General features: G+C 35.5%; 15 protein-coding genes, 1 long non-coding RNA gene and 1 pseudogene across 19 annotated transcripts; 6 read left to right on the top strand and 11 right to left on the bottom strand.

Moving 5' to 3' along the window:
• Window positions 1-7,110: 7,110 nt before the first annotated feature.
• On the bottom strand, window positions 7,111-8,882 carry LOC106417313 (glutathione S-transferase T3-like). The gene is made up of 3 exons (XM_013858137.1): window positions 8,753-8,882; window positions 8,619-8,680; window positions 7,111-7,734 (listed from the first exon to the last, which is right to left on the bottom strand). The coding sequence occupies exons 1-3, from the start codon at window positions 8,880-8,882 to the stop codon at window positions 7,111-7,113; spliced, it is 816 nt and encodes a 271-aa protein (XP_013713591.1).
• Window positions 8,883-15,294: 6,412 nt separating this feature from the next.
• On the top strand, window positions 15,295-23,104 carry LOC106418119 (protein LAX PANICLE 2-like). 2 transcript variants are annotated; one of them, XM_013858776.3, is made up of 4 exons: window positions 15,295-16,163; window positions 16,257-16,307; window positions 16,406-16,478; window positions 22,843-23,104. In XM_013858776.3, exons 1-4 carry the CDS (start codon window positions 15,382-15,384, stop codon window positions 23,008-23,010), a joined length of 1,074 nt encoding a protein of 357 aa, XP_013714230.1. In that variant the 5' UTR covers window positions 15,295-15,381; the 3' UTR covers window positions 23,011-23,104. The 2 variants fall into 2 exon arrangements, with proteins under 2 accessions (XP_013714230.1, XP_013714231.1); XM_013858777.3 differs by lacking the exon at window positions 22,843-23,104 and adding an exon at window positions 19,023-19,821 and having other exon boundaries at window positions 15,302-16,163.
• A 10,827-nt stretch (window positions 23,105-33,931) lies between these two features.
• Window positions 33,932-36,756, top strand: LOC106417312. Its single transcript, XM_013858136.2, has 4 exons — window positions 33,932-34,406; window positions 34,523-35,040; window positions 35,260-36,132; window positions 36,286-36,756. The coding sequence occupies exons 1-4, from the start codon at window positions 33,932-33,934 to the stop codon at window positions 36,754-36,756; spliced, it is 2,337 nt and encodes a 778-aa protein (XP_013713590.2).
• A 1,782-nt stretch (window positions 36,757-38,538) lies between these two features.
• Window positions 38,539-39,030, bottom strand: LOC106417311 (uncharacterized protein At4g04775-like). Its single transcript, XM_013858135.1, has 2 exons — window positions 38,863-39,030; window positions 38,539-38,793 (listed from the first exon to the last, which is right to left on the bottom strand). The coding sequence occupies exons 1-2, from the start codon at window positions 39,028-39,030 to the stop codon at window positions 38,539-38,541; spliced, it is 423 nt and encodes a 140-aa protein (XP_013713589.1).
• A 1,997-nt stretch (window positions 39,031-41,027) lies between these two features.
• LOC111206187 lies at window positions 41,028-44,513 on the bottom strand. The gene is made up of 6 exons (XM_048757295.1): window positions 44,312-44,513; window positions 43,684-44,267; window positions 43,030-43,485; window positions 42,634-42,897; window positions 41,988-42,563; window positions 41,028-41,702 (listed from the first exon to the last, which is right to left on the bottom strand). Exons 1-6 carry the CDS (start codon window positions 44,511-44,513, stop codon window positions 41,028-41,030), a joined length of 2,757 nt encoding a protein of 918 aa, XP_048613252.1.
• Window positions 44,514-45,724: 1,211 nt separating this feature from the next.
• On the top strand, window positions 45,725-49,141 carry LOC111206220 (poly(A) polymerase I). Of its 2 annotated transcripts, XM_022702645.2 has the most exons (13): window positions 45,725-45,927; window positions 46,002-46,215; window positions 46,388-46,485; window positions 46,578-46,661; window positions 46,832-46,962; window positions 47,035-47,107; window positions 47,176-47,221; window positions 47,306-47,415; window positions 47,494-47,601; window positions 48,095-48,154; window positions 48,247-48,308; window positions 48,395-48,710; window positions 48,781-49,141. In XM_022702645.2, exons 1-13 carry the CDS (start codon window positions 45,823-45,825, stop codon window positions 48,976-48,978), a joined length of 1,605 nt encoding a protein of 534 aa, XP_022558366.1. In that variant the 5' UTR covers window positions 45,725-45,822; the 3' UTR covers window positions 48,979-49,141. The 2 variants fall into 2 exon arrangements, with proteins under 2 accessions (XP_022558366.1, XP_048614513.1); XM_048758556.1 differs by lacking the exon at window positions 48,095-48,154.
• A 2,068-nt stretch (window positions 49,142-51,209) lies between these two features.
• Window positions 51,210-52,595, top strand: LOC111206186. The gene has a single exon (XM_022702561.2). The coding sequence runs from the start codon at window positions 51,210-51,212 to the stop codon at window positions 52,593-52,595; it is 1,386 nt and encodes a 461-aa protein (XP_022558282.2).
• Window positions 52,596-57,580: 4,985 nt separating this feature from the next.
• On the top strand, window positions 57,581-60,998 carry LOC106412027 (protein NEOXANTHIN-DEFICIENT 1-like). Its single transcript, XM_022702644.2, has 13 exons — window positions 57,581-57,894; window positions 58,451-58,530; window positions 58,641-58,724; window positions 58,810-58,873; window positions 58,964-59,010; window positions 59,169-59,223; window positions 59,307-59,345; window positions 59,529-59,697; window positions 59,806-59,869; window positions 59,947-60,003; window positions 60,079-60,320; window positions 60,468-60,634; window positions 60,715-60,998. The coding sequence occupies exons 2-11, from the start codon at window positions 58,466-58,468 to the stop codon at window positions 60,272-60,274; spliced, it is 840 nt and encodes a 279-aa protein (XP_022558365.1). The 5' UTR covers window positions 57,581-57,894; window positions 58,451-58,465; the 3' UTR covers window positions 60,275-60,320; window positions 60,468-60,634; window positions 60,715-60,998.
• LOC106412026 (serine carboxypeptidase-like 45) lies at window positions 60,246-63,124 on the bottom strand. The gene is made up of 9 exons (XM_013852917.3): window positions 62,764-63,124; window positions 62,580-62,681; window positions 62,416-62,502; window positions 61,755-61,847; window positions 61,587-61,666; window positions 61,219-61,500; window positions 61,014-61,138; window positions 60,696-60,906; window positions 60,246-60,613 (listed from the first exon to the last, which is right to left on the bottom strand). Exons 1-9 carry the CDS (start codon window positions 63,002-63,004, stop codon window positions 60,464-60,466), a joined length of 1,371 nt encoding a protein of 456 aa, XP_013708371.1. The 5' UTR covers window positions 63,005-63,124; the 3' UTR covers window positions 60,246-60,463.
• A 4,210-nt stretch (window positions 63,125-67,334) lies between these two features.
• On the bottom strand, window positions 67,335-67,679 carry LOC125587136. Its single transcript, XM_048757296.1, has one exon. The coding sequence runs from the start codon at window positions 67,677-67,679 to the stop codon at window positions 67,335-67,337; it is 345 nt and encodes a 114-aa protein (XP_048613253.1).
• Window positions 67,680-71,084: 3,405 nt separating this feature from the next.
• LOC106413013 lies at window positions 71,085-72,026 on the bottom strand. Its single transcript, XM_048757298.1, has 2 exons — window positions 71,560-72,026; window positions 71,085-71,469 (listed from the first exon to the last, which is right to left on the bottom strand). The coding sequence occupies exons 1-2, from the start codon at window positions 72,024-72,026 to the stop codon at window positions 71,085-71,087; spliced, it is 852 nt and encodes a 283-aa protein (XP_048613255.1).
• Window positions 72,027-76,005: 3,979 nt separating this feature from the next.
• On the bottom strand, window positions 76,006-77,994 carry LOC106394560. 2 transcript variants are annotated; one of them, XR_007324065.1, is made up of 3 exons: window positions 77,188-77,424; window positions 76,470-76,752; window positions 76,006-76,224 (listed from the first exon to the last, which is right to left on the bottom strand). It is a non-coding gene; the product is annotated as an uncharacterized LOC106394560 (long non-coding RNA). The 2 variants fall into 2 exon arrangements; XR_007324064.1 differs by having other exon boundaries at window positions 76,470-77,994.
• Window positions 77,995-80,332: 2,338 nt separating this feature from the next.
• Window positions 80,333-81,349, bottom strand: LOC106413012. The gene is made up of 2 exons (XM_013853861.1): window positions 81,043-81,349; window positions 80,333-80,739 (listed from the first exon to the last, which is right to left on the bottom strand). Exons 1-2 carry the CDS (start codon window positions 81,347-81,349, stop codon window positions 80,333-80,335), a joined length of 714 nt encoding a protein of 237 aa, XP_013709315.1.
• Window positions 81,350-104,097: 22,748 nt separating this feature from the next.
• Window positions 104,098-105,035, bottom strand: LOC106413011. Its single transcript, XM_013853860.2, has 2 exons — window positions 104,364-105,035; window positions 104,098-104,148 (listed from the first exon to the last, which is right to left on the bottom strand). Exons 1-2 carry the CDS (start codon window positions 105,033-105,035, stop codon window positions 104,098-104,100), a joined length of 723 nt encoding a protein of 240 aa, XP_013709314.2.
• Window positions 105,036-112,368: 7,333 nt separating this feature from the next.
• LOC125587137 lies at window positions 112,369-116,071 on the bottom strand. Its single transcript, XM_048757299.1, has 5 exons — window positions 116,040-116,071; window positions 114,292-115,945; window positions 113,578-114,203; window positions 113,225-113,509; window positions 112,369-112,684 (listed from the first exon to the last, which is right to left on the bottom strand). The coding sequence occupies exons 1-5, from the start codon at window positions 116,069-116,071 to the stop codon at window positions 112,369-112,371; spliced, it is 2,913 nt and encodes a 970-aa protein (XP_048613256.1).
• An 11,682-nt stretch (window positions 116,072-127,753) lies between these two features.
• Window positions 127,754-131,107, top strand: LOC106413009 (indole-3-acetic acid-amido synthetase GH3.17-like). Its single transcript, XM_013853858.3, has 4 exons — window positions 127,754-128,706; window positions 128,817-128,918; window positions 129,214-130,055; window positions 130,308-131,107. The coding sequence occupies exons 1-4, from the start codon at window positions 128,411-128,413 to the stop codon at window positions 130,895-130,897; spliced, it is 1,830 nt and encodes a 609-aa protein (XP_013709312.2). The 5' UTR covers window positions 127,754-128,410; the 3' UTR covers window positions 130,898-131,107.
• A 7,301-nt stretch (window positions 131,108-138,408) lies between these two features.
• Window positions 138,409-139,642, bottom strand: LOC106413008 (annotated as a pseudogene).
• Window positions 139,643-143,138: the final 3,496 nt, after the last annotated feature.

Below are 143,138 nucleotides of genomic sequence, written 5' to 3' on the forward strand. Positions count from 1 at the left end.
AATTAAGATGGAAATTTTAAAATACTTTTTTTTGAGTTTTGACCTTCTCATAAATATAGAATAGAGCCACCATAATATAAAGTATATTCTTTTTGCTAGCAAACCATTCAAGCAAATTTATGGATTCAGACCATGGCATTTTCCCTGTTTTAGTATAAGTGATGTCTTGAAGATAAGTTTTGTTTTAAAATTATTGTTCCTGAATTTCAATATAACTTTTGATAGTAAACACTTAATTTTCTGTCAGTCAAAGTTAAAGAAAACATATGATATAACATAATTTCAAGAGAGGACTTTTTTTGGAGTAGTTGGATTTTAGTGTGTTATAACGGCTTTAATTTGCTAAAAATGCGTCGAAAGACAATGAACGGAGTTATTTTAATGATCAGTTCTATATTAATGAAGTATGTAACCAATCGGCTGGAGATTTGATCATATATATAAGTTATAACTAAGGAGGCTTAATACTGTCACATTAAATGCTTGTTAACACAAAGTCAACTTATGAGCTAAATTCAACTCTTGGACATCTTCGTAAAACCTAATTGGTTACTTCCAATTACGTAAATCAAAGATAGGGCATTTCCCTTTTTTATGGGAACTTTTGTACCAGAAACAATGGTATCTCTAATTATAACATTTCCTCTGGGATGTAAAATATATCTCTTCTCACTATTCCGATAGTGTATGAGACAAATGTATGCATTTCGATTAGGGTCTTGGACCATAAATAATGAATTTTCTTTTGAGTTCGGTTATTTTATTGATCTACTTACTTCTATTATGTCAATATTAATTGCAACTGTTGGAATTTTGGTTCTGATTTATAGTAATAATTATATGTCTCATGATCAAGGATATCTAAAGTTTTTTGCTTATATGGGTTTTTTTAATACTTCAATGTTAGAATTAGTTACTAGTTCTAATTTGATCCAAGTTTATTTTTTTTGGGAATTAGTTGAAATGTGTTCGTATTTATTAATAGGTTTTCGGTTCACACGACCTATTGCAGCAAATGTCTGTCAAAAAGCTTTTGTAACCAATCGTATAGGGGATTTTGGTTTATTATTAGGAATTTTAGGTCTTTATTGGATAACTGGCAGTTTCGAATTTCAAAGTTTGTTCGAAATATTCAATATTTAATTTTAAATAATAGAATAAATCTTTATTCTTTACTTTGTGTGCTCTTTGATAATTCTTAACTTTAGTCTTAATATATTTTTTTTACTCTTAGTATCAAACTCAATATTTACTTTTTCTAAACCAAAAGTTGAGAATTTTCCAATCCAAATATTTTATTTGACAAATTTCTCGTATACTCTGAATATTATATTTTTCTAGAAAATAAGAGATTAAAAAAATTTCTAGGCCTGTAGACATATAAAAAAAATTCGGTGGAATGAATAGATTTGTAGCAAAAAAAAAAAGATTATATATGTTTGTTGGGACCAAATCAACCACATCAAATCCGGAGTACACGTAGCAAGATGACCTCATGAGTTGATAATCAATTCGATAGAAATAGACATCATTGCTATTCCCAAAAGTTCTGTACAATCATGACGGAAATCCACAAACTATTCAATTGGCTGCACTATCTAACCCAGATATCATGAAAATTGATATTTCGTCAAGTTCTCTCTTACAAGAGAGAGAGAGGCATAGGCTGACAAAAGAGGCAAGGGAGAAATCACAAAAGGATTATGCTCACAAAACATTCGAACGAACATGCTAGAGAACAGTCTAACCTTATTTATCTTTCTTTTCAACAGTGTTCTAAAACGCGTTAGGCGTTCATTGCGTTAGGCGTTCATTACGCGTTAGATGATTGTATAGCGCCTAGCCGTATAGGCGGACGCCTAAACGAGATATATACGGATATATATTTTTACACTAAGATTAATATATATATATTATTTTTGAAAAAAACTGAACATAATATATTTTAGATCCAATTTTATATATAAATATATAGTTTAACATATATAAAGATGATAAATTTAACATGATTTTGCAACAATTATACTAATATCTACAATCATATAAATACATACAATAAGTAAAAGTAATATAAAAAATATCATTAATAAAATATAATAATAATATTAATAGTTATTTTTTTGAATATTAATGTTTAAAATCCGCCTAGGCGTCCGCGTAGACCGCATAATTGTCCGTCTAAACGCTATTATTCACCTGAATTATATAAATCCGCATAAAACATTGTATAACATAAAAACAGTACGGTCGGTTACCGTATAGCGTCTAAACACCGCCTAGGCGGGTGCCTAGACTGTATTTTAGAACACTGCTTTTCATTAATAATAAAATCACTAATGTACATAAGAAAATTCCGATTTCCGGACAAAGTGCCTAAACATAATCCATACTTGTGGTTTTCAGAAATATTGATTCCAGTTGATAGATACCTAAATTTGGCATCAAATAGTTTTGGATGAGAAACCCTACTTTTCCCTCCCAAACAACCTTCACGTACGACTTCACTACTGACCAGACATGCAACAATGCAGTTTGATGGTGACTGAACTTGGCACTCTTACCGAATATTTCCTCATTGCCCTATGGACATATACATACCTTCTCTTTATTGGCTACTAGGTATTTTCCTACACCATGTGCAATGATAAATTTTTTAAAAGTTAAATTATATTTAAAATAAAATTTATTAATATTATATATTTTATTATTTTTGACTAATATTTAATATAAAGTTGATTATTTAAGCATAAAATTAAGAAAATAATAATTTGTTTATTTTAAATTACATTTAATAATATATATGTAATATATTTAAAATTTGAATCTTAGATAATTTTTTATCTATTTATTTTGGTTAAATGTATTAAATCAACTTGTATAAAATTACTAAAAATCATATAAAAATTGTATAGTTATTAAAAATTATAACTAAACAATATTTATAAAATTTGTAAATATCTAAAAGAAACTAATGAAATTACGATTAACAATTTATTAATTTTTTTAAAAAGATGTAGAAAATTTTGAAAATATTAGTAATAAAAATTTTATAATTATAAAAATACAATTAAATAATGTATTTTGAAATTTATAATGCATATTTCAATATATTTATTTTAGTGATGATTTATGAATTATTACTATATTTTAATAAGGTTAACAAAAATATAAATCAACATTAAATGTAATGTATTAGTTATTGTCATATTCTATAGAGTGTACCAAAAATATATGTTAGTAATAAATGTGATTGTTCATGTCATATTAACTAGAAGCCATGTCATCAATCTTGTTAGTCATGTCATCATTTTTTTTGTAAAAATGATTGTAGATAAGACATGTGGCAAAATCACTTCGCAAATATAGTCTAGGGTTTAAAATGAAATTTATTAATATTATATATTTTATTATTTTTGACTAATATTAATATAAAGTTGATTATTTAAGCATAAAATTAAGAAAAAAATAATTTTTTTTATTTTAAATTACATTTAATAACATATATGTAATATATTTAAAATTCGAATCTTAGATAAATTTTTTATCTATTTATTTTGGTTAAATGTATTAAATCAACTTGTATAAAATTACTAAAAATCATATAAAAATTGTATATTTATTAAAATTATAACTAAACAATTTTTATAAAATTTGTAGATATCTAAAAGAAACTAATGAAATTACGATTAACAATTTATTAATTTTTTAAAAAAGATGTAGAAAATTTTGAAAATATTAGTAATAAAAACTGTATAATTATAAAAATACAATTAAATAATGTATTTCGAAATTTATAATGCATATTTCAATATATTTATTTTAGTGATGATTTATGAATTATTACTATATTTTAAGAAGTTTAACAAAAATATAAATCAACATTAAATGTAATGTATTAGTTATTATCATATTCTATAAAGTGTACAAAAAATATATGTCAGTAATAAATGTGATTGTCCATGTCATATTAACTATAAACCATGTAATAAATCTTGTGAGCCATGTCATCTTTTTTTTTTTGTAAAAATAACTGTAGATAGGACATGTGGCAAAATCAGTTCGCAAATATAGTCTACGGGATTTTACCCGAAAACAATCATATCTAATTGATAAGACAACCCGATAAATAGTCCCAAAAGTATTTACTATAGTTCTTTTTTTTTTTGTCAACATATTTACTATAGTTCATTTTGCTAAAAGTATATTTACTAACTGACTTGTTTTGTTAGCAGTTCCACCTTCAAAAGAAAAGAGAAAGGTGGTAATTTTTGTGTAAATTTTCACGTTTTTCTTCTTCGTAGAAGCAAAGGAAACCGTACTTCTGTCAAAACAGATTTTTATTGTACTCCTAATGTAGGTGCCAATAAAAAAAGGTCCTCAAGTGTCCATCTCTTTTTACCAGGTCTGGATTGGATACTATGTCCAGGTAACTTTTTTTTGGGCGAGGTGAAGACACCGACTCATTTAGGGTTAGAACATCTTTATCCTACGAACACATAATAAGTCTCTTAATTGTTTTTTATAGTATTTAAGGAATAAAATTGATTAAGAAACTTGAGTTTTTTATGTCTCCATTGCAAGTTTTTTATTTTGGGATTCTTAAAAATAAAATAATATGAAACATTTTTAATTAAAAGTAAAATTGTTTTATTACTTAAAACATAATAAAAGATAACATTTTAAACATAGACTTTTAAATAAAAACATGAAAACAATGATTATTACAATAAACAAGAATTATTTGAAAAAAGCATAGGAGATCAGTTATTGTCTTTATCACGTCCAAATTTTTCTCAAATATGTTCAACCAAATCATCTTTCAGCTGTTGATGAATTTGCCTATCACTAATTCTTGTTCGAACACCCATCATATTTACGATATGTGAAGGGATATCTGTAGAATACGTGAGATCGACATGTGAAATTCCGTTGTCTTCTCCTTGTTGGAACTCTGAAACATCAAATTGAGTGTATCCATCTCGTTCGTCTTCTACTATCATATTATGGAGTATGATACAAGCTCTCATAATCTTCTCAATTTTGATTTTATCCCAAAACAGCGCTGGATTTTTAACAATGGCAAAGCGAGCTTGCAAGAGTCCAAAAGCACGCTCGACATCTTTTCGGACAGCTTCTTGACGTTGAGGAAATAAAACTGCTTTCGGCCCTTGTGGTATGGGAATAGATTGGATAAAAGTTGCTCGTTTCGGATAACTACCATCGGTGAGATAGTAAGCCATATGATACTCTTTTCCGTTGACATAGAAAGTGACATTCGGAGCTTGACCTTTTATTATATCATTAAAAACAGGTAAACGATCAAGAACATTGATATCATTTAATGTACCTGGTGGTCCAAAAAACGCATGCCATATCCAGAGATCGTACGAAGCAACCGCCTCTAAAACGATTGTTGGTTTACCCGAACCACGAGAATATTGTCATTTCCAAGCGGTGGGAGAATTCTTCCACTCCCAATGCATACAATCGATGCTTCCTATCATCCCGGGAAAGCCACGATGCTCTCCAACATAAAGTAGACGTTGAAGATCAGCCGGTGTTAGTCTTCTTAAGTACTCATCGCCGAAAAAATATATATTCCTTCCACAAAATTCTCCACACATAACCAAGTTGTTGTTTCACCGAGCCGGACGTATTCGTCGACGGTATCAGCTGCAGAACCATACGCCAAGACACGAATGGTTGTGGTACACTTTTGAAGTGAAGAGAGACTATTCCTTCAGAGACCATCTTTCTTTTCCCGAAAATATTGAACTTCGGTGGAGAGTCGATCAACAATGTGTATGAACAATGGCTTGTTCATTCTAAAACGTCGTAGGAAAAAAATATCAGGATACGTTGGAGTGTCACTGAAATAATCATTCCATAAACAAGTATGCCCTTTTTCACGATTTCTTTCGATGTAAGCTCGTTTTTTTTTCTTTTTTTTTTCTTTTTTTTTCTTCGTTCTTCTTCATCAGCATGAATTTCAAAATTCTCAAAGGCTTGATCAAAATGTTGATCAAAAAGCTCATCAAATGTATCATCAAAAGAATCATCTAAAGTGTTTTGAGAAGAAGAAGTCATATATGGTAATTAATGAAAGAAGATGGCTTTGGTGTTATGATCAAGGATAGAAAATGGGTTTACAAAACTTGTGATTAAAGAAAGAAGATGGCTTTGGTTTTGTGATTAAATAGAGAAGATGAGTTTATAAGACTAGTGATTAAAGATATAAGATGATTTTGGTGTTGTGGAAAAAGAGAGAAGAATGAGTCTGGTGTTGTTACAATTTGAAAAAGAAGATGCGTTTATAAGAGTAGTGCTTAAACAAAGAAGATGGTTTTGTGGTTGTGGAGAAAGAGAGAAGAATGAGTTTGTGCTTGTTACAAATTGAAAAAGATGATAAGTTTGGACTAGATATATAGACAGCATACAAGTCGTATACCAAACACATACAACACAAGTCTTATACAATGACACTTATACAAAGCCACTGCAAGCCAAGTCCCGTGCGACACTGATTATACAACTCCACTTTGCCAAGTCACGTGACACTTACACAACGCCACTACAAGCCAAGTACCGTGACACTCACACAATCCCACTACAAGCCGAGTCCCGTGACACACTGATTATACAATTCCACTTCAAGCCAACGTTACCGAAGATGACACAACACAAGAATGGCACGTGAGTGATCCTCAATATGGTAGCGGAAACACTCATTACTACCAATGCCACGTATTGTATTCGTTTAAAACGGAACATGGTACGTGGCTTTGATGGTAATGAGTACTCCCATTACCCTATTATTACAAGGCGACATAAGCTTCGTGATCTCCTCTTCTTTCCCGTTACCTGAAACAAATAAAACTTAACTTTAAACAAAGCAGAAGACCAACAAGAACTTAACAAGACTATAAACTTAGACTTTAACAAGTAGAACATTAAACATTAACATAAATATAGCTCAACATTGACAAGACTTCAACTTAGACTTTAAACAAAGCATAAGAACAACAAGAACAAGAACTAAACCGAGAGTTAGACTTAATCTAATTAGACATCAGCTCATTGATTAGCTTCTTCTTCAGAGCTTCTTCATAGTCAGTCAGCTAGGGGATCTTGTTTTGCAATCAGACTGTCTAGTAGCCTCATCTTCGAGATCTTTTCCTTGAGAGCAGCCAAGTCTTGCTGCTTGATGGTCCACATAGTCTGAAATTGAGACATGTCCTTGGCAACACCCATCGGTTTCTTCCCACGGGCTTTTGCTGCTTTTACACCGGTGGGACGAGTGGTTCCTTCATAAGCTATACCACTGTCTGTTTCATTTGCTTCAGAGCATGTTGAGTGTGAACCGTCCTCAAACTTCCTCCTTTTGGAGCTTCCTTCATTTTTACTCGAAGAAAGCTCACACCACTTTTGGTCATTTCTCAGCTCCTTCCAAGCATGCTCAAGTGTGAACTTCTTTTTATGATTGGTGAAGAAGATTTTGTGGGCTAGTTTGAGAACATCATCCTCATTTTGCCCACAACTTTTTTCTCTTGTTGCTGCTTCATATGTTCCGCAAAACTTGAAGACCAAGTCATTCATCTTGTGCCACCGTTGCTTGCAGTGTGATGCTTCTCTTCTCTCACCGGGATAAATCTTGGGACTAGCCGAGAAGTACGCAGCAATTCTTTTCCAGAACGCAACCGAACTTTTCTCATTCCCTATCACGGGGTCTTTGCTCTTGTTTAACCACGAGCTGATGAGCACTACATCTTCAGTGGGGGTCTAGGTCCTTCGTTCATTGCGACTGGTTGGAGTTTCTACACCGAAGTTAGAATCTTCGGTTCCTTGACTGGCTTGGAAAGGAACTTGCAAAGAAGATAGTGAAACACTATTTGAAACGTTACCGAAGACTACATTTTGTTGGCTATGAAGTTGCTCAACAAAGTTTGAAGAGTCAGTGAATGGATTAAAAGACATTTGAGAAGTCAAAGAAGAGAGAAATAACATATAGGAATCTGTTGGAGTTGGAAGAGATATGAATGTATTCAAGAAAGCGGACAAGGAAAGAGTTTTATAGATTAAAGAGAAGGACGGACTCATTCAAGACACCCAACCAACTCGACAATCCATGTTTCAATACAACTTGTGAAGTAATAAACTCATGCCTTTAAAACAAAGCTGTAAAGAAGACTTTTGGGTTCGGGTTAAGTTTAAAATAACAAACCACAACCAACCTCGACTTGACATATATCTAACTTCAATTTATTACACTTTCACAACCACTTTCACTTTATTTTCAAACGTTAATCAAATTCAACAAAAGAGACAGTTCACAACATAAGCTAAACCATGTTAGTGCAGACCAAATCAACAATTATCACCAACCTCTATTGCATTATCACTAACCTCTATGGCATTTCAGACCAGGCGAGACACAACAAATCAATTAAATGCAGACGAGATTCACAAACAATACATTCGATTATCACCAACCTCTATTGCATTTCAGAATCAAAGAGACACAACATATCTAGTAATTGCAGACGAGATTCACAAATTCCACATTCCGTTTTATCTAACGTTCAATCAATTTTAAAGATCACACATAGAAAATGGTTTACCTGTATTGCAATTGTAGTCGTCTTGTTTGAGGAACCTTCGTCTCTTGATCTGTCCATCTGACCTGCAAAAAACAGAAACAAATCAGGAGGCAGGAACCAACACAATCAAGAAGGATTCATATACATAGCTTAACCTTTTCTTTTGTCGAGGAGACCTCCGGGCCGGAGAGAGAGATGAAGTGATTCATCATCGAGGTGAGCCGTCGAGAGAGACACAGACGAGGAGTGATCATCATCGTCTGAGCCGTCGGGAGAGATCATCATCGTACCCGTCGGGAGAGATCATCATCGGAGCCGTCGGGAGAGATCATCATCTGAGCCGTCGGGAGAGATCATCATCTGAGCCGTTGAGAGAGAGAGACATGCGAGGAGTCCGTCGAGAGAGAGAGGCATCATCTGAGCCATTGCGAGAGAGAGACATGCGAAGAGTCCACCGAGCCGTCGAGAGAGAGAGGCATGCGAGGAGTCCGTCTCGAGAGAGAGACATCATCTGAGCCGTCGAGTAAACACCATCGTCGAGTCCGGTCGTCGATTCCTTTCGATTCCGCCGAGAGAGAATCACCGTCGATGCTTTCGAGAGAGATCGAGAAATCGGAGAGGCGGAATGAGAGAGACGAAAGAGAGAGAAAGAGAGAATGATCAGAATGCCAACACGTGTCTCAAAAGACGGTTCTTGTGTCCCTTAATTAATGGACGTCTTTTATTAATTACCCAATTTTCTTTTATTTTTAAAAGCTAAAAACCTTAAAGACCCACTTAAGAACCGCAACAGCAATCCTTAAGGGGAAGTCATTAGGAAAAAAAAATTAAATAATCAGTGGATCCTACCAAATGATAAGGATTCAATCCTTAAAATTGTTAAATAATGACTTTTCCTTAGTGAATCCTTGCATTATTTGTGGGCCCCCATGACATGTGGCATTCCGCGATTAGTTGGTTTTTTTTTTTTAATCTGAAAAAGAAAAAAAAATAATAATTAAAAATTCAAAATTCAAAAAACATTTTTTCTAAAAACTACAATGGGATATCACCGTTGGAGATGTTCTAAGATCCTGCGATAATGATGCTCTTAGTTGAAAGTAATTTCGTATACGCATCAAATGTTGGGAGGCTGAAAGTGTGTCCAAATATTATCAATCTCACACAACTGACGACACATAACCCAATGAAGGCCTTTAGCCAGAATATTACATTTGGTGTGGTCAACAAAAACAGAAATATCGGCCTACTGAGTTAAGAGTTTCTGTCTGCATATACAACCACAAACGTGTCAAGAGACGAACGGAGCACAGAGTTTCAGGCGTGTTGTAATAGAATCGCAAGGCAGTCCTAAGGATAATTTGAAATGATTAGACTCGTCCAGGTATCACAACTGAACAAAAGAGATCGATTCTAGAGAATTTAAATTGTAAGAAAAAATCGAATTGAGTTGCAGTGTGATGTTGAAAAACTGTTGAGTTTGTTTGACCAAAAAAAAAAAAAACCGTTTTGAGTTTAAAACCAGACTAACAAAAAGTGAAAATATGTTTTTTTGGGGTGGGGGTGGGTTAAAGTAAGTGAAAATATGTTCTTCTCGCTTCATATCTTCGCCGTTTTTCATTGGTTTATAAATAATTTAGATGGTATCGAAGCTATGGAGAGAACTCTATTATATACCTTTTCAGTTACCATAGATTTAATTTATTACATTTTGTGTATATATATATATATTAAGAGTCTGAGTGCTTTTACCAAATGAAAAGACAATACTATACCTAAATGAGTATTACGATCGCATCTAATATGCATGCTTAAAAAGGTTCTTTACTAGTTGACAAAAAAAAAAGGTTCTTTACTACACTTATATTTAGTTTATCTTACAACCTTTTTCTTATATAACTACATTATAGTCATAGCTGACAAGAAAAACTACATTATAGTAGCCAGATTTAACAAAAGGAATAGTCACTTATTATTATGTCACCATTTCGTCAAACGTTTTGCAATTAATTAGGATTTTTCTTAAATATGTTTCCTTTCTCACGGCCAAAACTCAAACTCGCTGCTTCAAACAACTCTCCTTTTATTGTCCATCTTCCTTTTCGACCACTGTCGACTAACGTTTCTAGTATCATTTCGGTTGGTATCGACTAAAAAGTTTACATAATAGTTCGAAGGTAAAAAATTGCCTGCAGCAGCAACGATTACACACAACTATGCAGTCTATGTGAAAGATATAAAGGATATATATAACCAAAAACGTAAAAGACAATCGGAATAAAAAGTATATATGCATGTGTTATGTGTATAATGTAGATGAATTGTGGGGGTCACATGGAGTTCAGAGAAATATCAGAAGAGTCCCCACCTCATATGTGGTTTGGGTCCTCGGGCTCTGCGGATACCAAACACCATCATGCATGCCCAATTCTCTTTTTCATTATTTTTTCCTTTCTTTTTGAGTTTTTATTTTTTCCACTTTTAGATTTTTTTCTATATTGTGTCTTACAACCATCATATATATTTAATAGCTCCATTTTTTATGTCAGTTGATCCAGTCAATTTTTAGAGAATCACAAAAATAGTGCCACCGAGTGGAATGAATATTGTCATGCCTAATATGAGTTTCAAATGTCTTCCTATTAATGCAGAAGGTAACTAGATCATTTGTTGTTGGACTACTATGTAATTGTATGGACCAAAACTCATATCCAAATTGCAATATTGTTCCCAAAAATAGAAATAAACCCAAGATAAATGGTTTACGTCGTACTCCAAAATCTTTTACTATTGGATTATCACTGCTTGGTTAATACCCACCTGTCATCGTATATACAAATAAAAAGAATACATGCTTTATCAGTTTCTACTCCTTGCATCATTTCTTTATTATTAGTCTTTCATTCTTTCTTCACGCTCCCTTTTATGGTTTTTCTTTTAGTTTGATTCAACTTCCCATCATGCATGTATACATATTTTATTATTATGTATTATTCCAAGTAATCTATCTTATTATTGACATTTTGACAGGTATTGTCATCATATTCCTCTCCACTCTCTGCCCATTCCACTTGCCGCATTTTTAATCAAAAACTATTTTTATTATTTAATCAACTCACTCATGCACTATTTCTTTATTATATCCATATATGTAATAAGTGCAACTATGGTACTTCATTTGTCCTACTTATATTTTTGAATTTTTTTTACTAAATTTGATTTTTAATTTTTTCTTACAAAAACATATTAACAAGATGCACGTACATGTGTTTTACACATTAGTAATAAAAAACCATCAATCACATCTAAGGTAGATAAGTATCGCAGTAAAACAAAATTGTTTAATGTAAGTTGATCATCCATTTCGTTAACCCCGAACACTTAACTTATTTAAGATATGATATATATACGTGCAAAACGTAAAAATAATAATACAATCTAGCAAACGCGTGCTTGTTCTTTCCCACTAACTTCCTCAGGTGGACCATCAAACACCCGTTTGTTCTTCGTAAACAAAGTCTTACTCATGCGGTATAGATGATCAGGTGGTAGAAATCGTCTGTGACAGTCAAACCAACACGTTTTCCTTCCGTTCTTTAGTTGGAAAGCATCTGTGTCATCTTGACAATATGGACATGATAGCCTTCCATGCGTTGTCCATCCAGATAACATACCATATGTTGGAAAATCACTTATTATCCACATAAGTACTGCCCGCATTTGAAAGTTTTCTTTACATGAAACATCGTATGTTTCAGCACCTTGAGCCCATAGTTGTTGCAACTCATATATTAGTGGCTGAAGAAACACATCAAGTGATCTCTTAGGATGCTCTGGTCCGGGAACGAGAATGGAGAGAAACAAAAACTCTCGTCGCAAGCACAAGTTTGGCGGTAAGTTGTATGGTGTAAGAATGACTGACCATAGAGAATACTGTCTTCCACTCTTGCCAAACGGGCTGAAACCATCAGTACATAATCCAAGGTAGACATTTCTTCTCTCATACGCAAAGTCGGGATATTTTGATTGGAAATGCTTCCACGCTTTTGCATCTGAAGGATGTCTAATCTCACCATTTGTTGAATGCTCCGCATGCCATCTCATTGGTTGCGCTGTGCGTTCAGACTGATACAACCTCTGCAACCTTTCCGTCAAAGGCAAATACCACATCCTTTTAAATGGCACTGGAACTCTTCCACTCGTATCTTTATAACGAGTTTTTACACAAAATTTGCATGTAACCCGCTCTTCATCCGCCCTCCAATAAATCATGCAGTTATCGCTGCATACATCTATTACCTGATACGATAAACCAAGACCAGCTACCAGTTTCTGAACCTCGTAGTATGAACTAGGGGCTACATTATCCTTAGGTAGAATACATTTTACAAAATCAGTAATTGCATCCACACAGTCTTCAGCCAAATTGTAATATGTTTTAATGCCCATCAGTCTTGTTGCAGATGATAAAGCTGAATGACCATCTCTGCAACCTTCGTACAAGGGTTGCTTTCCAGCATCCAACATATCATAAAATCTCATAGCTTCTGCATTGGGTAAATCTTCCCCTCTAAAATGATCATTTACCATCTGCTCAGTACCTACACCATAATCTACATCCATTCTAATTGGTTCTTCTAACCTAACCGCAGGCTGAAGTTCGCTAGTACTACCATATTCATAATCAGTTTCTCCATGATGATACCAAATTTTGTAACTTCGTGTAAACCCATTCAAATATAGATGAGTCCAAACATCCCACTCTTTAATAATCTTTCTATTTTTACAATTAGAGCAAGGACATCTTAACATACCCGTTTCTGCTTCTGGTTGTCGTTGAACTAACCCCATGAATTTGGTTATACCTCGTTGGTATTCTTCCGTAAGCAATCTCGTGTTCGGATCCAAATGAGCTCGATCGATCTAAGAACGATAATAATTTGAAGAAGACATGTTTTTTCAATCAAATTCGTGTGTAAATATAGTATGTGAGAGGATGAAGAAATGGAGTGAATGAAGAGGTTGGAGGGTGCGGGTATTTATAGATGAAATGTTGCCGACAATACCGAGGAAATTCTGACGGAATACCGGCGGCAACAGCTCTTTCTTCGGAATTTCTTCAAAATTGTTAAAATCTCCAACGGCTCTCTAACGGCTATAATATATCCTCGGATATTCGTCGGTGTTTTCCAAAGAATATGCCTTCTTCGGTATTTCAATTTGGGTTTTCTCGGAATTTCCTCGGAAATTCGTCGGAATATTCCGAGGATCTCATTTTCCGTCAGAATGTCCGTCAGAATTACGATGTTTTCTCGTAGTGACGTACTGAAACTATTAGCGGTATAACAATATCGTCAACAGTAATTTAGTTTACTTTCTATATATGGCCGAAATACTTTCACATACCAAACAAAAATTAGCTATAAAAAAAATTCAACACTAAACTAGCCTCGATAGTCACAAATTCTTTTGTTATGGTTGATACATATGATTAACTTATGATGCTATTTTTCGTAAGACTTCAATGAAAAGATAAAGTTGTGAGACTGTTAAAATATTTTCGGAAATGAGTGATTTTTGTAGAAAACAAAAAGGAGATTGCAATGATAGTTTTTTTAGGAGAATCAATTATCGCAATTGAAGATAAATTAGTTGATATCATTACAAATCGTCTTCTTTTAAATCTGTGCAAACGCAACATGTTTTCATTATACATTCATGAACTTCTGTGCAAACGTAAAACCAAACCAGCAGTCGCAATTGCTTTTTATAGCCTTTTGAGTAATTTTGTCACCCTATAAAATATATATATGGAAAATTATGGAAAGTGATGTGGATGACCTCTGCTGGATAGCAAAATAAACTAACTGGATGATAATCAAAAATATAATTATAGTCTAAAGACTCTAAACATACATAGAGAAGAATCAAATTCGATAAGACTACATTCGTAAACAGTATTCGTTATAAAAGAAACTACTTTGGAAGCGATCGTTACAATCTAGTTACATCAAAAATATCCCAAAAATCCCATTAAAAAATAGCACATTAGGGCTAAAAATAAACTTTTTAAGGATATTAGTATTTTAATTCGTTGAAAACAAATTAATAACTTTGGCTGTCAGTTTTTTTGTCATCTGAACATGGCCTGAAAAAAAAATGCGATTAGCTGGATCGATCACACCACAATTCATCCTTTTTCTCGCATACCTTTCGTTCTTTAAAAGTCAATAAAACCCAAATAAACTTTTACAGAAATAATTAATATTGTTAAATCATTTTGAGTAAGTAAGAGAAAAAGTTACATTATATTTTAAATTTATCAGAAAAAAAAAGTAAGAGAAAAAGTGTATTCCTGAATTATATATATAAGCTTTTATACATTACGTATATATGATCTCTACGTACATGAAAAAATTCATAATTCAGATATTTTTATTGAATATAAATCTGACAGCCAGAGAGACCATCACACTCCTCTCTCTCTTCCTTACATTCCCACAAGCTTCCAAACAAAGAGAATTAGTGAAAAGTAAGATTTGCAAAGGAATAATTCCCTTCCTCGTCCTCTCTCACTCACAACCCTACACGCATATAGTATAATTAAAAAGTACATATATATGTATAAAATATTGTAAAAGGAGAAAATGAATAAATATATAAATAAACAAAACCCTTATCTTCTTCATGAGAATCATTTCCTTTCCACAAAACCATGCCTCCTCTAAGCTCTCTCCTCACTTTTCCAACAATCCCTCCATATAAGGGCTCATGCTGAGATCATATGACCAATATGGTTCCTCTTGATTCCTCACCCCTTTTAGGCGTTTTCAGCTACGGCGGTTGCAGCGGTGGCCGAGGCGGTTTCACGAAGGCAGAGATGATCAGAGAAGCAACAATAAACAATCAAGATTCTAGTGGAGAAACATGCTCCGTCTCCGATCCAATAGCATACATGTCCTCCCCTCAGGGCAACAAAGACGATGGATCCGCATCAAGGAACGCCGTCGTTTCTTGTATTGACATAGAAGATAACAAAGATAAATCTTGGCTCCGCTTAGGTATAGGACCTGAAGAAAACACCAACAACACGGCGTCGTATAAGCTCCAACGTTGTTGTAGCAAAAACGCACGTGGGAGAGAAAACTCGTTAGAGCTCAGTTTGTTTACCTCAACCTCAACCGCGGCAGGAGCGTTTAGTAGTAGTGTAGAAGATCACCGGCAGCCGCAGCAACCGCAGCAGCCTCCATATTGTCATGATCAATTGCTAACGATGCGCGGAGCGTCGTTGGTTTACAATCATCAATTAACTCGGCCACAAACTTTGATCAACGCCGCGTTTTCGTTTCCATCTTCAACGCCATGGATACCTCAATATACGGCGCCATGTAGACCATCATCATTAGGAATGATGAGTGAGCGTAACGTTATTAACAATAACAATGTTACACGGAGTTGTTGTGTGGAAGAGGGAGGAGCTGGACCAAGCTCGGAGTTTAGGGTTCTTGATCCTCCAAGAAGACCACATTCTGGTCTTTGGTTTCTTCTTCAAGCTTCACAATTTCAGTAATTAAGACCTCTCTTACCTTTTCTTCATATGTTTACATAAGTCTGTTACACATGTGCATATGTTTGATAAAACTGGATTTGTGAACGCAGGGAAAAGGAACCGTTTTTGCCTCAAGTTAATAAACGCTACTTGAGAATCAAGTAAGTCTATTTTTGTCTCATACATTATTTAAATTTGATTTATATATGGAAGTTACTAACGATTACTTACTATTATGTTTTGAATTTGCATGGATAAGAGACGGGAAAATCACAGTTAGATTGCTAATTAAGTACCTTATGAAGAAGCTTCAACTGGATAGTGAATCTGAGGTAAATATCTAAACTCCCAATTCTTTTATATATGATTTTTAATCTTCTAAGTTTTGTCGATATGAAATTAAAATGACACTAGAACTAAATCCCCAACTTATTAGGTCGCACGTCTGATGTCATGGTGTCGTAATTGTCTTTTCTGTGCACCGACGTAATTGTCATAACTTAGTTCAATTAAATGTGAGCCAGAAATATTCAAATTATAGTAACGTAGGTGAGTGAAACCACTTTCTGAATATTGAGAGCTACAAAACATCCTTGATTTAGTGTTAAAACCTAATAAATACTCACGAATAACATAGGGTTCGGATTTTAACCTCGATTCCTGTGTTGAATCAATCAATTTCAATCTACATATTCATAACTCTGGCTTAATGATTCCTACCAAGTTTTTCCCCCTCTCAAAAACACTCTCTAGTAATAACTTTGATCACCCAAAAATTAGTATTTATCTTCTTTGTAAATAAAATACTCCCGCCGTTTCATAAAGTTACGTACATATTTTAGAGAAAAAATTTGTTTTTAAAAGATCTATTTTTTTTGCATTTTCAATGCATGTTTTATTAATTAATTGCAAACTTCAAAAAACTAATTGCATTTATTGGATTTTTATTGGCTTAAAATTATTGAAAAATAGAAAATCACAAATTATGTAAATTTAGTGTGTTTTATTAAAATGCGTGAAAAACTAAAATATGTAACATTTTGAAATTGATGGATTAGTTGTTAATTAGGTTTTTGATTGAACGTTTATCAAAGTACCCACCACCTTATCAATAATTATTAACTTTACAATTGTTATAATATGTACACATAGGGGAATGGAAAACGAGAGGGGAACTATAACTGGCCCTTTCAGTTTCAGACTATAATATAGTCATATTAATAATAATTTATGATAATATTATTTTTGGAACAAAACAACTCTGAGTCATCAGGCATGCCTGCCTTGAGAATAGTAGAAACCACAAAAGAACGGATATCTTAACCCAACCTCAAGAGCTTAATGCGTATTTGTGTGCGTAGATGCTCTGGTTAATCAGAATGTACAATAATCAAGTATATTGCATGTTCCTATGTAGTCTAGATAGGCTCAAAAATATATGTTCATGTGATAAGAAGTCTTTTGCCATACAAGAATCAACTGCATGCGTAGGTGTCTGTGTACATTAGTACATACACAGTGTATTCAATCTACCAGGTTTAGAAAAGCGACCTTTTAGACATTAAGTGGTGATCAAACTTGTCGATTTTGTTAATTATCGCGCATAATTAATACATTAGCGTTTGCTTATTATTCTATATACAAAATTTTGTTCTATATAGCAAAAAGAATGTATAATAAAGAGAAAAAGACAAAAATAGCACTAAATCAAGTTTTTGTTCCCAAACTAGCACTCAAGGTCAAAAGTCACAAAAATAGTACTTAATGTTTTATCAAAAGTCACAAACTTAAGGTTTAGAGTTAAAGGGTGGGGTTTAGGATTTAGGGTTTAGGGTTTAGGGTTTAGGGTTTAGGGTTTAGGGTTTAGAGTTTAGGGTTTAGGGTTTAGGGTTTAGGGTTTAGGGTTTAGGGTTTAGGATTTAGGGTTTAGAGTTGAGAAATGAGGTTTTGGGGATAAGATTTCAAATTTTGAAAAATAAAAAAATTAAAATTTTCAAAGGATAAACTTAGAAATGTGCTATTTTGGTCATTTTAGTTTTTGAGTGCTATTTTTGTGATATAAACTTAGAAATGTGCTATTTTGGAGATTTGCCCTATAATAAACGGCTAACACTTTCTAGAACATTTGACGTATAAACTAACGTCGAAACATCCGTTTAATGCTTATGTTCTCGTTTTTTTTTGCCTGTTTTCTTTCGAGCATGCATGTCGTCGCAAGAATATATTGATATTTGGTCCAATTACTAAAACTTCGCGAAACCATCACAAGGATTTATGTATAATTAATGTATTGTGATTATAACATTCTATATTGATATTTGATACTTTCACTATGTCCATGATAGACAATTGAAATCGGTGACTTATAAAATTCTAACTCAAATAACCATTTGATCATGAAAAACGTGATTTGAAAGCATTGATGCTTGCATGGCTAACTTTGTCTTTTCCATCGAGCCAAAAGAATTGTCTTTCCCGCTCCAAGCATTACAAATCTTCACTAATTTTAATATTTATAGGTAAAATTTTTTCCTATTCAGTTAATTAGTTGATACTCCATTTAAAAGTTAAATCAAAGTCGATTTCAAGCATTTTAAACTGTGATTTATTCTAATCAAGTGATGATAATAATTTGTATTAATTAAAAAATAGTAACATCTCTCTTCTGCCTTTTCAACACATTCTCTTCGATTACCGCAGAATATATATGGCAATTGTAGGGTAAATAGACGATTACTTTGAGTTTCGTAAAAATAGTTAAAAAAAGTATTCCATCCCACTATTTATTTACAGAGTTAGATTAACACTTTTTGATTTTCTATTACACCTAAAAACACTTTTTACATGTGACACAATTTGTTGTGGACTAACAACAGAGTGTGGACAATTTTGCCCTTAATGGAAATGACACTTGTGGATGGGTGATTTGTGGACGAGTGATGCGTGGTTGGGTGATTTGTGGACGAGTGATGTGTGGATGAGTGATGAGTAATGTGTGGATGTGTGATGTTAATGTGTTTATAGTAGATAAGGTGGACAAACTCTCTGTTTTGATTCCATAAAACTATACAACAATACGTGGATATGGACTCATGTTACTAAAATTATACCATAAAACATGGACACGAACTCTGTTATCTCCAATACAAACACTTGGCTTCTTCAGCTCAATTGATAAATTATATGCAATTAAACTTCAATCAAGATGAGAAAGAGATGATATTGTGAGTATGAGCGAAGAGAAAAATCGAAGAAGCGTTTACCTTTTGTCGGAAAGTAATAGATCTTGCATGTCAGAGATTTCTGATCTAAGAAATTTGCGCTTTGTCATGATGTGGATGGATGTAATTTTGATTAAAGTTGAATTTAGATTCCGAGATGATGAATGGAATCCAAGGAATATTGTCCATGTCCACAACTAGTTTATAATTATGTTAAGATGTTCATGTCCACAACTAATTTATAATTCTGTTATCCACGCTTCTGTGTCCACGTCCACATTTTGTTTACACATTAATATATATAATATATATATGAACATAGATCTTAAAAGATATATAATTTTATATATAGTTTATTATGACAATTATTTTTGTTTAATATATTTTAGAACTTGAGATAAAAATAAATAAATACATAAAGTATAATAAGAAAAATAATAAAATGAAATAAGAAGAGGAGAGAGATTCTCTTTAGTTTAGGGTCATATGAGTCTTTTTGACAAAAGAAAGTGTGTCTCAAATGATAAGTGTCTTGTAGTATAATTTGAATGTGGAAAATTGTCTCTAGATGTAAATTTTTTTTAATTATATATACACACACATTTAAATTCTTATGCTTACAAAGAAGCGATCAAAAACATATTTATTTATTTATTTTTAAACTAGTTTTGCAATATGAAGATGACCCATTAGAAATATTGCTATTTAGAGTTACACAAATCACCAGGCGAATTTCTACATATTATTTGAAAAGTTAGAATATTTTGTAAGAAATTTCTGAAGAAAAATTGCTTACGTTTGTTAAAAAATCAATTTCTGTCACAATCATGACATCAGTCATTTAACTCGTATATAAAGTCAAAGTCAAGAAATCCATCACAATTATGATATATTCTTGTAATTTTATTCTCTCTCTTTTCGTTTCTGATTTTAAAGTTTAAAAAATATTTAAGTTTAAATATACTAAGCGTTTAAAGTTTAATGTTTTTTTAATAAAAAAGTTGTCAATGTTCTTCATCAAATTAGAGAATATTTGTTAAGCCGATTTATAAATGTCCCTCTAGTAGAGTAGAAATGATACTGTTCAGTGTTCATGACATTTAAATTAGAATCAATACCCTTTATACTATAGTAACATATTCATACATATATAAACCAATTTCACGACTGTAGGTTAACAAACGAAAATTTAGATGGCAGTCATGTATTTATGGAGCTAGATATCATTATCTACCTTTTCTATTCTTCGAGAGGCACCATCTTCACCAGGAAGGCTATATATTTAGGAATCAATAATCTTTGTCGTCTTTTTTATTTGATTTTGGATGTGTGAGATATATCCACTGTAGCTTTTTATTATACCTGGAAAAGAAGTCATCACTAATATTTTGTTACGATTTTTTTGTCGTCCTCTCGTACATCAGCTTCATATACTCCACCTGTTCCGAAAATAATTAAAATTTTCTAGAGTATAAACGCTTATTAAAAATTTAATAAATATTTATAATTTAATTTATTTTTTACTTTATTATACATTTTTTCAATAATTTTCCACCAGTAAAATTTAATCAATTCAAATATTCTCAATTAATATTTCTCAAAAGTATAAAAAAATACTTTAACAATATAGAAAATCTATATTTGTGGAACGAGAAAAAAATCTAAAAAGTTTTACCTTCGAAAACGGAGGGAATATATATTTAGCTAAAAGTAAAACATATATCTTTCGAATCCATCGGAGTATATATTTAGCTAACAGTAAAACATATATCTTTCGAACCATCATCTAAAATAAAAAATTTATCAGATTCTAACAGAAAGCTTTAATTATATCCTGGTTTAAACACTTCATTACTTCAATTTGGTTGTCTACCCGCCGCCTCCCCACCCCCCCCAAAATAAAAACATAAATTGTTTTGGAAAAGACACTGGGATGTGAAACCGTGTTGTGCCTGAGATCCCGAAGTCGATGTATCTTTTCTGTTTGGGAGCCGATATAAGCGAAATTCATTTTCAGGTTACTATAACTTTGTTACCTTCAATTTAATGAAAACTGCTACTTAGGACCTAGAAATATAATATGTACGTAGGAGTTAATAAAAAATATATATTCAGCGTATTCTTATAAGTTATAACTAGTAAGATCTTGACCGTGAAAAAATCTTGGCCGATATTAGAAAATCATATGTGTGAATATTTTGGTTTAGTAGGACCAGTCTAAGGTTGTGGTCATATACAAGGTATCTCTTTACGGTTCAGTTTTTTTAAAGTGGAATTGTTGTAAACAAACCCTGTCGTCACGCTTATGCTTGCTAAGGTCAGCTATTCTCGTCTAATAGCAGATATCTATGTTTTATTTCGTAATAGAATTTTAATAGTGGGCTTAAAGTTACGTGCAAAATGTCGCATCATAATCGCAAGTGGTGCACTTGCAGAAGTTTTGAAATGACTTGATTGTCTCCTCACCAACCAATCACGTTCCTAAAATAGAACATAAAACAACGTATTTCAATAACTAGAAGACTAGATTTGAACGCTTGACTTTTCAACAGCAAAATAGAACAAAACTTTATCCGATTACGTAAAGGAACACTTGCATCTTTTTGGATGAATTAAACGTGCATGAAAACGTGATTTTGAGGTGCGACCAGTAGAACGCTAAAATTCATTTCTTGCTGAATTATTATTCTTCTAAAAGCAAACACAATATCCTCGAGTGTAAGATGAATCTAGTGTTGATTTTATTTTTTACGTTCACATTGTGGGAAAAGTCATGCTAGGCCCCCGTTATCATTAAAAGTGGCGGGCAGGTTTTACGCCGTAGTGTCAGCCTCGGTAAGCCTTCCGGAACTGACCAGATTTTGGTTTGTCTTTCTTTCTAATCTATAGGGACAATTTTCTGAACTTGAATGAATTTTCTTTTTATAGTGCTTTTTTAAAAAAATATTCATTTCCAGTTGTAGTGTCAGCTGACCAAAATTTAGTTGTTTTTTTTTTTTTTTTTATAACTCTGGTATCTGGGCAGCTACATTCCCAACTATCCCCGTAGGGGGTCCAACGCCCCAACGGAAGGGATGCTAAATCTGTTGTGGCCAAAGCTCGAACCCAGGTGACGGGCAGTACAGCTGTACCTCCTTTACCACCAAGCCACGAACGCTTGGTTCCAAAATTTAGTTGTTCTTGATGCTTTTGTATTTTTCACTTCGTATCTTTGGCGTCAAGTCGATGAAAAGTGTGATTTTAGGGTTAGGAATACGTTACATTAACTACGACAACAAACACCGCCCAAGTTTCTTTAATGTTGTTGACAAAAAACACATAAAATTCGAAGTTAAGTGGTTATAGTCATGTCATAGACGGGGTAATGTTTTCAACAGCCAGCAGGTTATCAAATCGGTTATAAAATTTTGCAGATCATGTTAAATTTGTGGTTTTGACTCATTTTGGTTTGTTTTATGCTTGCAAATGGAAACAGATAGAGATAAGATGCAGAGGACAACAATTATCGCCGTTGTTGACGATGCAGCATGTAAGAGATACAATATGGAGTCCAAAATTATCTTCCTCCCCGTCATTCACCTCGCTTCGGGATTCATCAACTAGTGATCATGTCATGGTTTTGCACTATGGTAGGACTCCTTAATGTTTAATTTATTTAATAGTTTTGCTCTCCATGTAACGATCATACACAATTGTGTACCTATCGAGTTTTCAATATCCATCTTTTTCTTTGGGCTTTCGATCAAATTTTATAATTCACTTTTTCTTTATTCTCAGAGTCAGAGCTTTTTATTAAAGAAAATTTTTGAAAAGTAAATGATACTATTTTTTCAAGACTGAGTAGGATTTTCAAATAAACCATTTTTATAAATTGGTTTATAATTTTGAACATTCTTATGCTATATTATAATACTCATAAACATGTTAGTAAGTTTGATAAAACTGTGAAATATTTTATTATGTTATCTTACGAAGATCTATAAAAATATAAATTTTATATGATTTGTAAAGGTTTATAAATTTGTATTTTTATAAACAGTCTTATAAAAAAATATGAATCTATATAAGGATGTTTTTAATATAGACAGAAAATAATGGTATTTTCATAGTGGTATTTTAAAATTTTCCTTTTTTTAGTTCACAAAGTTTTGTTAGTTTATTTTGGGATTTTTAATTTTTGAATTCAGTAAGTTATAAACTGAATCTCATAATCTCATTGGAACACTGACAATAGCTGATTGATAAATCCCTCCTTGCTGCTGATTGTACGGTTCATATAATCCCATCATATAAAAGTGGTCTACACGGTCAAAATGTACGAGCCAACCAATCCTCACCCCTAGGGCTGGGCAAAAAACCCAGATCCGAAGAACCGAACCGAACCCGATGAAAAAAAAATAGTACCGAATTCGAACCGAAATTGATTAAATATCCGAACGGGTTCAAAATTTTGGTATCTAAAGAACGGAAACCGAACCCGACCCGAACCGAAATATTTCGGGTATCCGAATGTAACCGAAATAGATTTATATACCTACATATATTACTTATTTTTAGATTTAATATATATTAAAAACATACAAAATATATAATATACTTCTCAGTTGTCTAAAATACTTGAAAATATACATAAATAGTCAAAAGTAAATGTCTAAAATAGCTAAAATATATTCAAAACACCAAAATACTTGAAATATCTATTGATTTTCTATCCAAATATTCAAATCAAACCAATTTATATGTTAATTTTAGGTATTTTGACATATATTATACAAATATATATGTAATATATTATTTTGTTATATAGATTTTGAGAAATTTTAAGCATATAATGAATATTAAAATTTTAAAAATAATTTAAATGGGTTATCCGAACCCGAACCGAACCCGCAAAGATCCGAACCGAACTCGAACCGAAATTTAAAAATATCTGAATGGGACTGAAATCTTTAAACCCGAAAACCCGAAACCCGAATAGATCCGAACCGAACCTGAATATGTACCCGAACGCCCACCCCTAGTCACCCCTGACCAATAAATGTAGACTCTGGTCTGTTCCCTACACCATCTTAATTTTGAGTAATATATCAGCTGTTTGATGTCAAAAAAAACCCAATAAATGTAGACTCGTTGTTATTACTTTTGGTTTCTATTTGGTCTACCTATCATGATGAATACTTTTTGTTTTTAAGTTACCAAAAAATACAATATATAATATCATAAAAAATCTTGTATTTTAAGGGCATTAGAAAATGGGGTTTTTGCCAAAACTAACCTAAAAGCCTAGTGAAATTACAGCTCAACCCCTTGTGACCAAACAAAAAAACAGAAGCTATTTTTACGAATATAACCCCAGTAAATCGTCTGAGTCGTCTGAGATGTTGGAAGTCGTCTGGACGACTGAAGTGTAAGTCGTCTGGTACCAGTTTATTTTAAAAATAATTTATAAATCTTGTAAAAAAATATTTTGATGCGTGAAAAAAGAAAAATCAAGTAATTATAAACAGTTTTAAGTGATATAAATTAAGATATGATAAAATTGATTTGTTTTGAAGATAGATGAGTGGAAGTAGTGAATCATGAAATACTTTGGTTTAGGAGTTTGGCAAACATATGTTGTAGTATTGTATGTATTGTTAGGGTTAGATTTTGGAAAACTAAAATGTTTTTTTCAAAAATTAGTTTTCACATATATGTGTTTATTTCTGTGTATAGTAAACACTTTTCAAGTTTGATTTGGTTTTATGAAGTGCTTAATTAGATAAATAAGTTTAGGGGTTATGTTTAGGGTGTGGACGACTTATATTTCAGTCGTCTGTTGAATAATTTACCCGGACAACGTATATTTCAGTCGTCCACATCGTACCGAACCTTTAATTTTACCAATGTACGTTTTAACCTGACCAGATCAGTTTACTCGGACGACTTACATTTCAGTCGTCTGGTGAAGAAATTAAAACACATGACTTACATGTAAGTCGTCCAAATATTCCCGCCTAAATTTTTTTAAAAAAATTATTTTCCCGCTTAAATAATTTAAACCAGACGACTTACTTGTAAGTCGTCTGGAAAGTCTTCTATTTTAGTTTCCCGCTAAAAATATTTAATTTCCCACTAAAAATATTAAACTCTTCTAGACGACTTACATGTAAGTCGTCTGTTTTAATTTCTTCAACAGACGACTGAAATGTAAGTCGTCTAGGAAGTCGTCTGAGTCAAAAATATTTAACCTAATTGGATTTTTTGTCTCCCTATATAAAGAAAAATTTACACATTCTCTCTTCTCCTCTCAAATGGCTGCAACAAAAATGTAATGTTCATCATTCTAAAACTCTCCAACCTCTCTCTAATCTCTTTGAATTGAAAACACTAAACTTTATATGAATTTTTCAGTTTTGTCTCATGTATTTCTTACTAATCTATCTCTTTTGCAGGTTTTTAATCAAATGGTACTCATCTTCCACTAATTTAAAGGTAGATCTATTAATTTTAGATATGTATTTTTGTGTGTTCTATAAATGTAGATTTATCTAATTTTCCACTCATTTTCTCTATTTTTAAGTCATTTGAACGTTTTTGGATATGCAGGTTTTTCAGATCTGGATTTGATATGCAGGTTTTTCAGATCTGGAAGACTTTTGAGACGACTTACTTGTTAGTCGTCTGGAAGTCGTCTGGACTTCTTGGAAGTCGTCTGGATCTGACAAAGTCGTCTGGACTTCCAGGAAGTCGTCTGGACTTCCAGGAAGTCGTCTGGACTTGAAGTCGTCTGGACTTGAAGTCGTCTGGATTTTTCTGAGCGTTTTGGTAAGTTCTTATGTCTGATTTTTCTTCATTTGGTAACTTCTTGTTGTATAAATTTCTTACTTTTTTCCCAAACTAAAACTCTCCAAACCCACTATAATCTCTTTGACTTGAAAACACCAAACTTTATATGAATTTTTCAGTTTTGTCTCATGTCTTTCTTACTAATCTATCTTTTTTGCAGGTTTTTAATTAGATGGTACTCATCTTCCACTAATTTAAAGGTAGATCTATTATTTTTAGATATGTATTTTTGTGTGTTCTGTAAAGGTAGATTTATCTAATCTTCCACTCATTTTTCTGTTTTTAAGCCATTTGAACGTTTTTGAATATGCAGGTTTTTCAGATCTGAATTTAATATGCAGGTTTTTCAGATCTGGAAGACTTCTGGGACGACTTACTTGTTAGTCGTCTGGAAGTCGTCTGAAAGTCGTCTGAAAGTCGTCTGGAAGTCGTCTGGAAGTCGTCCGGAAGTCGTCTGAAAGTCGTCTGGACTTCCTAAAAATCGTCTGGACTTCCTGTAAAGTCGTCTGGAAGTCGTCTGAACTTCCTAAAAGTCTTCTGACAAAGTCGTCTGAACTTCCTGGAAGTCGTCTGGACTTCTTAGAAGTCGTCTGGACTTCTTAGAAGTCGTATGGTCTTCTTAAAAGTCGTCTGGTCTTGTCTACTCAAGTGGAATCCAAGCTTGTCTTTGTAGAGGAATGATCTATAATAGTTTTGTTTGTGGTCTGTTTTGTGAATTGCATGTCTACTCTTTTAGTTGTGAATTTTTTGTAAAATCAGTAATAATGTTTTCCAAGATGTATTAAATGTGCTAACAATGTGTTTACACATTTACAAATCAATGAAATAATAGACTTCAGTAGCCTTTTCCTTATCTTTGGATCTCTCATATGCAATAATAAACTCGAATGGCCTTTTCTCAACTTAATAAACAAGAATGTTGGTAGCTTCATATTGATACAACATTTTAAGAAGCATTTAACTCTTCTTCCAACTCATAACAATAGTCATCATTATTGTCTATAACAATAATACTTAAGAGATAGAAACAAACAATAGTAACTAGTCAAAGCATATCATATTTTTTATAAGTTTGCGTTGAAAAACTTAGTCAAATTTAGTAAAACTAAGGGAGAGAACATATTTTGTAAATATGAGTTTTACATATCTTGAAGTTACTTATCACTCTTAAAAATACAAGTTATTCAAAAACTAACGTAGAAGACTTAAAAACTAGCGGAGAAGACGCGAACGACTTCAATCTAAGTTGTCTAGACGACTAAACTATACGTCGTCTGGTCAACGCAGAGGTTATTTTTGCAATTGACTTTGAAATCTGTTATTTCGGACGACTGAAAAATAAGTCGTCTACTATTGTTTGGTTAAAAAAAAACTCTAAAAAAGCTAGACGACTTACATTTCAGTCGTCATAGGTTAGTTTTGCATTTGACTGGATTATTTCAGAAGTTTGACTTTTCTGGACGATTTACATTTCAGTCGTCTAGTGAAAATTAAAATAATAATATTTTTTTTAAAGTAGATGACTTACAGTTAAGTCGTCATAGGTTAGTTTTGCAATTGAAAAAAAAACTTCAAGATTTAATTATATACAGACGACTTATAATTCAGTCGTCCACGAGACGACTGAAATGTAAGTCGTCCAGGATTTACGAGGTTTGACCAGAATCTCGGAAAAAAATCCTCGACGACTTACAAGTAAGTCGTCTGGTGGATGGCTGAATTATAAGTCGTCTGTGTATAATTAAATCTTGAAGTTTTTTTTTTCAATTGCAAAACTAACCTATGACTACTTAATTGTAAGTCGTTTACTTTTAAAAAAATATTATTATTTTAATTTTCGACAGATGACTGAAATGTAAGTCGTCTGGGGAAGTCAAACTTCTGTAATTATCCAGTCAAATACAAAACTAACCTATGACGACTGAAATGTAAGTCGTCTAGGTTCTTTGGAAATTTTTTTGAAACCAAACAATAGTAGACGACTTAACTTTCAGTCGTCTCAGGTTACAGATTTCAAAGTCAATTGCAAAAATAACCTTTGCGTTGACAAGACGACTTCCAGGTAAGTCGTCTACAGCCAGACGACTTCCAGTTAAGTCGTCTACAGCCAGACGACTTCCCAAGTAAGTCATCTGACGAACAGATCTGGAAAAAAACTCGATGTCATACCTTAAATTGGTGAGATAAGTTCCTTAGCATACATAAGGCTTCTCCAAGCACACAGAATCACAAACGAAAGTCACCCACCCAGAATCGTTAGCTTCTATGACTCTATGAACCATAAAAATTTTAGAATCAAAATCTTGGGTTTTTTAGCTCATTGTGGAGAGAAAGTGAGAGATATGTTGTGTTTAGTTCACAAGAATGGAAAAAGAAGAAGGGTAAATCGATTTTGGGAGCATTAAGAGCTTCAAATTGGTTGTTCATGGTAGTTGTGGTATTGATGACAATGGCAATCTTGTAATTACTTGAAGATGATGAGGGTGAGAGAGTAAAGATGTCATTTTCGGAAAAAAAAAAAAAATTGATGGCATTTTCGTAAATTATATGAACTTGTGGGGTGAATAGGGCAAAACCAATTTTCAAAAAAAAAAGAGGTTAGTTTTGTGTTTGACTTTAAGTTGTAGGTCAATTTTGCAAAAAACCCTTAGAAAATAGTCATTTTAAAAAAATAGAAAATAATTATTATATACATCACTAATGGATAGCAAATATCGAATTCTAGAAGAACCAAACAATAACGTAAAGATAAAAAATCAGAATTTATCAACATAATAGTAAAAATCCAAAATATTATATCTGGATTTGAAGGGGGCATGTATACCAAAGTCTAATGTATATTATGTTATCGAAAATTGCATTCTATAACCATAAAAAACCTAAATTTGCTAAATAACCAAAAATACTGTTTCTTTCTCTTTTTTCTCTCTCTTTGTATCTCTCTTTATCTTTGCTCTACAAAACTAATTTCCTATTTTCTTTTAGTTATTACTTATTACATAAATAAGCCCTTATATTATTCATGATGGATTTCATTTGTTTGACCAGAAAAGAATTCACGAAAGGATCTAATATTAATACCTAAATCTTATTTAAATAGATAATTTTACATTTTCTAAGGTTTGAATCTTTATACCTTCCGGTGTAAGAACATCAATAAACCGTTAGTTAAAGCGCTAAATTAAAAAAAAAGATTTCACAGATTTATTCATATAATTCTAGCCTTCACATAACGTAAATGATTCTAACATCCACTTGATTTTTGAACTCTGTCCTAAGCTACTAACTGGAACATGACTAATCCACCAGAGATGGTGATAGACCATGGATTTGACCCACTTTTACTCATGGTTTATAAGTGTTTTAACTATTAATTATTATATTATAGAGTCTATTTAGTATATTTATTGGATGAGGAGTGATTTGGAGGAAATTGATGATTTTGAAACATTTTGGAGATATTTGGAGTAAGCACCCGAGATAACCATCGAGCTCGACTATCGGTCAACATTTAGGAAGAATAATCGATCGATGTTCACATCGTGACATCGATCGACAGCGAAACGCGCAGAAAGCCCGTTTGGTCTCAGGCGACTTAGAGCCCAAGTCTTCACCAATTTACAAGATTACCCCTGACGAGTTTTAACCTAATTATATAAGTTTTGCCAACATGTTAGAGGCAAAATGTGCTTTCTTGTTTTACTGATTTTACAGCAAAAGTTTTCGAAGATTTTTAGTAGATTGGAGAGAAGATCTAAAGAGATTTGTGATTGAAACTCCATTGATATCTATATATTTTTCTATGCAGTTTTTATACCTTATTGTTGTTATGAATTGTTTGGCCATGTCTAAGTAGTTCTCTTGCTAGATTTTAGGGTTTAAATAGGTTATGAGAGATTAACCCCAACTATAGATTGCTAAGTTGCGATATTCATTATTAGGATTGTCATTACTGCATGTTTCTAGATTAGCTACCTAGAACTTGCCCTAGGAGTTGTAGACATAAGCAATAGCTTGCATTTCACCCTGAATCCATCCTAATTGAGCTAAAATTGCTAGAATAGGCGAGAGCTGATCTAGGAAGTTTACTAGAATAGGCGAGAGCTGATCTAGGAAGCTTAGTGAGCATATTCAATCCGCACATTAACGCTTGACCAAGAGCGTCGATCGATATTCTATCGAATAATCGGTCGACGTTTGAACAAGTGTATCGATCGATATTCCTATAGAATAATCGATTGACACTGGTCAACAGACAAACCTAGAAAGCGAAAACCTAAGGGTTTGTTATTAAGTGTTGAGCTCTATAATATCATGCATACAACTTATTAGGCATCTGTAAGATTATAATCCTGATTACCTGAATAAAAACCCTAAGTCTAGTTATTTCCATTTAAGTACCAAAACCTCAATCAATCAATCGAGTAATTACTTGTTCACAAACCTGTAACTTTACATTTAAATCATTAAAAAAACCTAGCTTAACTAATCTGATTAGATTTATTAGGTTCCCTAACTCTCTGTGGATTCGATCCGTAAGTACTACAATTGAATCTCTTATTTGAGAGAGTAATTCACTTTTTAGAGTAATTTGAGTGATATCAAGTATGTTTTGGATGTCCAAGATGGTGTCTCAACGAGTATGTTTGGAGGATCATTGGGATCCTCCTCTCCTCTTACGCTTTCCGATTTGTTTTTGTTTTTTTCGGTTTTATGCTTGGGAAGTTTACTTAAATATACAAAATTTTAGGAAAATTGACAAGAACCATACAGATCTTTTTTTTTATTACTGGCCTTTTTTAAATACCAAGCGTGCCTTTTTTTTACGTTTCGAGAAAAAACATATTTACAGAAATGCCATTACTTTTCGCTGCCACATAAACAAAAACCCGGCGCCACGTAGAAATTATGTTCCATGTTTTCATTAAGCCAGCCGTAATTCGCTACATACGTCGTTACAGCTGATTTATAACTACATGTCAGCTGAATAAACAAACGCGTCTGAGTTAAGAGGAAAAGGCTGACTTAAGAACATAAATCAGTCAGACTGTACGGCTTAATTACAAAAATATGGCTGATTTATGAGATAAAGGCTGACTTACAGATAAAGGTTACAGCTGACTTATACATCGGCGGTTTGTTTTCTGGAAAATTTGGTTGAGTTGTAACTAAGAGACGGCTGAGTTATGTCTCCCCGACTGAGTTAATGAATATCGACTCGCTGAGTTATCTAATTTACGGCTGACTAATGTGATGTTGTTACGGCTGAGTTTATGATTAGTCGGCTGTAATAGGATGGATTAACAGTAAACTCAGCTCGGTTACGGCTGACTTATTAGCGAAAGATTAATTACTATAATATCATTCGTTTGACGGCTGATCTATGTGACGATACGGCTGATTTATCGTTTTTCATCCTAATTACGGCTGATTAAGGATCAAAAGATTAATTACTGAAATATTTCCATGGTTCAGCTGACTTACATTGTAAATGAGAGCTGATTTACGGAGGCTGAGTTATATATTTATTTGTCGGCTGATTAACCGATTTTCCATGTCATCTGCCATGTCATCAACTCGGATTTGCCATGTCATTGCTAACGAACTACTTTACAACTACGTTTGTCTGTATGTTCATCTTTTTTCTTCATCTTCTTTATCTATCTATATATCTATCTTCTTCATCTTATTCTTCATCTTTCTCTGAGATCTTATGGATCCGGTAATTATTGTTTATGGTAACTAGATCAAGAAAAACAGATATGTATTCAACGTCGACAGTAGAGAGTGTAGAGTTCTGCATTTAAATGAGAAAACAAAACATGAAGAATTCGCAAAGTTTGTACTCGATGATTACAGATTGAATGAATTGAGAACAACAGATTGAATTCGCAACAACAGATATGTATTCAACGAACGACACTCCACCAGTTTACGGAGAACAAGGATGACGAAATGAATCGGAATGACAGAGCAAGAGAGATGATGAAAAGAATTGGGTTTTAATGTTTTGTATTACGGCTGGGTTTTGGGTTTTAATGTTTTACATTACGACTGAGTTATATAAACATGTTACGATTATATTGGGTTTTCTTGATTAGTATAACGGCTGAGGTATGGATTTTAATATTTTCGTATTATGACTGAGTTATCGTTAATTTCTGCCTTATTTAACTTTTTAAACTCCTTGTGATTATAGTCTCCATGTTATAAATGGCCTCGATATTAGTTCTGAGCCGTCAAATCAAGAAAGACGAAACGTCCCATTATTATAAGGCGTTTAATATTATAAAAAAGGATTACCGTGAATGTTAAATCAGTTTTTAAATACTAAAGTATCGTCTCGATGTTATAAAAGCCTCGATATTAGTTTTGAACCGTATTTTCCACACTCAGCCGTCCCAAAGTATCAATCCTAAATCTCGATAGGCCATGATAAAACCCAAAATATTAACGGCTGAGTTATGTTAATATTAATGGCTGAGTTATATTATGAGTTAAATAATAAAGTATTACCGTCTCGATCTCTACGAAGGCGTCGATGTTATATTAACCAACATGGCTGAGTTATGTCAAATATCATTGCTTAGTTATATGAACGTTACATTAATGGATTATTTCTCGATACTTGAATTGCCTGAAGAGATTCAGGCGTTAGTGGTTGAACGTGTGGCCGATAACTCCTTCACAGATCTCTATGGCCTAAGAGCATCGTGCAAGACGATGAAGGCGTTAGCAGAGCGGAGCAGGATAAACCATTTTTACGATGTGTTATCCGTTCCCAGGAGACTCAATATGCCTCCTGAGTTGTTTAAAACTTGCTACGCAGAGAGAAATCCAAGCACACTTTATATGAAGGGTGTACAGTTTTTCTTCACATTTAACCTTCAGGAAGAAGGACTTGCTTTCATGAAGCTTGCAGCGGATGAAGGATATGAGCGTGCTGTGTATACATACGCAATGACTAGAAAAATATTTTGGGGTGTTGAGGAGTATTTTGCTCGTTTTACGAGGGAATTAGTTGTCAAGACCGGGAAACTAGTTCGATCTCTAAAATGGGCATGGGGTTTGTCGCACAGTGACGAGTTTCTGGCAAAGAGGGACGAGTTCATTTCAACCGTTGTTCCTTCATTCTATAGTTACCAATGTGTTCCTGTTATGGAGCAAGATTAGGTCTTGTGGTACATTGAAAACAGTAAGAGTGACAAAATGTGTAACCGCTGTTTCTGGATCAAAGAGTTGGGGCTCTTCTTCCGTGAGTTTGAACCGATGAGCGTGATTATGGACACAAGGGAGTGGTGAAGATGTATTCTATCTGAATCTTTTCTCTTTTTATGTTCTTTGCTGTGACATTATTACGGCTGATTTATATTTTACATCATGGTTGGGTTGTTGTCTTTTAATTACGGCTGATTTTTGCAAAAGGGTTCTCTTCAATTACGGCTGAGTTTTAATTTCATAATGACTGAGATATTTTGTTGGAGTGTTATTAAATACGACATGGCTGGGTTAATTAAATACGTGATAGCCGAGTTATTGTTACTTAAAGGCTGAGGTGATGTTAACTTTTTGGCTGAGTTTTGTAAAAGAATCCAAGATACAGACTCAAAATCCGCCATGCTAACAAACTCCTTGCCATGTCATCACTAACGAACGAAATTTATAACTTGCTTTATGATACTGTTCATGTTCTTCTTCATCTTAGTTATCTATCGTCTCATCTTTCTCAGTTGGTTATGGATCCGGTAATTATTGTTTCCGGTAACTGGATTAAGAAAAACAAATATGTATTCAACGTCGACAGTAGAGGGTGTAAAGTTCTTCATTTAGATGAGAAAACAACATATGAAGATTTCACAAAGTCTGTTCTTGATGATTACGGATTGAATGATTTGAAGGATCATATTCAACTTAGCTACATGTTCTCGAATAAAGCATTGAAAACGATGGCGCACGACACTCCACCAGTTTACGTGTCCAATACTCGACAATTGCAAGGTTTTCTAAGCCTGAAGAAAATCGAACAACTACGTCTCTGTGTGGAGATTACGGAGAACAGAGCAAGAGAGAAGAGTAAAACATTTTTGAGCATTAGCTCAGAAGCAGAAGCAGAAGCTTTAGTAGTTGAATCCAGAGACGAAAATTATAGTGGGAGTTACGGTGGTTGCAGTTTGGAGAAGGAACAAGAGGACAATGAGAATGACTGCTCTAGTAATGTCGAAGGAAAAAAACATGACGTAGTCGGAGAAGATGAAATCGGCGAAGAAAACGAAGAAAACGAAGAAGATGATGAATTTGAAAGCCGATTTGATATGTTCGACGATTAGACGGTGCTTTATCTGAAGATGATAACTTCAGCTCATACGGTGAGTCTCCTACATATGACGAAGATTCACCAACGCTACCTCCCAAGAAGAGATATCAGAACTTCTCAATGAGCGGATCTAAAGGGAATCTGGAGGTTCTAAGTTTGGAGATGTCGTCGATAGACATTGCGGTAGGTCAACGATACGATAGTAAAGACGATTTGGAGAGACGACTGAAACTTCTTACAGTGAGGTATAAATTTGATTTTGATGTAGAAACATCAACCCCGACATCATACGTTGTTAAGTGTTGGGTTGATGGATGTCTCTGGAGAGTTCGTGCTTCAACCCAAGGAGAATCCAAGGCGTTTTATGTTCGTATTTACGATTCGAAGCATACATGTTCCTGCACAGAGTGTTCTAATCGATCTCGACAAGCAACACCAGATATTTTAGGTATGTTGTACAAGAACTCTGTCGGCGACGTTGGTCTGGCCGTTCGCCCTACGAGCGTCGGAATAGCTATCACTAAGCATTTGGTATAAATGTAATTAATTTGTTGTGGCTAAGTTATTTTAACGACACGGCTGAGTAATATCAAATGTACAGGCTGACATAATCATACAATTCGGCTGGGTTACTATATATTTAGATGCGGCCGAGTTATAGTAAAATAGGGTTGAGTTATTCAGTACGTTATGGCTGTCTTAATTATTTGATGCGGCTGAGTAATGAGGATCGTTTTTTCATGTGAACAGATGGATTATTGGAAATCACACCGGTCGCTGAAATTTACAAGGGAAATCGATGAGGAAACACCTGAGTGTGGGTTTGAAAGCTTGCCTTCTTACTTATACATGATAAGAAGGGCAAATCCAAGTACAGTTACGCGTCTTCAAATCGATGAGCTTGGAAGTTTCATGTATGTGTTTCTTGCCTTTGGTGCGAACGTTAATGGGTTTCCTTTCATGCGCAAAGTTGTTGTAGTCGACGGTAAGTTTCTCAATGGTAAATATAAAGGGACGCTACACATAACACTAGCTCAGGACGGTAACTTCCAGATTTTTCCAATAGCCTTCGCAGTGGTTGACACAGAAAATGATGATTCGTGGCATTGGTTTTTTACGCAACTAAAACTTCTGATTCCTGACGACGAGGGTCTTGCGATAATCTCGGATATGCATAACTCGATAGGGAAAGCAATTAGAAATGTGTATCCGTTGGCTGCTCGAGGAATATGCACCTACCATTTATATAAGAACATATTGGGACGGTACAAAGGAAAAAAAGCATTCCGTCTGGTGAAGAAAGCGGCGAAATGTTTTAGGATGTCTGACTTTACTGCGATTTTCGAGGAGATTGAAGCGATTCATCCTGCACTACACTGCTACCTCCAAAGAGCTGATGTCCGCCTGTGGACGCGAGTTCATTTCACGGGCGAGAGTTACAATTTGATGACTACAAACATAGCGGAATCAATGAACAGAGCATTGTCGCATGCTAGAGGTCTAAACATTGTTCGAATATTAGAATTGATACAGGTTATGATGACCAGATGGCTTGCTGAACAGAGAGAGGATGCCAGATCGCAGCCAACGACGCTTACACGTGGTGTCGAGAAACTACTACATGTAAGTCAGTCGTAACAGTAAAGTGTCCTTAAAATTCATAAAATTTTTAAGTCAGCTGTTTCATAAAATTCATAAGTCAGCCTTTATAATTCTTAAATCAGCCGTAATATGTAATAACTCGGTCGTTTCATATTTATTCTTTTTTGTTAATAGGGTCGTGTAACTACCGCCAGAGAATTGACGGTCCAAAGGATTGATGATCATCACACTGAAGTTAAATATGGATCTTCTAGCGAGTCTTTGAATGTTGTTAATTTGGTAGAGCGAAAGTGCACATGTCGGCGTTTTGAACGCGAGAAATTACTATGTGTACACGCAATCGCAGCTGCAGAGTACAACAATGTTTGTCGTATATCCCTGTGCAGTCCTTACTATAACAGTGAATATTTGGTGAGCGCATACGCTGAATCTATCATGCCGGCTGACTCAGCGCAACCTGTTCCAGAAATCATGGCAAACCAACCGTGCTTGCCCCCGTATATTCGTCAACAACCAGGAAGACCTAAGAAAAATAGGATGAAATCTGCTTTAGAAGTTGCACTTCAAAACAAACGTCCTAGGAAAGAAAACAAATGTTCTCGATGTAGACAAAGTGGCCATAATGCAAAAACTTGTCCAATGTAATCAAGTGTTGTAGGGATTTTCATGTTTTTGAATTACGACTGAGTTTTTGTTTTCACTTATATATATTACGGCTGGATTAGGGATTTTCATATATTTGAATTACGGCTGGGTTTTTGTTTTCATTTATATATATTACGGCTGGATTAGAGATTTTCATGTATTTGCATTACGGCTGGGTTTCTGTTTTCAAACGCAACTATTATAATTCCCGCCCAAAATAAGAAACGTCGCGAAGTCAATAAACGGCTGATTAATTGAAAGAATTTGTATTACGGCTGAATAAATAAGGCATTTCTCGAACAATTATATGTTCAACTCTCTATTTTTTACACAATTTCTCTCTCTATCTAAATGGAATATTTCTCTCTTCTTGAATTGCCTGAAGAAATTCAGGCGTTGGTCGTTGAACGTGTGGCCCGTAACTCCTTCCAAGATCTCTATGGCCTCAAAGCATCGTCCAAGTCCATGAAAGCGTTAGCAGAGCGGCATGGTGTATACTATTTTTACGATGTTTTATCCGTTCCCTAGGGACTCAATATGCCTTCGCAGTGGTTGAAATCTTGCTACGCTGAGGGAAATCCAAGCACACTTTATATAAAGGGTGTGGTGTACAGTTCTACTTCACATTCGACCTTCAAGAAGAAGGCCTTTCTCTCATGAAGCGTGCAGTAGATGCAGGATATGAGCATGCTGTGTATACACACGCAATTACTCAAGCAATCTTTTTGTGTGATGGGCAGTATTTTCATGGTATTCCAAGAGAATGGGTTCAAAGGATAGGGAAACTAGTGTGATCTGTGAAATGGGGATGGGGTTTGTGGCATTCTGACGAGTTCTGCCAAAATAGGGCGCTGTTCATTTCAAAGTTTGTTCCGTCGTTCTACAGATGCCAATGTGCAACACATGTGTGGCGACAATGTCTCTTCTTGTGGCACCTTGATATGACTAAGGATGACAACATGTGTGAGCGCTGTTTCTGGATCAAATAGATTGGCACGTTTTTACGTGATTTTGAACTGATAAGCGTTATTAGGGACACAAGGAAGTGGTGATGATGTAATCTATCGGTACCTTATCTTTTTAAGTTCTTTGCTATTTTCTTTTTAAGTTCAAATGAATGTAATGAAGGCTTAGTTATTGTTTCTTTTGGCTGATTTATTGTTCAATTAGGGCTGCATTATTGTTTTATCACGGCTGATTTATTGTGCATTAAACAATTAAAAAAAATAGGTTCATTTACGTTCATTGCAAAACGTTCAGATTTCTTAGTTTATGTGCAGACATGTAAAACGTCAATTACAAACGAACAGAGGGAGTAATAATTAGCCTCGATATTCTCAAATCGTTGGCTGAGTTAAAGTAATAATTAGCCTCGATATTTTAAACACGCGCCACCATTAATCGACAACTCAGTCCAATCAAGCAAGTGGAAACGTCCCATTAATAATGAAAGTGGGTGAGTGATAATCTTCGTTGTGGTATAAACAATGATGAGTTAGCTGAGTTACTTTACACTTTACGGCTAAGTTACTTTATACATTACGGCTGCACGGCTGAGTTACTTTACACTTTACAACTGAGTTACTCTATACATAACGGCTGAGTTTCTAAACAATGTCATCATTTGTTTGCTTCACGACTGAGTTTGTAAACAATGTTATCATTTGTTTGCTTCACGGCTGAGTTTGTAAACAATGTTATCATTTGTCTGCTTCACGGCTGAGATACTTTAATACGTTAAGTCTGAGTTACATAAAACATAGGCTGACTTACAAAACATTACTAAACAAAGTAGTAGTAGTAGCAAAGTAACGACATTCCAACCCCACAAACAAACACATTCCTCAAACACCGACCCTGACTCATACATTCTTCTCCTTTTCCCTCAGATGTCGTCTTCATTACTTCAATCTCTTTCTCCAACCGAGCAACGCTAAGTCTGAATTCCGAGATGTCTTTGTTCATGCCACTTATCAGTGACTTAATATCCTCAACCTCTTCAACCAAACACTCATCCGCCCATTTGAATAAATATCTCTGTTTTCACAATACAACCAGATCTAAGTACAACGTTACAGAACATGCGAAATAAGAACCAAAACGAACCTTATTATATCCTTTTCCGCGGCAATAGTACAATCTTCCTGGATTTGTAGTGGTTCCAGATGTAGAAATGTAACAGGGTTCACCACACCAACACTGTTTCGGCGTTCCTCTTTCCGCGTTCAAACGGCGTCTGTGAAAATTTCCTGAAACGCAGGATGAAGAAGACATTTTGATTCTCAAAACAATTTCAGAAACAAAATGGAATTACATGGAATTAGGGTGAGAAAGACGACATGATGAAACTGCATTGTTTCCACACGCGCCATAATTAAAATAATTTTTAAATGTGTCGATATTATAAATCCCTCGACACATGCGTCACAGACTGTTAATAATTAGCCTCGATATTAGGTTTGAACCGTATTTTCCACACGCGCCATAATTAATCGACAACTCAGTCGAATCAAGCAAGTGGAAACGTCACATTAGAATTGTATTATATTAACATTCACAGCCGGGTTTTGCCGTTTTACAATGACAGAATTATGATTAATTTATTTACGGCTGAGTTTCGGTCACTTATGGTTGGGTTTATCGTTAACTAACATTCACAACTGAGTTACCTTATACGTTTTTGCTGAGTTAACTTTAAGTTTTCATTAAGTTAACATTCACACCTGAGTTATTTTATACGTAGAGGCTGAGTTATTATAAAGATACGGCTGAATTAAACAAACACATTATGACTGGGTTATAGTACTTAATATACAAGAAATATGAATTCGACATGTTTACATTCAGGAACCGAAATTATCAGATTCAAAATATAGACAAGACATCACTTTCAGAAACCAAAATTGTCAGGACCAAACTCTTCAAACATGTGGACGAGATCACACTAGACTCTTGTTAACATCCACGGAGGCTTGTCGCCTCCGATTGCCCAAGTTCTCTTCAAATAGCGCATCTAGCAACGAAATAGCGTTCTGGCCACAAGATTAAAATGTGTCCAAACTGTCGAATTATGCCTTCAATCCCATGTGTTTTTGCGCTACTAAAAAGAAAATTACAAAACCATTGAGAACACACAAGAAAAATAACTCAGCAACGCTATGCTGCCATTTTAAGTGGACAAACTGTTCTTACAGCAAATTGAAGAAACCAGCATTCCTTAAAATGATCGGGAATTGCGCGGTATGTCGGCCAATCATGAACCCAGCCTTCTGCAAGAATCGACGGGATGACGAGAGAGAGATCACTTAAAAATTTGAACCAGATAGTACTGGTTGTGTCAAGTAATTCACCCGGACAAGGGCATAGAAGATGGAGGTTTTCACGATTTGCAGAGCTTAGTATCGCATTGACACTGTTCTCTAACATCGTCGAATAACCAGAAACAATCGTCATAACTTTTGATGAGGATAAAATGTTTTTGTTTAGGTTTTTTTTAGAGAGAGAAAGGTGTAAGAGAGGAGACAATATATAGAGAGCTACAGAACGTCAAACGTCTCGAGTTAAAATTTCCCAAAAAGTAGTTATTTTTTTCCCGCTAAACGTCAGGATGAAGTTACACATTACGGCTGAGTTACAGACCACATTTACGGCTAACTTAGTAAATGGGGTTTAGGGTTTAAGGTTGCTTATTTAGGGTTTAGGTTTGCTTTTTTGGTTTTTAAGTTTGAGATTTGGATTTATGGTGCAAGAATAGTTATAAAAACACAAATTCATGATAAATAACACAATAATAGTTTATGAGTTTTGAATTATGCTCACACCTTATATGTATCAGTTAAGTTTATGAGTAATTGTAAGACAAACATATACCTCAAGATCATGATTGATTCTAAACTCATAGATTCAATAAAGAAGACACATTCAGTTGATTATATATTCACTTCAGATATATAATTGGAGTTTCAATTTAACATTTTAAAGTATAAACATTTATTTATTTTTATTATAGGGTATGTTTGAGGTATGGCTTAGTTATAATATCGTAACGGCTGACTAATACTAATCGATACGGCTGAGTTATATAAACATGTTACGATTATAGGGTATGTTTGGGGTTAGGCTGAGTTACGTATATACGACACGGCAGGGTTATAAAAACGATAAGACTGAGTCAAATACTTAATAACAACATAAGTCAAGTACAAAATAACAACATAAGTTCATCATAAAACAACAACAACGTAAGTCAAGTACTTCATAACAACACATGTTCATTTAGCCATCATTTGGTCCGTCACAACATTTCCTCCTTCAGCGAGGATATCTGCTGCCATCTTCATCCGTAAACCTTGAATATTTTGATCGTTTATCCCATCAAACGTAACACCAAGCGCTAAACACTCCACAAACTTCAACGAATACACCCCACAATCGCCAACCTGAGTGTTTTGTGGAGTGTATCTTTTGCTCCTCCTTCTGAATGAGAACTTCTTCCTGCTAATGGGTCGGATATTGGCAGGAATATGTACACTCAACATAGCAGGAATCATGTGCGTCAGCGGTTTAAATGAATTCAGAATTCTCTGCTCACTTTTGAGTGTTACCTCTCCAAAGATTGGATCGTAGCAATCAATCTTCTCCTTCTTCAGATTCACGTGATACACAACCCAGTGATTTCCGCCGGTTTGAAGACATCCGTACAAGTGATCCATATCTTCATACCACTTCAAGTTTGTTCGACAATGATCGGGAATCCTACCATTTATCATATCTTCATAACCATTGCCTTTGAACATGAACATTGTGGGTTTCATCTTGAACTGAGCGTAATCGTGAATAGAAAAACTTTGCCACCAAACGTCAATGAAGGCAATCCGCTTGGACCAGAATAGAGTGGGCTCTCGCATGGACCTTTTAATGAGGACGTTCATATACACCACGACATGCTACATAAATAATATTAACAAGTCAGCCGTAAACAAATATATAACTCAGCCGTTATATAATAAAAGAATATATAACTCAGCCGTGATATAATAAAAGAATATATAACTCAACCATAAAAATTAGATAACACATCCGTAATAAAATAAAATAATATATAACTCAGCCGTAATAAAGACTTACATTATCAAACACCCATCCATACTCATTCTCCGGCCACGGTCTCTCATGGATGAGTATGCTGTAGAAGTCACTCTCATGATCAGCTGTTAGTACTTCTTTTGTACCTGGTGCTCTGGTGGTTTGGGTGTAATTGCCTTGATGTGTTGCATAAGTTTCTCCAATAGCGCCGGATCAACATGCGCTAGAGGGTCATATATTGCTGATGAAGGAGTAACATTCTTCCTCATGCACGTCGTTCCATCATGTCCTACGTTCGGAAAAACTAATGATGAAGAAACTGCCGCCATTGACAACCCTTTTGGAGTTAACCGAACATTTTTCTCCCGGTAGTCCTTAATTATGGCAGATCTAACCACTTCAGAATTCTCGACATCAGACTCCGGCGCGAATTCGTTCTGTTCTGCAACAACTTCTTCAGTTATATCAGCCAATGAACTGTCCTCTACATCAGGTTGTACCTTGCATTTTTTTACACTGTCACGCGGTGGAGTCACCTTTTTGTACTTTGACCCAGCCTGTTTTTGCTTCTTTAGCTCAGCCTCTTGTTTCTTCTTTAACTCAGCCTCTTTTTTCTTAGCCGCAACCACTTTTTTCTTAGCTTCAGCCTCTTTTTTCTTAGCTTCAGCCTCTTTTTTCTTATCCTCAGTAGCTTTTTTCTTAGTCTCAGCCTTCTCCTTCCTCTTAAATGCAACATCTGCTTGCGTTGCTTTTTTCTTCTCATCGGCATCCTCACCCTTAACTTAACAATACGCTTGCGCCTGCAGCCGCGTCCATAGGCTGGATCCTTAGCAGCCTTATCATCTTTGGTAGCCTTATCATCCTTAGTAGCCTTTGCAGGAGAACTACTACGAAATCAAGAGGCCGCATATCAGTAGCTTTATCGACACTACCAAACTCCTCATCCAAAGTCCTTTTCACCCCTGATTCCTTTTCAAGCTCCTTGGCCAAATTCTTTTTCGGTCCAAACTCCTTACCAGGAGTCGCAGCTACTAACGCTGGACTATTGACAGACTTCTGATGCGTTCAAACCACCGGTGATGCCATCGATAAAGAGTTATCTGATAATGGTGGAGAGGGGTTATCATGGTTTTCGGGAATTTTCCCAATCCCTAGATCTTTCAGACGCTCCTCCAGTAAAGCATTCACCCTGTCATCAATGGTCTTTTGGTCCATCAGTGGTCTGTTCCGGTCTAACTCGTAAGCTTCCAACCGTGAGTCAACCTGATCAAATTTTCTGGAAATAATATCCAGAGTACTCACAATGGTCGTTAGAGTCGCTTTGTTCTCCAACTCCAACTCTTTACTACCTTCCTTCTCGCCAGAACCCTTTCCCGCTGCATCAGCTTCAGACTCATTCTGTGTCTTAACTTTCTTCTGCTTCTTAGTGGGTGGCTCAGCTTCTGACGAAACTCCACCCTTCATTCTCTTCTTCTCATTCCCCTTCCCCTTTACATTCCCCTGCACTTCCCACAAACCTTTCACAAATCTACCTGAATGTATGTCTGTTATCAACCTAACGAGTTGTGGGTTGTCATCTTCACCCGGCCAAATAGGAAACATCTCTTCAATTGAGTCCTTCAAAACCATTCTCCTCACACGCACCTGCAACACCAGGTTATAACAAAACTCAGCCTCCAAACTAACACAAAACTCAGCCATCAACTAAAATAATTCAGCCGTGATTTAACACATAACTCAACCATCAACTAAAATAATTCGGCCGTAATTTAACACATAACTCAGCCATTAAGTAACTCCGAACTCAGCCATCAAATAAATTAAGTCAGCGTTAAACCTTACCTCGCCATGCTTTTCGATTTCGGCACACAACAATTTATCAAAGCTTGCACGTGTACGCTTTCCACCCCATCGCAAAAGCGGAACGTCTTCGTTATTGATCACTCTCCCAAAACTCTCACCGAAGCATGTGACGGATTCATAAGCCCAAATCAATAACGCGTCCTTCATGCCGCTTATTGTGTATGAACCTCCATCTGGAGCCAACGTTTTAATAGAGTCAATTAGAACTTCGTATGCAGTCCGACCCCATGGATACGACCTCATGGCTTCATCGTCGAATACCCTTATTGCATTTTGAAAGGGTATCCTTGAATTGTGATGCAAAAAATAGACTCCCATGGCTTGAAGAAGTAGCAGCCCCAACCACTTGCGCTTTTCAAAACTCCAAAGCGGACAGAACGCTAATGCTGCCTTCAGTTCATCTAACTTTGGTCTCATCCCAAGCGGCACCTTCAACTCCCCCCAAAACTCGTTGTATTGACCAGGTTCAAAATTTTCTGTTGGCAATGGACCTGTGTTTAGCCTAGTGATCTCACCAAACTCGAGCAAGCTAAACCTGATATCTCCTTCTCTATAACTCGCAGCTGTTTACACAGTAGATAGTGCACAGTCCTACCAGACCACATGCTTTCGCGTTCCGCTAGCCTAGCAACTACTCCAATGGGAGAGTTCACCAGTTCTTCCCACACATCAAGTCCTATTGTTTCTCTAACATGGGGGAAATGCCCTGGATGGAAATTGTGATTAATAACATTACCATCAAGGTTAGAAGACCCTTCAGGGTAAAGTCTTGGTGGGTAATCCCCTGATTTAACTTCAGCAGCATCCATATGATCATATAACCCAACAATAAAATCAGCCACAACAAAACAGTAACTCAGCCGCATCATAAGAGTAACACAGTCATAACATAACATTAGGTTATTCACGACACAAATATAACTCAGCCATAACATAACCATAACTCAGCCGCAGCAAAACCCTAACTCAGACGCAACGAAACCTCCAACAAAACAAAATCACAGCCGCAACACAACCCTATCTCAGTCGCAAAAAAATATAAATTAGATGAAATATAATACATAACTGACCCACAAACTCAACAAAACACAATATATAACGTCGCGATATCCTACCAGAAAAGACGAACTCGGAGATAAGAATGCAGCGAAGACGGCGGCGAAGACAATTTCGTACAAACGAGTTCAGAATTCTGATTTCGGGCACGATGATAACAGAGAAAACAGAGTACAACGACAGAGAGCTATTTCGACGAAGAGGAAGTTAACACAGACAATGTTGATGACGGAGAGTGGAAGTATCCTCGCGGTTCCTTCTTCGACGGTTCTTCTTCGAGACGACAAAACGATGTTCTTAGTTAGTTTTTTCTTAGAACTTCGATTTAGTTATGTTGGAGAAGAGACGTTTTGGTTTCTATTGTGATGGTGATGTGTAATTTTAATTACTGATGTGGATTATATGTTTAAAAGTAATTTCAATTAAAATAAACTAACCAAAAGCCTTTAGAATCATTTACTATGGATGTCTAAACATTCTAGTCATCTTAAAAAAATGTTTAACACTGTAGTAATAAACCAACTTTTGTTATACATTCTAGTCATTTTCTCTTTATGCTTTCGCATGTTTTTTCTCCTCAAAACAAAACAAAATTGGTATATTAATCCGAAAATAACATAAGTAGGATAAATCTAAAACCTTTAAGAACGAAGAACACTGAAAAAGATTATTAATGAACTCTACTAAACCAACACATTCAGGACAGTCTCTATCTGCAGTAGTAATTGACATGTCTATAAATGAGTCTCCGTTGTTGCCACTCAACTCAACAACAGAAAAACCTGCCATATGAAATGTTTCATCTTTCTCGAAGCTTAAATTCTCCACATGTCTCATCATCCGGTCACATCATCCACTGCTTTCTTCCTTGCGTGAAATCTAATTTTGAGCCCCTATAACAACGAGTCAACCAACTGATTCAACGTTTTGATGGGCTTTAAAGGCCCATTAATTTAATTTTGAGCCCCTATCTTCTCATTCAGATCCAATTGCCTCAGAGATTGATTCCCGTCTTCCATCTTCTTCTCTGACTCGCAATGTCTTGAAGAAGCTTTTACAACAATGGCGTATGGTTCTTTCGCTATCTCATCGAAAGCTCTAGTCTTTTGCCGTCCTTGCTATGGTGGCTCCATCAGAGATCTCCCTTTCTCCCTCCGCACGCCTACGGTTTCGTCTCCGTCTCCGTCTCTTTCCTTCTTTGATTCTCATTGGCTAAACCTCTCTAGTGGGAACTTTAACAGATTGGGCGTTGCGGATGCGTTGGAGCAATCGCGGCACCGAGAAACCTGGTGAAGCCACGCAAGGAAGAGAGCAGCGGTAAGGATATTAGGGGAGGAAGGAAGAGTAAGGATAAAACGACGCCGTGGAAGAAGTTAGATGCTAATGAGTTTGGTATACAGAGGTCCATGATCCCTGAATCTACACGCATGGTTCTCAATAAGCTCAGGAAAAAAGGTAACTTTTTGCGTCTTCTCAGCCTTTGTTAGCCTAATGTGAACCCCTCTCAAGCTCTTGAGATTGCTTTATACAGTTTTAAGTTAATGTATGTGGAACATTAGCTCTAGTGTTGTTTCTTCATAGAACTCGCCAAAAATCGTCACTTTTTTTTTTTTTTTTGATGTTCCAGGGTTTCAAGTATACCTAGTGGGAGGTTGTGTTCGGGATCTTATACTAGATAGAATCCCCAAGGATTTTGATGTCATCACTTCTGCCGAACTCAAAGAGGTTTAAAATGGAACTACACACATTAGTTTTGCTATCCCACCTTTCTGCCTAAGATCTTGTCTCATTTGTGAATCACCCTTGTGTGTGTACAGGTACGGCAAGTATTTCCCCGATGCCAAATCGTTGGAAGACGGTTTCCCATCTGCCATGTTTATGTCGATGATATCATCATAGAGGTTTGCTCAATGTTTTCACTCATTCACATGAAGTTATGTCATAACCACTTATCATCTGAGTAAGCTAGGGCTTGAAAAATAGGGCTCTCGGTTTCTTTCTCCTATGAGGAAGAACACTTTCTCTTAATATATCTTCCCTCAAGACTTAGTCGAGTGGTTCAATGTAACAGGTGTCAAGTTTTAGTACTTCAGCAAGGACTGGCAAAACGCCAAATAAGAACTTCAGAAAGCCTGTGGGCTGCAATGAACGTGACTACATCCGTTGGAAGAATTGCTTACAGCGTGATTTTACTGTCAATGGGTAAGCACATTTATCTATGGATTAAAATCCTTAATACAGAATGCATTAACATTCATATGTTGGATCTTTCAGGTTGATGTTTGATCCATTGGAGAACGTAGTGTATGACTATATAGGAGGAGTTGAAGATATAAAGAACTCTAAAGTAGGCAAGCTAATCATTTTTTATAGAAACCAATTGACACGGTCCTAACCAGTCTAGTTATTCTGTAGGTGAGGACAGTATCTGCAGCAAAGCTTTCATTTATAGAGGATAAAGGTCAGTTTTAGATGCAATGGTGGTAGTATGACGTATGTTTGTTTGCAAAAGGCTTCAAAAATGGTAATGGTGTTCACTTTACAGCTCGCATTTTACGTGCAATTAGGATTGCAGCGAGGTTAGGATTCAGCTTGACTAAAGACGTTGCTGTTTCTGTGAAGGAGCTTTCTACTTCATTGCTGAGACTTGACCCTGTATATCTCTCTTTCTTTTCTCTTGTTCTCCTTCTTCTTGCGAGGTTTGGACTGAACATCTTCTCTCGTCTTCTGCAGTCAAGGGTCCAGATGGAAATCAATTATATGCTGGCCTATGGGTCTGCAGAAGCTTCTTTAAGGTTGTTATGGAGATTTGGTCTCATGGAGATTCTTCTACCTATCCAGGTAGGCCTGTGGGTTCGCTTAGTTTGGTTTATTCGGTTCGGGTAGTTAACTGAACTTTTTTTTTGTGCACAATCTTACCGAACTAATCCTAAATAAAGTTTGGTTCAGTACTCCGTTAGTTCTTTTTTTGAAAATTCTACCGAAGTTTTTGATTTTGGTTAGATTTTGGTTTAATTTTGCTAAAGTTTTGGTTAAATCCAGTTATTTCGGTTAGTTCGGTTCAAAATTGTGTTAGGGTGGTTTGGGTTTTTGAAATGGTTTAGGTGTAATTTTTTTTAAAGAAGAAAACTAAAAACTGAACTTCTTTAGAAAACCTACCGAATCGTACTGAACTTCTAACCGAACTAACCGAAATTTTGGTTCGGTTTGGCGAGTTCGGTTAGGTTCAAAATCCCAGGGGCCTATATCCAGGTTTGGTGAAGAATCTTCTCTAGTAGCAGTGTGTTGTTGTGCATATTGAGTATTGATTCTAAATCGGTTAAACTATTCGCAGGCATCTTATTTTGTTTCCCAAGGGTTCAGGAGACGTGATGGAAGGTCCAACATGCTTCTGGTACTTAACTCTTCTTTCTAGTATTAGTTAACACTAGAGACTGCAATAAAAGACTCCATAGGGCTAACAGATTTAAAGCCTCTTACTTGCAGTCCATGTTTCGCAATCTTGACCGACTTGTAGCACCTGATCGACCATGCGCCGAGCTACTCTGGTTAGAAACCTCTCCCTTGTTGGTACATCTATTTTAGTAAATGGATTTACCAAGTTAACAATAATGGGAAAGAATAATAACCTCAGGATTGGGATCTTAGCGTTTCACAAAGCATTGGTCGACCAGCCTCGGGATCCCACCGTCGTAGCTTCCTACTGTCTTGCCATCTACAGTGACATATCTTTATCCGAAGCCATGGAGATCGCAAAGAGCAACACAAAACAGCACAACTCAAACTTCCAAGAACTGTCCGCTCAAGACAAAGACATTGCTGGCAGCAAACTATCGCAGCAGGTCATGAGCTTAGCAGAGTCTGTAAAATCAGCTGCGAAAAAGATGCATGATCGAGACTACTTAGCTAACGCGATGAGCAAATACCCGCAAGCACCAAGCTCTGATATGGTAACACATTGTGATCACACTACTGCTGCTGCATCTACTAGAGATGTTTTGACTGGGGTTGTTTTTTCAGGTGTTCATGTCGAGACCATTGTTGGAGAGAGTGCAGAGAATGTTTGGAAGTGTGAGAAGGAAGGGAGATGGAGAGAGAGGTGTGCCAAGTTTAGACCGCAGGATAAACTACAAGTCTCTTGCTCTTGGAGACTTTCACGAGACACGTCGTGTTTTCGCTAGGATTGTCTTTGATACCGTTTACCCTCCAAAGATTTAAGCCTAGAATTTTTCTTCATTTCACATTCAATTTTCAGATTAGTATCAACTATTTTTTTTTGGGAAAAAAATAGATGAGGTTCTAATTTTTTTTTATTGTTAACTAACTCCAAAGTTTCAAAAATTAATTGAATATCTTTGGTATGTAAAATGTTCTTTTTGCCTTTGTTACCCAAAGAAAATTACAAAAACTGCAAATATTTTTTAGTTGATGCCATGGAGACAAAATTTCATATTATTTATGAAAATACAAGCTTTGCTAGGAAGAGTTATTATTATATTTTTCAGAATTATAAACTGGCTTATTTTTTGGCAGGTTTCTTAGTGACATTTATTTGTAAAAAATCATTCTCTTTGTTAGTTCTTTAATTTCTGAAATCATTAATTTTATAAACTTAGTCAAATCTTTTGACCCTTTAGACTTTTACACAAATATTAAAAAACAATTAATTTTATACCTTTCCTAAACAAAAATAACATTTACTATCTATCTAATTATAATTCAACGAATTTAAAAACAAACTGTAGAATATAGAGCTCATCTATTAAGAAAACTAAAAAGCTGAGAGAATAGTAATCTCTTCTGTTCGATTTTCTAATTATTTACTTCGTGATTATGCCTACATGGAGACTCGTAAGAGATAACAACTCTCTGATGTTTAAGCTTAACTTTAATTTCGAGGCGTGATTATGAGTTAAATGATTATTTCTTTTACTTGTAGCACTAGTTCATGGAATTTCTTGTAAAGTAATATTTGAATACTTATCTGAATATTTATCGTCTAAAGATTATGCATGATGTGTTTATTTTATATAAACCCATTCAAAAGTCGGTTAGCTTCCATATAATTTGTGAAGAATTTTTTTTTTTTTAGCGATGATTTATTATGATATTACAATTATGAAAAAGATTACATAAATGATCCGACAACCGACAACCGACAATATTATCTGCCTTATAAGGATCTACGTCTAATTGTATCACCTGAACCGTCTTACGAAGATCACGTCTGACCGAGTTTACTTGCACCATGTTGAAGATCTCTTGTAAACCTTTCTTCCGTAGCTTACATAATTATTTAATAAATCGTTTTTTTTTTCGAAAATTAAAATTTGAACCTGCTGGTGTAGAAGCATTAATGAACCATTAGTCAAACTATTTGATTAAGCGGCTTCCACTAAAATTCCAAAAACTATTTAATGACGAAAACTTAAATGGCAAATCTGTTTATGTTCTGACGTAGACAATACAAATATCGTAGTCCATCGTAAGCAAATCTATAGAGCGTCACAAGTCGAACCTAGCCGTTTTGCAAAATTCCAAACCATATAATGTCACTACTAGTTTCATCTCATCGATCAGATCTAAATATTGATATTCTCGAAATGTACTTTGTGATATGGTTGTTGCAAATCCAAAATTTGGTAGCGTGGCCTTCCCGTCCTCTGAATCTTTGATTACTTAAAAATCAGAGTATTTTATTTTTCATTCTTTACTTTATTTTCGTCCGTATATTAAATTAATATTATGCCGAAAAGGTTAGGTGTACATGAAATATATAGATCTTACAGAATCTCTATGAATGGCAGATTGTGAGATATTTCTAAAGTGATTGCTTTAGAATATTTCTTTTGAAAATGATTGCTTTAGAATATTCACAGATAGAAGATCAGAAAAATATAAGAGTTTCACTAACTTTGTTAATAAAGAAATGAAAAAGCCGCACCAGCGTATGCAAACGCACCTCTGCTCTTCCTTTTGTTCATTTTAACATATATACAGGCTACTGAAGTCTGAAACTAGAGTCATATCATAGCCTTACATTTTTTTCGTGTCTCATTTTCTTCTCTCCTTTTAAAAGGAGACGATTTCCGGCAAGGTCTATGACCGTTAGTTGCCTTTTTTAATCTTTCAAATCTTTCCCTTGTTTTTAGTGGAACCATTTATCGGCTCTTTTGTCACAGTGTTTTATTTTGGAAATTATATTTTATTTCCTTTTCTTCTCAGCTCCATCTCACCTATTTCCTTCTCTGGTCTAGAGTTTTATTTCCTGTTTCCCTTTTCTTCTCAAAATTCTCTGTTTCTTTCCTAAACTAATGATTTCTCAGAAATTCGTGGCCGAATTTTGCCTTATTAATGGCAAATTTGCTTCAATCACGGTAGATCTACTGCCAAAGAATTTTTTCCTCCACCACGGCTCTACCCTGAATTCATCTCCGACGACTGCGAACATGGCTGACCTCCTCCACAAAGCGATAAGAGCTATGTCCATTGGTGATGATGAAGAGCCCCTTACCCTACCTGATGAACCTCGTTTCCGTGTTATTGATGAGAATGAAACTAGTATCCTTGGCCGCTTGCTGAACCCCGAATGTCAGTCCATGGCTCGAATGATAGACTATATGCCTACAGCGTGGCGTGTTTACGGTCGTGTTCGAGGGATTGCTCTCTCGAAAGACAGGTTCCAGTTTGTTTTCCAGCGAGAGGAAGATCTACAGACGGTCCTCAAAGATAGACCCTGGTCTTATAATCATTGGGCTATGGCTTTGGAGAGATGGACAGCTAACCCTCCTGATGACTTCCTCAAAACGATGGATCTGTGGATTCGGATTAGGCATATCCCAGTGGAGTTCTTCACTACTGATACTATGTACCGCCTGGCGTCAGAGGTTGGAAAAGTTGATGTTATTGCTTACGATCCTAAGGTTTCCCAGACTAAGGACTACATCAGAGCCAAAGTTTGCTTCAACCTGGATAACCCGGCCAAGGCATTCAGAAGATTGAACCTCAAGTCTGGTGGGACGGTGAACATTGAATTTGAATATGAAAAAATTCATAAGAGATGTTTTCACTGTCTGCGCCTTACCCATGAAAAGATCAGATGCCCACTTTTGCGTAGAGGTGGTGTGAAGGAGAAACAAGTATCTAATGACCGAGAGGCATTGCCTGAGCCTCGTCCTAATCTTCCCATTGTGAGAGCTTCACTACTGGATGAGGGCCCGCCTGGTTTTCCTCCCATGTTTCCGGAGCTTTCAAAGCAAGACCAAAAAATGGCTATGTTGTATATCTCACATGCTGATGAGACAGAACGCAGAGCTAGAATCGAAAGAGTCAAGCAAGGTATTGCTGATAGTGCTGCTGAAGCTTCGGTCCGTATCACTCGGATTACCAATGAGCTAGACAAAGGAAAAGGCCACGTTTTCTCTTATCAAGACGATACACTGGTCTCTAAAAAACAGAGACCCCTCTTACTTGGAGCTTACTTAGAAGGCTATGTTCAATCTCTGGAGGAAGGTGAGACTGATTCTTCGGCTACAAATGGCTCCTTTACGTCTGCTCCCACTGCGGTTCTGTCGGGTTTTCAGCTTGGCCCTTCCTCGGGAGGGCGAGTCTCCGGGAACCAAAATGCCAGCAAGACCCAAAGGAAGAGGCCTCCGTCCTGGAAGAGGAAACCCAATACCAGTCGTGCCCAGGCTTCTTATCCTGCTCCTTCTCAGCACCTGAACAAGGCAAAGAGAAAGTCTTCTCCCCCTCCACAGACAGCGTCCGAGAACAAATCTGCAAAGCTTACAGACCCTACGGTGGCTTCCGTATTGAAGCCGCTGCTCCCCCAATGAGCATTTGGTGTTGGAACTGTCAAGGTGCTGGGAGTACTGAGACAGTTCAGAAAATTCGGGAAGTTAGACGTCTACACTTTCCGGATTTCATGTTTTTGATGGAGACTAAACAAAAATATGCGTATGTTTCTGGATTACAAAAAAGCTTGGGTTACGATAAGTTGTTCACGGTGGAGCCTAATGGTTTAAGTGGTGGGCTAGCTGTGATGTGGAAGGATAGTTACAATGTTGAGATACTGTCTAGTGATAAGAGGATTATTGACATGAAGATTTCGTCAGGTCCTTTGGATTTCTTTCTCTCTTGTATTTATGGAGATCCCGTGCGAGCTAGGAGGCAGACGGTATGGGATCGTCTTGTTGATATTGGGTTGGTGAGAGACACGGCTTGGGTCCTCGCGGGTGATTTTAATGAAATTATGTCTAATGAGGAAAAACTTGGTGGAGAAGAAAGGAGTGAGTCAACATTTTGGGGCTTTCGTAGTATGGCTCAAAACTGCAAGTTGAAGGAAATTAGAAGCTCGGGTAATATCTTCTCTTGGGCGGGGAAAAGAGAATCAGGTTGGATTCAATGTCGTCTTGATAGAGGGTTTGGGAATGACGAGTGGTTCAATATGTTTCCCCGCTCACATTTACAATACTCAGATATGTGGGCTTCTGATCATAGACCCTTCCTAATCAGATTTGCTCATGAGAGTGAAGATCATTACAAGAGAAGGTTCTACTTTGATAAAAGAATGGCTGATGAGGAAGGTTTTGAAGACCTGATAAAGCAGAGCTGGTGTGGGGCTGAAGAGGATGATTCCTGTACTGTTGCACGTATTGCTCGATGTCGTCAAGACATTGCTAAGTGGAAACGCCATACCAGTTTCAACTCGAAGGATAAGATCACACGGTTGAAGCTTGATCTGGAGTTTGAAGTGTCTAAGCTTCATCCCAACTTTCACTCTATGAAGCTCTTGCGTCAGCAACTAGCTACTGCCTATTTGGATGAAGAACGATACTGGAGGCAAAAATGCAGGGAGGAATGGCTGAAAGCAGGGGACCGGAATACTCGGTATTTTCATAACTGTGTCTAGGGGAAGAAGATCCAGAATCGGATTCTCATGTTATTAGACGAGCTGGGAGGTGAGCATTTCTCGGAGGGAGCTAAAGGTTACATAGCAGTAGAGTATTTCAGGGATCTCTTCATGAGTACTAACCCTTTCGACCTCGAGTCTCTCTTTGAAGGATTCCAAAGTAGTGTCACGCAAGAGATGAATACAATGCTTACTGCAATGGTTACAGCTGATGAGATCAAGCAGGCAGCCTTCAGTGTGAAGGGAAGCAGCGCCCCTGGTGAGGATGGTCTTACAGGAGTATTCTACCAAAGGTTTTGGCACATTGTGGGTCCTGCTCTCGTTAAGGAGATTCAACTTTTCTTCTCAACCTCGACAATCCCGGATGGGTGGAACCATACTCAGCTGAGCCTGATCCCTAAAGTCACCAAACCGTCGAGAATGCAGGACTTAAGACCCATAAGCCTATGCTCGGTACAGTACAAAATTATCTCCAAGATTCTGTGTAACCGGCTAAAAATCTATCTGCCGGAGCTCATATCAGAAACTCAAGGTGCATTCGTCTCAGGCCGTTTGATATCTGATAACATCCTCATTGCACATGAGATGGTACATGGACTACGTACCAATAGCAGAGTGGATAAGAGTTTCATGGCCATTAAGACTGATATGTCTAAGGCTTATGATAGAGTGGAGTGGAGCTTCCTCGAGATTCTCTTGGAGAAAATGGGTTTTGACAGAATTTGGATACATTGGATCATGGGTTGTGTGAGCTCTGTTTCTTACTCGGTTCTTCTCAATGGTAATTCACACGGCTTCATCAAACCGGAACGAGGCATTAGGCAAGGAGACCCGCTCTCTCCCTTCCTATTTATCCTCTGCGCTGAAGCTTTAGTGAACTGCCTTAACCACTCAGAAGCGAATGGGAGAATCAATGGTATTAGATTGGCGGCTACGGGCCCTTCAGTTCATCATCTCCTATTCGCTGATGATAGCCTACTGATGTGTAGAGCGAGTGTGGAGGATGCTCTGGAAATCTCACGCTGCCTTAAATTATATGGTGATGCATCGGGTCAGATGATAAATCAGCAGAAAGCCTCAATTATCTTTGGATCTAATGTCCCTGAGGAAATCAAAATGGAGGTCAAAGTAGCTCTTGGAATCGATACGGAAGGAGGAGAGGGTTCCTACCTTGGCTTACCTGAATGTTTCAGTGGTTCCAAGAGGAAGTTACTTAGCTTTCTCCGTGAAAAGCTTCATGGCCGGCTGAACGGTTGGTTCTCAAAGGCACTATCTCAAGGTGGCAAAGAGATACTACTCAAATCCATTTGTCTGGCTCTGCCGATCTACGCTATGACATGTTTCAAGCTTCCTAAAGATACATGTGAAAGAATGACCAGTGCTATGATTCAGTTTTGGTGGAGCAGTGGCAATAATAAGAGCAAAATTGCTTGGGTTGCTTGGCAGAAACTATGCAAGTCTAAAGAGGTTGGTGAACTTGGTTTTCATGATCTTGAGAAGTTTAACCAAGCCCTGTTAGGCAAGCAGGCTTGGCGTCTCTGGAGCTCTCCTAACTCTCTGCTGGCGCAAATACTCAAACATCGTTACCATAAGAACTGTAACTTCCTTGATAGTTCTGTTGGTACGAGACCCTCATACGCTTGGAGGAGTATCCTTCATGGGAGAGAGCTTCTTGCGAAAGGTCTGTTGCGGTCTATTGGCAGTGGTGAGAACACTCTTGTGTGGCAAGAAAATTGGCTGCTTGATGATCTCCCTCGAGTTCCCAACTACAGACAAGAAGCTCCGGTGGATCTCACGTTGAAGGTTTCTGATCTTATCGATGTTCATTCTGGCCAATGGATAGTGCCACGTGTTAGAGAGACGTTTAGTCCTGATGATGTGCGACTTGTCCTCAACACCAAGATCAACCCCTCACGTCACGATAATACGATCTGGTGCTTCACAAAAAGTGGACAATATTCGTCGAAGAGCGGCTACAAACTCCTCGTGGACTTACAGGAGATGAACTCTCCTTTCCCAGCCTTGCCCCCCATTGAAAAACAGCTCTGGTCTGATCTATGGAGAACAAAAACATCCCCTAAACTCAGACATTTTCTGTGGCGCGCTCTATCTGGAGCTTTGGCGGTGAAGGAAAGATTACGTACTAGAGGCATCCACCTTGACACTACATGTGTATCTTGTGGGTCTGCGTCAGAATCTATTTGTCATGTTCTATTCCAGTGTAGGTTTGCGCAGGAAGTATGGTCTCTATCCGGTATTCCTCCTCCTACTGCTGGCTACTCTCAAACATCGATGTTCTTAAACCTTTTCCATCTCTTGAAGTGTAGCAGAAACCCGTCCCTCCCCTTGGGTGTGCGTCTCGCTTTTCCATGGGTCCTATGGCATATATGGAAAGCTAGAAATGGCTTTATCTTTGAGCATGTGAGAATGGAGCCTTCCCTGGTTCTATCTCGAGCTATGGAAGAAGCGGGTATGTGGCTTACTGTTAACTCATGTGTTGAGTCGACTGCAACCCCTGGTGTGGCACCTACAATTGAGACTCCTAAGAGAACCTGGTCCAAACCTCCCCGAGGTTTGCTTAAGTGCAATGTTGGAACCTCTTGGCAACCTAGCAATCTTGGTAGTGGTGCGTCTTGGATTGTCAGAGATGAGATAGGTAATCCTGTGATACATAGCAGAAGAGCTTTCTCTGGTGTTCTTTCTGAGTTGGAAGCTTCGCTTCGCTCTCTTGCGTGGTCGATCATGGCGCTTTCTGATCTCCACCTTGACAAAGTGATCATCGAGTTCTCATGTGTTATGATGGCGGAAGCCCTGCTAAACCCTACTAAGTTTCCTGAGGTCCAATACTTAATTCAAGAAACTTTGCAATCTCTCCATCGTTTCTCAACCTATACCTTGAATCATGTTGAACCGGAGAAGAACAGAGTGGCTAAACTCATTGCAGTGAGTGTCACCAAGGATCAACGATATCAATCGTATGTGGCTCAAGGAGGCCCTGCTTGGTTGGCTCACACCATTCAAAGAGAGGCCCTGCCTCATGATCTATAGCCCCTAACAGGTGGCTCTGTGATCTCTACGGGTGTGCGAATAATCGCCTTTTAAGCACCTACTGGTGTCTTTTCCCTTTGCTGTTTTTTTTAACTTTATGTCTCTATTCTCTATTGTTTTTTTGTTCTTCCTCCCAATCCTCTTATGTGAGGTGTGTGTTATATTTTTGGAGGTTTTTCTTTATAATTTTAATACAACCAGCGTAAAAAAAAAAAGAAGTCTGAAACTATGAAAAGCTTACATTTTCATGTTAATTTTTTTTTTTTAATTTCTAAGGATGTTTATGTGCTGTAAATTATTCTCCTCATCTCATGCATCATGGAATGATAGCAAGAAAAATAGCTAAGGCTAAGTAGAATAATATTATTGGTAAGTAAGAATATTAAAATAAAATAAACCTAACTAAAAATTTTTAAATGATCTTGTAGACAGACATTCTAGAACATATTTGTGTTATATTTAAAATCACTCTCCAAATCTAGAAATAGTTTTGTCGATATTTAAATCATTTAAATGCAAATCTAAAGATCTACCATATTTTATTTTGCAAATAAGACTAAATTTCCTATCAGATGATTATTTTCAACCCATTAACTAGTCTAAAAAATCTTATTTCGCTTTCAGTTAAGCATATATATATATATATATATATATATATATATATATATATATATATTTAATTTAAGTTATCCTTCTTTCTATATTTAAAACTAATTACATTTTAGCAAATTAGCTTTTCCAATAACTTTATTTTGCCAAGTAACCTAATTTCTAGTAAATCTTTAGCAGAAAGAAAAGTTTAAACCTAACTATTCCTACTTTAATTAAAAGAAAAAATAAATAAACAATCATTAATGATAAGCAAATGAGAGAAGGTGGAAGATGACGTTAACTTGGGATTGGCGCGAAATAAGAAAAAGCTTGAAAAAGAGAGACAAAGTCTTTATGATTGGACGAAGAAACCAAAGCCTATCTTCTTCTATCACCAACGAACCTTCACCCTCTCTGTCGGTTCCTCTTTCTTTTTCATTTATTACTACTTTAATAATCTACACAATAGAAACTCCCCACTCTTTGTTTTCTTGAAAGTTCTTATCTTTCTCAAAGAACCCTGCTCAAGCCGGTTGAAGATTTTATTCTTCAGGAGGGTTTTAACGACGTTCATTATTTTCACTGTATGTTTTCTTTTTCTATTTTTCGGAGTAGCATTTGTCATGTAGTAGTTCTTGGAATCTACTTGTGTTGCTACTCACCTTTCATGGTTTATCCATGATGATCGTTTAAGAATTGTCTTTAGAAACCCACTTGCAGTTGCTGAATCTGGTCGGGAAAAGGAATTTTTAAGACAAAACTGCCTGAACACATAGACCATACTCCATAGTGACTGGTTTGATTTAATATCGAAAGTTGAGACATTGAGTATGCTTTCTCATAATCAATATAGTGCTTCCTTTTCTTTCCTTTCTGGGATTTACTTTCTTGCTAAGGAATATATACCCAAAGTAGATGTTTTACAGTTTTAAGAGCAGACAACTTGGATATGGTTGAGTTATCTGGCCATGTGTGATGTGTTTGAGATTCTCTTTATCTTTCTTCTCAATGGTTATGTATAATTTTATACTTTTACATGTCGTGCAGCTAATAGATGCTTTCATGTCATTTTTGGATATTTACACTCAGCTATCTTCATAACTTGTCTCCTAAGTCATGTTTTTTCCCTGTGTGGATTAGATAGCATCCCTCTCCATGGATGTTGTAGAGAGAAGGATTTCATCCTGCTATGCCAAACTTCCATGGATATTCAAAGGAAGGCAAGAATTTTTTTTTTCTTTTTTCTTTTGTAGCTTTTCAAGAACGTCTCAAGCTGTTCTTCTCCTTCTTGTATATGCTTTGCTGAATTTTCTTCTTGTTTTGGTTTCAGTGCCTTATATCAGATTAATCTTGTGAAGGCTGCGACTGCTCGAGCATTCATCCCTAAGGAGCTTCGATTAGTTGAAGCTTTTGGGTATAGACAAGCTTCTTATATGGCTCATTTTCTATTTTTAATTTTGTCTTCCTCAAAACCATTATTGTTCTTTTGGGATTTTCAGATACACTCTTGGTGGGTTTTTCCTCGCTAGCTACGATGATAGCCCCGCTGGTGTCTTCGATGAGGTCTCTTCTTGCTCCCAACTTACTCAAAATTATCGCTCCACAACATTCTTTGATCGTTCCTCTTACTTTTGTCTGTCGCTTTTTTCACAGCTTGTGGTGATTGCAGGAACTGTATGGAACCCTCCTACATCATGCGCGTATATTCATTCCCCCTTCTTACACTAATATAAATTATATATCATTCTTTAGTAAAGCAAAGTTTGACTCTCAAGTGACCAAGTTGGAGAATATTATGTTAATTAGATACATACTTATCAAATGTAGTGATGTTTACATCTTTCTTATATCCGTTTAGATGGGCCGCAAGGGTGCTTGTAAACAGTGATGAGGCTTGTCATCACGGACGCAAGGTAGATAGGTCTACTTTGTCTCTAATGTTGAGAGATTGAATGATAATGATGCACTATCATTACATAACATGGTGGTGTTGCAGGAAGTAGGACTACCAAGCCAAGTTGCAAGATTTTCAAAAGTTGGTGCCTCATCTTTGGTCTCAACAGTGATTTTTAGATTTTGAGAATTACTGATTATGCTCTCATTAAGTTTCTTCTTTTAAACTATCAAATGAGGAAAAAAACAAAATTAATCTTGTATGCATAAAGTGGAGACATTCTTCCTAAACTCTTGGAGAAGTAACTTTTGTGGTTGTGAATAGAAAATAACAGCAGTTCCAAAGGGGAAAAGGGAGAGAACTTTTGGTTTATTGGACACATTTACGCTAGGAACTTCTATGTCTCACCCTGAAGATATGGTGGAGGTTAAGGTTAGTGAAGTTGATGGTGCTGCTTCTGCTGATATCTGCAGTATCAAATTTAGATCAGACGGTGAGTTCTTTGCTTCTTGGTCTGACTTAAGCCTATGTGTATTATAATCTGAGAAAAATTGTGTCATGTTTTTGATATCTGACTATGGTCTTGAACTGGCAACCTCAGAAATGGAGAAAAAACTCGGAAACTGGATGGGACCAGCAATCAAAATGTCACTACCGAGTTTTAGGTAAGACTTTGGTTCTTGTGATTGCTTTCATTGGAGACTTGGCTAATAAACTCATCAAGAATGTCATATAATGACAGTGGAAATACAAAGTACTTTCCGAACCTGCTCAAATATTCATGCCACCTCCAGTGCAGGTGATGTTTCTGCTTTGACCTAAAGCCAATCTCTCACTAGAATACACATTTATTGAAAGGAGCCTATATTTACAGGGTGAGGCCGGTGAGACCTGCGGTAGTATCACATCCTTTGGACAATGAGACAGATTCAGGAGAGAATATTCACTCATCACAAGAGTTGCATGAAAATGAAAGGAGGTTAAGTGTAGCTGTAATGCTATCAAAACCAATCATAGCTCTTGCATTTAAAGACTTAACAATGCAAGTAGAAGCTCCTGTTGTAGTTTAACACAACACTCAAGTTCCAAGAACATACACGTCCTTCCTACTACAAGGTTCACATCTTTTACAACAACAAAAATAAAACAAATCTTTCCGCTTTTCTTTTCTTGGCTTTTTCGCCGATTAAATAAACCATATTCTTAGGTTAAACCTTTTGCCAAAATCTTTACATAAGCTTAACAGATCATGGTAACTATCAGAACTCTTCAGGAAGAGGATGACTATCCAAGAACGCTTTAAATAGCACTAGTGATCTCTGAGGCTGTGAGAATGGGACCTCGTGTGAAGCTCCTCGCACTGTTGCAAATGACAAGACATTTCCATAGACTTGAGTCCAGCCACCAACCTGAAACAACAAACCGAATGGGTTAGTTTTTGTTTTTTATTTTATCTCTTTTCTTTACCATTAGGGAGTGATGTTTGTGTACCTGTTGTCCTGCAAACCAGACTCGATAAGGCACACTTGTTCTCAGTCCCAATCGTTTGGCCAATCTGCTCACTAAGGTTCTACTTCCTGTCAACGGGATCACTGAATCTTGATCTCCACTGTACACAAGAACAGGAACTCCAGCTTGAACAAGGCTCCCTACGATGTTAATGGTCGGTATTTCCACATCAAGCAGTTGGTAATCAAGCACACTGTATTCATCATGAGGAAACAAAAACATAAGTTGCTTGATTAAAACTATTAACATCAAAAGCAATCATCTGAAAATTATTAAGAGAAGAAGGTGAATACTACTAACTTGCTGCAAACTGTCCATTCGCGTACTCCCACGAGCCGAGCATGAAGAGCTTCCTGCACATCTCTTCGGTTTAGATATTTCACCGTCTCATCTTCAACACATACATCCACAGATTCTCCCACTTGCTGTTCAATCAAAAAATCAACAAAGTTCATAAACACATGTCTTATATTTTATGTTTGTGGGGTTGTGACTTGTGACTCACGTTAGGGCTTACGACTTTGGATTGAGATAGCACAGAGGGAATACAGACGTCGAGAGTGACATCATACTTGTCAACAAATCTACTAGTCTCAGTGCTAACTTGGCTCATCACTTTAGCGCAGATACTAGACATTGACCCTCTATAGTACTCACTCACATAGCGTGAGTAATTACAGTAAGAAGTGAACATTTTGTAAGTCGAGTCCGAGATCAAGCCGTGAGACCAGAAGTACTCAGCTCGGGAATTGAAGTCAGTTGAAAACTCCAGAACCGGATTGCCAATCTACAAAACAAACAGGAAAATATAAAAAAAAACCATATTGTAATAGATATGATAAGTGGAGGATGAGATGGTGTCTTAAAGCTTACAGCAATTCCTCTGAGATTGAACAGATGGTGCTTCTGGTTGTACTGAATCATAAGCTCAGCTAGTTGGGGAACATAATGGCCTACAGTTGCATGGAAACTGAAACTCTTAAAGAAAAGAAGTATGTACAATGAAGAGATTGAAATGGCTGAAATAAAACAAGTTGTTACCAGCATAGCTTTCGCCAGTGATGAAGAGACTTCGATTGAGATAGTGAGGGAACTTGAGGAACCATCTTTGCAAGAACACAAGGTTGTCTCTTGCTGAAGTGGATAAAAAGACAAAAGAGAGAAATAACTTTTGAGATGTGAAGACAAACAGAAAGAAACAAGAAGAAGAAGAGAACAGTTATATTCAGATGTGAAATGCAAATAAGGTTGAATTCTTTTGTTCTTTTTGTCAGTCTTCAGACAGAGCAAGAACACAAAAGCTGAAATTTTATTCTTTGAGAAAAAAATATAACTATATTGTTAGTTTTCATTTCATGTAAAAAGGAGAACAAAACAGGGAATGGCATTCACAGGTCAGTGCATCGTCATCATTATCACAAGATTTGCAATCTTTAAATTAAAAACAAAAATAATTTAGATCTTTTTATCTATTATAAAAACTGTCTTGTTGATGGTGGTTAGAAATTTTGTTTTTTTTGTTCAGAGAAAGGAAAAAGACACAAAAGCATGTGGTACCTTTCTTTATGCAAAGTCTAAATCAAATAGATTCAGCACAGTTTCTCTAAAGAATTTTGGCTTGAAGTGTAAGAATAATCATTTCTTTTCAGAACAAGAATTAGGAATTTGACAAATAATTAAGAAAACAACGAAAGCGATTAACCAGTGATTTTATCATTCACACTCTCATACTGAGTTGAATATGAGAATCCAACTCCAACAGGTGTCTCTAGATACAACATATTTGCCTCTGCAACCACCAATAAAAATCAAGAAAATCAAGAACTGATCAAAAGTTGAAATGTGGAATTAAAAGGCTTTAATTACCTTGGTTCCAGCTATGTTGATTCTTGACCAAAACAGGTCCTTTTGGTCTAAATGGTCCGTTCTCTGAGAATGCACCAACACCCAAAGATGAACATCCAGGTCCTGCCATCCAAACCCACATTTGTTCTCCGCTTTTAAAATAAAAAATAAAAAACATATGGAAGGGTCAAAAATGAAAACGAACCTCCATTGAGCCAGAGAACCAGAGGCTTATTAATGGGATCGGTTTCAGCTTCGGCCAAGTAGTAAAACAGAGCCCTCTGTTTATTTTCGTCGACGGTGACATAACCAGAGTACTGCTGGTATCCGACCCGGGGTTGACCGGGTAGACGGGTGATCCGGTCGGAGTGAGACAGAACACTGGAGAAGCTCAGAAACAGGACTATGGCAAAGGATATTGTAAAGCATTGGAGAGGAGGAGACATGATGTGTCTTGATGTCACTTCTTCTTCTTTGGTGTGTTGTGGTTGTTGCCGAGGCCCGAGAAGAAAGGAAGAGGAGACAAGTGATGACTTTGGAGTCTTTGTTTTCCCACTTGCTTCTTGGCATTTATATCAAGTGCTGCAGTCCACATGTATTTTTCCTTTTTATTTTGATCCCCCGAAATCCCAAAGCTTTTTAAACCAAAATACTAATTCCACAAAATCTTATATTCGGGAGGGAGCATCCGTGTATTTGTACATATAACTTTTTTATTAATTGACAAAGCCTGATTTTTTTTTTCAAAACTATAAAGATCAATTATATCTAATTATAAAATGAAAATTGGATAAAAAAAATTGTTTTAGTCGAAAATATTTAATAATTATGACTATCATTTTAATTGTTCCACATCTATTATGGTCTCCATTCCATTATAATCATCTTTATTTCGGTATAATATGCATATTTTGCACTAACTACACTCATTTGTTTTTATTAGTTCATATTTGTTGATTTCACAATTCAAATTTTAATAATAACAAAAAGATATCATACTCCACATACTTGTTTCAATTATCGCAGAACTAATCCCTTATAAATATCACTGTGGACCACGGCACTTGAGATGGTTACAGCTACACTATAAAAGATTGAGAAGAACATGAGTCTGGTCCAGCTATAATTTAAATTTAGCTAGGCATGGTAGAGAAGGAAATAATAAGGTAAAAAATTCGAAGAATTACAACGACAAGAGTGGTTTGGTATGTGATATGTATGCGTGTAAATGAACTTTTAACAATGGCATGCACTCGCAGAGACCATTGCATGCAATTATGCCTTTCAGCAATTTTATAACTTTTTTGGGTTACTTTTTCAGCGTATAGAATTTTTAAACTATGCTGTATTATTTTTGTATCTTTCGTTTTTCTTTTGGCTCCTATAAAGTACATTACTCTGAAATTTGAGTGTACAGATGATGTTCTTCGCAACAGTTGCATAGTAATCGACTTTTAGAAAATGAAACCTATGTCATATTTCACTAAGTTGTCCTAAAATCATGTAAATTTGTTGAAACAAAAATAGGTGAAGCAAGCGGATCTACTTACTCATTGTTAATCTGAATGCGTGGTCAGTAGCACTCATATTGGCATGGCTGGTAAGAGGGATTGGTAATTTTCTATGATAAAGTTTTTTTTTTTTGGTTAAAAGATGTAGTTTGTATTTCTATGATAAAGTTTGTATTTCTTTAGTCGTTGTATATTTCTTGTATATATTACATGTGTTCATTTGGTTATATAATTACTGCCAAACCTAGATTAAAAGGTATGTATGATAAAGTTTGTATTTCTTTAGTCATTGTATATTTCATGTATATATTACAGGTGTTCAATTGGTTATATAATTACTGCCAAACCCAGATTAAAAAGTATGTTATTATATAATCAAGACTATCGATATCAGACTGGATAAACAGATGCGAACAGAAGGGCTTTAGTTAGAGCCAATTTGATGCTTCACGCCAATTTTCCTCCATCTTTCCAAGACCAAATCATTTCTCCTTTTTATTTTATTTTATTAAATTATTTTCTCGTCATTCCACCACGCACCAGTGTCCATTCTTTTCCATATTCCGACCTTTTTTATTCGAAAAAGACTTATCCTTTTTTTTTGTCAAGAAAAAGACACATCCTTTCTTCCGACGTGTTTTTAAAAATTACCTTAAAAGTAGTAAGTTCTATTAATTCTATTTTTGTTTTTTTTCGGGAATGTGTATAGAATGATGTATTATGCTTTTAGGAGCTTTAAGTTTAAGCCAAGTCCTTTTAACCTTTTTTCTTATTCTTCGTAGAAGCTTTTTGATGTATTTTTTACCCAGTTATATATATTCGAGGAAAAGCTAAATACCTTTCTGATAAAAATAAAAAAATACTAATAAACCTTCAATATATATAATATATATACTTTTGTGGGCATTCAACAAAAATTCCAAAAATATATTTGACGATATAGTTCAAATTACTAACAAATCTTTTTAATGACAAAACACACCAAATCAACAAGACGAACCAGATATATTATTAACTTGTTAAGAAAGATACGATTTAACAAGGATCATACAACTCTTGTAATTTGAATAGATACCATGTCAAATATTCTTGTGAAGAATGTTCAATATGCTCTATAGGATGATAGTCAAAGGAGATATAATTGCTAATTGACACACGTAACTATGTAAGACTTATTTATATGAACGTAGCCATCGCGGAGAGGGATAGAGAGAGGCAGAGAGCTAACTTTGTTGATAATGAGATGATAATGGGGCCAAGGTAACAGTGTCCCCCCCTCACTTGAAAATGTCGCCGTAAATTACTCCTACCATTCCTCATATCTAGTCCCCATATCATTTGCAAAATTGATAACGAATCTTAATAATTATGGAACCTAACATAACTTCCTAATCGCGTCCATTCGTTGTTTGCGTTGCAAATTTTATTGCTAAAGCAGCATTTTTACAAACTATTAATTTGTTGCGATAATTCATATGTATTCGATAAGAGTTTTTTTTTTTGTTCCACGTTGATATGAATATAAACTACGAGGTCATTCGCATGCGGTAACGTGGGGGATTGAAACTATTGTCTCATGACGTAAATAGTAAAGACTCAAGATTTTATCACTTTCTCAATTGTGATGGGTTGGTAAAGCGAAATGACTCGCTCTTCTACATAATTAATCAGGTTATCGAATGTTAAAAAAATCGGTATCATATTCTGGTGGAATCTGAGTCTCAACTGTTGCATGCGTCTCTGGTCTTTAACGTATAATCATTTATGACGGACTAAAAGCTTATGCTTCTTTCTGAGACAATATGCATTTGTTTTAAATACATTCGTGTTACTATTTTCTAAAGTCATTATTGAAATTATATGAAAATATGTCACCTTAATAACTAACTTGATCATCTATTTAACTAACTTAAGAAGTTAAGAAGAAAAGGAAATTTGATCGCGATGATCAAACTTTGGATTGTGCGAATATTTTATCAGTAAATAAATAAGGTCATTTTGTTGGGAACTGAAAATATAAAAAGAAAAGAAATAAAGCGAAGGAGACAGACTCCATTTGGTCTGAACCTGAAAAACAACTTTTGTCTTTCTGGGTTGGCTAAAGGAGTGGGAATGGCCCATCCCCACCCTCTCACGTCTTGTCTCTTATTTCCTTGTTTTCTCATTACCTTCTTAATTTATTGGTTTTCCATCATAATTACATAGGAAACACCAACTAAACCCCAGGGCTTTCTTTGTATCTTCTTCTCTTTATGTCTTTTTGCCTTGATTCACTTTAGGTCCACTTAAAATGTATTCCAAATTCTGAGTCTTCATCGTAATTTGTATTTGAAACATGTGCTCCAAACCAAGCAATAGCATGAGTCATGATCCATATTTAATATTATTACTAAAGAAAAGCACTCCAAACAATTTTTTGTTGTGTATATGCACCAGTTGGTTTTACACTAGGAGTGAATATAAAGGATATTCGTATACTAATTCTTTTGTGTGGTATTTATACTTTGGGCAACACCTTTCAAATATATATATATATATATAGTCCTTCATTAGTTGGATATCCACTGTTTCAATGTTATGTATGCTCCTTTAAAGTTTTGAAAGAAATTATAAACAATTTTTAAATAACTAAAATTTAATAAAATTGAACATTAACATTAATATTTAAATTTATATCAACCAATTTAGAGTCATAATGGATTAATGGTAACAATTTTATTGATTAAAAGTTAAATATATAATATAAATTTAAAGTGGATAGATGAAGTACAACCTGAGAAATCGGATGTTTTGGCCGGAGAAAAATCTTTGATGGAAAAAGATATGGAGTATCCTTATGGAAAAAATCCTTCTGATGTTAAGAACTTGTTTTCTGTTGTAAAAGAATGGAGAATTCTTTTGTGTCTTATTAATGAATCATAAGGTTCCTTTATATAGGAATTACAAAGTACAAGAAAAAGGAAAATATCCAAAACCTAATACAACTGGAAATAGGAAAACTACTAAAACAGAGAAAAGGAAACTTGTGCTGGCCGACTCTGAACCTCCTCTTGGCCGACTGGGCTTTCTTCTGGTCTTGGTTATGGGTCATCCACTTAATGATTTATAACACTCCCCTTGGATGCCATAACCATATGGGTTTGTAACATGCTTAATGTTGCCTCGTTAAAACCTTTCTAGGAAAACCAAAAATCCAATGTGGGAAAAATGGAAACCATAGATAGGAAAAAGAGTACAACACATGAAACTCCCCCTGATGAATGCATCACTGAAGATCCTTGAGTTGGCGCATTCCTATCTGATAAATAAGCTTCTTGAACGTTGAGGTTGGCAAAGACTTGGTGAAAAGATCGGCTGAATTGTCACTGGACTGAACTTGAACCACTTGAACTTCTTTGGCTTTCTGCAGGTCGTGGGTGAAAAAGAATTTGGGCAAGATATGCTTTGTCCTATCTCCCTTGATGTATCCATCTTTGAGTTGAGCTATACAAGCTGCATTGTTCTCATAGATGATTGTTGGCTCTTCTTTTCCCACGGCCAAACCACTCTCTACACGGACGTGGCCGGTCATGTTCCTCAACCACACAAGCTCACGGCTTGCTTCATACATTGCTATGATCTCGGCATGATTAGAAGATGTGGCCACTAAGGATTGTTTTGTAGAACACCAACATATTGCTACTCCACCATATATAAAAACATATCCAGTCTGAGATCTAGCATTATGTGTATCAGATAAGTGTCTTGCATCAGCATATCCAACCAAACTCTCTCTTGGCCGGTTGGTATAGAATAAATCGAGATCTTTTGTTCCTTGCAGGTATCTGAACAAATGTTTTATTCTATTCCAGTGCCTCTGAGTTGGACAAGAGCTAAATCTAGATAATAGATTCACGGCAAAACAAATGTCTGGTCTAGTGTGGCTAGCCAAGTAAATTAAAGCTCCAATGGCACTTAAGTAAGGCACTTCCGGACCGAGCACTTTCTCGTCCGGTTTCTTTGGTCCGAACGGATCCTTCTCTAGGTCTAAGGACCTCACGACCATAGGACTCGACAGGGGATGAGCCTGGTCCATATTAAACTTCTTGAGTATCTTTTCTATATATGCCAACTGATGCACAAGGATTCCATTGTTCACATACTCAAGTTGCAGTCCCAAACAGAACTTAGTTTTTCCTAAGTATTTCATTTCGAATTCTTTCTTTAGATATTCAACTGTTTGGGAAATCTCTCCAGAGGTTCCTATTATATTTAGGTCGTCCACATACACCGACATGATTACAAAGCCCTTGTTGTCGAATTTCTTGATAAAAATACATGGACTTATTGGATCGTTCTTATAACCCTCTTTCACTAGGTACTCTGATAATCTATTGTACCACATTCGACCTGATTGTTTCAAACCGTACAAGGCTTTATTCAGCTTAATGCAATGCTGTTCTCGAGAACCTTTCTTATCTTTGAGCTCAATACCCTCTGGAACTTTCATATAGATTATCATTATCCAGTGGACCGTACAAGTATGCAGTCACTATATCCATTAGGCGTAAATCCAAGTTTTCTTTTATGGCCAAACTGATTAGAAATTGTAACGTAGTTGCATCCACCACAGGGGAGTACGTCTCCTCATAATCTATTCATGGTCTCTGTGAGAATCCTTGTGCAACAAGCCGTGCTTTATATCTCACTACTTCTCCTTTCTCATTTCTTTTCCTCACAAAGACCCATTTGTATCCCACTGGTTTGACATCTCTTGGTGTCATAATTATAGGGCCAAAAACGCCTCTTTTCTTTAATGATTCTAACTCCACGTTTATAGCTTCTTTCCATTTTATCCAATCTGATCTTTGCATGCATTCATATATGGACGTGGGTTCTAGATCCTCATCTATATCCATGATCTCAAGTGCTACCTTGTATGCAAATATATCATCGACGTCGATATCTTTTCTAGTCCATTGTGTTCCAGACATTATATAATTGATCGAGATCTCTTGATTATCCGGACCTGGTGTATCATGAAGTTCAGCGTCCCAAACCTCATTGTATGGTACCATTGGTCGAACCGGTTCATTCGGTATGGCCAGCCCACTCGGCTCGACCATTTTGGTCGGCACGGCCGGTCCATCAATGTCATGGACGGTTTCCTTAATGCTCTCGGGTCCGGCACCTCTCTTGGACTTCTGAGGCTGTTTATCTTTGGAACCAATAGGTCTATCACGTTTTAAACGTTGTTTAGACTCTGTAGCAACTTGTTCTTGTCCCTTCTGGACATCTATTCTTATAGGTGCATTACAAGCCGGTATGTATGACTTAGTCACTCTATTCGGGTCAGCAAATGAATCTGGCAACTGATTAGCTAGCTTTTGTAGATGTATAATCTTTTGGACTTCCATATCACATTCTTTAGTCCGAGGATCTTGCCAAAATATTGATGGTCGAGACCATTCTATTTCTTTTACTAACCGGCTGTTCTCTCCCCCTAAGGTCGGATATGTGGACTCATCAAAGTGTGAGTCTGCGTATCTGGCCTTAAACAAATCACCCGTGGTTGGCTCAAGATACTTTATAATGGTTGAGGAGTCATATCCAACATATATTCCCATCCTTTTCTGTGGTCCCATTTTAGTTCTCTGTCGTGGAGCAATTGGAACGTAAACGGCACATCCAAATGTTTTGATATGGGACACGTCTGGCTCATGACCCGTGAGTAATTGGGATGGTGAATATCTATGCTCACTAGATGGCCTGATGCGAATCAGTTCTGCTGCATGTAATACTGCATGTCCCCACGCTGATACCGGGAGTTTCGACCTCATGAGTAATGGTCGGGAAATCAGCTGTATGCGTTTAATAAAAGACTCGGCCAAGCCGTTCTGTGTATGTACATGTGCCACGGAGTGTTCCACACTTACCCCCATGGACATACAATACTCATTAGACGCCTGGGACGTGAACTCACCAGCATTGTCTAGACGTATAGTCTTTAAAGGAAAATCTGGAAAATATGCTCTCAGTCTTATGATCTGAGCAAGCAGCCTTGCAAATGCCAAATTTCGTGTGGATAGTAGGCAAACATGCGACCATCTGGTCGATGCATCAATCAGGACCATGAAATATCTAAATGTCCCACAAGGTGGGTGTATTGGTCCACATATATCTCCCTGAATCCTTTGCAGAAAATTTATGATTTCCTTATTCACTTTGACTGGTGATGGCCTAGTAATGAATTTCCCTAGTGTACATGCTACACATGTGAGATTGTTTGGGATAACTCCTTTGAATGTGTGCCCTTGAGAATTCATTATCAATTTTTGCATCATACTAGTACCGGGATGACCAAGCCAGTTATGCCATAGAGTGAAATTGTTGCAGGCATTAGCCTCGATCATACTGATCCTTGCATAGTATAAACCAGTAGATATTGCAGGTATGGTTTCTAGGATCTTTCTATTGCCTTGGGTGATCGAAATTATATTAAGGAACTCTTTACTTCCTTCTTCCCATGTTTCAAGGTGGAAACCGTTTATCCTTATGTCCATTGAAACTCAATAAGCTCCTTTTAGAGCTGGGAGAATATAAGGCATTTTTGATCTCTAGATTAGTGCCTTTAGGCATCAATATATATGCTTGGTCGTGGCCTTCAATAAGGCTGGCTACACCCGCAATGGTATGTATATTGGCATTTTGCATTGTGAGATTTATGAAATATCTTTTGTCTCTAAGAATTGTGTGACTTGATCCACTATCCACCACAAGTATACTCATCTCATCATTCATTTCTATATATAAAAGATTTATAATCTCAGAGACTTTTATAAAACTTTAAAATAAAACTTCATATTATAAATTCAAAACATCAAATAGTAAAGAAACACAAAGCAATTATAAAACAATCAAAACAACATTCGAATTAGTCTTGAAGACAATCTGATGTCTCATGATCCATAAGATCATCCTTTTCGTGGTCGAAATCATCATCAGCATCATACCCATTGTCGTGAACCATATTGGCTTATGGGTTCTTGTTCTTAAGGCTCTCTTGATAGAGTTCACATAAATGCTTAGGAGTTCTACAATTCTTGGCCCAATGGTTACTCATCCCGCACCTGTGACAAACGGATTTGGTCGAGTAAGACGGCTTGGATATGCCGCCTCGACCGCGGCCAAAATTGGCTCTTCCACGGCCATAGCTGGAACCATGACCACGATTATTGTGGTTTCCATACCCTCGGCCATATGAGTAGTTGTCACGACCACCACGTCCCTTGTACCCACCACGGCCTCTGCCGTGTGATCTCCTTTCATTATAGACGTGGTTGTTTTCTTTGGGATCTTTCTTTTCATGTTCAGCCTTGTGAGCTTCTTGTAATGGTGCTGATCCTGGAGGTCTCATCTCACTGTTCTTCATCAGGAGTTCATTATTAGCCTCGGCCAGAAGTAGGCACGAGATCAGATCAGTGTATGTGGTGAAGCCTCTCTCTCTATACTGCTGTTGCAGCAACACATTTGTGGAATGGAACGTAGAGAAGGTCTTATCCAGTAACTCTTTCTCGGTTACTTCTTCACCACAGAGTCTCATCATTGAAACTATTTTGAACAATACTGAATTGTATTCATCCACAGACTTATAGTCCATGAAGCTGAGATTCTTCCACTCATATCTAGCCTTTGGTAGTAGCACCGTTTTCTGGTGATCATATCTACGCTGTAAAGCGGTCCAAAGGTCTAGTGGATTTTCCATTGTAAGGTACTGATCTTTTAAGCCTTCAATGAGATGGTGGCGTATAATACTTATAGCCCTATACCGATTCTTATTATTCTCATTGTTGTCCTCGATGATAGTATCACCGAGTTCCTTTGACCTCAGGTTGATCTTTGTATCTAGCGCCCACTGCAAATAGTTATCTCCAGGGAGATTAAGGGCTGCGTAGTCTAGGTTTGAGATTTTCGACATCAAATCACATTATCATTTGAAATTAGGGTTTTATAATGTGATCCTTCGACCATAAGACAAACAAGAATCTCGGCCACAGTCAAGCCTTATGCGGCCATAACTCAATCAAAAGAATCGTTCATATGAAAACTACTTGACCATGGTGCGAACAATCCTAATTCATGTTTCTATATGAGACATAGAGATTAGGCCACACGGCCATATGCTTTTATTAATGAAACCAATTCGAGTTTGTATAATCTATATGCTGGTTGATGATCAAGACGAATGCAATTCATATTCGGATTTAGATGTCATGCAAACAACCTTAGCCAATTCGATTTCTATTGGATTCAATTTATAAATTTAGGGTTTTAAAGTAAACAATACAAGCTGTCGGTTTAATCAATATGAAATCAAGGTTTCAAGGCCTTTAGAATTTAAATTCGAGATTAGATTATTCAATCAATCTATCAATCCTAAAACCTCAGATTATCAATCATTCAAACAAGATCAATTAAAATCGGATTCTAACTTTAGGTTTTAGGGTTTTGATTCCAGAATTAGGGTTTTTTTAAATTCAGATCAGGAGCAATCAATAAAACAATCAACAAGTTCTAAGGAATCGATTTCTATGTCTAGTTATGAGATTGTCGATTTTAGGTTATAGGTTTGAGATTTGATCAAGAACATGGGATTCCATAATGATGGATTAGGGGTTTTAGGTTCTGATCATTATGTTCTCAGATTTAGTCTTTATACCTTTGTTTTGTAGGTCTGAACCGGACCTCCTAAGATCTGAGGCGAGCTGGGACGGATGGACGCAGGACGGCTCCTATCGGGTCGCGGTGCCGAGAACGATCGCGAGCTGATGTTGTCGCTAGTGTGGTTGCGTCTGGTCGGGATCGTGATCTGAGCTGGATGCACTGAGCTGAGGCTGAGGACGTTGGACACGAACAGTGAACGTCTAGGAGCTGAGCTTGATCGGAGTTGAGACGAGACGGAGGTCGTCTAGGATCGTCGCCGGCGGCTTAGGTTTTTAGGGTTTGGGAATTTTGATTTTGTCTCAGGATTTTTTGGAGTCTATCGTGCTGATAACGTGTTGTAAAAGAATGGGGAATTCTTCTGTGTGTTATTAATGAATCATAAGGTTCCTTTATATAGGAATTACAAAGTATAAGAAAAAAGAAAGTATCCAAAACCTAATACAACTGGAAATAGGAAAACTACTAAAACAGAGAAAAAGAAACTTGTGCTGGCCGACTCTGAACCTCTTCTTGGCCGACTGGGCTTTTTTCTGTTCTTGGTTATGGGCCATCCACTTAATGATTTATAACATTTTCAAGTGTTGTTCTAGAACTTGATTCTTAAAACATAGTAAAGAAGCAACATGATTCACAACACTTGAACAACCAATTGGGATATTCTGGAGCATAGGCTTAAACTCCCTTCATATATTTATACATAAGAAATCAAGTTCGATTCGGATAAAAAATACATGTAATTTGGAAAACAATATCAAACTATATTGTATATAATGTTGAATTTAAAGCAAATATAACTCATCTATTTACATAATTTATTTAAATTTCTTATTTTAAAATTTTAAGTTACTAAAATTTACATAATTTTTTTTTTGGTTATTTAATGTCAAAAACCTCCAACTAAGTTTATTAGTGTAAAATCTCTAAACTAAAGATTTATTGGTGCAATTGGTTTTGTTTTACCGGTACTGTAGATAAAGCGTTTTATTCGCTAAGAGCATTCCAAAAAGAATCTCTGTTTTGAAATTTTGCAAAACTGTGTATTTGAAGTTTTAAGGTGTTTTTCTCCAAAGCAAAATTTTAAATCTAACTTCAAAATTACTTGTATTTTACATTATGGTCCTAATTTGTCATAATTAATGTAAATCCATAAAAAATATAAATGAAAAGCACATATATAAAAATATTATAACAATATTAATTAGTAAAATCTAACACCAAAATATTTATAAAATCTTCCACTAAAATATTACAGCAATATTAATTCATAAAATCTTACACTAAAATATGTATAAATATTATTTTTAAAATTTCATATGTAAAACTTGAATTTGTAAAAACAGATTTAAAATATTTATGATATATAAAAATTTTAAGGATTAAAACGATAAATGAAAAAATACTTAAGAATTATATATGTGACGTGTAATTAATTGTAAGGACCAAAATGCAAATAAAAGATGAAGCTTTAAATTTGAAATTTTGATTAGTAAAACTTCAAATATGAAGTTTCACTCTTGAAAACTCTAAATTTGAAGTTTCAAAATGTTCTTCTCCAAAAAAAAAACTTCAAACCTAACTTCAAAATTATTTTTATTTTACACTATGGTCCTTATATTTGTTATAATTAATATAAAACCATAAATATTTTATAATAACTAGCACATATATATAAATGTTAAGGTAATATTAATTACAAAATCTTACACTAAGTATATAAAATTATAACTAAAAATACATAATTAAGAATATTAAAGTACAAGTAAAATACCACATTATTCCATAAATTATTTATGTAATGCTGCTTCTTCGGTTACACTAATTTTTTTGAACAATATTTTAGAGATTTTGGAGGTTCCGGAGAAAATTTGCCAGATTATTAGTGATGTAGTAATATTTAAATTTGTGTAATAATTATTTCTTCATGTATCTTATAAAAAAGATTTTTAATTAAGTTTCTTTTGTGATATTCTTGTTTTCTAATTATAGTTTTTAATTATTATAAAACTTTTAAAAAGTATTTAATTTTATATGTAAAATTTTAATTTATAAAAATAACTTTGAAATGATATATATAAAAAATAAGGATTAAATGTAAATGAGAAAATAATTAAGAATAATCATAAATATGATGTGAAATTAATTATAAGGATAAAATGTAAATAAAAATAGAAAATTTCAAATTTGAAGTTTTGATGTTTTTTCTAGGAGAGCAAAAAACTTTATATTTGAAGTTATAGAGTTTGTTTTGGAAACTCTCTAAGAACATCTCCAATAGAATCTCTGTTTTGAAGTTTACAAAACTCTATATTTGAAGTCAATGTGTTATTCTCCAAAAGCAAAAATTCAAACATAACTTCAAAATTACTTGTATTTACACTATGTTTCTTATATTTATCATAATTAATGTAAATCCATAATTTTTTATAAATGAAAAACACATATATAAACATATTACAACAATATTAATTAATAAATCTTACACTAAAATATTACAGCAATATTAATTCATAAAATCTTACACTAAAATATTTATAAATCTTATTTTTAAAAATTTATAAGTAAAACTTGAATTTACAAAAACAGATTTAAAATATTTATGAGATATAAAAAATTTAAGGATTGAAACGATAAACAAAAAAATACTTAATAATTATATATGTGATTTGTAATTAATTGTAAAAACCAAAATGCAAATAAAAAGATGAAACTTCAAATTTGAAGTTTTTTTTGGAGAACAAAAAACTTTATATTTAAAGTTCGTTTAGAGTTTTTAATGTTACATACTTTGGAGGTTTTTATCCGTTAAAAATCCTTTATACAGAAACTGCTGGTTTATATTTTACCTTTACGCACTACAAGAACTTGTTTAAATAGCTACCGCATTTTCTGTAGCTATCGGATACAATCCATAGCTAGAATTAGATTAGCAACGGATGACCACAGATGAAATTCTTGGCCTCAGCTCCCATGCTAAATTTTATTTGTAGCCATTCTGTATCTAAATAGGAACGGACTAGCAAGAATACATTCTGTAGCCAATAGCAATGTTATGGCTACGACTTATTCCGTTGCTCATTAGCAACACTTTAGCAACTGATTTGTCATCACTATATAGCTACAAAAACTAGTGACAGATTTCTTCCCAAATTTGTAGCTAATATATCAACATATTAGAGTAAACGTTATTTGTAGCTAATTTAATTTATAAACTTCCAATAAAAAATAGAACTATATAAAAAATAAATACATAAAATATATTATAAAAATAAATCTCAGATTCATAACCCTCAGGTATTACAAGCAAATGTTAGAAAAAGCATCATACAAGCCTAAAATTTGTTTACCTAACAAAAGTTTAAGCTGAAAAAAAAACCGTGTAATACATATGAAGTGTCGATGAGTCGCACCCATGCAGATGGAGCCATGTCAAGTTTGCCTAGAATTTGTCCAACCTATTGAAGAAAATGAAAAGAGAGGAGCAAAACTCAGTCAACTAAACAAATGAACCATTCGACAAAAAAATATATATTTGCTCTCTGCTAAAAAATCATAAGAACCCCAAATGCGGAACTCTTATAATAATCAAAACCCTTGACAACTGCCTCAACACAACAGAGGTCAAACGCTATAATGTAATAGCAATGAACCAAGATAATACATTTTCAAGTAAAAGTAACAAATCCATAAACATTGGTACCTTAAGGAAGAACCCACAAAGGTCAGATACCATAGCTTAATTTTGTGAGTAGCCAGTTCATGTTTGTCTCCCACATTTCCTCTTGTTTCTTCAGAGGCTTCACGAAGTTCCCTCGAACTTGAAATCAGAGTGCAAAAACGCAGCCATAAAGACAGCTCTGGCTCATTTTACTGACACACTTCTTAGCTGTGCAGTCTCTCTCTTTCGGCTTCTCAAAACCTCTATACAACAACATCTCATCACTCGCAGACACTGCCTCCGAGCTCTCTCCTCCTCTTCCAGCCTCATAACACATAAACCATAACACAAAGAACCAATACACAGAAAACGAAATAGTAACACAGAGACTATTAACAATATAAACTAGCTACTATAATAAGACTATGACACCAGAGACAAGATAAATAATAGTCAAGACCATAGACAATATAAATCAGACAGAAGATAAATAAGATAGACAGAGACAATATAAATCAGACAGAAAATAAACAGAGAAGATTAGTCGGATAGTCAACCAAAATTAAAACCCTAAGAAAGAAACCCCCAAATCGAATTGAAACCCTAATCAAGAACTTAATCAGAGATAATTGATACAGAAACATATTAGTCAACAAAAATTGAAACCCTAACCCAGAAACAGATAGTCAAGCCAAATCAAAACCCACACCTAAGAAACCCCAAATCGAAAGCCTAAGAAAGAGCTGAGAATAGAAATTACCCAAGAGATTTAACTCAGCTGGCCGTGGACGACGACGGTTAGAGGTTTGTCTAGTGGAAGCCGTGAAGAAACTGACCGGTAAACATGGCGGAGGAGAGATTGAGACGAAGAGACGATGAGTTTGTGAGAGGGATCGGAGAAAGAGACTCGGGTTTTTTTTGCTTAGCTGTGAAAATGCGTTAAGTGTTAAAGAGATAAGATACTTTAGTAATATTTGGCCCAAATAAAGGAGGCAAAAAATGGAACCAAAATCTAAATAATGGAGCCAAAATGTTTTTACACTATTATGAAACATATTTAACATTAAATTAAGTATATGTAAATCCAAATATGTAACCCATAAACTATAAATTATATACTATATAACTTATAACCCCTAAAACTATAACAAAGCTACAATCTACCCATAAAACTATAACCCCTAAACTATATAACCTCTAAACTATAACCCCTAAAACAACAACCCTTAAAACTACAACAAAGCTAGTGACCAACTAAAAACAAACTCTAAACCCTTAAAAACTATAACATTGTTTTTGTCTTGTAATCAATTCCAAACCCTATACTATAATCTCTAAGAAAACTAAAAACCAATAAAAACAACATATATATTTGTAATAATCAAATGTACATGATAAGCAAACTTTATTTGTTATGAATAATATTGCAAATTTGAAATATACATCACAAAATTGAGAAGGTGTGGAAGAACAAAAAAGTTTAGAAATCACATCCATTATATTCATTCTAACCAAGGGTTTGGATTGTAATCCCTCAATGATAACCAATAGGAAATAAGAAGGATATTGATTATTCTCTAAATCTACGAAACCCCAAACGTAAATTTTCTTTTTAGACTGTATTTAAAAAAAAAAAATATTATGCATAATTAATTAGCAAAAAAAATAACAATTGTAACCATTCATCGCTAATTAAAACTTTTTGACTACAACCAATCTATAGCTAATGTGTAGCTATATAGCTGCAAATGACCTACGAACATTATCCCTAGCTAATCCGCTACAGATAGCTATATAATAGCTACAAATCTGGTCAATTTGTGTTTTGTTGCCATCTGTCGCCATTTAAATCGCTAATAACTGAGGCTACAGAATTTATGTCACCAGTCCTTAGCTATTATGAAGAATTCTTGTAGTGACGTATTGGTGAAAGTGCATATGTATATATGTATGTATATATGCTAATAGAAAAGTTAGATAGAGCCTGAAGTAGGAGGAAAAGAAAAGTAAAGGGTTAGGTCAAAAGGAAAGGCTGTGAGTTTTAAATGTAATACTATCAACGGTAACAAATGTGCGTGTGTGTATGTATGTGTTTGTCTTCTTCTTTCTTTGTAAGGTTTTGGCATTGAACGCAAAACTAAATTATTTGTGGTGGTAGGAATGGTTAATCGAAAGTGAGAACATGCCTATACCTAGCTCTCCCTCTTTTCCTCTCATCTAAATTTTCACCTTTTGTCTTCACCTTAGTAATTATTATTCTTTTCTATAATCTTATACAAAATAAACCATCTTTTATAGTTGTTTCACTAAAATATATCTTGACCTTTTTGCATACTACAAATTATAAAATTTGTTCCTGAGCTTAAAAATGCATCACAAAAAGAAAAACTTATCCGCAAACCCTTTGGTCAAAAAAGAGAGAAAAATATAGAGGTTCGATTTAAATTTCGTTTACACATTAGTTCAATCTTCATGTACATTTAATCCGAAAAGTAGAATGTCTATATCCTAACCTAAGTGAAGATTTTTGGTGGTGGGAGTGGGAAACACACTTCATTGACCCTTTTGTAACACTATTTAAATTTGTGGTCGGTTAGAAGAATAATGGACTTCAGTTTAATCTTAATTTCATTTAGGATGTATATATGGATTATCTTTGTTTTGGGCCAAGCTTCCAAAGAAGAAAGTGACAAACAACAGAGGACGTATAAGTAGACACTGTATATACTGAATCTCAACAGTATAGACTTTGGAGGGTTGTGGACAAAAAGGAAATAGTACGCATGGCTAGAACAGAGCATAATTTTACTAGTGACAAGGGAGTGACACTAACGCTTCCTTTTGGACTCTTCTGCAACATTTTGGGAGGGGGGGGGGGGATTGTGGGGAGATTAGTATCTACTATATATCAACAAAACCAGTAATGGTGCAAATGGCTTGTCTTTTCTTTATGATGAATATATTTTATTCAATTTAGAGACATTAATCAAGCCATTCAAACAAACTTAGACCTCTGTACTGGAAACATGGCAAACTCTTGCACAGTACCAAAGGAGATTGTCATTGACATCGTCAAACAAAAAAGTTTATTCCATGTATGTTGCAAAAGGGTTTTTTTGATCATTATTAAGTATAAAAAAATGATGTAATTGTATGGTTTCATTCACATGAATCCATATTACCATTTTTTTGTAAACATCTCCTCAATGGGTTTAATGATATGTCAAATGATCATTTTTCCACATTGTCCAATACCTGTAAAAACACAATCATTAACTTAACCAGTTAAATCTAAAGCAAGAGAGGTTATATGGAGATTAAGTGTTTATACCTTACAAGATGGCTTGGGGTAGAGGATATCATAATGGCCTGGACGATACCGCAAGGTAATAAAAGGAGAAGAAGCTTCGTCATAGTTCCGACAGGAACAAAGTCATGATGGTTTCACAGTGACGCCTCCCTTATCAGATCTAACTATAAAATAATACTATAAGTGAAATATAGTCAAATATAATTAATGAAACTATATTCTTTTGGTCAAACAATACCGAAGTAAAACAGTTTTGAAAAAAAAAATTGTCGTTGCTACAGTGTAACACCAAATATGGTTTCACACTATAGCAAGGAAGTGAATTGCACCAAATTGGTGTTGCTTTTGCCGTACGGTTGGAGAGAGAAATCATCAAATGTTGCACTATTTTAGCGTTATACAGTCCGGTTGGACTTGACCTTAGGCAAGCTACAAAAGCTAGCCAGTTAGGGACCTCATCGTCTACAAAAGTAAAGCTTTGGTCTCATGATCGGGCCTTTTTAGCAAGGTAGTCCACACAGATATTTGGTGATCTAAGAATAAAAGAGATAGTACATTTTTGAAAAGTTGTTTTAAAGGCTTTGAACTCGTCAATCTACGGAGCTAGGCTTGGCCACTCTTCCTCTCTATTGAGGATGTTCAGGAGCTGCTGACAGTCGGATTCGAAATGCACTTGCGCGTACCGGTAATGCTGAGATTTTTGCATCGTCCACATCAAACTTTCAGCTTCTGCGTGTAGTGGAGATCTTGATTTAGTACAGAAATTCTGTCCCACCAGCTTTATCGCATTGTCCTCCAGCAGTATGAATCCTAGTCCCATCCATTCGCCTACATCAGACCAAAAAGCGTCGATTTGACATCTCCACTGGCCAACACCGTCTCTCAGATTCTCTTCTCGACGTCGCTCTGTTCGACCTATGTCTGGTTCTTCTAGTTCCTCTCCTAACTGTGCCAATTTCCAAGCTTCTGCTTCTTCGCAAGCTAGTTGTAGTGTGTCGAGCGCTGAGACATCCTTTGCGTTAAATCATTTCTTGTTTCGGGACTTCCATATGTACTAGAGCAACCATGAGAACATTTCAAAGCTCCTAGCGTGGTCCCTTCCTGATGATACCTGAGTAAAAAGGAAGTCAAAATTGCCATAAAGCGAGGAGCACTGAAATAATTCCAGAGAAGACGGAATCATAGACAAAGCCCAACACTAAAGTGCAGGTGGACACTCAAACAAGATGTGATTTATATCCTTAGTAGTTGTGCCAGATCTTTGACAAGAAGCATCGTTTCTGCAGTGTTGCTCCACTAGTTTACTTGCTGATGCTACGAACCCAGATAAAGCTTTCAAGAGAAAATATTTGATCTTCCTTGATGACTTCAGGTTCCACACTTTTTTCTTAAGTGGTGTTATTATTGGTTCACTGATTAGACGTGTCACATGATTCTGTCGTAGTTGAACCACAACTTCGTAACCCGCTCGAACCGTATAGATCCCTGACTTTGCGTATTCCCAGCAGTAGCAGTTCCGTCTCCATGTCTTGCTGATCTTTAAGCTAAGTATCTTAAGAATATCTCCAGCCGCTATTACTTCATTTATGAAGCTACGTTTCCATTCCTTCATATCAAAATTGATGAGATGATGAACCCGTAGGTCTGGATCAACAGGAATTGGGCTGGTATGGCTGGTCTAGCAGGCGAGTGACCTTAGTATATGCACCCGTGCCTATTGTCCTCTTTAACCCATCTTGAATGATATGTTTTTCTGCCATTAAAGTTTTCCAGCCATAGGATGGATTGTATGCTTTCCCGGTTTGTCTAGAGTGTCAATAGTATCTCCCTTTTAGGACCCACACAAGGAGGGAATTTGGGAATAGTAGTAAGCACCATACTTGCTTTGCTAAGAGGGCAATATTGAAGTTTCCAAAATGTCGAAACCCAACTCCTCCTTTCTCAACAGGTACGCATATCTTATTCCAAACAACCTAATGTAAACCATGGTTGTTATTTATCGAGTTCCACCAGAATCTCGCCACTGCAGCGAAAAGGTTTTTACAAATACTTTTAGGAAGAAGGTAACACGACATTTCATATGTCAGAATTGCTTGAGCTACTGATTTAATATGCACATTTCCCCTTTTAGGTAGAAGTATAGCTGAACAACAATTGACTAGACATCCAATAATATGATTGGAAGGTGCATAAAAGCAAAAGACGTTTCGATAGAAAAAACAAAGGCTCCGACTAGTGACGACTCTAGAAACACTAGGAACGAATAGCAAATGGATGAAGAGGAATAAACTAATAGAAATAAATAGGAATGATTGTTCCTTTCCAAATTTAGTGAGGAATAATTTTGTTCTATTATTCTCTACAAAAAAAAAAGAATGAGAAAAAAATGGGAAGGAAAATTTATTCCCTATGAAGGGTGGGGAAAAAGGCTTTTTTCGACCCCTACTATTCGTATCATGCCTTTTTATACTCAAACAAAAGATAAGTGGTAAATACGACATAAACTAAAAAATAATTTGAATTGTAGACCTAAACTCTGAATCGTGTGTTTAAACCTACCTTGACTAACATTGATGTTAGTCGTCAACCGCTATGTGAGACAAAACGACGTCGTTTTGTAATAGAATTAAAAAGTAGCATTTATTGGGAATTGAACCTTGGTCCTGCATATACAGTCTTACTTACCATTGTGGTACAACAATTCTATTGTCTTTTTATTAGATTGGAAACATCTATATTTTTATTTGTATATTCTAAGAGAAAACTCATTTTTTGTTTACAAATTTTATTTAGTACAAATTATAATTGCATCAATAATTTATGTATTTTAAGTTTTTTTTTACACTTTTACACATGTAATAAAACTAAAAATGATGTTTCATAAATTATTCAATCTAATTTTAAAATGACATTTCTCAAATAGTTATCTAATTTAAATAATTTAAATTTAATAAATCTATTTATAATAGTGATTATATTTTTTTTAAGAAAATCAAAACCTAACTTTTAAAATAAACAATGTACACAAATCAAAATTTTGATTTGTGTACATTGTTTATTTTAAAAGTTTGGTTTTGATTTTCGAGAAAAAATTATATATAGATTTTTAATATTTAAATATTTTAAATTAGATAAATATTTGAGAAATGTCATTTTAAATATCTCTAAATAAAATTTGTAAAAAAAAATAAAAAAACAAAATTGAATTATATAATTATTGATGCAATTATAATTAGCATTTAATAAAATTTGTAAACAAAATTAATTTTTTCCTTAGAATTTACAAATCAAAATATAGATGTTTTAAATCTAATAAATGGACAATAAAAGTGTCGTAGCACAGTGGCAAGTAAAACAATATTATGTCTGCGGGACAAAAAATTTGATTCCCAACAAACCCATCTTTTTAAAAAAAAAATTCCTTTACAAAACGACTTCGTTTTGTCTAACATAACGGTTGACTAACACGAAGTTAGTCAAAGTAGGTTTATACACACGATTCGGTGTTTAGGTCTACAATTCAAATTATTTTTTAGTTTAGGTCGTATTAGCATTTATCTTTTGTTTGTGTATAAATAGGCACGACACGAATAGTTGAGGTCGAAAATATCCTTTTCCTATGAAAAGTGTAATTTTATAGGAATCATAAGGAATTGAATGTTCCTATCATTTTCTTGGTCACCGGTCGGAGCCAATATGAAAAATAACAAAAAAACGCCGAAGCGTTTCTGGACAGTAAAGACGACGTGCATGTGACTTTGTTAGTAATGAAACGACAGAATGTAGAAGTTTAATGGGCCATTATTGGACCCTTACGTGGATTCTTATGAAGTTTAACTACTCTGATGGTCTACGGTGGATCCAACAATCATCATAATCACTTATATACTAAGGTGGGGTGGTGGATCTAGAAGTTTGATGGCATTAGAAGAAATTATAGTTTCCATTAAATTCTAGTGTTATTTAATTAAGGATTTCATCAATTTTTTCAAAATCTTGTGTTATTGGATTAAAGATTTGTAATCAATTTTCTAATTCTTTTAAATTCTAGTGTTATTCAATATTTGCTAGATTTTGTAGTAATGTTATTTGGAAAGAATTTAATGGAAAAAGTAATGTAAAACTGTGAAGAACTAATTCCTTACTCTTATGAAGAGAATTCGTTATCCTCTCTCCCAGACATCGTCCTGCACGACAAGATACTTCTTCCCAGATAGATTCGAGTTAAGAGCATGCAATAACCTAAAAAGCTACTTCTCTTCAACCGTCTCTTCATCTCTTCTCCCTTCTTCATCATGTTTTTCTCTTCTCTTCGTCTGCTTCTGTTCTGATGTGGTCAAGCGCCTCATCTTCAACTCCAAGTGATCCCAAGATCCTCTTCAACACAGCTACCTTTTGGATCTTCTTTACTTTCTTCGCTGTATATAGACACCCATACCCTCGGGAGATAAGCTTCTTTCACGTCTTTGTCGTTGAACCCATCCTGACATAACGTCGTTTTCCCAACTCCGAACTTCCCCACGATCGCCAGCGTCCTGAACTCTTCGGATCCCTTATGCTTCAGCAAGAAGTTCTTCAAGAACAAGGACTTGTTTTGTATAAGCTTTTTTTGCGTCATACTTGACCAGTCCGATATCAAATATCACACTAAACTATATAAAGAAAGGCTCACATGGAGAGTAAAAGAGAAACATACAGAGTGTGAAATAATTGGTCATATTTGCAAGTAAACAAATGGAAAATCTTAGCATTTATTCGTAGTCTGAAACTAATCTATCAACTTTTCTCTGGCTTGTCTACGTCATTTTCATTGTTTTAAATTGGATCGCAACAATCTGGCTTGTCTACATTATATATGGTACTTTTTATTTATTATGTTGTTTGATTTAGTCAACAGTATCATACTATCCCATGAAAATATAATTTTTGTTGTAGTCAAGGAATATCAACAAACTTCCAAATTCAAATTTATATATTTTGATTTCCTTTAGTATGTTGTTTGGTTTAGTCAACAATGACATACTATCCCTACAAAATAGTACCTACATGAAAGCTTTAAAATTAACTTTACGAGCTTACTTTCAGTTTCTTAAATTCATTTTGTAACTTTTAACACGTTACTTTTTCATGAATCAAAAATTTCATGAAGAGAGAGAGAGACATCATGACGGATATCAAGCAAAAAAAAATGATGATTTTGATGCGAGCAAATTTCTTATGGTGGTGATGGTTGCTAGAGATGCTCAGTTTCAAAACTTAAGAAAGCGTCTCATGGGTCAACATTCCATAGAACGCCCCCTTCGCCGACCAGTCACAATGTTCGGAGAACAATACATACATAAGGGTATTAAATGAAGATTCTCAACAGTTTCGGGTGTTGTACCGTATGTTTTCAGATGTGTTTCTATTCATGTGCATTCCTTTAAAATCCGTAAGAAAAGGTAAACATGAGAATTACGTAAATGCATTAAAATATCAACGAATCTTTTAAACTACTGCAAAAATTATTATTTATGAATTCTCTCAAATTCTATTAAATTCATGGATTGAATACCACCCCTAAAGCACAAGTCACATGGTCAATCAAATTCTAAAACGTGGCGTGTGACTCAAAATTATTTTTTTCAAAAACAATTAGAAAATTTTAAATGCAAAAATAGTTTCATAATTCTATTTTTTTTTCTATATAAAACAAAAAAAAATGCCTAATATTACTCAACTATGTCCACGATCTCATAACCTTTGAAACTGCTAATATTTCTCTAGATAACTCACGATGCCATACAATTATTTTCATTTCTATTTACAGTCAAAATTGTAAATTCCTATTTTTTTGCAAATACTCCATTGATTATCTCTAAAATTTCAACTTCTACCTAGATAGATTAAAAACTTCTAATGATCATATCCACTAATCCACACTACCAAATCTATAATTTTAGATCCGGATAGAAATTTTTTCTGGCTAAACGATTGCAGGGAAAACAGCCATTTCATACCTAACATATCATGATATGTTCAATTCATACCCGACTTATATAGCAGTGCCAAAACATACATGAACTTATATGGCTGTGCCAAAACATACCCAACTTATAATTTTTTGGCGAAATCATACACCAGTCGCCACATCAGCTGCTACGTCAGCTAATCGATGGAGTATTTGCAAAACACTATTTAATTTTTTCATTAATGTGTACAATTTTTTTTTTTGAAAAAAATAAATAGTGTTTTTATAAAAATAAATTTATAAAAAATGTAAAATTTTATAAATTTTTATTATTTAGTAAAATTAACAAAAATTAATTAATTAATTAAATTTTAATTTTATATAAGAGATAGATCCTATCACAAATCGTCCTTATAATAATTATATATGTGTTGTAATGATTCAAATTCAATGCTAGTGTTGTAGTCTTGTTACTTTTTATTAATCATGGGTATGTTATCATATTTTTTCTTAAATGTAAACACAACTATGATTAATCAAGAGTAACACGACTCCAACACTAGTATTTAATTTGAATAATTACAACAGATATATAACTCTTATAAGGACGGTTTGTGATATGATCGAAATATTTACGAACATTTCTCTTATATAAGATTAAAATTTAATTAATTAATTAATTTTTGTTAATTTTAATAAATAATAAAAATTTATAAAATTTTACATTTTCTATAAATTTACTTTTATAAAAACACTATTTAATTTTTTCAAAAAAAAAATTTGTACACATGACATCCTCGTCAGTAACGTAGCATCCACGCGAACAAAATTGGATGATGTGGCAGCTGATGTGACGACTAATGTATGATTTCGCCAAAACATTATAAGTCGGGTATGTTTTGGCACGGCCATATAAGTTCATGTATGTTTTGGCACTGCTATATAAGTCGAGTATGAATTGAACATATTGTAATATGTTGGGTATGAAATGACCGTTTTCCCAGCGATTGCACAACTTGATTGTCAAAAAAACTCTTTCAATGAAATGAGAAAATAAAAAAAGAACACAGATATGCTACGATTGATAGACTAAGCGTACTTCAAGGTAGCAAATGAAGGTTAATGCCCATGTTAGTGAAACTAAAATGTCTACTCTTTTTGCTCAATAAAATTATTTTAACTTTTTCTAGTCTGTTTTTATATTTTTTCGTTTATGCTCTCTAGACATGACAAAAATTGCATATTGCAAAAACAATACATACTGCATGGCCGAAAAAGTAAAAGTAAACAAAATATGTCAATAACATTTTTTAAATGGATTAACTAATTCTCAATTTGCTGGAATATGTGTCATTTGTTGTCGTGGTGAATGTTCAGGAAATGAAAATAATAGAGTCTAATCCAAGGACATGTAAATACTTGAAAGCATCAGAAGAAAAAAAAAGGAAAATGAGATCTAAAGTAGGTTTTCTTTATTTATAAGTTTATAATCTTATAGAAAGTTGGTGATATTTTTTCTTTTGCTTTTATAATTCTTATTTGTAGATACTGTCAGAATTAAAATAGTTGATCAAATATAGCATTGGAAGTAAGGAAATGTAAAAGAATACCACAAAAAGTATAAGTATACATAAAAAAAAATGCAAAAGATATTAATGTCCACTATCTACAAAATTAAGTTGGTATTTTATTATATAAGAGATATGTTTTCCCTCAATCTGGTATTCCATATACAATAATTTTATTTTGATAAAGAGAAGTAATAAATAACGGCCATCTTGTGTTCATATTTACATTGTAAAATATAACTCTCAAATAGCATTTTCATTCTTTTTAAAATTATAAAACAATACGCACGGGATATAATCTAGTATCTTTATGAATCAGGTGATTCCGATACCAAGTAACCACAGGAATTGTGCTAACGAACCATATATGATAGCTTTCATGTCGTGCCAACGATTCAGGACCGGTCATGAATACAACCGGATGAACTTCGTCTTTGTCCCTAAATGTTAAAGGCATTCTCAAATTGTGGAAATAATTTTTTTCACTAAAACAACTTAAAAATATTTATGATCCCCTAAATCTTAGGACCGATCATGTAGTGATTACGTTTGGATCAAAGACCCTCAGTGATTTGCAAGTTTTTTGAAAAAAAATACTAGGAATTGAAAACCATGATGGAAGAGGCAAATACTAAAGCATTGCGAACTTTAGAAGGAAGAAGAAGAAACTGTTTAAATGTATTTTTTTGAGAAAATGTGGCAAAGAACTTCGGGATGGAATGCAACGTACTTGTCGCCTACTGAAAAAGATAGAATGATATTAGCAAGAGCTAATGCAATGCTCCTTTTTGAAGTGTCATGTTTTAAAATACCTGAACAGGTTATATCACAAATTACCACATACCAACAAGGTCTTGGTGGGAGACGTTCTTTTAACTCATCCCGTGTAATCTTCTATATAGCGTAATTGTTTTTTTTATAAAAGGCTTTATATAACTTAATTTTCGTAAGACAAAAAACTTTAAATTCAATTATTGATTTAATGTAATAGAGTATATTAAATTTAGCAGCGAATTGGATTTAGACAAATTATTATAGTTTGTGGATTTTAAAAAGAAAAGTTCACTAAAGTCATTTTGTGACTAGTGTTAAAATGTTTTTTTTTCTTTTTGATAATAACTAGTGTTAAAATGTTGATGTGGTTGTGAACTGTTATGCCAGAAATAATTCTAGAGTGCGGAAAGTCCTCTTGCCTAAGTTTTGCATTATGACGCTCTACAAATAGAGTAATCTATGTTATAGCTATGTAATATTAATTCATTTGTGGTTTTGAGATGTCAAAAAAGGCCAACCGAAACAACATGTTCAATTACTTCTCGTCAACCAAATTATAGTTCTTTTACATGCACCCTAATTGTAGATGACTGTGTTATCTGCTTCTCGTTAGGCTCTTGCCTAAGTTTGGTCTAGTGGTATAGGAACTCCAGCTGGAGTGTCCGCCCCTGGGTTCGAGCCTTGGCCACTGCAGAAATTTACATGTGGGCTGCAGCACCCGAGACTGAAAACCGTTACACGGTGAGCCACATGGTGACGCCCTGGCAGCGTCCATGGTCACTTCGGTCTCTAGTCTGGACCAATTCGGTGGGGCCAGGATACTCGGTTAGAAAAATTTTTTTTTACTATTTTCCTATATTTCCATGATGTAGCGCATTGGCAAACGACTGAAAAGAACCTTAAACTTATGCCACATTTCTTTTTAACTCGGGAGGTTGTTTTATCATCTTTATTATGGCTATCATGCCCAAGAACAAAAGAGGAGAATTACAAAGACGAGCCCAGCAAGCAACCAAACATTAAAAACAAAGCAAATTACAAGGGAGGTCCAACAAGAAGGCTCAGCAGAGAAGAAATCGTAGAGTAGAACCAGCTAATGATCCAGGTCGGCACCACGTGTTCGGACGAAAACGTAAGAGGAAATACGAGACGAGAGAGAAAATCATCGCCTCCCAACACCGACTGGAAAGGTGTCGTCAAGTCTACGCGGCAGCCACTGGTAACACACCGGAACATGATGCACTGAGTAGACCCAAATAGCAACGAGGCAAGCAGAAAATTAGGGCAAGAAACGCCATCGCTTCATGTATGAAAGAGATTCAGCCGCATGCAATCAATCAAAATCATCATATGTTCCTAATCAACAGCAGACCATCTTAAATGATACTATCTCCGTTTCATTCTAAGTGTCATTTTAGATTTGTTCACACAGATTAAAAAAATATTTAATTTTATACATTTTCAATATAAAAACATCATTACAAATATACTTAACTATATTTCAACCGATTGAAAAATAAACTAAAAATTAAAGTTGATAAATTTTTCTTTGAAATTCTAAAACGACACTTATTTTGTAACATTTTTTTTTTCTACAACGACAACTAATTTAAAATGGAGGGAGTATATAGTTAAGACGGAAAATGAACCAATCCTAATAATAGGAAGGAAAAGACAAGATCAAAACTCGACTGAATCTAGAATATGACTATAGAGTTCGGGGAAAGGGTTATTGGGAGATGAATTTGTGTAGAGTTTGTGAATTTTAAGAATCCATCGTTATTGGTTCTTGGATTTCAAAAATCTTAGTAAAATCTATTATTATTGGTTTAAGAATTTTCAAAATCCATTCAAATATTTTGTTATTCAAAAACTTTAGTTATTATTGATTCTTTAGTTCTATCTAAATCTAGTGTTATTGGGAGATGAATTCTATTCATTTTTACTCATAAGACTCAACTTTCAAAATATCATATGTATCCATGTGATTTTCAAAATCCTTTTGATAAAAATACTAGAAAACAAAATAATTATTCTTACCAAATATCTATTGCACCTTAAATCCAAATTATATGTTCAAAACTATAATTCATTACATTTATATACTTTTACATTTTTGAATATATAATTATTTTTAAAAATATTACATTTTTAATATAATAATAATAATTACATTCACATATCTTAATAATTTTAAAAAAAAATTTAATAGTTTCAAAAAACATTTTTGAATTTCAAAAAGAAAATTTGAAAAAATATTTTGTTAGCGAAGGAGGTCTGGGTTTTAAGGACATAACGGATTTCAATACGGCTATGCTTGGAAAGCAATTGTGGAGGCTGATAGAGAAGCCTTCAACTCTTTTTGCTAGAGTTTTTAAAGGACGGTACTATAGGAATGCCTCACCGCTAGAACCGATCCCTTCATACTCCCCGTCGTATGGTTGGAGGAGTATTGTATCTGATAGATCTCTGGCTAGCAAATGACTAATCAAAATGGTGGGAATGGGGTCCTCTATCTCTGTATGGAGTGATTCATGGCTCCCAACCACTCGTCCGAGACCAGCAAAAAAAAAATCAACAGGACACTTATCAGGACCTCACAGTGGACTCTTTGATAGATCCAATTTCACGAACTTGGAAGTCGCAAGTAATTCGGGATTTTGTGGATCCCCAGGATGCTCAAATTATTGAAAGTATTCCTTTGAGTAAGACTCAGATGGTGGATAGGAATGGATGGCACTTCACATATAATGGGAAATATTTAGTTAAATCAGGATATCAGTTAGAACGGGTCTATCCGGACAAGGCAAAACCATCAGTGTTTTATGGTCCCACAATGGATATTCTGAAAGCGTTCTGCTGGGAGGTGAGATGCCCTCCGAAGATTAAGCACTTTTTATGGCAAATGGTATCCGAATGTATAGCTGTTAAGAAGAATTTGCAAGCAAGAGGAATGAAGGGAGATATTTGTTGTGTTGGATGTGGAGCTGAGGAAGAATCAATAAACCATGTGTGTTTTGAGTGCCCTCCTGCGCGTCAAGTTTGGGCTTTGTCAAAGATACCGTCTAACCCAACCTACTTCCCCACTTGTTCTCTATTTACGAATATGGATCATCTTTTCTAGAGGGTACTCCCGAAAATGGAAGATCATCAGTTTGCGTGGATATTATGGTATATTTGGAAAGGAATGAATAATAAGGTTTTTAGTAATTTGGATATTGACCCAAGAGATATACTTACGCTTGCAGAAACTGAATCAACACTTTGGGCTGAGGCTCAGGTGATGAAGACTAAGCAGGCACCACAACAGACTGAGGTTTTGAATCGTCAGCCGCGGGTTGGTCGTTGGTGCTTTATAGATGGTTCCTGGAAAGATAAAGAACCTTATTCAGGTCAAGGATGACATAACATACTCGAGGGCTTTCAGGGATTGATGGGTGCAAGGAATTCTAGGGCATCTATTTCACCTCTTCATACAGAGATGGAAGCACTGATATGGGCTATGGAATGTATGAGGAATTTACATCAGTTTCAGGTTACTTTTGCTACAGATTGTTCTCAATTGGTGAAGATGATTTCGGAACCAGGGGAATGGCCGGCGTTTGAGAGTTATCTGCACGACATAAAGCTACTGAAGACACGTTTTACTAGTTCAGAGATTATTTATGTACCCCGGACGGAAAATCAAAAGGCGGATAGTCTAGCACGATGTGCCAGAAAACAATCGTCTTTCGTCGTTCACATGGATGCGGAGTTACCAGATTGGTTCGCAGAGTCTATATGAGTCTGTTTGTTGATGACAAAAAAAAAAAAAAAAAATCTTATAAAAATTATAAAAATGAATTTGGGTTATTGGGAGATGAATTTGGGTTATTGGAAGATTGAAAAAAAAATAGGAGAAGAAACATAAAACAAAACTAGGGTAACTCGGAGAGAAGCCGGCCGTCAACACCGGAAAAAAAGGTGTGACGCCAGCGCTAAGAGCAGACCAACATCGCCGGAGAGAAAAGTGAGTCGCCAGAGCCAAGTAGCAGCCATCGGTGCTCAAGAGCCATAGCATGCCAAAGTCAATTAATAGACTTCAATCTCATACTTCGGTTATCACCAGAAACGAGACCAACGAGGAAAAGCGAATCTCTCTCTCTCTCTAGAGAATTTTAAGAGATAAGAGAGAGAAAACCCTACTCCTTTTCATATTTATTCTGGAGGTTCTAACCGATTTATTAGTAATATCTGTATTAAATCTAAAGTGTGCATCAAATGAAATTTGTTGTAGCTTGACAAACAAAAAAACATAGCTGGATTCAGCCAATTAGGCTAGTTCTAATGTAAATTTTAGCCTTTAATTAAATTAGTCTAATTTAATTTATTTTTATTTTTTTTTTTAGTGTTTCAAAAAAAAAAAATTTAAATTAGTCTTATTTTCTTAACAAAATTCAATCATTTATCTTTATGGGGGATTGCACTTTAAGATATAGCTATACATTCAGTTTCTAGATGGTTCAGAAAATTAGGCATGTTGTACTAATTTATATTGAAAAAAATTAGTTTGAAACTCAATATTTGTATTCACACGTTATGCTAAAACTACAGCCTTAAGATTGGTATGATATGGAACTAATTATCTGTATATCTTCATGTCTGGAATGATGTATAACTATTGACTGTTACTATCTCTTATCGTGGATTTGTATATTTAATTTAGGGCATAACTGTTTTAGAACAAAAAAAAAAAAATCGTGGCGTTATGAATAATCATTTTTAATTTCAAAAGAAAATGCAAAGACCTCGACAGTGTTATGTTGATATATCGAATCATCTGTGGTTTGTGTTTGTTTGACATTGGCTGCGTAGTTACGCATGGCTCGTCTTTTCAACATACACTCTTGAGCTAATCACTATGATTATAAAATGAGTTGAATAATATAACACTGGGCTATACCCTTTTCGCGGTCCTATTTCCTCTCCTCATTTCACGACTACATGTGCCCTCATAGAGACACTTGCTTTTGCATTTTACTTTATGTTAATCTGAGCGATAAAAGGCCTCTAAAGACCAAATCCAAGCAAATCCCTGAACAAATGACCTAATCAACAATTTAGTTAATAGTTTCTAGTTTCTGTTCACTCTCAATGAGTTTAACAAAAAACAAACAATTCTTTACACAAAACTAATCTTATTCACTTTGGGATTGGTGATGTGCTTATTACTATGTCGAGCTATTCCTTATACTACAAATTAATTAAACATAATCTCTTCAATTACAAGCAATGTATACTACTTTGTTAATGTGGTACGTACACCATTAATTCAAGTTGCCTACTCAAAACTGTAGAACTTTCTCTTCGGATTTTATTTAACAACCAACTAATGGTTGTGCTTTTATAGATACACGACTAGAAATGTCAAACAGGTTTACCCATCCCGTCTCGTCCCGTACTGCGGCGGGTTAGTTATCGAGCGGGTCACAGCGGGCCTGTCCCGCTGCGGGATGTAGTCCTCAAAATGCCGGTCCAAACCCGTACCGCAGAACATATAAGCCTTCGCGGGCCGTCCCGCGGGATGCCTCCATACCAAACCGCCTACTACAACTTCCTTCATGAATGTTCAAGTAGAAGAGTTGTGTAAAAGAGTTGAAGAGAGCTCATTAAGCTTTACTAAAGCCTTATCAAAATCAATGCCATAAAGCTTTGTTTGTGCTTGCGTTCTTGAGTTAAAAACTTTTTTTTTTGTTATCAGCATAAGATTTTATTAAGTTTAAATCTGATTGAGTTGTTGTCTTTGTAATAAATTGGCTCAAGTGTTGTATGTCTTTAAAGCAAATCATAGTTGTGTGTAATAAAAAGGGAAAACCAAATCAAAACACCACCCAGAGCTCGAATCGTCATCGATGAAGTTGGAGTTGTTATCGCCGGATCTCGAATCATCATCACCGGAGCTCGAATCATCATCGCCGGAACTCCTTATGTTTTCTGGGGGAAAAGTCACAAGAATCGCTTTCTTCTCACTCTCTCTGTGTTTTTTCCAGGTAAAATAAAAAATAAAAAAATGCGGGTCCATGTAATCCCGCATGACCCGTTTCGGCCCATCCCGTGACAGGTCCAGTCTCGCAAAGACCCGTCCCGTGAGGCCCACAAATTTACGGGCCTAGAAAACCTTGTCCCAATACCGTCCCGCGACAGTCTTATACGGGTCAGGCCCGCGGTCCAAGTCCATGATTGCCATCTTGTAACACGCCATACATCTTTTCCAAAAATAATTGGACATCATTGATACAAAAAGAACTTACCTATTTTAAAGTGTTTTATTATATTTTTTACTTTCCTTCCTTTTTCACTTTTTAAAACTATTTTATTAACTATATATACCATAATAATTCGTCGTCATTTATTTTACGTGTTTAAAATTTAACATGTATGAGTGAAATTGTTCCATTAGCGACAAAAATTCAAACCAGTTAACACAAATTTTTTTTTGTTTACATCATCAATTAGACATGGACATTCAAGTACACGTTTGGATACATATCAGTTTTTTGGATATCGGTTTTTTGGATTATAAAATTAATCTTTGTTCGGGTATTATAAGTTTCTGGACAGAACTCGAGTCGGACTTTTTTTAGTCCGGATATGTTTTTAGGAACCTAAAAATATCTAAATAACATATATCTATGTGTTTAAAAATTCATTAAATAATTTATAAAAAGTAAAAACCAACCCCACACGTTCTTTCATTAAATAATTTATAAAACGTAAAAACTAATTATGCGCAGACGTGGGGATCAGTCTCTAAGTATCAATTTAGAATAATAATTTGGACCTCAAGATCCAAGGTATTTCTTTCCATAAGTACATACTTAGAAATTAGAATAATTAAACCTATATATATAAGTACAAACAAACTACAGAGAATTATTCTGTTCAAGCTGCCAATTTTATTTAAAGTTTCGTTGAGTATAACAAAAACTTGTCACTACAAGAAAACGTCTCCATAACAACGAAGATTTACGAAGAAAATATTTCCTCGTAAATTTACATGGTGTTTACAACGCAGTTACGAGGAGACCAAATTTCGTCGTAAACTCCATGTAAATTTACGACGAAATATTTTCGTCGTAAAGTCCATGCAAGTTTACGACGAAATTACGTGGAATGAGAAATACGTCGTAATCGTTACATCGACATTACAACGAAACATGTTACCGTTATATTTAGGTGAAAACGTGTATTCAATGTGCTTTAACTTACCTAATTTCGTCGTAAAGTCGTTGTAAATATTATGTTAAAACCATGTAAAATCCATGTAAAACATTCCTTGTAAAATCGTTGTTATATTTCAACTACCCAACTCGAACATTTCTATATATATATATGTCATTTCCCACAACTATCTTCCTCACAACACACAAACGGAAAAAAAAAATCAGAAAAAAAAATTTCTAAAAAAAATCTAAGAAAAAAATAGCCGGTGGCGGTAGTATTTACGAGTTACGGAGTTGGATGTATTTGCACAAAGATTCCAACGGAAGGGTGACGAACGCATTTCTGAGCGGGCTAGAGACATTCATGCACCAGGCGGGCTGTACACCGATCACGCAGGAAAGCGGTAAGATGTTCTGCCCCTGTCGGAAATGCAAAAATTCAAAATTTGCACGTAGTGAAACTGTATGGAAGCATTTAGTAAACAGATGATTTACACCACAGTACTACATTTGGTATCAACATGGAGAGGGTTATGGGGGAAATGAAGCTAGTAGTAGTAATAATAATTTTGAGGATGCTCATCATAGTGAAGAACCGAATCATTTGCATAATGAATATAATTATCATCAAGAGGAGCAGATGGTAGATCATGATAGAGTTCAAGATATGATTAGTGATGCATTTTTAGAAACAACTACAACAATAGCTGATGGAACTGGAAATGTAGAAGAACCTAATTTGGATGCAAAAAGGTTTTATGAAATGCTAGATGCTGCAAATCAACCAATCTACACTGGTTGTAGAGAAGGTTTCTCTAAATTGTCTCTAGCAGCTAGGATGATGAATATTAATACGGATCATAATTTACTTGAGAATTGCATGGATGCATGGGCGGAGTTGTTTAAAGAGTATTTGCCAGAAGACAACGTGTCTGCTGAATCTTATTATGAGATTCAGAAATTGGTTTATAGTCTTGGGTTGCCTTCGGAGATGATTGATGTCTGCATCGACAAATGCATGATCTACTGGAAAGAAGATGACAAGTTAGAAGAGTGTCGATTCTGCAAAAAACCACAATTCAAACCGCAAGGCCGTAGGAGGAATAGGGTACCGTTCCAAAGGATGTGGTACCTACCAATTACAGACATATTGAAAAGATTATATCAATCTGAGAGGACTGATGCGTCGATGAGGTGGCATGCGAAACATGTCCAGAGAGATGGTGAGGTTGCACATCCATCAGACGCAAGAGCGTGGAAACATTTCAACAAGGTACACGCAAATTTTGCTACAAATATTCGGAATGTCTATCTTGGGTTATGCACCGATGGATTTAGTCCATTTGGAATGTCTGGTAGACAATATTCTTTGTGGCCAGTCATTCTTACGCCGTACAATTTACCGCCGGATATGTGCATGGAACAAGAATTTCTATTTTTGACCATATTAATCACTGGGCCGAAGCATCCAAAACGGTCTCTTGATGTCTTTCTTCAACCGTTGATAGAAGAGCTAAAGCAACTGTGGTCAGAAGGGGTGAGGACGTACGATTGTTCCTTGAAAAACAATTTTACGATGCGAGCAGTTCTGCTGTGGACGATAAGTGATTTCCCTGCTTATGGGATGTTGTCTGGCTGGACAACACATGAAAGATTATCTTGTCCATATTGTCTTGGATCGACGGATGCTTTTCAACTGAAGAATGGTAGGAAGAGTTGTTGGTTTGATTGTCATCGTCACTTTCTTCCACTTGCCCATCCGTACAGAAGAAATAAGACATTGTTTCGGCACAAAAAAATTGTCAGAGACAGTCCTCCTCCATATCTCACCGGCCAGCAGATCGAAGCAGACATTGATTATTACGGAGCTCAGGAAACAGTTAAGGTTGGAGGAAATTGGCATGTTCCTGGAAATATGCCTGATGGGTATGGTGTCTCTCACAATTGGCATAAGAAGAGTATATTTTGGGAGCTACCCTATTGGAAGGATCTTCTCTTACGCCACAATCTGGATGTCATGCATATAGAGAAGAACTTTTTTGAGAACATCATGAATACATTACTTAACGTCCCTGGGAAGACAAAAGATAACAAAAAGTCAAGGATGGACTTACCTGATATTTGCTCAAGAAGTGAGTTACATATCAAGAGCAATGAAAACGTTCCTGTTCCAATCTTCCGGTTGTCATCAGAAGCCAAAACAACCTTGTTTGACTGGGTTGCATCAGAAGTTAAGTTTCCTGATGGTTATGTTTCAAATCTGTCAAGATGTGTTGAACGAGGTCAAAAGTTCTCCGGAATGAAGAGTCATGATTGTCATGTGTTTATGCAACGACTACTTCCATTTGCTTTTGCCGAGCTCCTTCCAGCAAATGTCCATGAAGCACTTGCAGGTAATTATAATTTTATAATATATATACATATGTTATGAAATGTTATTAATTTGATTACTTTTGAAATATACAGCTATGAGAGCATTTTTCAGAGATCTTAGCACACGTACGTTCAAGGAAGAAGTCATCGAACAACTTCATCAGAACATTCCGATCATATTGTGCAACCTGGAGAAGATATTTCCTCCTTCATTTTTTGACGTCATGGAGCATCTAGTTGTCCACCTACCGTATGAAGCATTGCTTCGTGGACCTGTTCACAACGGATGGATGTGTCCGTATGAGCGACAGATGAAACATTTGAAGGGGAAAGCAAGAAATCTTGCAAAGGTGGAAGGTTCAATAGTTGCGGGGAGTTTGACAGCCGAAACATCTAACTTCACATCATACTACTTTGCTCCAACTGTTCGTACGAGAAAAAGAGTTCCTAGAAGATATGATGATGGTGGAGTACCGACATCATATCCAATTGATGGTGTTCCTGACATTTTCTGCCAAATTGCATAGTTTGGTGGTAAAATGAAAGAAGTATGGTGGTCATGTGAAGAGGATAAACATAGTGCCCACACTTATATTCTGCTCAACTGCAAGGATGCAGTGACTCGTTACTTTGAAAGGTAAATATTTTTGTGAATGTTAATTATATGAATTGAAGTTAATTATGTATGACTTGATTATTTGTTTAATTTGCAGCATGTTTGTATCTCAAGTTGAAGAAGCAATACCAGGAATATCTGCAACTGATGTGGACACACGTAAAGATAAACACTTTGTCAAGTGGTTAAAATCACAGGTACGTAATATATCTCATACATTGATTAATTAAGTAAGTGTTTTGATACTTCAATATTAATTAAGAATATCTGCTTTTCGCAGGTTGATTATGACAATCCTTATTATCCCGTATGGTTTCACGAATTGGTTCAAGGTCCAGTTGCAAAGGTCACCACATCACTTATGTATTTCACACGAGGATTTACCTTTCATATATACGAGTATGGGAGACATCGGGCAACGAGTAACTACGAAATATGTGTGAAAGGTGAAACAGACTTTTACGGGATCTTGCAGGAGATTATTGAAGCGGAATTTTCGGGGTTATTGAAGCTAAAATGCGTCCTCTTCAAATGTGAATGGTTCGATCCTGTTGTGAACCGAGGGATTTGGTATAACAAATTTGGTGTTGTGGATGTCAATTTTGGAGAAGATACAACAAATTTGAGCCTTTCATTTTAGCTTCACAAGCCGAGAAAGTTAGCTTCCTTCCTTATCCTCGGCTTCGAACTTTCGGGATAAACTGGTTAGCTGCTATCAAAATTACACCTCGTGGGCGCATTGTCGCTGGAGAAGAACCGCCCTTGCAAGAAGAAGACGCTATCAATGAAGTTGAGGTACCAGAACAACCAACTGATGAAATCCTTTTGATCGACCCGCAAAACTTTCAATATGAAGATATTCCCGAAGATGCGACAGATGAAGCACGTGAAGACGAGTTCGAGAGAAGCGACGATGATGATTGTAATGATAGTGATGAGAACGAAAACGATTTAGAGTGATGTAATATTGATGAGAACGAAAACGATTTAGAGTGAAGTAATATATGTAACAAATGTTGTATTTCTCTATTGTAACGTATGTTTAAAGAAATATTGTTTTTTTACCATCTTAATGTATGTGTAACAAATGTTGTTTTATATAATATGTATTTCTTTAGTTTTTAAAAATTTATTTGGAGTTTTAGGGTTTTAGAGTTTAAGTTGGAGAAAGAGCAAGAAGTAGTAGAGTTAAGCGTTGTAAAATCATTTTAAAAATAACACGGGCATGGTAACTTCGTCGTAAATGGTTAAATCGATTCCAGGTAACTTCGTCGTAAACGGAAAAAGACGGGCCTGGTAACTTTGTCATAAACGGAAAAGCCTGGTAAATCGATTCGACGTAATTTCGTCGTAAATGGAAAAAGACGGACCTGGTAACTTCGTCATAAACGGAAAAACCTGGTAAATCGATTCGACGTAATTTCATCGTAATCAGACGCGGGCCTGGTAACTTCGTCGTAAATGGAAAAACGTGGACCTGGTAACTTCGTCGTAATATTACGTCGCGTTTACGACAAAATGTTTTCTATATATTGAGACGCCGCTGCCTCGTTCATTCCTCCCAAATTCCTTTGCTGTCCCTCTAAGGTACACTCCCTTTCCTGTTCTATTTTTTTAAAAAGTTAGTTTAGGTGATTAATTAGTTAGGTAATTAGTTTAGGTGATTAGTTAGGTAATTTGTTTAGGTGATTAGTTAGGTGACGGAATACTATAGTTTAGGTGATTAGTTAGGTAACAAAATAATTTTTAATTATGTCTTAATTGATTAAATTTATTTTAATTTTTTTTAGATGGCTCCGAGGAGGAAATCAACAGTACCTACTTATGCCCAGTTGTTTGGCGATGGTTCCGGTACATCTTCTTCCGGTCCATCGTCTTCCGATGCAGTTCCAGACTCTCAGACTTCTCAGAGAGTTTCTTCGAGTCCTCCTCTTCCACCGCAGATGCCTCCACCTCCTCCTCCAGCGGCTGCACCTCAGCATGTCCCAGAATGTGCAGTTCATCCGGATTTGCGTGTGCCTTCATATGCTCCATTCGCGAGATATATGGTGGAGGATTTACTTGCCCAGCCTGGACGGGAGGGTTTGGATGTTCTAGACCCCGATAGACCCCGAGGAACTTATTGGTAAGTTATTAATTTTTATTACATTAAAATTTAAATTATTTTTATTTTCTAATGGTTAAATTGTTTTTTTTCAGGTTTGGGGCTAACAACCGTGTTAGCCGGAGCGTTTCGGCGACGATTAAGGGTTACTACGATGGGGCATATCCGAACTGGAGCAAGACACCAAATCACGTTAAGATCACTTGGTTTAAATGTTTTGCGGTAAGATTTTTAAATTTAATTAAATTTTCACTTTTAAACATATATATATATATATATATATATATATATATTTTTAAATATATTATTAATTGTAATTTTTTCAAAATTTTTGTGTTTCAGCAAAAGTGGCATTGGACTTTGGGAATCACCGAGAGGGTGAAGGCGAAATTCGTTGCAAAGGCAAAGATCCGCCTCTGCAACACAGTCTCCGATTGGAAGGACAAGTGGGAGATCTACGGGTATGAGGGAAAGCCCACTGAGGTCACGAAGGATGTGTGGGATGGCCTCATCGCCTATTGGGAGCACCCCTCTTCGATCAAAAAGGCCAATTCGTGCTCGGCTTCTCGAAGGACGAAGGATAAAGATGGTCATTTGCCCATGCTTCACAGAACCGGACCAAAACCTCATGCTTGAGTCCGTCTAGAAGCTGTAAGTTTTGTTTTTAATATTTATTTTAAAGTTTTCAATTAATTTAAATTTTAATATTTAATTTATTTTTTTTGTAGTTAGAGAAGACGGGAGTCTTACCATCTCTGTCTGAGCTATTCAAGATGACTCACGCCACATCCGACCGAGTTTTTGTGGATCCTGCATCTGAGAAACTCTTCCATGCAGTGGCTACTCGGATTGAAGAACGGGAGACGCAACTAACCCAGCAGTCTCCCGATGGATTACCCGTCACATTGACCACCGAAGAGGCCGACAGAATTTTCGAAGAGGTACAACTTAAAATTTGTGTTTACATTATTTTTAATATTTTAACATAATTAACTATATTAATATATGTTTTAATTTTATAGGTGGCTCCTAAAAAGAAGGGACGAACAGTCAGCATAGGCTCTGTTAACGAAGTTGCAAGGACAACTTCGTCATACACTTCGAGACGGGATGAAGAGACTTCTCAGATGAAAGCTCGAATGGATAGCCAGCAGGTTCGTTTAGACTCTCTTAAGGATCTGCTAGACGTGATGGCGGTGGGAAACCCGACTATGCAGAGAATGTTGAGTGAGAGACGAGCCGCTCTTGGGTTGCCAGTACGAGATCCCGAAGAGTCCGATCCAAGCCGTCAACAGCCGAGCAACCCCACCAACTACTTCGAAGATATGTAGTTTTTTTTATATTTCTGTTTGTACTATGAATTTAAATATTATTGTTTGACTTTTAAATGCCTTTTTAAAATATGTTTTTCAATTTCATATTTCGTTTTAAAATTTAAAATATTTAAATTCCGAATATTAAATATAAATTAAAATTTATTATATACTAATTAATAATAATATAATAAGAATCGATGTAAACTCCTCGTAAACATTACATGGAGTTTACATCGAATGTTTACGAGTGATTAACATCGAAAGACTTACGAGGGTTTTACATCGAAATGTTTACGAGTGATTTACAACGAAAGTATTTATGTGTGCTTTACATTGAAATCATTACGTGGGCTTTACCACGAAATCTTACGTGTCGTTTACGACGAATTCTTTCCCTGCGATTTACGAGGAATATATTTCGTTGTAAATGTAACGAGTCGTTTACGACGAAACCTCTGTTACGACAGACGTTTAACAACGAAACGTCTTTCGAAGTTAATTAGTCGTAACACCTGTTTACGACGAATTTACAACGAATACTGCCCTCTTAAAAATACGTTTTATTGCAGTGTGTGTTGAGTCAATTATATAAGGACTGATAAGATTTTAAGAATTCCAGGGACGTATTCAATTTAACAAGTCATTAGCATTGCCAAACATAGTTTCGTTTTTTTAATTGCCAAATATAGTTTAACACTATATGAAGCTTGTGAACTTCTTTGTCTTGTTAGTTAAATTCGCATTTTGTTTCATCACGGATCCTAAGTAATTACTTATTTAGATTTTATTTGAGCACCAGAAAACAAATAATTTAAACATCTAATAAATTAGTATGACTTAAGAAAATTGTTAATTCACACATAATTATGAGTGTCGTTCCCTGATTTTTCATACATTAAAAGATTATGAAAATTTCTACTATTACCTAATGAATATATAATAGTTTATTTCCTTAAATAATATGTTAAACAACAGGATTAAGTTTTAAACTCTTCAGAAATTTTTATTGTAAATACAATACGCATTTGTATGGAACAAAATGTAAATGTTAAATTTCAATATTTGTTATGAAATAGGAGTAGTATGTACTATTATTCTCCAAGTTTAAAATAAATGTCGGTTTGTTTTAAATCATATATTGTTTGTGTTTTGAAAAAAAGAACATGATTTAAGAAAACCATGCAAAAGTTTGGTCTTTAATCCATAATTTCTCCATCTGAAATAAAAATATATAGTCTCTTGCATTACCATTTGGCCACTACTTTTGGTTTGTTTTATGTTTTAAATTGGTCTTTTAAGTAATATTTTATTTTCATCTTTATGATTTTAGTCTATTAACTAACTAAACAAAACAAAATTCCATAACATCTTAAAAATAAATATAATAATACTATATATTTTTATTTTACCTAGAAAAATTAAACGGATGAAATAACAATCTTCTGAATGGCAAAACAAAGTATTATTCTTTGTGTTTATATTTGATTTGATGGTAACCATCTCAAACTGAAATCTCAAAAAAGTAGATATGGTTCTAAAATTTCATGTCACCACTAGCATTCAGAAATCAATACTATAATATAGCAACATTTAGCTATTATTAGTCCTTTTTATCATTTCCTCCTTTTGGGGTATTGCACGTCCATTTGTTGATTAATGGTGAAGGAAAGTGGGAGGGTACTTTTTGGATGATAAGGATGCAACACATACTTCTCTTTTGTTTTTGTGAATTTCTAAATATATATTTGTTTCTTGAAGGGAAACAAAGTATAATTTAAAGATGCAGAAAATCTGTTCTTTTCAAAATTTCTATTTTGAAGATTTAGTTTAAAGATATAGTTTAAAGATTTAGTCAAAAAAAAAGTTATATTGTAATATTTTATATACATATTGCCACAAAAATATTACACTGAAAATTGCAATAAAAAAAAACAACGTTACGTCTTCATTTTTTTTTTTTTTTTTTTTGAAAATTGGCTTTCAAAATTAAGAGCAAAAATAAAAAACGTTTACAAGACCATTAAGGTCTTAAGTGAGCAATACCCAATAGTGAAACTAATAGTTTAGAACTTTCTTTAGCCCTAAGCCCAGTAAGCCCATTTGATGGAGAAAGGTTAACGACTTCTGGTATTTTCCAGCGGAACAGAGATGATCGACGATCATATAGAGGAGAGCAGTCGCAAGTGAGACGGATGAGAGATGAGGCTTCATGCAAGACGGAACCATGTCTGCATCATACTAGAAGATAGGCGTGGGTTCGATTCTCTGAAACTTTGAATCATGTTTCTGATTTGTAAATCTACAACCCGGAAGAGGCGATCAGCAGAACGAAAAGAGTTGGAATGCAGTCTGGCGTTCCTTTCATTCCAGGTCCAGTATATTGTTGACTGCCATGCCAGTAGGGTGAGTAATCGAAGTGCCCTTGAAGCTCTACTAGTTGGTAAAGTAATCATCTGATTAAGCGCGTCGGGCCAGTTGCGTGAGGGTGTAAGGGAGCATCTTCTGGAGCTTTTCAACCACAAGTTATAGGCAAATTCACACTCAAAATAGAGATGATTACGAGTTTCGGGGAAGCTGTTACACAGTAAGCAGACAGGCGGAACCTGAAGGCCCCAACGTAGAAGACGATCCCGTGTTGGGCAGCGATCCAAAACTACTAGCCAAGTGTGAAAATTATGTCGGGGAATTCCGTAGGAGGTCCACACCGCAGTCGCCCAATTTACCTCATCATGCGCCCGTCTCAGGTAATGATACACTTCACCAGTAGAGAACTTGCTAGAGATCCTTCCTTCTATCTCCCATTCAAAGTAGTCTGGCTCAGTTGTGAGGTTGACTGTAGTTAAATGTGCTTGAAGTTGTAGCTGTTGCTCTGATCTTGCAGGTGGAAGACGCCATGATCCATTACGGAATAGTGAGGCCACTGTTGCTTGTTGAGGAATGCCTAACCTTGATGATTGAGCGTTCAGCAGTGTAGCAACATTTCCTAGGGGGGACCAGTTGTCATGCCAAAATCTAGCAGATAGTCCATTCTCCAATCGCAGTTTAATCAATGGGTAGACAACATCTTTAAGTTTGAGGATCTTGTTTGCGAGCCAAGAGAATGAAACCTTTGGCTTTGTAGTCCAGTAGTTGTGGATCGATCCCTTGAGTACAACTTCTCTGAACCAAGCCACCCACATTGATCCTGATCTAAAGAACAGAAGCCACACTAGTTTCAGACAGCATGCTTTGTTCCATGTATGAAGATCCTTCACGCCGAGACCTCCTTGCTGTGTTGTTAGGACCACTGTCTCCCATGCGACCCTAGCAGTGTTATGGCTATCAATATCACCTCTCCAAAGGAACACACTGCAGAGGGAATTTATTCTAGCAATAATGTTTTCTATCCTGTTCATCTTTCTTCATTTTTACACTAACCCTCTTTCATTATTTTTTATTTCTTGTCTAATTACCATTCACACAAAAAGTGTTGGATTACTTGCACAATTGCCACACTAGTACGAATATCTTACTAGTCAAAAACAAAGCTCTCGTCATTTCATAAACTCACCAACTCTTGTAATTGGTATACAAATTCTTAAGTAAATACAATGTCTAATCTTTAGTTACAGGCTAATACATATGGTTTGTGTTCAAAAGTCTTAGAAAGAATACACATTAGCTTGCGAAAGATGTTGGTGATATACTTCACGTGTTCAAAAGTCTTAGAAAGAATACACATTAGCTTGAGAAAGATGTTTGTGATATACTTTCAGCTGTGGTTCGCCATTCTCTTTTTTTTTTTTTTGGACGACCGCCATTCTCTTCTTTAACTGTTGAAACCACCTTTAAAAAAAGCAACTCTAGGGCTTTTGGTCTCTTTAAATCAATGTTAGCGGTTATATCTTGACTAAACTCAAGTGAACTGAAGACTATTCATGAATTGGGTAAATATGAAATCAAGATTTCACTTAGATTTCAAGTTTGTTAATGGGACTGAAGTGGTCCTTTCTGCAAGTGATACTTTAGAGACAAACCCACATTATTTAAAGATTGTCATGCAAATGTAACATAGACGTAGGTTTTTCTTTTTAACAATACATAGGCGCAGATTTAAACTAGTGTCATCAGAAGATTGTCGATGGTGTTGAGTTTAGTAACTCAACAAGGCAATTAATTTAAAACGTGTAAACAATTAGTTATAGACTTTGTACATGTTTCAAGATCACTGTGATTGATTCTCATATAATGTCAATTTTCCTATTTTGCTTGGTGATACATGTTTATGGATCTCAGAGACGAATTGGGACACATAATCCTTTACTCCTACAATATTATTTTCCTACTTTTTGTTTTTTCTTTTCTTTTCATTTACATAACTTACATAAGATGGAAATTGAAAAACTATTTTGGCACAAAAATATGTAATTTTTTTTAACTTAATTTAATTTTTATCTAGGCATAACTCAAAATCTGAAGAAAACCAACATAGTTCAGAGCAGGATAATTAGATGGTGTTTTACTTGACTTAAAAAAAATTCAATTTATATGTCTTCAATTTCTCCTTGGATAAATTCTAACGAGTAGATTTTGTTTAGACCCAAGACTATTTTTGAACTCGGGGTAACTCATAATCAATAATCACAAGTCAAAACTGTTAGAATACAAAAAACAAATCCGATGATATTCTTGTAACTGGATTTCATACTTAAATGATTCATTAAACTTCTACTGCTAAGTATATTTGTAAAAGCATATATCAATCTAATTTTCATTTTTGTTATTGCCCATTAGTCTGGAAATTTATTTAACTCATTTTTCTCTTCAGGTTTTGTCGCGTACCTGGAGTATTAATTTACGTCGTCACGCCCGATTTGATATCAATTTAAATACGTTATCCCCAATTCCCCCGCCGTGAGAAGTAGTTGTGTTGTGCGAATCGGTTTGAACTTTGAAGTAGTCCACCCAAAGAGCAATAATTGCAATGCTCGTAACTTTGACCTATTTTGTCCTATTGCGGTTTTGATTATTTTTTGCCATGTTTAAATACATTATTATTATATTTGATAAAAAAAAATACATTATTATTATTATTATTATTATTATTATTGAGCAAGAAATAAATTATTATTTCTCTCTCACTTTCCAGCATAGAAACTAGACTTATACAAGTTTTCGACAGAAAGTATATTCCCTCTCTTTTTCAGAAGATGTATATTTTAAAATTTTCACACTTATTAAAAAACATATAAGATTATAATTACCAATACATTAATTTCTGTAATTAATTATTTTCCACAATTTTTAACCAATAGAACTTTAATAAACACATTATGTTTTTTGAAGTTTACAATTAATTTAAAAATGTATATTATTGAAACAATTTTTTTTCTAAAATATGGATCTTTTTGAAACAGAGGGAGTATAAAATATATAACAAGTATATTTAAAGCAAATATTATTTTTTGGGTTTAAAGAATTTTCTAGCAGTGTCTTGAGTTTATTTTTACTTCTAATCTAAATATATACTTCCTCCGTTTCTGAATAAGTGTCATTTTGACATTTTTCACACATATCAAGAAAGTGGTTGAAATATATGTAAGTTGTTATTAATTACACATCTCCGACCATTAATATTTGAAATAAATAAAATTATTTATAAAATCAATGCAGTTTGCAATTAATTTTCAGCTGAAAATAAGTATAATTTGCGTTAGAATTGTAAAGTGACACTTTTTGTGTAACAAAAAAAAATTGTTAGAATGACACTTATTATGAAACAGATGGAGTATATCCTATTTTTTTTTTTTTTGTCTCAAAGCTGTTATAAAATATTAACCTTTTGCTTACAAAATCATTGATTAATTCGCATTTGATAGATCTAACCTGCAGTGTACAAGATCATTGGATAAAATATAATCTGCAACATCCAGGACCTTGTTATTCTTGGAATTTACAATTAATCTCCGAAAATTGATCAAAAACCAGCAACTACAACATTTCTTCACACTCTAGTTTTTTTAAAAATACATTCTCTTTTTTTTTTTGGTCAACCAGTCTGGAGAATATAAACGTTATCTTTAGTTTGCAAGGAGGTTTGTCTTTGTCATAACCGTACGTACTAAGTAAAATATTTCCACCAATCTTACTATATATTTAGAACTACGTATTGAAACCCAAGTCTTATTTTAACTACAGCTTTTTAGCTCATTGTGGACTTTCGAACTGATGATATACCTTTTTTTATTTTGGTATGACTGATGATATACTTTCTGCGTGTGTATAGATGACTTTCGCTACAGCCAACGTTTGATCCTTGAACTTCTACCGTTTCCAATGGAAGTGCTTAGAATCCCGTTGACGCATATCCGAATAAATACCTTTCCTGTTAACAAATTCGTTTTACCGGAACAACGAATCCGAATATATGAATATATATAAAGGTTTATATATGAAAGTCTTTTATAAAAAGAAAAAAAATCTGTTTCAAAAGTAGTTTATGGTGGTTTCACGAAGAAACGAATTGGACGACATATTATTCAAAAGGTTTGCGAAACTATCACTTTTCATATAAACTAAAAAGAACAAAAAAAACTACTACTTTCAAAGTAGCGATTCATATCCTATGAGTTCCCCTAAATTGACATGATAAACGAAAAAGGTGTTACGTTTCAGGAATATTATTAGAAAAACAAAGAATAAATAAACATTTAACAAAAACAAAGAGAGTTTTAATCAACAAAAACATCAAGAGTTTTCTCATTTTGCCAACAATTTCAAGAGTTTTATTACTTCAGGAAAATAAAATAGTAAGGTTAACAAATATTTAATAGCTGATGGTTCGCTCTAATCACTGCAAGAAAACATATTTTTTACTAGGGCAGTATTCGTTGTAAATTCGTTGTAAACGGGGTGTTACGACGAATTAACCTCGAAAGACGTTTCGTTGTTAAACGTCCGTCGTAACGGAGGTTTCGTCGTAAACGACTCGTTACGTTTATGACGAAATATATTCCTCGTAAAACGCAGGGAAAGAATTAGTCGTAAACGACACGTAAGATTTCGTGGTGAAGCCCACGTAATGATTTCAATGTAAAGCACACGTAAATACACTACAAGAAAAATGGTCTTTCTTAGCGTAAGGAAACAGCTATTAAATGTCTTTGTTAGCGTTATTGAAACCGCTATGTCTGCCCGAGCTATAATAGGTCCCCCCTATATTATAGCATTGTTTGATATGCTATCGTAGTTTTACAATATGATAGCTTTTTTATGGATTGCTATTACTGAGTGATATTTATAATAGCATGGACATAGGATGCTATATATTCTATACGATAGCAAAGTTTACAAGTTATTATATATATTTTTATGGCGCAATTCACCATTGTGGTTTGCAATATGATAGCAATTTTGTTAATGCTATATTTTCGATATCGTAGCAGTAATTTTGTGTCATAGTATTTGTTGTTATTTATGTGGTAACCTGTTCCTATTCGATTGAAAATCTCATAACCTGCCACATTCATTGATGCAGACACAAGTTCCAAAATACAAAGTCTTAATCCGAACAACAACAAGTTAGCTAGAACATAACCCAGACAACAAGTCTCAATCCAAACTAGAACACAATAACATCCAAGTAGAGTGAGTAGAATAGTACATTACACATGATAGACGTCTTAACACAAGATCACCTTCTCCTTTGGCCATGCAATGCATGAGCCAATTGCATCTCACAAACACTCGATCTCAGAAGATGGACGCCAAACCTCTGCGAAAGTTACCTTCACCACATCAATCCAGACTTTAACTGCATTTGGTCCCAAGGGAACAAAGTGAACAGTCTGTTCTGGGTTGTCTGATGCCCAACGTCCTTCTGCAACCACCTGCTTGTTCCCGCCAATGGACATCAACTTGCACTTCTGGTTCTCTTTTGGAGCAACATCCTTTTGACAATGACGCTACAATGTATTCAAGACAAACCATTTTATGTCAATGAAATATATAACAACAAACGGACAGCTACTACGAACTTTACCTGAGATCTTCGAAGAGGAGATGCAACTTGAGTTTTCTTCGGAGTAGCTTTTGGAGGTTGTTGCACTGGAGACTTAGAAACTGGTGACGAAGCAGAAAATGTGTGCCCTGGAGATTTGCTTGTAGCAGTCGATGCTTTAGGAGATGTGGGTCGTGTTGAATTTGTTGTGTTTTCAAACACACACTTACTTGCAGGCCATGCTACAAAGTGCTTAACAGAGTCCCGAAGGTATGTCATTTCTGTCTAGGTCTGCACAGAAATGTGTCAGGTTCATGCACCACATCTACAAATACTTTCACTGCATTTGGTCCGAGAGGGAGACGATTAACCAATGCTTTTGGTTCTTGACACTGCCAACGGCCTTCAGCAACAACTTCGTCAGTAGTTGTCCAAGGTGATAGGAATTTGCATTTGTTCACAGAATATGCCGTTGGGCTCTAGCAGACACAAGCATATGTTAATGATCACAACAACTCAGACAAAGAACAACAAAGTAAACTGTAAAAACTTGCTTCTTGATTACTCATCTTACCCTAAGAGGAATATCTTCATAATACATCGACTGGTCTGAAATAATGCAATTATTGGCAGACCATGCAACCATCTCGCCAACCGCTTGCTCAACAATACACATACCGGTTGCAGGCCTCCATAAAAAAGCATCGGACTTGATTGCAGTTTCAACCAATACTTTAACAACAAGATGACCTAAGGGGATGTCATTCACAAAGTCTTCCGGTTCAGATGAAATAACACGACCCTCAGCAACTTTTTCATCAGAACCAGACCAATCAACCAACACACACTTAGGGTGTGCGCTTTTGTTAACACTCTACATAAATATATTTTAAAACATGTCAGTGCATTACTTACTTCACAATTACTAACCAATTATTGTGAAGATGTAAATTACTTACTCTTGCTCTTGCAGTAGCTGAGTTTTCACCTATCTCAGGTTCTTGCTGTAACATAAATGCATGTAAGTAATCAGCTCATAACTAACATCCAAGAATATAAACATGCTTAGTATAACTAACCTGTCTCTTCATCCTAGCAAGTTCAGATTGCAACTCGTTAACCTGGTTCATCAAACCAAGGTGCTTCTCTTCCATTTCAGCCATAAATTGTTTCTTCACTTGAAAACAAGCTAACTTCGTCTTCCCAATGTTTCTTCCCATCGCCCTCAAGTGACCAGGATTGTCAGGTCCTAATAGTACTGAAAGCGGATCCACACTAAGGTTTGTTGAATTAGAATTAGCACCGTGATCAACAATCTCAGCTGCCTTTTTCTGTCAACAGAAAATATGTTACTAAGCATATAGTTATATCTTTGAAGCACCAAAAAAAACTACTTACAAACTTCTCCGCAGCTAGCATATTGACTGGTGTTCCATCTTTTTTTGTACGTGACTTGACCCACACTTTAAGCCTACTCACTTTCGATACTCCACCACTCTCTTGTTTCTGATGAAAACATGACATCAGATGTGAAAAAGGTAGTAAGTGAAGAAAAAGTAAATAGATAAGGTGAAGAAATGTACCATATCCTCCGCTAGCCTAACCATTCCTCTACGGCTACAAGTGTGAGGAATTTGTTTGCTCCTCCTCTCCTTGTATTTATCACTCAATACCTTAAAGTCTGAACTGGTTTTGCAGTTGACAAATTTTCGCCACTCCACTGGATTAACATTCTTTGGTCTCAGATTCATCCTCTCTTGGTTAGTAGATTTGCCTCTGATCTGCGTGACAAGTCTTGATTTTGACGCCCTCCATAAACATCCCATTTGCTTCAACACAGCATTCTTCTGATAGTCTTCATCAAGCTTAAACCTTGCCTACAATCACAAATATACCAAATTAATTACAGATATCGATACAGAACCATCAAATGTGAAAATGTAATAGGAGAAAGTCACCTGAACAGATTTCCAAAGAACAGTTTTAACTTCCTCACTGATTTTCCTCCAATCATCAAATGTGACAGGTACATGTTCCCGCACTAGTGGACCTAGGTATGAAGACAGCTTCACTGATCCTTCACCAACAGGATCTCCAAAATCATTGAACTCCACTCTTTCTCTAGCATTTGGATCTCTGGCGATGTGCTTCATCTTGGTTGGACCTCGGTGTTTCTTCTGCTTAGGCTGAACTTCACTCAATTCCACCTCTCCTTCAGGCTCTTCTTCCTGCTCGTTAACGTCAGTCTCCACAGCCCTGTTAGCCTCTTCCGGCTCTTCCTGCTCGTTAACGTCAGTCTCCACAGCCCTGTTAGCCTCTTCCGGCTCTTCCTGCTCGTTAGCAGCTGCAGTTTCTTCATTTTCTCGAAGCTCTTCATGCTCCTTCTCAGCGACAGGCTCCTGATCTTTTTCAGAATCATGCTGCGGTTGACATTCTATAGTACCAATAAATTCTACTTCCACATCAGACTTCTTCTTCCTGCCCCTCTTTGTGATCTTCGTGTCTTTGTTGGTGACCTTACTAGTATGCGCATTCTTTTTCATTCTTGTAGTCTTTGGACGACCCATTTAATTCACCTGAAACAAATTACACATTAGTTAGTACAAGATACAAAAAGAACTATGAAACTACATCAGTCATCACAAAAAAGAATACACAAGAGTCAAGCATCAAACAAGACACATATCACAGAAGACCTCACAAAAGAACACAAAACAGTCAAGCATCAAACAAGACACATATCACATGCATCACACATATATGCCTTCACAATCAACTCGGGCATTGTGAGCTTCATCTATTTCAACATCCATATCAATGATTGATGGCAATGGTCCAATATCTATGTTGACATCTTCTTCTTCTGTTTCATTGTATCTTCTTGATGGACCTCTTAGGACAACATACCAGCAGGATGTATCATCCTCCCTTGAGTAAAACACTTGTTTTGCCTGAGAAGCTAATATGTATGGATCCCTATTAAAGGAAACTTGAGACTGATTCAAGTTAACAAGTGTGTACCCATCTTCCACCTTAACTCCGTTTCCTCGTACTGCCCATTGACACCTGAATAGAGGGACGTAAAAGACATTATAGTCCAACAAGATAATCTCTGTAACTCTCCCATAGTATGATACCAAATCGACGACTTGTGAAGTGTCTTTTGCACTCGCTCTACACATTGCAGTAGCCTCATAAAATACTCCACTGTTTTGGCTCATCCTCTGAACTGAGTGTGTGTGAAAGCGTTGTCCGTTCACTATGTAGCCTGTATATGACCTTGCAGTACTACATGGACCATATGCCAACCATTTTAGAGTCTCTCCATGTGTTTCAGAATCCACTTTTATCTAGCAAAAAGTATAAGCAATTGTCAGAATAGAAGAACAATTAATTTAGAAACGCAACAACTGTTATAAACTTGCCTGCTCTTTTAACCAAGAAGCAAAATTCAGGGTATGTGTACTCCAAAATATGTTGCATCACGTCTACATCTTGCATTTGTGTCTTGTAGAAATTGTAGATGCATGCTTGTGACACAAAAAACAAATGTTTCAGTTCCTACGTAGCTTATAGGTTACGAAGTTAAAAAATGCAGTCACTTACTCAACATAAGGGTCAACAACAGATGTGTTCTGTAGGACAGCAAGGTGGGCTGTTTTCTTCTCCATTTCAGAGAGGTTAATTGATTTTGGTGCCGATATTGGACGTCCCTCTAGGATTGTCTGGCTCTCATAGTCAGCATTCCTATCTAATTTCTCCTCCACATTGGTTGTCTTTTTAAGAAACGCACTGCAGAACTGCATGCACTCTTCTGCAAGATAGGACTCAGCAATACAACCCTCTGGCCTCGCAGTGTTTCTAACATAGTCTTTCAGGATCTTCATGTGTCTACATAGAGTAAAAAAAGTTTTAGTCACAGTCTAGAGATTTTAAAATTTAAATATAGTATAAGTTACCTCTCAAATGGATACATCCAGCGAAAATGGACTGGACCACATAGTTTAGCTTCCCTTCCAAGATGAACTGTCAAATGAACCATTATGTCGAAGAAGCTTGGAGGAAAAAATCTCTCAAACATACAGAGAGTTTCCACAACTTCTGCTTCCATTTTTGAAATCTGCTCTACATCTATTACTCGCTGGCATAACCGGTTGAAGAATGCACACATCCGTAATATTGCTAGTCTCGGGCCTTTAGGTAATAATCCTCTAACTGCAACCGGGAGTAACTGTTGCATCAGCACATGATAATCATGTGATTTGAGACCTGATACCTTACACTCTTCTACTGAAACACCCCTAGATATGTTTGAACAATATCCATCAGGTCCTTTAAAATCAGAAAGTCGCTTGCAGAATACTTTCTTCTCACTCTTCGACAAAGACCAAGGTGCTGCTGGTAGGTAAGTCCTTTTCCCTTTGGCCCTCGGGTGCAGATCCTTTCTAATACCAAGATGTTCCAGATCCTTACGTGTATTGAGACCATCCTTCGAATTCCCACAGTGAAGTAACGTTGAGACAATGCTCTTTGCCACATTTCGCTCAATGTGCATTACGTCCAAATTATGCCTCACGGGTAGTTCCTAAATATCAATACAAAAGAAGCAAAACTGTGAGAGTCTTAAAGATAATAATATACAAGGAATATTGTGTGTTCAATATAAGACTTACCTCCCAATAAGGAAGTTGAAAGAAGATTGATCTTTTTTTCCATCTTGACAACTCCTCCTCATCAACTTCATCTTCTTCCTCTGCCTCAGATTCACTGGAAACGTCCTCAATATCACAGTCTTCTTCAACACTCACTGTTCTTTTCCTCTTCGTTCTACCTTCTCTAAAATTCCCAAAGTTGTTAACAAAGTGCTTCAGGTTATTGGAAATGTCATGACCAGATAGTATCCTAGACTTTCTCCCGTGTTCAGCGTGTCCATCAAACCAAGCCTTCTTCGACCTATATCTATGCGTTGGTGGGAGACCCTTTCTATGAGACATATACACATGCTTCCTACATAACTTCAGCCACATACTATCAGTGTGTTTCCCGCACACAGGACAACCCATTTTTCCTTTCACTTTGCATCCAGCTAGATTTCCATAGGCTAGGAAATCACTAATAGTCCAGAGCAGCATTGCCTTCATTGTAAATGCAGTGTTACTCACAACATCATATGTTGACTCTCCTTTGCTCCACAACTGATTTAAATCCTCTATTAATGGCTCTAAGTAGACATCAATACTATTACCAGGCTGTTGTGGACCAGGAATGAGCAGTGTTAGCATGATATTCTCCTTCTTCATACATAGGTTAGGAGGCAAATTGTAGTTAACTAACAGCACAGGCCAACAACTGTACTTACTGCTCTGCATGTTGAAAGGATTAAATCCATCCGTAGAGAGTCCCAGCCGTATATTCCTTTCCTCAGCGGCAAATGTGGGATACTTGTCATTCATCTGTTTCCATGTCACAGAATCTACGGGATGCCTTAGTTTCCCATCGCTGCTCTGGTTAGTAGAATGCCACCTTAGGTTTCTGGCCATTTCTTCAGACCTAAACATCCTCTTTAGCCGTGGGATTATTGGAAAGTATCTTAATACTTTCTGTGGGACACCTTTCTTGATCTCACCAGTGTGCTGGTTAATCTTCCATCTTGAGGCCTTACATTTAGGACAACTGTCGAGCTTCTTCAACTTCTTTCTGAACAGGCAGCAATCATTAACACACGCATGAATCTTCTCATAACCCATATCAAAAGACTTCAAGAACTTCTTAACTTCGTACAGTGATGTATGCAACACGTTATCCTCTGGTAACATCTCCGGCAACGTCTCAAGTAGATCATCGAAGCTCTTGTCAGACCAGCCATTCTTAGTCTTCAGCCTAAACAATGACACGATGGCTGATAACTTGCTATGGTTTGCGCAGCTTGGATATAATGGGGTTTCAGCATCTGCAATCTTTGCCAAGAACTCATCTTCTTTCATGTCTTCTCCCTCTGCCATCTCACAGAAGTCACGTTCAGTAGCTAACTCTTCATCTAAATTCTCAACAGCTCTGTACAACCCAACAATCTCTTCATTCCACTGCTTCTCTTTCATCTCGCCTTCAGCCACAGAGTATACTTCTCCATGATGATACCAGTCCTTACGCTGCTTGTACACCTCATCCATTCCCCTTCTAACCAGATGATCGACTATATCTGCAGCTGAATGCCGATCTACATTCCGACAGTCTGTGCAAGGGCAGATAATGAACTTATCAGCTCCATCACCCGCAGACACAGCTTGGACAAAGTCCCATGCACCCTTCTCATAAGCAGGATCAACTCTGCAGTTATAACATAACAAAACAGAACAATTCATTAAACACTCAAATCCCCTACTGAGTACCAATATTAGATCAATATATGTTGATTTCTTACCTTGACAGATGAACCCACGCCTTCTCCAACATTGTTTGATCTATACTTCTTTAAAACCATTAGAACGAGTAAAATGGTCACAGAATACACAAATTCTAAATAACCAACAAGTAAAATGGTCACAGGAAATAGAAACCAACGAGAGTAAAGTAGCCAACGAGAGTCAAACAAATGAAGCTAAATTCTGGAAAAAATTAACAACACTCAGTAAAGTAGTCAACGAGAGTCAAACAAATGAGAATCATGTTATGACTAAGCAAAGACTAAAACAAATCAGAAGCATGTAATGACTAAGCCGAGACTAAAACAAACCATAAACATGTACTAAAGCCACGGGAATTAAACAATTTAAATCAGAATCAAACATATCATAATAAAAGAAATGAGAATCATGGGAAACTGAGATATCGAAGAAAATAAACCTCTTCGGTTCGAATCGACTTGAGCTGGAGAGTACCACAGGTTACAGACGACAAAATCGAGCTTCAAGGTCTCGGCAGAGAGTTTCGGTTGTGGGAGAGAGGGGTTAGGGTTTTCGAGAGAGAGAGAGAGAGCTGGAGAGTATCACAGGTTACAGAACACGAAATCGAGCTTCAAGGTGTCGACGGAGAGTTTCGGTTGTGGGAGAAAGGGGTTAGGGTTTTCGAGAGAGAGAGAGAGCTGGAGAGTATCACAGGTTACAGAACACAGAATCGAGCTTCAAGGTGTCGACGGAGAGATTTGGGTGTGGGAGAAAGGGGTAGGGTTTTCTCGACTGAGAGAGAGAGAGTTACTCATTTTTTTTTAATTTAGTTGTCGACAATCATTTTTTTTATCCTTATGTATCCTAAGTGTTACAGTAAAGAGGGAATAGATTTAGTATTTCCCGGTTCTCAAATTTTCACTAAGTATAAGCGGTACGCGTGCTTTTCTATTCCCCCTTTGTGAATTTTTCCCGACAGCATTAAGTTAATGCTATCAATATGTCCCAAAATCGAAAAAATTATCTACCATTGCAGTTTGAAAATCCGTGCTATCCCGCTATGCTATAAAAGGCCAAATTTCTTGTAGTGATACTTTCGTTGTAAATCACTCGTAAACATTTCAGTGTAAAACCCTCGTAAATCTTTCGATGTTAATCACTCGTAAACATTCGATGTAAACTCCATGTAATGTTTACGAGGAGTTTACATCGATTCTTATTATATTATTATTAATTAGTATATAATAAATTTTAATTTATATTTAATATTCGTAATTTAAAATATTTTAAATTTTAAAACGAAATATGAAATTGAAAAACATATTTTAAAAAGGCATTTAAAAGTCATACAATAATATTTAAATTCATAATACAAACAGAAATATATAAAAAACTACATATCCTCAAAGTAGTTGGTGGGGTTGCTCGGCTGTTGACGGTTTGGATTGGACTCTTCGGAATCTCGTACTGGCAACCCAAGAGCGGCTCGTCTCTCACTCAACATTCATTGCATAGTCGAGTTTTCCACCGCCATCACGTCTAGCAGATCCTCAAGAGAGTCTAAACGAACCTGCTGGCTATCCATTCGAGCTTTCATCTGAGAAGTCTCTTCATCCCATCTCGAAGTGTATGACGAAGTTGCCCTTGCAACTTTGTTAACAGAGCAAATGCCGACTGTCCGTCCCTTCTTTTTAGGATCCACCTATAAAATTAAAACATATATTAATATAGTTAATTATGTTAAGATATTAAAAATAATGTAAATTTTTTTTTTAAGTTGTACCTCTTCGAAGATTCTGTCAGCCTCTTCGGTGGTCAATCTGACAGGTAATCCATCGGGAGACTGCTGGGTTAGTTGCGTCTCCCGTTCTTCAATCCAAGTAGCTACTGCATGGAAGAGTTTCTCAGATGCAGGATCCACAAAAACTCTGTCGGATGTGGTGTGAGTCATCTTGAATAGCTCAGACAGAGATGGTAAGTCTCCCGTCTTCTCTAACTTCAAAAAAAAATTAAATTAAATATTAAAATTTAAATTAATTGAAAATTTTAAAATAAATATTAAAAACAAAACTTGCAGCTTCTAGACGGACTCATGCATGAGGTTTTTGTCCGGTTCTGTGAAGCATGGGCAAATGACCATCTTTATCCTTCGTCCTTCGAGAAGCCAAGCACGAATTGACCTTTTTGATCGAAGAGGGGTGCTCTCAATAGGCGATGAGGTCATCCCACACATCCTTCGTGAGCTCAGTGGGCTTTCCCTCATACCCGTAGATCTCCCACTTGTCCTTCCAATCGGAGACTGTATTGCAGAGGCGGATCTTTCCCTTTGCAACGAATTTCGCCTCCACCCTCTCGGTGATTCCGAAAGACCAATGCCACTTTTGCTGAAACACAAAATTTTTGAAAAAATTACAATTAATAATAAATATTAAAAAAAAAATACATATATATTTAAAAGTGAAAATTTAATTAAATTTAAAAATCTTACCGCAAAACATTTAAACCAAGTGATCTTAACGTGATTTGGTGTCTTGCTCCAGTTCGGATATGCCCCGTCGTAGTAACCCTTAATCGTCGCCGAAACGCTCCGGCTAACACGGTTGTTAGCCCCAAACCTGAAAAAAAACAATTTAACCGTTAGAAAATAAAAATAATTTAAATTTTAATGTAATAAAAATTAATAACTTACCAATAAATTCCTCGGGGTCTATCGGGGTCTAGAACATCCAAACCCTCCCGTCCAGGCTGGCCTGGCAAGAAAATCCTCCACCGTATATCTCGCGAATGGAGCATATGAAGGCACACACAAATCCGGATGAACTGCACCTTCTGGGACAGGCTGAGGTGCAGCCGCTGGAGGAGGAGGTGGAGGCATCTGCGGTGGAAGAGGAGGACTCGAAGAAACTCTCTGAGAAGTCTATGAGTCTGGAACAGCAACGGAAGACGATGAACCGGAAGAAGATGTACCGGAACCATCGCCAAACAACTGGGCATAAGTAGGTGCTGCTGGTTTTCTCCTAGGAGCCATCTAAAAAAAAATTAAAATAAATTTAATCAATTACGACATAATTAAAAAATTATTTCGTTACCTAACTAATCACCTAAACTATAGTATTCCGTCACCTAACTAATCACCTAAACTAATTACCTAACTAATCACCTAAACTAATTACCTAACTAATTAATCACCTAAACTAACTTTAAAAAAAATAGAAGAGAAAAGAGAGTGTACCTTAGAGGGAGAGCAAAGGAATTTGGGAGGAATGAACGAGGCAGCCTCGCTCTCGGCGTCTCAATATATAGAAAACGTTTCGTCGTAAACGCGACGTAATATTACGACGAAGTTACCAGGCCCGCGTTATTCCATTTACGACGAAGTTACCAGGCTCGCGTTTTTCCAGTTACAACGAAGTTACCGGGCCCGCGTCTGTTTACGACGAAATTACGTCGAATCGATTTACCAGGCTTTTCCGTTTACGACGAAGTTACCAGGCCCGTCTTTTTCCATTTACGACGAAATTACGTCGAATCGATTTACCAGGCTTTTCCGTTTACGACGAAGTTACCAGGCCCATCTTTTTTCATTTACGACGAAATTACGTGGAATAACCATTTACGACGAAGTTACTATGCCCGTGTTATTTTTACTACGATTTTACAACGCTTAACCCTAAACACCGAGAATAAAATCCCTAAACCCCAAAGTCACATATCATCTAACATCATATCTTCTTCTCTACTACTTCTTGCTCTTTCTCCAACTTAAACTCTAAAACTCTAAAACTCCAAATAAATTAAAACTAAAGAAATACATATTATATAAAACAACATTTGTTACACATATATTAAGATGGTAAAAAAACAATATTTCTTTAAACATACGTTTAAATAGAGAAATACAACATTTGTTACATATATTACATCACTCTATATCGTTTTCGTTCTCATCAATATTACATCACTCTAAATCATTTTCGTTCTCATCACTATCATTACAATCATCATCGTCGATTCTCTCGAACTCGTCTTCACGTGCTTCATCTGTCACATCTTTGGAAATATCTTCATATTGAAAGTTTTGCGGGTTGATCAAAAGGATTTCATCAGTTGGTTGTTCTGGTACCTCAACTTCATTGATAGCGTCTTCTTCTTGCAAGGGCGGTTCTTCTCCAGCGACAATGCGTCCACGAGGTGTAATTTTGATAGCAGCTAACCAGTTTATCCCGGAAGTTCGAAGCCGAGGATAAGGAAGGAAGCTAACTTGCTCGGCTTGTGAAGCTAAAATGAAAGGCTCAAATTTGTTGTATCTTCTCCCAAAATTGACATCCACAACACCAAATTTGTTATTCCGAATCCCTCGGTTCACAACAGGATCGAACCATTCACATTTGAAGAGGACGCATTTTAGCTTCAATAACCCCGGAAATTCCGCTTCAATAATCTCCTGCAAGATCCCGTAAAAGTCTGTTTCACCTTTTACACATATTCTGTAGTTATTTGTTGCCCGATGTCTCCCATACTCGTATGTGTGAAAGGTAAATCCTCGTGTGAAATACATAGGTGATGTGGTGACCTTTGAAACTGGACCTTGAACCAATTCGTGAAACCATACGGGATAATAAGGATCGTCATAATCAACCTGCAAAAAGCAGATATTCTTAATTAATATTGAAGTATCAAAACACTTACTTAATTAATCAATGTATGAGATATATTACGTACTTGTGATTTTAACCACTTGACAAAGTGCTTATCTTTACGTGTGTCCACATCAGTTGCAGATATTCCTGGTATTGCTTCTTCAACTTGAGATACAAACATGCTGCAAATTAAACAAATAATCAAGTCATACATAATTAACTTCAATTCTTATAATTAACATTCACAAAAATATTTACCTTTCAAAGTAACGGGTCACTGCATCCTCGCAGTTGAGCAGAATATAAGTGTGGGCACTATGTTTATCCTCTTCACATGACCACCATACTTCTTTCGTTTTACCACCAAACCGTGCAATTTCGCATAAAATGTCAGGAACACCATCAATTGGATATGATGTCGGTACTCCACCATCATCATATCTTCTAGGAACTCTTTTTCTCGTACGAACAGTTGGAGCAAAGTAGTATGATGTGAAGTTAGATGTTTCGGCTGTCAAACTCCCCGCAACTATTGAACCTTCCACCTTTGCAAGATTTCTTGCTTTCCCTTTCAAATGTTTCATCTGTCGCTCATACGGATACATCCATCCGTTGTGAATAGGTCCACGAAGCAATGCTTCATACGGTAGGTGGACAACTAGATACTCCATGACGTCAAAATGAAGGAGGAATTATCTTCTCCATGTTGCACAATATGATCGGAATGTTCTGATGAATTTGTTCGATGACTTCTTCCTTGAACGTACGTGTGCTAAGATCTCTGAAAAATGCTCCGATTGTTGTATATTGCAAAAGTAATCAAATTAATAACATTTCATAACATATGTATATATATTATAAAATTATAATTACCTGCAAGTGCTTCATGGACATTTGCTGGAAGGAGCTCGGCAAAATCAAGTAGAAATAGTCATTGCATAAACACATGACAATCATGACTCTTCATTCCGGAGAACTTTTGACCTCGTTCAACACATCTTGACAGATTTGAAACATAACCATCAGGAAACTTAACTTCTGATGCAACCCAGTCAAACAAGGTTGTTTTGGCTTATGATGACAACCGAAAGATGGGAACAGGAACGTTTCCATTTCTCTTGATATGTAACTCACTTCTTGAGCAAATATCAGGTAAGTCCATCCTTGACTTTTTGTTATCTTTTGTCTTCCCAGGGACGTTAAGTAATGTGTTCATGATGTTCTCAAAAAAGTTTTTCTCAATATGCATGACATCCATATTGTGGCGTAAGAGAAGATCCTTCCAATAGGGTAGCTCCCAAAATATACTTTTCTTATGCCAATTGTGAGAGACACCATACCCATCAGGCATATTTCCAGGAACATGTCAATTTCCTCCAACCTTAACTGTTTCCTGAGCTCCGTAATAATCAATGTCTGTTTCGATCGGCTGGCCGGGTAGATATGGAGGAGGACTGTCTCTGACAATTTTTTTGTACCGAAACAATTTCTTATTTCTTCTGTACGGATGGCAAGTGGAAGAAAGCGACGATGACAATCAAACCAACAACTCTTCCTACCATTCTTCAGTTGAAAAGCATCCGTCGATCCAAGACAATATGGACAAGATAATCTTCCATGTGTTGTCCAGCCAGACAACATCCCATAAGCAGGGAAATCACTTATCGTCCACAACAGAACTGCTCGCATCGTAAAATTGTTTTTCAAGGAATAATCGTACGTCCTCACCCCTTCTGACCACAATTGCTTTAGCTCTTCTATCAACGGTTGAAGAAAAACATCAAGAGACCGTTTTGGATGCTTCGGCCCAGGGATTAATATGGTCAAAAATAGAAATTCTTGTTCCATGCACATATCCGGCAGTAAATTGTACGGCGTAAGAATGACTGGCCACAAAGAATATTGTCTACCAGACATTCCAAATGGACTAAATCCATCGGTGCATAACCCAAGATAGACATTCTGAATATTTGTAGCAAAATCTGCGTGTACCTTGTTGAAATGTTTCCACGCTCTTGCGTCTGATGGATGTGCAACCTCACCATCTCTCTGGACATGTTCCGCATGCCACCTCATCGACGCAGCAGTCCTCTCAGATTGATATAATCTTTTCAATATGTCTGTAATTGGTAGGTACCACATCCTTTGGAACGGTACCCTATTCCTCCTACGGCCTTGCGGTTTGAATCGTGGTTTTTTGCAGAATCGACACTCTTCTAACTTGTCATCTTCTTTCCAGTAGATCATGCATTTGTCGATGCAGATATCAATCATCTCCGAAGGCAACCCAAGACTATAAACCAATTTCTGAATCTCATAATAAGATTCAGCAGACACGTTGTCTTCTGGCAAATACTCTTTAAACAACTCCGCCCATGCATCCATGCAATTCTCAGGTAAATTATGATCCGTTTTAATATTCATCATCCTAGCTGCTAGAGACAATTTAGAGAAACCTTCTCTACAACCAGTGTAGATTGGTTGATTTGCAGCATCTAGCATTTCATAAAACCTTTTTGCATCCAAATTAGGTTCTTCTACATTTCCAGTTCCATCAGCTATTGTTGTAGTTGTTTCTAAAAATGCATCACTAATCATATCTTGAACCCTATCATGATCTACCATCTGCTCCTCTTGATGATAATTATATTCATTATGCAAATGATTCGGTTCTTCACTATGATGAGCATCCTCAAAATTATTATTACTACTACTAGCTTCATTTCCCCCATAACCCTCTCCATGTTGATACCAAATGTAGTACTGTGGTGTAAATCCTATGTTTACTAAATGCTTCCATACAGTTTCACTACGTGCAAATTTTGAATTCTTGCATTTTCGACAGGGGCAGAGCATCTTACCGCTTTCCTGCGTGATCGGTGTATAGCCCGCCTGGTGCATGAATGTCTCTAGCCCCCTCAGAAATGCGTTCATCACCCTCCCGTTGGAATCTTTATGCAAATACATCCAACTCCGTAACTCGTAAATACTACCGCCACCGGCCATTTTTTTCTTAGATTTTTTTTTGAAATTTTTTTTTTCCGTTTGTGTGTTGTGAGGAAGAGAGTTGTGGGAAATGACATATATATAGAGAAATTTTCGAGTTGGGTAGTTGAAATATAACAATGATTTTACAAGGAATGTTTTACATGGTTTTTACATGGTTTTAACATAATATTTACAACGACTTTACGACAAAATTAGGTAAGTTAATACACGTTTTCACCTAAATATAACGGTAACATGTTTCGTTGTAATGTCGATGTAACGATTACGACGTATTTCTCATTCCACGTACTTTCGTCGTAAACTTACATGGACTTTACGACAAAAATATTTCCTCGTAAATTTACATGGAGTTTACGACAAAATTTGGTCTCCTCGTAACTGCGTTGTAAACACCATGTAAATTTACGAGGAAATATTTTCGTCGTAAATCTTCGTTGTTATGGAGACGTTTTCTTGTAGTGAATATCTTGGGCATTCTCTGCATCTCTCCAAAACTTTGTGGACGATCTATATATTTGTGGAAAGAAATATTCCAACTTTAACTAGTGTCGCTCTTTCATATGTCACTTCTATAGATCAAAAGTGTTTTAAGTGAACTTTACAAAAAAAAAAACTGTAATGTTTTTTTTGTGATGAACACAACCAACATGACTATTTTTAAATTCCATGAATTTCTAACTTAAAATAATTGAAAATGAATAAATTACCTCATATATATACACATTCATCAAATTTTCAATTTAGAAATTTCTTAACTTCCCCCTCGAATAAATGTGTAAGTCATATATCGTAAAGACCATTCTGTGAATTAAAGATCCACGATATATTCTTTTTAGAGAACAGTAAAAAATTATCATAATGAAACTTTTGAAAACATATAACTTAATATGTTAGCAAAAAAACATATAAGTATATAAGTTAATAAATAATTGATCTACACTAGCACAAAATGGATGTTAATGGTTGGTACACAATTTTTTTAACGAACCTCCATTAATTTAACGAAAACACTCAAACAAAGTTAGGGAGACTGTGCAGAGCAGCCTTAGCTAAGGCATCTGCAGCAACATTGTTTCCCCTTGGAATATAGAGGAAAGAAACAGATGAAAATGCATTACACAGATGAAAAATATCGAAAATAACTCCTTGGGCTTCTACAATCCTCGCGTGTGATGTGATGGCCAGAATAAGGGACTTGGAATCCGATCGAATGATCAGGTTGCTCAAACCCAGAGACCACTAAGGCATAGCCGACATTGCTGCGGTTCGATGAAACTTGATGGAGAAACTTGTCATTGCGGTCTTTAAAGATGCAGCCAAATCCTCCGCCACTGGTGCAAGCATTCCACGCTGCATCTACAAAGCATTTCGTCTCCAGAGTCTTGTGAACCTCCGGAGCTCGGACACGTCTCTCCTGAGTCGTCCTCTCCTATTCTCTCTGAGCTGATTGCCTTATTCTGGCTTCTTTAATTGCAGTCACAACCACCTCCTGTTCTGAAACTTTCCTGTTCTCAAACACAAATTTATTCCTACCAACCCACATGTACCAGAAGATCCAAGGATTTAGAGCTGCTTCGCTGATTCCCGTCGGCAGTAGGTTGATGATTCGTCTACTTGCTTGGAGTAGAGAATCTGCAGATGTGATGAGATTTGGGTCAGGTGTGTATAATGCAGTAACTAGGTCCCAAACTCGAGTAGCAAAAGGGCATTGAAGGAGAACGTGACGTTCAGTTTCCACAAGGCCGCATCTTTTGCACCTCCCTTCAACCTCCATTCCTCTCCGCAATAGATTAGCCCCTACCGGAAGGGCATTGCTTTTTATTTTCCAGAGGAAATGCTTTAGCTTTGGGGAGGTTTTAACCTGCCAGATACAGGGGTACCAATTGAAATCTCCTTGCTCTCGATCTTGATTTACTTTGCACAATGCATAACCCGATTTGGTCGAATAATTCTCGGACCTCTCTGGTAACCAAACCATCTCATCCTCCATTTGATATTCACTAGGAATCATTTTCTTGATCAGTTCCTCATACTGAGGAAAATGCATTCTAATTGCATCCAAGTCCCATTCCACAGAGTTAGCTTCTAAGAGGTCAGCCACTCTTAGATCTTTGTTTGCTTCAGTCGGGGGTCCTATAGGGCAGAGTGGATAGGAAGTCGAGAGCCAAGGGTCAGACCATACCTTGATATTCTTCCCAGTACCCACGATCCAGCCTAGTCCTTTTAAGAGGACTTCCTTTCCTTCCAATACACCTCTCCAACCATGCGAAGCAGAGTTGGGTGCTGCTGCGGTGAGGAAGTGGTCAGTGTGGCAGTATTTTCCGATCAGTAATTGAGGCAGCAGGGAGGTTGTGAACTTTAGAACTCCCCAAGCCAGCTTTGCGAGCAAGGCACCGAAATTTTCAATTTCCATAAAGCCTAAGCCTCCTGCTCGCTTCTGTAAAGTGAGTTTACTCCAAGCAACCCATGACATCTTCCTTGCATCCTGTTTGTCATCCCACCATAAGCGGGTGAGGATCGTTTGTATTTGCTTGCAGAGGGATATAGGTAACTTGAAGCACGAGATGGCATATGACGGCATAGCCGATAGGATAGCTTTCATCAAAACTTGCTTCCCTGCACCGTTAAGGTATCTCGACGTCCAACTGTGGGACTTTTGTCTAATGCGGTCCACTATACTCGCAAAGACATCCCTCTTTTTCTGGGTGAAATGCTCCGGTAATCCCATGTACTTTCCAATGCCCCCTTCGCCCCTCATGTTTAGAGTAACTTTGACTCTTCTGCGAACTTCGATGGGTGTTTACGAGGAGAAGGTGACTGCTGATTTCAGGACGTTGATGCTTTGACCCGACGCAGCTTCATACTTTCCTAAAATGTTCAGTAGCTCTTGACACGAAACTGGATCACTCTTGCAGAAGAACATGGTGTCATCTGCGAAGAGGATATGGTTTAGTGAGGGGGAATTGCGAGCCACCTTAATGCCCTGTAACATTCCTTGTTCTTGCGCTTTCACACAGAGACCCGACAAAACCTCCGAGCATAGGATGAAGAGATATGGGGAGAGAGGATCTCCTTGGCGGATTCCTCGGGATGGTCGAACACAGCCTTTTGCACTGCCGTTAATGAGATAGGAGTACGAGACAGAGATAACACACTCCATAATCCAGTGAACCCAAGTCGGATGAAAAACAAACTGTGTCATTACATCTCTCAAGAAGCTCCACTCCAATCTGTCATATGCTTTGCTCATGTCCGTTTTAACAGCCATTGAGCAGTGTTTCTTAGCTGATGAGGTGCGGAGATAGTGGAGGATTTCATGTGTTATCAATACATTGTCTGAGATTGATCGGCCTGTCACAAACGCCGACTGGTGGGATGAGACAAGTGTGGGGAGGACCGGTTTCAGCCGCTTGCACAAGATCTTGGCGATTATTTTATAGTGCGTGCAGCAGATAACATCAATTCATAAACTTAAATGAAAAGTGGTAGAGTATATGCTATACATTGTAGATTTAATAAAGAAAGCAATATAAAAGAAAGCCTAAATCAAAGGAATTGACGGAACATGCCTAAATGTATGACATAGCGTATTTGAATGAAATTTGTTCAAGAGAAAATTATCATCTTCTCCAACATTTCCCAAGCATCTTCTTCCTGTTCACATCTGTTTCCTCGTCACCATAAGACTTATTCATTAACTTAATCCATAGCTTCCATGTTATTTATATTTGTCTTAATTGAATTAGGTTGATGCATGTTATTTTATGCTGTAATTTTCATCGTAAATTGTTAAGTAGTCAATTGATCAATTTATAATTTATGTCTATAAACGTAACGATCTCTCATATGCACTTGGATCTGCATCACCAAGATGATAAATTTATCATATAGTATATCCAAGAGATTTAACATCCTTCTCTCTCTTAATCTTGATTGCAATAAGTCAAACTTGAGATTAGTTTAATTACAATGTGGAGTCCAATTATCTCTCATAAAGAGGTCTCCTAATAAATTTATGAGCATATATATATGCATATGAAATTTAAAAAAAGAGTTGTGTAATTCATAGCAATGTTATTGCATGCTCCTACGTATTAAAAATAACTTGTAAGTGAATTAATGGAAGTAAACAAATTGTTAAACAAAATTCATAGCCATACTTAGTTAAGAATAATCTGTTTACTGAAGCTTATATATATGCATGTGAGTTTATAAAGGGATCAACAAGTTCCTAAATAAAATCTAAGAGCCAATAATAGCATTAGTTGAGTTTAGTAAAGACCAAGTGAGTATATCTTTTGGCAGACATATGCAAATCTTGTGAATATCGTTGGATTTATAATTATTCAACGGATCATAAAGAAAGAGCTTGATTGGTGGACTAAACAACATATAAACAAATGTGATAATAGTAAAAAACATATAAAATAATAGGAAAGCCTGCACAGGTAATAGAACCCAGGTAATATTGACCAACAATAACTTCATTCTAACTAGACAAGCCCATGTGTGTTGCGTAGGACCGCCAAATATATTTTCCAATAAAACTTTCATCATGTCCTAATTTATTATATAACCATTTCCTCTTCCTTCTCCTCATATCACTAAACCAACCTTCAAGAACAGAGAAGAAGCGATTTCCATCAATAACAAAAAATAAATATATAAAAACTCTTTCTTCATTTTTTTCTTTGAACTCATCATTGCAACACAAACATAAGATTTGTTTGTGTCTGCTTTCAGAAAGAGAAAAAGAAAGAATGATACCAAGTTACGACCCAAATGATACAGAAGCTGGTCTCAAGCTTCTAGAGGATCTAACCACAAATGCAGAAGCAATTCAAGAACAAGTTCTCCACCAAATACTCTCTCAAAACTGTGAAAGTCAATATCTCCAAGCATTTCTTGATGGAGAATCCGACAAGAATCAACAAAGTTTCAAGAACAAAGTCCCTGTTGTAAATTACGGCGACATAAAGCCTTTCATTCAACGAATCGCAGATGGAGAATCCTCTGACATCGTCTCCTCTCAACCCATCACAGAGCTCCTCACTAGGTAGATATTATTAATATATATATATATATATATCAAAATTCGACCATATATTACAAATAGATATTTTCGTTACATTTTAGTATATTTTTTTGGCTATATATTGGATGCAGCTCGGGGACTTCGGCGGGAAAGCCGAAGTTGATGCCTTCCACAGCTGAGGAACTTGAACGGAAGACATTTTTCTACAGCATGCTTGTGCCTGTCATGAACAAGTATAAATGAAGTTACTATTATTTTATCTTTTTGGCATCAAAAGGAAAGACTGAGTATTTATATGTCAATTTACATAATTTTTTTTTAGAAAATACATCATACAAAAGTAAAAACTTTTATGATATCGTATATATTTTTTTTTCAAAACATCATTTTAATCTGGCTTAACTATAGTAAATAATCCACCTTTTCACTAACCCGAGGAAAAATAATCATGTTTATCTTCTTTAGTCACGCTAATGAAACAGTAAAGATAAACACTTTGTTAATGTATTTTGTTACATATAATTGCAGATATGTGAATGGGCTAGATGAAGGTAAAGGAATGTATCTTCTATTCATAAAACCAGAGATCAAGACTCCTTCAGGTCTAATGGCTCGTCCTGTGTTGACTAGTTACTACAAAAGTCAACATTTCAGAAACAGACCATTCAACAAGTACAACGTCTACACTAGCCCTGACCAGACGATTCTTTGTCAAGACAGCAAACAGAGCATGTACTGTCAGCTTCTCTGCGGTTTGGTCCAACGATCTCATGTCCTAAGAGTCGGAGCTGTCTTTGCATCTGCCTTTCTTCGAGCGGTCAAGTTCTTGGAAGATCATTACAAGGAGCTTTGCGCCGACATTAGAACCGGTACAGTAACTAGCTGGATCACTGAACCAGCATGCAGAGACTCGGTTTTGTCTGTCCTTCAAGGACCTAATCAAGAACTGGCTGATGAAATTGAGTCAGAGTGTGCTGAGAAGTCGTGGGAAGGAATCTTGAGGAGGCTATGGCCTAAGGCTAAGTATGTTGAGGTGATTGTGACGGGTTCAATGGCTCAATACATTCCAACGCTCGAGTTTTATAGCGGTGGTTTACCGTTGGTTTCAACCATGTATGCTTCCTCTGAGTGTTACTTTGGTATCAACCTTAACCCGTTGTGTGATCCTTCGGATGTTTCGTATACGCTTCTTCCTAACATGGCCTATTTCGAGTTCTTGCCCGTCGATGACAAATCTCACGAAGAGATTCACTTTGCATCGCATTCTAACACCGATGATGATGATGATGCTCTCAAGGAAGATCTTATTGTCGATCTTGTTAATGTTGAAGTTGGCCGATACTACGAGATTGTCATTACTACATTCACAGGTTAGTTTCTCTACACGACATAATCTCAGTACATTATTCTCCTAATATTTTGAAAAAATTTAGGGTATAAATATTTTTAGGTTAATCTTAATTTTTTTGTTTGATAATTAGAGAGCCATACTACTATGTAAAATAGTTTTAAAAAATTTAAGGGACAAGCGGATGTTTTATCTAACTGTGGTCCTGAAATTTTTGGTCTAATCTTAGAAAGCTTGTTACACAAGTAACCTAATGGGTCTGTTTTCTTGATAGGTTTATACAGATACAGAGTAGGAGATATTCTTAAAGTGACCGGTTTCCATAACAAAGCGCCTCAGTTCCGTTTTGTGCAGCGAAGAAACGTTGTATTAAGCATCGATACCGACAAAACTAGCGAGGAAGATCTACTAAACGCGGTGACACAAGCTAAACTCAAACATCTTCAAAAACCTTCATGCCCCTTGCTCACGGAGTACACTAGCTATGCGGATACGTCCTCGATCCCAGGGCATTACGTTCTCTTCTGGGAGCTAAAGCCACGTCAAAACAACGAGCCACCAGAGCTAGAGAACAAGACAATGGAGTTATGTTGCTCTGAGGTTGAGGATTGTTTGGATTACGTATACAGGAGATGCAGGAACAAAGATAAGTCGATAGGGCCATTGGAGATAAGGGTTGTGAGTTTGGGGACTTTTGATTTGCTGATGGATTTTTGTGTCTCGCAAGGATCTTCAGTGAATCAGTACAAGACTCCAAGATGTGTTAAACCTGGAGGAGCTCTTGAGATTCTTGATTCCAGAGTTATTGGGAGGTTCTTCAGTCAAAGAGTTCCTCGATGGCAACCACTTGGTTTAGATTCGTAGCTTTTTTTTCAATTTTACTTACTTTTTCATATACAACTAAAGTCTTGATTTAAAGATTTTAAGGAAGATCCTCATTTATTAAGTTGCTAATTGATGTTTGTTTATTAAATGTCGTTGCTCTTTTGTCTTTTGTAACAGACTTTTAGTAAAGTCCTCTCATTTCGTGAATGACGTATACTTGTTGTTTCTCTTTTCTATTATTTTATTATTACGCCCCCCTCCCTCCCCCCCCCCCCCCCCCCACCCCCCTCTCTTTTTGTTTAATGAAGTTTATAAAATAAAAATAGGGAAATTGAACTGTATAACCTTCAAACAAATTATAATTCACCTACTATCTAAAAACCCTCATTTATCTATATACCCTGTACATAATATACATTATTGTCATATTGCTCCAATATTCAACCGGTGAAACCTACTACAAAAAAAATATATTAAATATTATAACAAGTAAAATATGTGGTCACGTTGTATTCACTCTCACCTCTCAAGATAATTAGATAGTTTTCATGAAGATGAAGATGAACGTGGTCTTTTATTATGCACACATCTTCTTGAACTGAATTTCTTCTCATGAGAAGAACAAAGAACAACGATGAAGGCGTATACGGTGAGCAAACATAACAACTCTTTCATTTCTTTTCCTCTTTCTCTTAAATCATTGATTCTCACATCATACTTTTGTTTTCATACTTTGTTTTCGTTTCTTTTTTGTTTTAGTGATCCAATGGTGAAGAATAACGACGACGGACCGGTAAAAGCGTCGCCGTGTCGGAAAAAAGGAGAAGAGATGAAGATGATCTCTATATGGTAGTGAAGAATAACGACGGTGAACGAAGTGAAGGTGTATCAGCATGTTTGACAAAAGAAGAATTGAAGAAGATGAACTTATCGCCTATACTATATTCGGGAAATGAATAGTATAGTATATATTCTTTAGTGTAGTTATTTATGTAAATTTACTATACTATTTGGGATATATATCTAAGCAATCCCTTAAAAATGTAATAATCTTCATATTTACAAATTTGATAGTTTTCTTCTATGTCATTTTGTGTAATTGATTGTAATATGAAATTCATACTATATTGGTTTAAGTGTAATGATTAAAACCAATTTTGGATAGGTGACAAATAAACTCTTATATTAGTGTACTATACTACATTTCTCAACTATAAATAATATTTATATAGTATAAATTAATATTACATAATATTATGTATTATTTTAGATTTTGATATTTGGATTTAGAGTTTATATTTGAGTTTAGGGTTTAGTATTTAGAGTAATAGAGGTGAGTTTGAGGCCAGTATTAGATTTTGAGATTTGAGTTTAGAGTTTAGGGTTTATGGTTTATATTTGGGTTTAGGGTTTATACTTGGGTTTAGGGTTTAGTGATTAGGATTTAGGGTTTAGTATTTAGAAGGGCGGGGTTGGGATTTGGGTTTAGTGAACATTTATCGTGCCTAGGGTTTATAGATTGTATTTGGGTTTATAGGTTCCTGCCTAGGGTTTAGATTTACTAAGTAGAAGTTTGGGTATAGTAAATCATATTATATATATATATATACTATTTGGGTTTATGCTTCCTTAATTAGGGTTTAGCTTTAATAATTAATGGTGTGTCTTGTATTGTTGTATTTTTGCGGGTGAAGAGGATTTACTATTTGCATTTCATACTATGGATACACCATTGAATTTTTTTGATTATTTTAAACATTCGTGTACTATCCTACTTAGACTATATGGAATAGAAGATATGTAACATGCTAACCAAGTAAATGTGTCTTCAAGTGTTCAATATTGGAAAATAATTTATAGATTATATTTGAGTTTATAGGTTCATGCATAGGGTTTAGATTTAGTAAGTAGAAGTTTGGGTTTATTAAACCATATTATATTTTTTGTTCCATTCTATTTGGGTTTAGGGTCTATACTTGAGTTTATGGTCTATACTTGGGTTTAAGGTTTATTGATTAGGATTTAAGGTTTAGTGATTAGCATTTAGGGTTTAGTATTTGGAAGGTGGGGATTGAGGTTTGGGTTTAGTGATAACAGTTTAGGGTTTAGTATTCAAAAGTTAGGTATGAGTTTAACATTTAAGAGCTGTATGTTGGGTTAGAGTCATATATTATTTCTCATATGAAATAGAACCATCCTTTTATTTTTCATTATGCACTAAATTCATTTCAGTTTCTACGCCATTAATTTATTTATTTATTTCACGGAACCACATCACTAATCTAATTTAAAATTGTATGTGGTAATAAACAAAAGTTACGTGGATGTCTTCCATATCTCTCATTCAACACCTTAAAACATCTGACGTTATCTCTTTTTTCTTTTTTCACCGGTCACTTGTAATTAAAGAGGGTATAACCGGATAAATTATAACATAAATAATAGTTTCTTCATTATGTCAACATCAATGTCATCCACCTAAATTCTATTATGAATTTGGTTATTGGGCAAATAAGCCCATAAAAATATGTGTATTGATTTATAAGAATATACTTTACAGTACTTAATTCGTACCAAACCCTTTACATAAAGTATCATGTTTGGGGAGAAAGAATTCTCATCTTTTTTCTTCATCAATCTTTCATAAATTTATGATTACAAGTCGACAACATAGTCATTAGACAATACCAAAAATATATGTGATTGTGCTATAAGATGTTTGATGTTACAAGCTAAGACAGTTTGTTTAGATTACAAAGATAATAAATAAAAATGAAAAATCTGGACAATGTAAAACAAATTAACAATAGTCGTCACAGAAATTCAAATTCCACTGAACGTAAATGAACAGCATATAAAAATGAAATAGTATTTTAAATTAAAGATAAAACTTTCGTAATTCTGTTTAGCAATATTTTTACTTGAGTGTATATAAAGATGAAATCATAATCCGGAGAGACTGGATAGAGAGGTGTAGAGTGACGTATGGATGCACATGAAGATGGTGATGGTTTAATTTGCCAGCCAACACACAGCTACATCATTGCGATCCACATTTATTTCTTACATATATATTTTTGTTCACAATCTCAACTCTCTCTCGTCAACGGTTTTACCTTCTTTTGCCCTTTCTAAATCTTGAAAACAAGTTATACTCCATCCGTTTCATAATGATGTATGTTTTAGGTTTTTCATACTTATTAAAAAAACATATCAAATTGTAGTTACCAATGCATTATTTTCTGTTATCAATTATTCTCGTAACTTTTAACCAATAAAATCTTTATAAACACCATTATATTTTTTAAAATCTACAATTTGCAACTAATTATACATTGAAAATGTAAAACATATATCTTTTTGAAACAATTTTTTTCATCTAAAATATGGATTTTTTTCGAAACCAATGGAGTATAAAGCATCATTGGTACTTGTACAGATAATAAGTTTTGAAGTTGAATAAAACCACAAAAAAAAGAGTTTTGTTAAAATAAACAACTGATCCAATATAAGTTGATTTGTCCGGAATAGTGGTTTTATATGTAAGAGTTCATGACTAAAATTCTTTCATGTTGACATTTAACAATATTTGGGTACGTTTTTAGCACAAAGTAGGCTAAACGTTATTAGTAAACCATGTGCTCCAATGTAAACTGCAGAAGAATATTCTAACAACAATAAAAGATGTATCGTCTTATAAAATCAGTATCACATAAAGTATAATATGAAACACAAATTCTTTATTCGAACAATTCACCATCATTAGTCTATTATTTTCAAATTACAATATTTCAGTGAAATAATTAAATATGCAAACTATATGACTACTTGGTAGGACTACTAGTTTAATATATTAAATTCCAAATTCCAATGGCTGATTGAATGTTGCTGCCGAATATATTTATGTATTGCCGGAGAACATAAGAGCTTTAATTTTTTTTTTTTTTTTTGTCAACTAGAAATTTTATCAGGGGACAAAGCCCAACCTAGGGCAAAGCCCATTACAAGAAAGTAAGCACAGCAGACCCAAACAACGGGTCATTAAACATACACTTTTGGACCGTAAGTCCAAGAGAGAAAAACCGTTGGGGAAGTAATCTCCAAGCGTCCACCACGTGCCGATTGCCCAGCAATCAATGACGACGTGTCAAGATGCGAGAGAAACAGTTTCCTCCGGTGTCAGAAAAGATACACGGCGAAACTCCGCCGCCGACGAAGCCGAATCCAAGGAGAAACCGTCCGAAACCGAACAGTTCTCAACCTAGTTCAGCCGACAGCCTAATCTGACGGAACATCACTTCTGAAAAATGCAACCGACATCAATCCTGTCAAAACCTCCGAGATTCCTACATGCAAACCGAACATCTTTTATGATAAAGATAAGCCCGAAGATGACTCAACCTTTAACAAAAGCAAGAAACAATCAATCGGAGACTGAAGAGGAGAATCGATCGAACAGAGAACCACAAGAAACAATGATCAAACGGAACCGGGAGAACCCCGGTGATGGCCGGCGAAGACGATGTGACAGAATCATCCCTTCTTGGAGACAAAAGCCGGCGAAGAAGTGTTGTGAGAACCACCACTTCCCGGAGTCAAAAGCCCGAACCTTGGGGAGACTTAACTGGAATAATCAGGTGATGGGAATAAGTCGGCGAAAACTCCCCTTCTGAAAGATTGAATTTTGATAAGAAGAAGAGAAATCGAGAGAAACTCTCTCTCTCTCTAGAAAGAGAGGAGCCGACCTTCTGAAGTTTTTGTCAAATTAGCTTTAATTTTTGTTTCATTTTAGATGAAGCTCACAATATTCCAAATTTACTGGTGAAACATAAAATTTGCGTAAAAAAGATTTGCCAAAAAAGCAGAGTTTAAAATACAAACAATCGGTCTTGTTCATGATAGATTATGTATAATAAGTATGATTAGGGCAATGAGTGAGAGGAGATCCAAGGAATAAGAGTCGTGTCAACTGTCAAGTCACACAAGGAGTAGAAATAGTCTACACGTCGCCGTATAGGTACAAAAGGTTGTTTGTAAACCAGTATTCTTCTTTTCAAGATGCGGTGGAATACTTGGCCACGGCCGAGGACACGTTTATCAAATGTGATATTAAAGAGGATTGTTTCACCCTCGTTCCACTACAATTTTGAGTTTAACAATTTTACTATAAGAAATAAACATTAACAATTTTACTAATATAACTTTGTACCTATTCGGTGAGATGTAGAATTTTGTAAGATTATGTGGCCTGAGAACAGCTCCCACAATCAAATCCCACTAGTTGATATTGGCGTATTCATCACAATCGGCGTTTAACAGATTGCTTATTCAACGCCGATTTCATATGTATGTCAAATAATATACAAGGTTTGTTTTTCTTTATCGAATATGTATGTCAAACAGAACTTAAAGCTCTTCTGCATTAAAAAAAAAAAAAAAAGGCTCTTCTGCATGTAGCCATTTCGTCGTTTGAGATAGCCAATATAACACCAAAACTAAAACATAAACACCACATCACTAGTTATTCATCTAATATATACTTTATACAAAACAATAGTAAAAGCTCTTAACAATGGTCTAAAAGAGAAATAACATACAAATTTAATCTAATTATAATATTTAAATTTGAACTGGATCAGTTACTCTAACTAAAAAATTAACATGTGATCTGTATCCAATTTTTGTTTGTAACTATCTGTATGCATATACAGGTATTTGAAACCGATAATATGGCTTAGAGAACAACCTATCATTCCAAGATTCATCATAAGAATCGAAATGATGAATGTATTAAAAGAATGGTTAATGTAGGATGTGAGTAACCGACATGGCTTGTATCTAACGGATGTGTTCTGGTATTTTGAGCAAATGGGTAAAAGAGACAGATCAATGACCCAAAGTTTTAAAGCAAAAGAAAAAAGGGAACCAAACGCTCGTAGCTCGGTGGTAAATGAGGTACAGCTGTACTGCCCGCCACCCGGGTTCGAGTCTTGACCACAACGGATTTAACATCCTTTCCGTTGGGGCGCTGGATCCCTTTCGAGGAGATAGTTGGTAATGTGGCTGCCCAGATACCAGAGTTATAAAAAAAAAAAAAAAAAAAAAAAAAAAGGGAACACACTTTACTGACTGACTGTTCACTTAAGAGAACACGATGAGTTTCCTCGCAACTGTCCTGTCATGTTGCTTTCCGTATCGTATCGCCTTCCAGAAAAAAAAACACTGTCGTTTTCCTCTAGCTACCAACACAGACCCTTCCAACCCCATCTAATCGTGCTTGTTAACTACTGTATATTTTCCATGTAAGTCTGAGAAATATATATACATGTATTGTCAACTTAATGGGCTGATTCAAAATAATGCATGCATATATAAATCTATCCACAATAGTTTCGATTAGACACAAAGAAAGTAAAACTAGTTTGTGAGATAGCAACCTTATACAGCTTGTACTCCTAGTCTCCTAACCAGACCTAGACGTTGTGCATCTACAGTTGTCTATTCCAAAATTAGTTCATCAATGTTTACATTCCACATTCGTAAGTCGTTTATAGAAAGAAAAAAACAAACATCTATAGAAACGAACATTATGGAACACTTATTTTTAGTAGACAATAAATTAGGTATATGTCACACCACATACCAAGGTTTACTAGCTAGGTTTGGGCATAGCTCTATTAGATTTCATTTCATACAAAATTTAGTTAGAGAAGCTAATGTATATCAGGTTGTCTGGTTGTTAATAGTGGTTGTTATATGAGGCTTATATTGGTGACAATTTATTTGAATGAAAAAAGGAATAAAATGATAATAAAATTTCAGCTGAGGATATGTTTAAATATATGAATTTCTGTTCAATACGTTTCTCATCAATATTGGAAGAGGAATTTTTGCTTTATATTTTTTTTTCATTCATTAGGAAATTAGAGGAATAATGTAGGACCCACATATCTCTAATTTGACAAAAATTTCAACATAAATGGCATAAAATTTGAGGAATAGAAATTTGACCATTATTTTCCTTTAGAATATTGGAAAGATTAAAATATTGGAAATTTGTTTCAGAATGATAGAATTTTTTTTCTGTGAACCTTTGTATATTTGATAATAATAAATTATAAATTTCAAATTTTTTTTTGAATTTATTGAATTATTAATAATAAAAAATTATAAACCTCAGTGTTAACTTATCGTTTGAAGAAGCAAAGAAAGAAAAAAGTTAACGAGTGTACGCCTTGTGTGTGGTCAATGTAAATAAAGAGGTTAGAGCATCATTATCCCTAAGAGACACTTAGAAGCTCTTATTCATTTTTTTAATATTTTTAAGTTGGAAAAGTGAATTTAAGAGATTAATTAAGAGATGAGAATATTTTTGTGGTCCAATGCAAGTTTTTTATTCAAAGGTTCTTAAAAAAAAATATTAAGAACAAATTGTTTTAGAGCAAAGGAAGGACAAAGGAGAAGGAAAAACAAATTGTTTTAGAACACTTTCATCACGAAGGAGAAGGATAACAAATTTGTTATAGAACACACATATACACAGAGAAGAATCAGTTGAACCTGCTGAATGAGAAGGAAGGAGATGGTCCAGACGATCTGTAATGGTTCCAGAGCCAGAGCAAGAAGGATCCAACAATATAGCTCGAACCTGTGATAATCAACCACACGCAACCAGTAATCAAGCTCGGATTTTGCAATATGAGTTCACAAAAGAATGATGAAGAGACAAAGGGATATATATCCATACCTCAAGAGATCTGCAGCTTCTTCTGCATTTGGATTGGTTGCAGTAGATATTCGCTTTCCACCATTCTCTTAAGAAGGTTGTGCATCAATATTGTTTCTGACTCTCTCATGGATCCCCACAAGCTGAGGTTTTGCTTCCATGACAACACCTATAAACCAGCCGAAACAGTAAGTATGAAGTAGCCTTCATAAGCAGAACTGAGAGACCAAATTAAATAGATACAACAACTCAGTTCCTGGTTCTCTAATTCACAATGTGTATGCTTTAAAGTACCCTAAACCAAGCTTCTACAAAAGTTAACCTTTCACGTACAACTCTTTAATCATGTGAACCTAAACATGAGGATAAGAATGGCACTGGCTGCAGGACTTTCTTTTGTTGATACACAATTAACATCATCAAAAGGTGAACCTTTCATTCTTGAGATCAACCAAAATGCTACAAAGATGCAAACAAGTTGTGGATAGAGTACCTTTAGGTTTAGCTTTCTTCTTTTTACTGGGTCATACGCTTAGCATGCTCAGCATCTCTAGCAGTGGCTTCTTCATCAGCTTCTGTACGGTTGTTTAGAAACTCTGGTGGCCCTGATATCTGCAAATATTTACACAGAAGTAAAGCAAACCAGTTCACAGACTTGCAAGGCCAATGAACTCTAGCAAGTTTTCACTAAAAAGTTCAACTTTATGGATCCATCTAACAAATTTTAATCCAAAATAAGAAATCATTCAGTTCCTGCAGCGAATCTAGTCAATAACTCCTCGAAATTTGATATGGATTCTGAGAAAGAGAGTGATGATAACCTGAGAGAAAACGTCATTAGCTGAAGGAAGGCCAGAGTCTCTAGCGGAGTGGGATGCATAGAAATCAAACACTGAAGAAGAAGAAGATCCGTATCTCTCAACGCCATGGTTCCCATCTTCTTCGTCGGAGTTCTCGTAATCCTTCTCCTCGACATCTTCTTCTTCTGGGTCGACATATTTTATATTTTTGTTCGAGAATGGCAGGGAACTGCATCTTGAGATAATTGCAAGTGCATATCACAAGCAGCACCACCGTCAAAAATGAATGGAATTTGGTCTGAGAAATTCGAAATTCTCTGTGGGGAAAGGAAGAGAGAGAGAGACGAAGAGACGAGCAAGAGGCGCCTCCTCCGTAAGGTTTCCAGGAACCGACCTCTTAGCCCAATTCTTTTATTTTTAATTTTTTAAATAAATTTGGGCTTAAGAGTCCACATTAGAACCAGCGTTAAAGATGGTCTTAGAAGAAGGCCACAAGATACAAGAGGGAACAAAGGTAAATAAGGAATTAAAACGTTAGTGGGAGACTTCAGAAAAGAAGAGACAAAAACAAAGAGAGACCCACAAAAAGAAAGACACGATTAGAGAGGTGCAGCATTTGACACAACTCCTTTTCTCGTCCGCACGCAATTTGGGTCTCGTCCTCATATTTTTGTGGTGGGCTCTCTCTTTTAAACACTTGCTCCCTCCCACAGTTTTGGTCTGATTCGCTTCATCTATCTCTCTCTCTTATCCAATTTTTTCTTGTCTCTCTCTCTCTCCTTTTTTAAAGAAAACAAATCCAAAATCGATAAGACTTTATATAATATAGAGTCATTACTGGTCTTCGTTTATTTCACTCTGGTTAATTTGTTTGTGGAAGTAGAAAAGGTCGTAGTATCGTATGCGTTGTACATAGCTGTATAATAGTCACATTTTGTCAGACTTAGGAATTTACACACTTTGGTCCAACTTAGAAATGATGCATTTTGGGATAATTTCTAGTCATTATTCCGAATAAATGCAAAAACGCCTAGAAGATTACGACAGAAAGTAACAAGACTGTGTGAGAGAGAGTGTGTGTGACCACATTATAGTAGTCTTGAGTGTGGACCATACTAGTTTAACACCCCACTAGTGTGTCCTGTCTTTCAATTGCTTGTCTCGATTCAGTTTCAACGACAAAACCTTTGTTTCCTTCCCTAATTTCACGCTATATGTATAGGCTATAGCTAAACTTAACATCTCTTTCTTTCGCATTTTCTTTTCTCTAATCAGGAAAACCGCAAAAAAAATGGCAATCATTGTAGGGCATCATCAAAGTGCATTAATATATGTCTGATCTATCAAAGTAAGAGACCTAGTTTTACCTAAAAAAAGTAAGAGACCTATATTCGTTTTAGTGCAGAATCTTGCGGCTTAATTAAGATAACTCTCGGCCTTGGTCCTCTTCCTCCAAAGCATGGCCATCTAACTAAAGCAGTGAAAATGCAACTCACAAGTAAGGTTATGGCGGCTGAAAGCCCATGAATGGAGAACCTGACGCGGTTCTAGACTGATGGCCAGGTTGGACCGTGTTATGGTTTGTAAAATCAGGATAGGACTCTGTTTCTATAATTTTTTAATTGAAAAGATAGCTAGATCAGTTGGATGATACATGTAAACTGTGTTTCTTATAAATTATTGAGAATTTCTCAAATGATACTCTCCATTTTTTTTTTAGTTAACTGGTGAGAGACTTTATGACAAATTTAGCAAAAAAAAAAAGAGAGACTTTATGTGAAAACACATTTCGTTCTTTGTAATTTTAGAGGAAACCACAGGCCGATGAGTGTCCGGGCGACAGAACCATACTACATCCTCAAAATCAAGGCTAAAGAAGGATCAGACTAATCAGGGCCGGATCAAAATGAGTGGGTCAGGTTGGTCGGCCCATTACAATAGAATTATGGGCAGATTAACAATATCTCAACAACGAAAGAACCAAGGGATGATCAGTTCTTAGTTGCTGAAATCAAGGGCGAATAAAGAGTTCGATTGTGTTAGAAACATCACTAAAACACTTCATTATTTCAAATGTAAAGCTTTGTACATTCTAAAAACAAATCTAAAATTTAAATTTGAAAATCTTTGAACAATAAAACCTCAAAATATAAAGTTTTCACTGTTCAAAATTTTATGTATGAGATTTTTACTCTTTTTAAGTCCTTACACTTATATTTTTACAAATAATTTTAAAATTTCATTGTTATTTTAATCCTTACAATTTTTATCTCATAAAATAATAAATATATTTTATAATTTTACTATCATATATAAAGTTAAAATAATAAAATAATACTAACATTTATGTAAATTTGATTTAATTTTTTTTCAAAATCTCTAAACATCTAATCTATTAATTTAGGGTCTTATTTTTATTTACTATTAACAAATCATAGTATGAACACTTAGAAAATTAGTTCATATGGCATATTTAATTATTTACATAAATAATAAACCAACTATAAATTTAATTTTTTTAAATTATAACAAAAGATGTTGAGAAAGTATCTAACAAAATCTTAATTAAGAATTAAAATATTTTTATTAAAATAACACATTAATAATTTTGTAATTAGTAATACAATATATTATAAATCAATGTTAACTAAACTTTTATTACAAAAAAAAGAAAATAAAAATTCAATACTATTTTTTTATAAATTCTATAATAATATTATGTATTATATAAAAACAGAAGTGATACATGAATTAAATATGAAAAAAATATTAAATAGTTAAGTTAACAAAATTTATTTTAAGATTGTTTCATTTAAATAAATTATCACTTATCATTAAAATGGGTTAAATTCGTAAACTGTATAATATTTTAATATAAAAATAAATGGGTTAAATTCGTAAACTGTATAATATTTTAATATAAAAATAAATTTATTAACATAGGTTAAACTTTTATAACTACAACTATATATTATCTTTTTATTTATTTTGAAACTCTCAACAATATATTTTTAAAAAATGTTTATATACAAAAATATAATAGTATATAATAACCTTTGGTTCATATACTACTTTTGTTTTGTCTACTTTTGTTTCATATACTACATTATTTAAAAAAGTATGTTATTAGAAAACTATGAAATTTTAGTAATTCATTTAAAATATTAATGATAAATCAAATTTTATTTATAAAAAAATATGTTGAGAAAAATTTAGAAAATATAACGAAAAATTCGAATATTTGTTTTACAAAATAATGTATTAATGTAATAACAAAAAAAAATCAAAATTCATTTAGTCTTCCAAACTCAAAATAGTTGTGTAATTTTCCAAAGTTTTTTAACAAATATGAAATTTTGAAAATAAATATTCAAACTCAAAATGATAATATTTCAAATTTTACAAAAGATAAAATCATAGATAATAATAAAGAATAACTCTTTGAAATGCACCACAAAAAAACAAACTATATATGTGGTAAATATTAATGCAATCTAATATTTTGAAATCTTAATTAAAAAAATTAATATCATAACATCCAAAAAATATCATATATAAATACAATTTACTAAAATAATATGATGATTCTACTATGTATAAAATTTACTAAAATAATAGGGCTATATTATTTAAACAAAACAATGTTTTTATTTATAAATTCCGTATAATACTTATAAAATGATGTATGTTAAAGTATATTTTTTAAGCACAACATGTAAGTATAAATTTTTTAAACATATTTCTTTCCTATAAT

This window comes from Brassica napus, chromosome C5 (genome assembly GCF_020379485.1).
Source record: "Brassica napus cultivar Da-Ae chromosome C5, Da-Ae, whole genome shotgun sequence".
Lineage (NCBI taxonomy): Eukaryota > Viridiplantae > Streptophyta > Magnoliopsida > Brassicales > Brassicaceae > Brassica > Brassica napus.

Coding starts and splice junctions, on each gene's coding strand:
- LOC111206186 (XM_022702561.2), top strand. CDS start 51,210: ATGGCTGACCTCCTCCACAAAGCGATAAGAGCTATGTCCATTGGTGAT.
- LOC106412027 (XM_022702644.2), top strand. CDS start 58,466: ATGGATGTTGTAGAGAGAAGGATTTCATCCTGCTATGCCAAACTTCCA. Junction 58,725..58,809: donor CGATTAGTTGAAGCTTTTGG/GTATAGACAAGC, acceptor TGGGATTTTCAG/ATACACTCTTGGTGGGTTTT. Junction 59,870..59,946: donor ATGTCACTACCGAGTTTTAG/GTAAGACTTTGG, acceptor ATATAATGACAG/TGGAAATACAAAGTACTTTC.
- LOC106418119 (XM_013858776.3), top strand. CDS start 15,382: ATGACCAATATGGTTCCTCTTGATTCCTCACCCCTTTTAGGCGTTTTC. Junction 16,308..16,405: donor AAACGCTACTTGAGAATCAA/GTAAGTCTATTT, acceptor TGCATGGATAAG/AGACGGGAAAATCACAGTTA. Junction 16,479..22,842: donor AACTGGATAGTGAATCTGAG/GTAAATATCTAA, acceptor AAATGGAAACAG/ATAGAGATAAGATGCAGAGG.
- LOC106413009 (XM_013853858.3), top strand. CDS start 128,411: ATGATACCAAGTTACGACCCAAATGATACAGAAGCTGGTCTCAAGCTT. Junction 128,707..128,816: donor ATCACAGAGCTCCTCACTAG/GTAGATATTATT, acceptor TATTGGATGCAG/CTCGGGGACTTCGGCGGGAA. Junction 130,056..130,307: donor TGTCATTACTACATTCACAG/GTTAGTTTCTCT, acceptor TTTTCTTGATAG/GTTTATACAGATACAGAGTA.
- LOC125587136 (XM_048757296.1), bottom strand. CDS start 67,679: ATGTATGAAGCAAGCCGTGAGCTTGTGTGGTTGAGGAACATGACCGGC.
- LOC106413013 (XM_048757298.1), bottom strand. CDS start 72,026: ATGTCGAAAATCTCAAACCTAGACTACGCAGCCCTTAATCTCCCTGGA. Junction 71,470..71,559: donor AATGTGTTGCTGCAACAGCA/GTATAGAGAGAG, acceptor GATGAAGAACAG/TGAGATGAGACCTCCAGGAT.
- LOC111206187 (XM_048757295.1), bottom strand. CDS start 44,513: ATGGATGCTGCTGAAGTTAAATCAGGGGATTACCCACCAAGACTTTAC. Junction 44,268..44,311: donor TAGGCTAGCGGAACGCGAAA/GCATGTGGTCTG, acceptor CTGTGTAAACAG/CTGCGAGTTATAGAGAAGGA. Junction 43,486..43,683: donor AAATCGAAAAGCATGGCGAG/GTAAGGTTTAAC, acceptor CTGGTGTTGCAG/GTGCGTGTGAGGAGAATGGT.
- LOC106412026 (XM_013852917.3), bottom strand. CDS start 63,004: ATGTCTCCTCCTCTCCAATGCTTTACAATATCCTTTGCCATAGTCCTG. Junction 61,139..61,218: donor CCAAAGTCGTAAGCCCTAAC/GTGAGTCACAAG, acceptor TTGATTGAACAG/CAAGTGGGAGAATCTGTGGA. Junction 60,907..61,013: donor GAATGGACAGTTTGCAGCAA/GTTAGTAGTATT, acceptor TGATGAATACAG/TGTGCTTGATTACCAACTGC.
- LOC106417313 (XM_013858137.1), bottom strand. CDS start 8,882: ATGATGATCTCTCCCGACGGCTCAGACGATGATGATCACTCCTCGTCT. Junction 8,681..8,752: donor TCTCCTCGACAAAAGAAAAG/GTTAAGCTATGT, acceptor TGTTTTTTGCAG/GTCAGATGGACAGATCAAGA. Junction 7,735..8,618: donor CGACTACAATTGCAATACAG/GTAAACCATTTT, acceptor TGGTTAAACAAG/AGCAAAGACCCCGTGATAGG.
- LOC106413011 (XM_013853860.2), bottom strand. CDS start 105,035: ATGAACAGGATAGAAAACATTATTGCTAGAATAAATTCCCTCTGCAGT. Junction 104,149..104,363: donor TGAGACGGGCGCATGATGAG/GTAAATTGGGCG, acceptor GTGGTTGAAAAG/CTCCAGAAGATGCTCCCTTA.
- LOC106417311 (XM_013858135.1), bottom strand. CDS start 39,030: ATGTCTTCTTCATCCTGCGTTTCAGGAAATTTTCACAGACGCCGTTTG. Junction 38,794..38,862: donor GCGGAAAAGGATATAATAAG/GTTCGTTTTGGT, acceptor TTGTGAAAACAG/AGATATTTATTCAAATGGGC.
- LOC125587137 (XM_048757299.1), bottom strand. CDS start 116,071: ATGTTGGAGAAGGCGTGGGTTCATCTGTCAAG. Junction 114,204..114,291: donor TTCAACTTCCTTATTGGGAG/GTAAGTCTTATA, acceptor ATTGATATTTAG/GAACTACCCGTGAGGCATAA. Junction 113,510..113,577: donor TGGATGTATCCATTTGAGAG/GTAACTTATACT, acceptor TACTCTATGTAG/ACACATGAAGATCCTGAAAG.
- LOC106417312 (XM_013858136.2), top strand. CDS start 33,932: ATGGATCCGGTAATTATTGTTTCCGGTAACTGGATTAAGAAAAACAAA. Junction 34,407..34,522: donor CAATGAGAATGACTGCTCTA/GTAATGTCGAAG, acceptor TTCGACGATTAG/ACGGTGCTTTATCTGAAGAT. Junction 35,041..35,259: donor TAGCTATCACTAAGCATTTG/GTATAAATGTAA, acceptor TCATGTGAACAG/ATGGATTATTGGAAATCACA.
- LOC106413012 (XM_013853861.1), bottom strand. CDS start 81,349: ATGAAGGAATGGAAACGTAGCTTCATAAATGAAGTAATAGCGGCTGGA. Junction 80,740..81,042: donor TGGGTTCGTAGCATCAGCAA/GTAAACTAGTGG, acceptor AGGATGTCTCAG/CGCTCGACACACTACAACTA.
- LOC111206220 (XM_022702645.2), top strand. CDS start 45,823: ATGGCGTATGGTTCTTTCGCTATCTCATCGAAAGCTCTAGTCTTTTGC. Junction 46,216..46,387: donor CAATAAGCTCAGGAAAAAAG/GTAACTTTTTGC, acceptor TTGATGTTCCAG/GGTTTCAAGTATACCTAGTG. Junction 47,108..47,175: donor AAGATATAAAGAACTCTAAA/GTAGGCAAGCTA, acceptor GTTATTCTGTAG/GTGAGGACAGTATCTGCAGC.